The sequence below is a fragment of the Zingiber officinale genome, chromosome 9B (genome assembly GCF_018446385.1).
Source record: "Zingiber officinale cultivar Zhangliang chromosome 9B, Zo_v1.1, whole genome shotgun sequence".
Lineage (NCBI taxonomy): Eukaryota > Viridiplantae > Streptophyta > Magnoliopsida > Zingiberales > Zingiberaceae > Zingiber > Zingiber officinale.
In genome coordinates this window covers 86,159,703-86,303,881 of record NC_056003.1, presented here as the reverse complement: position 1 = coordinate 86,303,881, position 144,179 = coordinate 86,159,703, and the positions used below count along the sequence as shown (strand labels likewise).

At 34.9% G+C, this 144,179-nt stretch overlaps 1 protein-coding gene and 1 long non-coding RNA gene across 9 annotated transcripts; one reads left to right on the top strand and one right to left on the bottom strand.

Annotated features, from left to right (window-relative positions):
• Nucleotides 1-5,616: 5,616 nt before the first annotated feature.
• LOC122023515 lies at nucleotides 5,617-6,010 on the top strand. Its single transcript, XR_006123165.1, has 3 exons — nucleotides 5,617-5,692; nucleotides 5,831-5,911; nucleotides 5,993-6,010. It is a non-coding gene; the product is annotated as an uncharacterized LOC122023515 (long non-coding RNA).
• Nucleotides 6,011-53,083: 47,073 nt separating this feature from the next.
• Nucleotides 53,084-135,237, bottom strand: LOC122022708 (serine/threonine-protein kinase ATM-like). Of its 8 annotated transcripts, none has more exons than XM_042580776.1 (79): nucleotides 135,032-135,235; nucleotides 134,857-134,965; nucleotides 133,600-133,743; nucleotides 132,788-132,949; nucleotides 132,504-132,696; nucleotides 131,990-132,146; nucleotides 131,762-131,898; nucleotides 131,611-131,698; nucleotides 131,401-131,513; nucleotides 129,682-129,780; nucleotides 128,619-128,672; nucleotides 127,945-128,035; nucleotides 126,538-126,621; nucleotides 126,329-126,370; nucleotides 126,140-126,210; nucleotides 125,080-125,128; nucleotides 124,577-124,648; nucleotides 121,045-121,179; nucleotides 119,143-119,247; nucleotides 118,878-119,065; nucleotides 117,751-118,348; nucleotides 117,563-117,631; nucleotides 117,307-117,471; nucleotides 116,426-116,551; nucleotides 116,217-116,344; nucleotides 114,332-114,488; nucleotides 113,201-113,247; nucleotides 113,049-113,112; nucleotides 112,731-112,805; nucleotides 111,487-111,606; nucleotides 109,982-110,167; nucleotides 109,393-109,514; nucleotides 109,233-109,299; nucleotides 108,996-109,123; nucleotides 106,534-106,687; nucleotides 106,295-106,435; nucleotides 102,581-102,679; nucleotides 102,465-102,511; nucleotides 102,175-102,370; nucleotides 101,854-102,075; nucleotides 101,594-101,665; nucleotides 101,451-101,520; nucleotides 100,536-100,650; nucleotides 100,304-100,427; nucleotides 100,092-100,220; nucleotides 97,525-97,623; nucleotides 95,136-95,183; nucleotides 94,808-94,912; nucleotides 94,629-94,715; nucleotides 93,771-94,058; nucleotides 93,559-93,674; nucleotides 92,832-92,898; nucleotides 92,671-92,745; nucleotides 92,478-92,600; nucleotides 91,999-92,163; nucleotides 91,822-91,923; nucleotides 90,946-91,097; nucleotides 90,661-90,862; nucleotides 90,538-90,585; nucleotides 90,306-90,389; nucleotides 87,251-87,334; nucleotides 83,476-83,556; nucleotides 83,257-83,346; nucleotides 83,123-83,185; nucleotides 67,741-67,881; nucleotides 67,617-67,673; nucleotides 67,454-67,513; nucleotides 66,102-66,196; nucleotides 65,920-66,028; nucleotides 64,874-64,963; nucleotides 58,551-58,630; nucleotides 58,395-58,473; nucleotides 58,242-58,288; nucleotides 57,986-58,085; nucleotides 57,735-57,866; nucleotides 57,508-57,642; nucleotides 57,347-57,412; nucleotides 56,351-56,491; nucleotides 53,084-53,528 (listed from the first exon to the last, which is right to left on the bottom strand). In XM_042580776.1, the coding sequence occupies exons 1-79, from the start codon at nucleotides 135,098-135,100 to the stop codon at nucleotides 53,451-53,453; spliced, it is 9,072 nt and encodes a 3,023-aa protein (XP_042436710.1). In that variant the 5' UTR covers nucleotides 135,101-135,235; the 3' UTR covers nucleotides 53,084-53,450. The 8 variants fall into 8 exon arrangements, 6 of the variants coding, with proteins under 6 accessions (XP_042436710.1, XP_042436712.1, XP_042436711.1 ...); XM_042580778.1 differs by having other exon boundaries at nucleotides 106,534-106,675; nucleotides 135,032-135,234; XM_042580777.1 differs by having other exon boundaries at nucleotides 119,143-119,238; nucleotides 135,032-135,234.
• Between the last annotated feature and the right edge of the window lie 8,942 nt (nucleotides 135,238-144,179).

Genomic DNA, 144,179 nt, shown 5'->3' with positions numbered 1-144,179 from the left:
GTTGTAAAACGTATCTACCACAACGGTTTATTTCTGTTGTTGAAATTATCTACCACAACGGTTTTAAAACGTTGTCGTATCCTTCTTAGCCAAATTTTGGGCATATAAACAACAACGGATAAAAACCATTGTCAAATGTGTACAAAGACAACGGATTCAAAACCGTTGTCGTAGGGTAATACATTATACAACACCCTCAGTTACAACGATTTTTTTACCCTACGACAACGGATAATATCAGTTGTCGTTTGCAGTTTTTTTTGTAGTGCCGCTGGAGCAAAAAGAAAAGCCAAAAAAGATCGAAGGCGGATGCGATTGGAAGTAGGCTTATGGGATAAAGGTCGCCGGAGAAGCAGGAAAGGAGAAGTCGCCGGAGGATCGTCGGAGAGTGAATCACATAGGAACATAGAGCAAGGTCGCCGAAAGCACGCGAAGAAGGTAAAGTGTGCGAAGGAAGCGATGCGGCGGGCTTATAAGCCTCAGGCTTGGCCGACTGAAACTATCCAATCTAGGTCGTGAAAATGTAGGCAAGGATCGGGCCGTCAAATTTAAACCACCAAGCGTCACATCAATGTCTGCCACATCAGGCATACGGCGACAACGAACAGGACACGTGGCGCTGGGATTTGCACACTCAGCCTTGCGTTGGGATTTGCACAACTTCCCAGAAATCCGAGTGACGTAAGCCTAGGTCGCGCTCATCCAAGGAGGCCGGAGGAGAAATTTCCAAGTACAAATGCTCATCGTGCCAATTGGCTTAAGGGAGCAGACCTAGCGTCGATCGACATTCTGCAGCAAACCGATCGACTAAGAGCCGTCACACATCGGACCGTCGTGCCATGTCATTGCCGATCGGAGTCCAAGGAAGGTCACCAGCTGATCGGAAGAAAGGCTTCACAAACAACTTTATCCAGTTAGTCGGGCTTGCAGCCTCCTTCGACTAGACTTGAAGGGAAGACATGTGATGCGGTGATAAGGAGGGACCCACCCCGCGGAGTGTCATGGCCACGGTGGAGGTCAAAGTCAAGGCGGTCAACGCTTTGTTATCACCGGCCGATTGGGGGTGGATCGCCCGACTTGGAGGAGAAAGACCCGATCCGATGTAACTCTGCTCGGCAACTCACCTAGCATCCGACGCTCAATAAAGGAACAAATGCCAAGTATATGCAGAAGCCGGGCCGAGCGGCTACCCCACTCGACCTTACATCAATACTCGGAACAGAACAGCGGAGCGGCTATTACGGCCGAGCGGCTATCCCGCTCGGTCAGGCGGCAAGTTCATCAGCCAGACAGTGAAAGTAATGGTCGAGCGGCTATCCCGCTCGGCCAGGTAGCAAACTCATCAGCCGAGCAGACAGGGGAGACCCGAGCCGAGTGACTATCCCGCTCGACCCAGCAACAGACAACAGTACGCCATCGTTCGACATTCTTTTGGGAGCTAGTGCCACTGGCAGGCGGCATGATCAGACAGAAGATCGTACGGCGGAAGCTTCCACTGTCACTTCAGAGATATGCTCGGCCGTTAAGGTACTGTGTCAGGGACACTTTACTAACACGTCTTTTCAAGAAAAGCTTTGAGAAACGTGCACGCCTTGGGAAGTGTGCACGTGCACTACAGAAGCTCTATATAAAAGGGGATCCAAGCTTAAGCGGAGGTACGCGCAATAGTTGTTGCTACTGTTCACTTCTTGTTGCTCCGCTTCCATATTCATCGCCGGTGACTGACTTGAGCGTCGGAGGGCCAATGCCTGGGACCCTTTCCCTGGCTCGACACTGATGTGGTCTGTGGTTGTAGGTCCGAGCGGAGTCTACACACGGTCAACAGGAGCGCCACATTCTCAGCTCCCGTCTCTTCGATTTTCGGACAGGATCAATTTATATGCCAGAATTATACATCTCATGATTGTTTGTTACACAGTTATTTCAGTGTGACATCAATAATATTCATAAGATACTCTTAAAAATTGAGGTAATCAATGTACTATTTTTAGGTCGTAATGAAAAGAATCACTAGATGTGCTTCCACATTATCTTGGGTGTGGGATTACATGAAAGAGATGACAAAATTTCCAAGTATCTTATTCAATAGCTAGTTAGTTGAATCTTGTAACTAAACCTTGAATCTAACTCGTTTGCATGAACTTTTTTCATCAATATCTGGAAAAGCTAATACTAAAACATGAGATTTAGATTAAAAAAAGATCCCCATGTCTTCCTTAAAGATGTCGTAGCTTATATACTAACTCAAGTTTGAGCGACACTGATATCCAACCAACTATGAGCTAACTCAAATATCCTATAAATTGTGTCTAGAAAGGCGCTTATCAGTCAAGTTGATGTCAATCATGAAAGACAGATATTCAACAATTCTGTGTGTATCATGCTCAATGAGTTTCTATTCATGTCAATTTATTAGCTCAATTTGGATTATGTAATTGAAAACTTGAGCATATAGTTCATATAACTATAATTTGTATCAATTTTTAGGAAACTAAGAAACAATCACCAATTATGAGCTAACTCAAATATGCTGGATGTTTTGTCTAAAAAAGGTTCTTGTTTAGTATTATTGTTTATGAAAACCAAATTCTCAAGACTTCCATATGTTTGCTGCTCAAAGAGTTTGTATTGGTGCCCAATTTCCAGTTAATTGAAAACTTGAGGGCATAGTTCACGCAACTATAATTAGTATCAATTGTTAGAAAACCATCCCATGGTTGACATGAGCATCAATAATTATGAACACCAGTTTCATACTATTAGTAATTACATCTGTAGGAACATGAGGGCAATCTCTTGTAAGTTCTGTTGCTTGGGGCTGCTCTCATGATAATCAAGTATTTATTAGTGAACAAAATTAACAAGAGTGTCAAATACATGGTGTCGAATCATGAAATGAAATAAAACTTGATGATTTAATTAAGCTTAACGGCTACTTATTATTTCAAAAAAAGGTTCATAGTAAATTGGGCGAGCAATCCACTATAGACGGCTTCATAGATATTTGATCAAGGTGCGTTTCATAGGAATTTCCTTAATATATCTAAACAAAGCAATTATCAATGTAGGGAACATTAGTTTGAGACTTAGGAGTATGGGTAAACATGGAGAAAGTATAAAAGTATGATAGCTTGATATATCTCAAACTCCAGCAGCAACTGCACAGTAAATTTATTTGGAGTCCTTGAAGAATCCCACTGGGCTCACATACTCTTATGTAAAATGTTTTGGCAAGCAAATGTTTCTAAAAGGAAGTTGATTACATCCTTACTAACTTTTTTGTTTGTGTGCAGATGGAGGAGTTCCTTTCTAGGGCTGAAGATCTAGATGGAGAATCTCCATCCAATCAATTACCTAAGCCTGGTAAAGTTTTATGTCAACACAAAGAAACTAATGCACCTCATTTTGCTCATGGACTTTGCAAGGAATGTTATGATGAGGTACATCTTGATTTTTTTACACATTAGTGATTTATTATGTTGCCAAGAGTTGTAAACATAGGAAATATTCTTCATTTCTGTCAGTTCATTAAAAAATCTGGGGGACTTCAAGGTGGTGCTGATCCTCCAGCCTTTCAACATGCTGAGAAGCAGAGGATGGAAAAAAAATAAAATTATCAGATGAATCCAACCCAGATAACCAGCAAACAAATGAGAAGCATATAAATATCACTGTGAGTTATCAGCTTAACAAAATTTTATTGTTTGCATTTATCTTCTACTTTTGTTCATTATTGAATCAGTTAAGATATGATTTTCCCCTATTGCGAATTAATTTATTCTTATGCAGTATGACAAGTTAGATGCCTCTCCTAAGCTGTTAAACATTTTGGAATATTAAAACTGACTTTTGTTTCACAATGTTGGACACCTTCAATCAATCATATATTCTCCCTCCTAAAATTTTCAAGTGAGTTTCAGTATTGGTGACTGAATTTGAACTTACCGTTCTGCCCGTGCACTGAAACTGACATTGGAATAGCGATGATTTTGGACAGAAGGAATCGTGCGTGTGCGTCGTTACGTGATAAATGTATCCTTTATTTCAGAAGTTTTGATAAATGTATGCTATCAAGTTACATAATGTTAATATACAATTTATTTTTAAATTATATATATATATATATATATATATATATATATATATATATATATATATATTTTGTATCAAAATCATATTGGCACTGCACTATATGATACCGAAACCTCGGCACGGGTTGAGATTTTAAATCTTGAAAGAAACCACAAATCGCTGAAGATGCATATTAAATTAGTCACACAAGTGTTGGGCCTATTTAGTTGGGTGGATGAATTAGAGAGTGGTGGATGCTAATAAGATAATAAGAAGAGCTGAATTTGAAAAACTATCCATCATCTTATGATATGGGGAGATGGAGGGGGCGGGTAGACATACAATTTAATATTTCCTTCGACGTGCTTTATTGGAAGGATAAATTAAACATAGAGGATTAATTAATAAAAAGACAAAATTATCCTCAAAATCATTTTGTGAACTGCTTCCATACTCGATGAACTACTTCAAATATGAAGTCAAGGAAGTTAGTAGTGATTACTTTGATATTTGATTCTTACTATGAACAATTTCTCATTTAAATCATTAGATTTTTAAAATTGATGTAAAACAACCAAAAAAATATCAACTCAACCTAGCTCACCAACTCCACCAACTCCAATAAGTTCTTTCCACTATCCACAGTAGTCTTGGCAGCAAAACAACAAACACAATATCAATACCAAAAGAAATTTAGTCATAGTAATACATGAATTCTTGCACCAAATCAACCCAAATTTTTATATGGGAGTTGTAAAATAGATTGACCATCATGGTCTATCAACCCAAATTTTGATATTTGATCGAACAGCTGATCGATTGGTAAATGCAGTGACGTTTTCAGTTTCTTCCACTATAAAGTTGGACCTCATATGTATATCCCTACTTTGGCATTTAGCAGCTTGGATATATGATATTGTTTGTTAGGGCGCTGGGCACATCAACTAACATTAGCACCAATAATAGATACCTATGATTAATACATTACTTTTCCTGAAAACTTGATATTTTAAGGAGCCCCTTGTATATTCTACTTTTTAGAGTTTTTGGGATATCTACCTTATATTGTCATTTTTAATCTATCTTTTTTATCCTTCCTTCTTTTTTTTTTTTTCCAAAATTTGGTAAATGCATTAATAGAGCCTAGAATCACCATTGAATCTACAAAATCAGCTTAGCTTTTACATTGACATGGAAGAATTTCCAAGTTTCCATGCATGCAAACATGTAGTTTTCCTGAGCTTTTCATGAATTGTTTTTAATAAGAACCTTAGTTGGTACCTAAATGTGTGTGTGCAACGGCCTATTACATAACGAGGGAAACTTTGATGTTAATATGACTCCATATGTTGGGTTGAAGGAAAAACATCAAATGAATCAAAGGAAGTTGAAAGTGCTAGTACGATGGAAAACCCATACACCTTTTTATTTAGAAAGTTTATGAAGTTAGACTGTTTTTTTATTTTTTTTTATTTTGGAGCACTAATAGTAGTTTGTCTTTGTAATTTTTCCCTCCTTTTCGAAAGATTCTGCAGGTCATGAGTTGATTGACCCATCAACTTTCAATGAAGACTCGGAAGATGATGGGAGTGATCATTTTTCTGACATTGATGATGCTGAGGTATGTCGTCCGTGTTAACAATTTTGGGCGTGAATTGCTTAAACTTCAAACTCATAACATCTCCATGTTGTGAAAAATAATTATGTTGTCAGCATGCCAAGAACTTTTGTTCCTTCTAAAAAAAATCATTTTCGTTAGGTAAATGGATATCTGCACACTGAGAAAGAGAAGGCACTTAAAAAGATTATATGGGAAGAAATGAACAAAGAGTATCTTGAGGTGAGAGTAAATTTCTTGAATGTTCATAAATTCTTTTCATTTGAATATTAGATTTGATATCATGACATAAATGTTGAGCAGGAACAAGCAGCAAAGGAACCTGCTGCTGCAGTTGTCAAGGAGGCATATGAAGCGAAGTTTGCAAATGGCTCAGAAGATTTGCTAGCCGCGAAGGAACTTGCAGAAGCAACTGCTGCAGCTCTAGCAAAATCCAGAACGGTGCTAATTAATATGATATACTTTTTGTGTACTTTTTGATTGATGCAAAATTAGTATTAATTGCATATTATATAATATGTGCTTTTATTTGGTGTATATTCATATTCCACTTTCTATGTAATTTATACATATCCCGTAGTTATTCATCTAAATAATTTAGAATAGTGTTTTTCCTTTTTTCATGGTAGATGTTTAGTGTTAGTCCAACCTTCCTTTGCTAAAAGTTTTAGTGTCGCAGTCCTGTGATCAGTTCCATTTCTTGCCTTGACTATGGCATGGTCTTGATGCCAAACCATGTGGATATACAATAGAGGTTGGCACCCAATGCATTTTGGGGATATGAACTATGAATACCTAAAATGTATTAAAGCTAATAAGCTTATAGTAGTACTAAGCAACAAATCAAGAGTTGGCTGTTAAGTAAAAAGATCTTTATCTGAGCAATAATGGAATCTGATTTGCCATCCAGTTGCTCCTTTAGCATGTGTTTCCTTGGGCAGAAACATGAGCAGAAGTTAACTGGGGTGGATGTGTTTCCCCAATTTTGTCCACTATTGGTTGCTTCTCGCACAATGAAAATCTTGAAAATATTTTACCAAATTCACATTCAAAATATATTTTGTCTGATTGTTTTTTCCCCTTTTTGTACAATTTTTTTCTTCCTCCTATCATGCTATCTTGGTTGCAGGAAAGGAAACAAAAACTCTGAAGAAGCTAAAAATATGACTGCATGCAAAGACTCCTCTTGAAGCAACACGTCAGATGCTTAAGAGAAAGGTATGGATGATTTTGTTATTATATGCACTTTTGATATTGAATGTCCATCAAGAGACAAATTAGTCATGGATGCTAATAATTTTCATATTTTGATAATCAACATAATGTTTTGTTTCAGACTTTCAGCTCAAAAGTCAACTATGAAGCGCTGGAAATTTTGTTCACTGTACTTTCTGCTTCCTTTCCTTTTATATTTAATAAGAATCATACTTTCATCCATATGCTATAATTATTTAAAGTGATTGAACCAATAAAAAATTTCAATTTGCTTTTGTGATATTTTTCTTATTCAAATCTAGGATTGCAGTGGTAATCTTTTTCAAGTTATGTTATGAAAACTTTAATTGGTTTACAATATTGCCAAGCTTTTCATTTAGGTGCTTCTAGCTTTTGTTCAATCATAGTAATTTTCCACATGGTGAATGTGCAAACTTTATGTGGGTGTGCTTTAAAAAAAATTCAAGAGAATATGATGACTCTGGTCAACAATCAGATTGCATATGTTTGGCTAAATCAAGTGGTTCTATAGGCAAGTTAGTTGCCACAACCTGTAGTTTATCTATTGCTTGGCAACTTGATATTTTTGGAATTTTAGTGACGACTTTAGGACTTGTATAGATGATTCTATATTTGATAATAATCATATAAAATTATATCCTTTGAACATCATCATGAAATAAACTATACATCTACTTTCATTCTCTTTTAGATTGCATTCAATGATATATTGATCATGCCTTTCAACAGCCTGAACAAGACAGTTTGAAGAAGCAAAAAGTTGAATCAGATGCCGGTGATCCTTGTGAAACTCCCGACGGGAAGGATGATCATGCAGATGATCCATATAACAAGGATGATGATGGGCCAGAAGCATCCAAGGATGATAATTATGATGGTAGTTATGATGATCACAAGGGAGGTAGAGATGAAGGCTATGACTATGGAGATGAAGACTATGGCTACGAGGATGATTTTCATTTTGCATGATGGGGACAACAACAAAACAACCAAGTCTTTAGGGTTTATAGTTTAGGGTTTTGAGCTAGTCTTTTTTTTTTGTGTGTGGCAATGTAGTTATTTTTCAAAGAAACTGCTTACACTTGTTGAATTTCAACTCATTGATAGCTAATTCAACATTCTTTGTAGTCAATTAACCTCCAGGTTTCTTCAGTCTTGCATGACTAGTAAACTTGTGCCATTTGTGATAGGTGCGATGCCATTGCGGTAAGTGCAATCATATGCAGTTTTGTTTTTCTTCTATTTGTCGTAGAGCAATGCATTCATTAATATTGTATGACAAACTCATCACTTAGGTCTCTATTTTTTGTAAATCAATGCCTTCTTTAAAATTGTATGTCTATGTAAATCAGTGCAGTCTAGGTGGCTTTTGAACAAGAATATAATCGCTATTTTGCGATCTCTTTTAGTTGTTTTTCATCGATGCTTTACAATGGTAATTTGCGTCTTGTTATGAGCCCGTCCTTTATTTGCCTCTTTGAAAACTTAAATGCCAGACAAGATGCTATTAGCTTTATTTTATAGACTAACATAAACAGAAATAAGAACTTTAAATTGGTAAACAAAATTTGATTTAATGTTTTGTATTAATGTACTCTTAATTTATTTTGAATCAAGTCCAAAACTAAGTCTCTTTTGAACAATATTTGATTTAAAAGAATATACAACTTTTAAGGTTGCTGCTCTGCATGCAACTTTCTGTTAATTACCATCATATCATAACTAAACTGGATGTATGGATTCTTTTTCGGGAGTGATTCATTCTTCCCGAATGTAACATATAATTCTCTCCAATACTTTGCTCTTTAAGTGTGCTTGTTCCCCTTTTTCCTACATCATAATGGCAGGGCCGTCTCAAGGTTCTATGAGGCCCTAGGCCAAAAAAAAAATCATTTAGGCTTTTAATATTTTTTTTTTTAAAAAAATTCCCTCACCCTTTTCATTCGGACTTGGGACCAATAATAGTGGATTTAAATTTTATTTTAAAAAAATAAAATATTAATTTAAAATAAATTTTTATGTAAAATTTAGTTTTCTAATTTTTTGAGATGCAAAATTATTAATTAAATTTTTATATTTGAGTTTTGATAATATTTTTTTCAATTGATAAAATTGCTAGATTATTTAATCTTTCTTGAGACATTATTGAACGTAAATAAGACTTTATTAATTTTAATTTTGAAAAACATCTTTCTGCACACTAACAGGTATAGTTAATAATATTTTATAAGTTATCCATGCATTAGGAAAAGAATTTAATTTTTTTATAAGGTTCAATACCTCAAGTGTATTTTTTAATTCTGGATTTATTATTTCTTTTAAAACTTTTAATTCTAAAAATAAATCTAAACCATCAATATCAGATAACATATCATGTGTTAAAAAGTTTTCAAGATTTAAACATTTTATTTTTAAAAACTCATCATCAAGCAATTTTAACTTTTCTACATCATATAAAAAATTAAAATTATCTTCATTTATTTTAAAAAAAACATGATCAATAATATAATTAAAGTAATTAATTTTAAAAGATTCTTCTGTGAAAGTTTCACTTCATTAATTTTATTCTCATCAAATTGTTTATTTCTTCTAATTACACGTTTTTCACAAAAGTTTGGTTCCATATTCATTTCATTTGCAATCTCTTTGGCGGAAATCACAGCAGATATAAATTCATTTTCTCTATAATCATTAAAAAAAGAAACACGACCTTTTAACTGATCTAATGCAATAGTAATGTTTATATCTTTATATTGTAAAAATTTACTAACAGTGTTAACTGCAAATAATATATCATACCTAATAAAAATTTAAAATTTTCAAACTCATATGTTGCTAAAGAATTTGCCTCACTTTTTGTTTTAGGATCATCCCTAGTTTCTGCAAGTTTATATAAAACTTCTTTTATCTGTGGAGCTTGATATTCTATTTCTTTAACGCTTTCAAGATGACTTTCCCAACGTGTTTGTGATAATGGTTTAAGAGTTAAATTAGAAACATGGTTTTGTAAAAATTTTCATCTTTTTGTAGAAGAAGAAAATAATGAGTAAATACGTTGTATCGCACCAAAAAATGTTATAGCACTAGAACAAGAATTAGTCATATCACATAGTACTAAATTAAGACTATGACAATCACATGGTGTATAAAAATCCCTAGAATTTATATCTAACAATCTCTTTTGTACACTTTGTTGTTTACCTTTCATATTAGCCCCATTATCATATCCTTATCCTCTTATGTCATTTACATCCAATTCAATTTTTTTATTATATTAATAAGCGTATCAAAAAGATCTTTTCCTTGTATCATCTACTTTTAAAAATTCTATAAAATATTTTTCTATTTTGATTGGACTTGTTGAAATATCTACACATCTTAATATAAGAGACATTTGTTCTTGATGACTTACATGGAGTACAATCAAATATAACTGAAAAGTATTTTGCTTCTTTTATTTTTTTAATTATAATATTATTTACTTCTTTTCCTAATATATTTATTAACTCATTTTGTATATTATGACCAAAATAATAATTATGAATTTTACCATTTTGAATATGTTTAAGGTGTTATTGTATTATATGATGAAATTCTGCTATCATTTCAATTAAACCTAAAAAATTTCTAATGTTATCTTGATAAATTTTCTCATTTGTACCATGAAATGGCAAATTATTTTCTGCAAGATTTTTAACTATAGCAATAATTCTTATTAATACATTCTTCAAATGTTCTTTTTCCTTTTTTTTTTTTTTTTTTGTAAATTTTGATCAATGGTTTTATTTTTAAGCAATCTCATTTCAATATCAAACCAAATATTCATATTTATAATATGTTCACTGCTTGTTTCATGACTTTTAAGCTTGACACTAAGATTTTTCCAATCACGACACCCTTCCACCCTTCGTTTGTTAATTGAATTATAATTGATCTTTGACTAAATAATTTACAACAAAAACAAAATACTTTATCTAATTCTTTTGAATTTATTAACCATTTTCTATCGTATTTTTCTCCATTTGGTAATTTTTGAATATAATGAATTATAGAAAAATGTCTAGAATTATCATAATTTGGAAAAGAATTATTGATTTCTCTAATTGAACCCTTTTCAACTAATAAATCTATTAAATTTGTATTTATATTTTTCCATTGTGCTGGATCATATATATTTTGAATAATAGTTTCATCAATATTATTAAAAAATTTATCTTCATGATCTATTAAGTCGTCTTTTTCTTCTTCTGAATTATAATTATTTTCCTTCATTAATATTAATATTTTGATGAATTTAATTTGTAATCATTAGAAAGTTTTTGATAGATTTCTTTTTGTCCTAAAATATTATCTTTCGGTGAAAATTCAATTAGTTTTTCATTTAAAATTTTAATTATATTATTTTCTGAGTTTTGATTTTGATTATTAATAATAAATCTACTGAGTGAGCCTTTTTTAGATTGAATAAATTCTTCTATTTTTCTTTTTTTTTCATACGTTTCATATATTCATAATCATATTTTTTTCATAGACATATTTATATTAAAATAATATTAAAAAATAAAACATAAGTCCCTATTATTTTATCAAAATAAAATTACTTAGAATTAAATGAACAATAAAACCTGATTTACGCGTGTAGTTTTAATTTGATGATATTTCAAACTGATCACTGAGTAATAAATATAATAAAAAATATAAAATATTAAATTTGATTTGAATCAGTTAATTTAAGTAGTTTATATTTTATAATAAACTATACTTAAAAAATATATAATAAATAAGATAAGTGCATAAATCAGGTTTGTCGATGGTAGTAATTTGTTTGCGAGAGAGGAAAAATGAAAAAAAAAATTCATACAATTGCTAATAATCTATTTTTCCAACCATATTTGGATCCATTTCATTCATAATTTATTATTTATACAGAATAATAAAGAACATTTCAAGAATCAAGAAAAGATTAAAAAAAAATATTACCCCGGCGATTGAGGAATGCGAAGGGCGTTTTGTCGTATTCTGAGATTGAAAGAATCATCGTCGAAACGATGAGGAACAAAAAAAAAAAATACAAATTACAGAGAATGAAACTTAGAGAATGAAAATATGAGCAGGATGAGATTTAGAGAATGAAAATACAAGCAAATCAAATTCTATAGTGGTAATTTTATATAGAATTCTAGGAGAATTATATAATTAATTGAAGTTTCGCTTTTCCGTTGAAATAGATGGCTATACAGTGCATTACTGTGTATGGAAATCGAAGCGGCAATCTTCAATAGATGGTTGTGCCATGTGCACAGTAGGAAATTGAAGTGGCAATTTCAATTGATAGCGGTACAATGTATATTATTGTGCACGGAAATCGAAGCGGAAATAAAAGTTCTAATTAAAGTTAAATTTCAATTATTAAATATATTTTTTAAAAAATTAATATTAATGGGCCCTAATTTTATTGGGGCCTTAGGCATAGGTCTTATTGGCCTATACCTTCAGCCGGGCCTGCATGATGGATCTTTATGAAATACCCCTTTTTCCCTCATCATGATGGGTCTTCATGAAATAAGAGAAAATTTGCATGCAGTCCCCATTGGCAAACATAATTTTGCATGCAATCCTCATTGGAACAAATCTTTGTTTCCACTCCCTAGTCAAATATACTTACATAATTGCCCTTGATATTTTAAGTATAAAAAGTCTAAAAATGAGTATAATTTCTCTTAAATTCAGTACATTAACTAGAATCTAGTATATTTTCTATCAAATTGAGTACAATTCTTTTTCCACCTCAATTGGATGGAAAATATACTAGATTTTCTTTAAATGATACTCAATTGGATGGAAAATATACTAGATTTTCTTTAAATGATACTCAATTGAATGGAAAATATATTAGATTTTCTTCAAATGGTGCTGAATTTAGGAGGAATTATATTAAATAGAAAAAAAGTCGTGCTCAATTTAATAGAAAATATACTCAATTCTAGTTTAAAATGCTAAATTTAATAGAAATTATATTCATTTTTAGACTATTTATACCTAAAAAATATGAAGGGCAATTTTAATAGAAAATATACTAGAATATATTAGATTTTCTTTAAATGATACTTAATTGGATAAAAAATATACTAGATTTTCTTTAAATAATATTGAATTTAGGAGGAATTATATTAAAACAGGAAAAAATATTCTCAATTTAATAAAAAATATACTCGATTCTAATATAAAGTGCTGAATTTAAGAGAATTATACTTATTTTTGGACTTTTTGTACCTAAAAAATTTGAGGGACAATTAGGTCACAATATTTGCATGAGGGAGTTGAAGCAAATAAAACTTTACATGCAGGGAGCGGAAACAAAATTTTTTATGAGTGGGGATTGCATGTAAAATTTAAATTATGATTGGAGATTTTTCTCTACTTTACTCATGAAATAACTCTGATAGAAGATGGAAAGAAAAAAACAAAGCATTAAGCGACCCTTTTGGTCCAACCCTAGGGCACTTTAAGATATCATCTTTTAAACTTGTTCTCATTTCGAGTCAAGGGATAGATAATAAATACATCCTATTGCAGTGATAGGGGTGACTCTAGTAGTGATTAAGAGGGTCGAAGACCAAGAAATGAGTTATTTATACAAGTATTTTTCTTATGACTAGATCCAATCTCTTGGTCCAAGTAGAAAGGAAAAAGCATTTCACATTCTTTTTTTTTTGGGAAAGGAAGGAAATTCTATTGATCGTTGCTTTCACCAAACGTCTAGCAAAATTATGAAAAAAAACTCGAACAATGCGATCCCTTCGTCACCCTAGAATGAAAAGGGCGATCTCGTAGTTCTTGATATGTGAAAATATATTATCAAGTGCTCTATTTTCCTATTGAGATCGAATCTAAACTTGTACTTGAGATATAGCTGTCCGTACATTAATAAAGGATGTATGATTCTCAAAAAGAGATTCAAATAGTTGTTTTTCAAAAAACAAACTCAGGATAATAAGAATATAGTTCTTATCCCCCAAATCACCAATGACTATTAAACAAAAGAGAAAAAAGATGTACGAATACGAGAATTGATGATATCCATAAAAAAACACTTATTAAAGAAGGAATTATAGTGATCTTATTACAACCAAATATCTATTACAAATTTTATAGTGTTGGACTAGACTGGACCCTTAATCTAGAATTAAATAAAAAAATATAAACTTTATAACCAATGAAATCTATTATTTATCAAAATAGGCATGGTAGTTCTATAGTAAGATTTCATAATTATAAACCTTCAACATCACAAGAAGAGGAGCGTGATGATAATCAAACTAATATGAATTTAATGAACATAGAATGTAACAATTCTCCAGACCATACAAACCAAAATAATGAGGCTAACTGTTTATTTTATGAAGACTTAAATAAATATGTTTACCTCCCATTTGAAATAGCCATCTATTTTACTAAAGAAGATTTAATAGAATTAGAAAAGTTTGACCTTTTATATCATAAATTAGAGGTTGATTGGATGTTATATTTTGATGAAATCATAATATCATAGCTAAAAAATACTTCTCTAATGTTAACTTAATGAATCCAGTAGCACTAGCAATTTTAGACCACAATCTTTACAAGTAGGATATCCTGAAAGTTTTATGAGAACTATGGATTATGGAGAAGGTCATTCTCTAAGAACAAAGATTACTCTATATACCAATAATAATCCTTTGTTAAGAACAATATGAAAATGAAGACCACATGAAGTTACTTATTTTGGTAAAAACTCAGTCTTACTAAATTTTGGAGAATGTGATGGCCTACAACTTTATGATACCGATTTAGAACAATGGATAATCTCTGTTAAAAGAGATTACCAAGCCAAACATGAACTAGATATAGAATCTGGTGAAGCCATGATACGGGTTGGAGAAAATTACCTAGGAGATGTTGCCAGAGCCACATGGGAAGCCTATAAAACAATTTATCCAGAGGAGATAACAAGAATTTCTTCACAAGGAAATAACATACTTAATTTTTGCTATACAATACATAGGCTATTTACAGTCGGGGATGCTAACACAGGATTAGACATAAGACAAAGAGAAGCCATGAGTGACTTAGAACAATTACAACTCTTTAGTTGAAATTGGATCAAACCTTTTTGTAATGACTTCTTAGTATTAACAGCAGTTTTAGGAAACTATTGTACTCCAAAATTAGAAGAAAGACTCTTTAGTAAGCTTCAAGGAGATTTAGGGAAAGAAATACATAAAGCCTGGACGGATATGAAAGTAGCACCATAATATGACAATATTGGAGTACGTATTCAACACATTATTTCTATACTTAAAGAAAACTGTATCTATATTCATATAAAAAAATAACTTAAAATCAACAATATAGATTTTGTAGTCAAATTTACACCCTCAACAATATGGTTTTTCTCAACCTAAAACGCGAACTAACAATAGGCACATTCCATCAAGAGCACCCAAACACTGCACCAAACCATAAAACTGTAAGACCTAAGAAAACATACTATGTGAGAAAAAGGAGAGAAATGAAACCATATCTCAATAAAGATAAACATGTGAGAAAATTAAAACTAAAGAAAACTTATGCTAATACTATTACTTGTTTTGCTTGTAATGAACTTGGGCATTTATCTTCTGCTTGCCCAAATAAAAAAAATCTATATACAAGGGAAGCTAAGCTAGTCACCTGCACCAATCTTGACTTAGCATAAGTACAATCAGATATCTTTGATACATCTTCAATATACTTTATTATTTCTGTAGATGATGTGGAAGAAGTACCTCCTTCTGATTACAACCTAGTGAATTCTTATTTATATCCCTCTTACCCTCATAACCTTGAAACACAAGATTACTTGCCCTTAGATAATCTAGAAGAATTATGGGAAGAGTTTCCCAATAATACAAATTTAATGCTAAGACAAGTTAGTGCTAAACCTATAGAAGAACTTAATTGTCTACATGATTGGATACTAAAAACTAGAACTGATAGCATTCCATCTTTTTTTTTGTAGTTATTAACCATCTTTAAACAAAAGAGGCACATGTAAGATCTGTAGAAATTAAGCCTGTAACTTATGCCTGCAGCAATTATTTTCCATTTCAATACCTACGAGTCAGCCATTTAAGGGCAGTACTAGAAACTTTTTACTCGAAACAAGGGTCTCTATATTAGAAACTCGTATAAATCAACTAGAAACAAAACTTGATTGCATGGATAAAAAAATAAACAACCTCCTTACTTCATCTAATACAAAAGTCTCTGATACAGGTAAAGGCTTGCAACTCTCCATTACACCACCATTAGATACAGATCTAGTTTTTATTAAAGCTAAGCCTCTAGTATTTGTAACACAAGAAAAACTCCAGATATTAAAGTCAAATGTCTTGTAAACATCCTTGGACAAGAATTTACATTACATGTCTTTTTAGATAGTGGAGCTACTAACTCTACCATAGATGAAGCCACTCTTCTTTCAATATTACCAAAAACTCTTATAAAAATAGCTTCACAACCATTAATCAGTACTCAGCTTGATGGCCAACAGTTAGCTTGTACACAATTTGTTACTAATATACATTTAGGTTTTACGACAATTGAAGCCAATATAGCAACACCACTTCCACTCTCTAAACTTTAGATTAAACCCTTATTACATCCGAATATTCACTTAATATTAGGACTAAATTTTCTTTTGGCACCTGATAGAGCTTTCCTTCTAACAAAAGATTATGCTCTTTTCTTTTCCTCACCCATAGTATCACTCATAGTATCAAATTACCCATCTATTGTTCATCCTTTAACTAACAAACCAGTCTTAGAAATATTATCCCCTGATGATAATACTTCTTGTCAATGTTCTACTAAACATGCCAGAAACAGTCAAGAGAGCCTAATAGCCAATCATGTGCTATAGCCCTGTCTTAATATCAAGATCAGAAAGAACTAGAGTTACTTGGCTAGTCAAGCCTTGTACTAGAGCTTTTTGATGGCACTTGGACTATCCCGTTTGATCCCCTACTTCCACGATAATTGCTTCAAATAATAAATTCTCATCAACATGATCTAGACTTTCTCATTTTGAGATTAGAAAAACTAAAAATTATTGGAGAAAATCCTACTAAATACGGGGATAAAGACAAAGTCTATTGCAAACTATCAATAATTAATCCAGATCTCACAATTAAAGCTCAAAATTTATGATATACAAATTGGGAAACTGACGAATGTAAGATGCATATAAACCAACTACTAACTTTAGGAGCCATCCAGAGATCAACATCTAGACATAGGAGCCCCACTTTTATAGTTAATAAGGGAGCAGAACAGAAACGTGGCCAGTCAAGGATGGTATTTAATTACAAAAGACTTACACTTTCTAAACTTTTATATTAGCATCCTTACTTCTACAGGTATGGATAGACAAAAGAAAGTAAAAAATTTTGCCATAAAAATCATGAGGTTTGGCTATCAGGAACTCTAACAGTTTACTAGATATGAGGAACAATTCCATTTTACAGCAAGAGAAAAGCTTGACCATATACAAACTTGTATACTTGACAACATATGGAACATTCCTACTATCCCAGGTAGTTCGAATTATAAGATAGCTATTATCAATGCCCTAGCTAATTACTTTCAAACAACACTACAAAAACTAGTAGGCAAGAAGTTTTCTTACCATGTGGTTTACTCTGGTACATAAGCAGGGGTTTATCATGACTGGGAAGAAGTGACTATTACTATCCAAAGATGTGAGCATCCATCCTTTAAAGGTTTCTATTCTCAAGAAGAAGCCTTTACTTCAGCAAGAACGGTCCTCGGTCCTAATTTCTTCATTAGCACTCAAATTAAAACTAGTGGACAAGCACCAATGGATAGGGGTGTAAATGAACCAAGCCGTTCGCGAGCTATTCGAAGCTTGATTCGATAAAAGCTCGTTTGAGTTCGTTTAATGAGGCTCGTTAAAATAAACAAATCAAGCTCAAGCTTCGCAATATTCGGCTCGTTAGCTCGTGAACACGTTCGTTAAGCTCATTAAGCAACTTTTAAATAAAAAAAAAATAATTTTGATATTGAATTTATAGATTTTACACTCTACTTATGATAATATAGATAAATATATTAAATTTATTTATTAGAATAAAATTATAAATTTTAATAATATTATTATAATTTTCTCTAAATATATAATTTAGTTTTTAATAAATATTTAAATTTATGATTTATATTTATTAAGCTCGTTTAGGCTCGATAAAAGCTCGAATAAGCTCATGAGTCATGAATATATTCGTTAAATAAAGCTCGAGTTTGGCTCAATTATAAACGAATCAAGCTCAAATATTCAAAAGTTTGGCTCGGCTCGGCTCGATCACACCCCTACCAATGGAAATTGAGGAACCAGAAAAGACTTATGGACAAGCCCTAGCAAAATACCAAGCTCCAACATGTCCGAACCTCTTATCCACAGACCTAAGTATTTCACTTTGGGATAGTTAAGAGCCCAATCAAAAGCTACATCAGCTCAAAGGACATCAAAAGCAATGATATTGGGTTTTCCCAATACTATTCTTGATGATATTTCCATCTACATACGTAGTTTGGCAGAAAAATCTACTTTCCAGATTTTTGCTGAGTTATATGAAGCCTTAAAACTTTACACCATGATGTACCCAAAGGCATGACAATTATATATGAAGCAGAATTCAACCCCAAACTCAAATGTTAAAAGAGGAACAAGACTTGTGATACTTCAGAAAAATACGGGTGTCAATGTCAACTTGTATATTCTTTCAGAAAGGTACATATCAAAATTGATACCTATGAACCTCCAACAATTAAAGGTAGATTGATTACCCCATCCCTCTTAATAGATTATGGTCTTCTTTATAAACTATGGGTACATGATCCTGATTCCATCCAAAACTTCCCAAAGAAACTTGGGCAGATTATTTCTTTAGCTCTTGAAGAAGAAGAAACATATGTCATATGTACTATTGACAGTTCTCCTCTAGAATGGGTTGATTTGAAGATTCAACCCACAAAGCATCTTATTAAAATAGATATTGATGAACTTAATGGAAGACAACTTGAATTTGATGACTACACTACTAATTTTGATATTGATTGGGATGCTTTTCCATCATTAACAGACCAAGTCAAACATTAGAGAGCTTCTGTCCAAGGGCCCAACTGGACAAGGGATAGACAAGAAGATCCTAATGAATACATCCTAGCCGAAGAAACATACACGGAAAAAATTTATTGGCCCAGAGACATGGGTACCCGATTTTTCCCTTTCTCTTTTACAACCCAACATACAACATTACTACAACACTACAAAAGGAAAGCCTAACGATCGTCTCATAAAGCATGAGCCAATTCAGCCCATTCTACTAGAGCTTATAGAACAACTCTCGCCATGGTCCAAAGAAGTGAGATCCAAGCCAATAGTTCTTACACTCAACAGGCCAAGTTCAATAAAGCCCAGGAAACCAGTGCTACTCCCTCAGTGGATTTTGTTGGTGACGAGAACCTTGAAAACATGATAGAAGCTTAAGGGTCCCACATTCCACTACCACTATAACTTTCCAGCTACACCTTTTTCACTCTTATCCTCCAAGTGCCATACTTTGCTCTTCCCCAACGGTCCTCGTTTCCACCTGCTCACCAACTGTTTTTCCTTCTTCACACAGGCACTTTTCTCCGCTAAGGCCCCCCCTTTTCTTCTCCTATGCTTTCCACCTATCCTTTTCTTCTCCCATTTTCTCTATAAAAGCCTTTCTCATTTCCACCCCAGAGGCAAAAAGAGAGCCCCAAAAGCGTGCACACGGTCTCAGCTCCGCAAGTTTCTATAAGTCTGTTGTTTCATTTCTTAGTCCATGTAAAGTCCATCTGTTGATACCACCTCTATGTAAACACCTGTCTCCATATATATATACCGCCTCTATGTAAACATCTATCTCCATTTGTTTATACCACCTATGTAAACACTTGTCTCTATCTGTTTAAGTACCTGCTAGTTTTATGGTAGTCCTATAAAATTTCTATATTTAATAAAATTATTTCTATGAAGAACTGAACAAAGTAGGGCCTTGTCTTGTTTTTCTAAACTAGTAATTACTCTCCTTAAACTTCCTCAGTCCTTATCTCAGTAGTCAAGAGGTGAATAGTAACTATATCAGGAATAACAGAAGTTTTGATTAGATAAGTCCTGTGCAGGCCAAGTAAGAAAGGCATGTTGCCTATATTCCTGAAAATAGTAGGGGCAATGATTTAACTGTAAGGTCCTGAATAGGTGAGGTTCATTGGAAGTAGAAGTGAAAAATTATGAAAAGAAAAATAGGATATACTGCTCATAATTACTGTTCTCAATTACTCTTCACTTTTACTGTTTATAATTAATGTTCACTTTTACTGTTGCATATATAATCATTGTTCACAATCACTGGTCACACAAACCCTACGTAACGTAAAAATTTTGATATCACAACTTAACTAAAAACTTGAAACTTGGTAAACCTGGAATTTGAAACCCGAAACTGAAACTGCTGAAATCTGAAACCTAAAACTTGATATGACAACTTAACTAAAAACCTATAAGTTTAACTAAAAAAAAATTGTAACCCAGGGTAATGTTTCAATCCCCGCAATAGATTCTAAAAGATTCTAACCCTGGTGTTTGTAAGAGTATAGATTTAGCTACTCTTTTAATTGTTTATTGTTTATGATAATTCATTTAAAATATGCAAGTAGATCAATGCTTCCATTTGAATTACTAGTTACTTGTTGTGGAGAAACATTGATGATCAAATTTTTGCCAAGTAAACCTTTTCAAAATCAATAAGGGAATAGAGAAATTCTAGATATAACATAAGTCTTGTAGCTAAATTAGTTGATTCTTGATCAAAAAACTGCCAAGTATGCTCTGCATATAAGTATTACATATTTCTACACTTAATTTGTTATTTTGCTTAATGCATTTAAGACTAAAATTTCTTATGAGTATAAAGTTTAAAATTATGTTCCTATCACTTTTGCTTCAACTTTTCTTGCCCTATATTTTTAGAAATTTTTATTTGAATTTTAGTTTTATGAGAATATCATTTTTTTCCTTTTGCCCCCTTATTTGTTCAGAAAGAGATGAGATTAGCTATGTAGTAAGTGGCCTGAGCATTAGCGGTGGAGATTCTTTAATCAACAATGCTCATGCTTTCTATCAGGTATATTTATAGCTTGGTTGCCATACACGGAAACCAATTTAGTGTCACATTCCCATTTCTTAGTTGGTTATTGTAGATAAGAATTTCACCAAAGGACGCAAGATATCTCATGTTGCAGCAGCTTGTCTCTATCTTGCTTGCAGCTTGTCTTTTCTTTGCTTTGTTGTTGCTTAACCCTGATCAATATACTAAATTGAAAAAACTATTAGAACATTTCATGACTTTCCATGTCCAGATATATCTGCAATTAAAAAATTTAGTTTGTTTCCTTAATTCTCTATGTTTTAAACTTCAAGCCTTCTATTTACATGTTTTTCCTTTCAATATCAATCTAGTTAGTGTTTGTGATTTTTATTTGTAAATCTTCCTGAGAATTTCTAGCGTGCTTATGGGTTATATGATTGCTTTTCTATATTACTCTATGGTCTTAGATAAACTTAACAAAACCATGCGTTTCCTTTTTTATTATACTTCTCTATCTTAGAGATGAGAGTATATAAGTTGTTAGATTATTCTACTTTATCACTTAAAAACTAACTAATTTGAAGGTGATTAACAATGGTTGCCAACTTTGAAGCATTTATCAATGTTGTATTCATAATGCTGTAACTTGGTTTAGAATTTCTTCAAGCAATTTAACTGCTTCTTTTTTCGGGCAATGGAAAATGGACTTATCCTATCTGAAAGTGGGAGGGATGACACACTGGCTAGGTGACTCTGAAGTTTACCGTGCGAAGCCGAAAATCCTAATGACGCGGAAGAACCTGCGCGACAAAGATAGGAACTAGGAGAAGAAAACGTTAGTCACCAGGCCAGGGAGGGGGTCTTTGGCATAGACACTCGAGCTCAAGTTAGAACCAACCAAAAATGGAGAAGAAGATGAACAGTAGAACAATAGTATGGATGCATGTGTACACGTACCTAGCCAGCGGAGAGAACACCCTTTTTATACTACCTCTTGTAACCTCCACAATAATGAAGTGACAGAGAATATCGGGTGTCAGAACTTATCAAGTGATGGGGGGTGTACAACAATCTTCCTCTAGGTAGAGGAAGGTTCCATTGCGTGTATATATCAGAGGAATGGAATATTCTCTGGTGAGTAGCCATTATTCTCTGACATTTGTTACGATTCTCTGACAATGTTGTCCCCTAGAGAGAGTCCGATCGGCTTAGCCGACTGGGTTTGTACTGAGAACCTTGGATTGGAAAAATGGGAAGCTGAGTCCCTTAAGCCCGATCGCCTCTATGTCTGATTGGCTATATACTGAGAGACATGCATAGGGTAGGGAGCTGAGTCCCTTAAGTCCGACCGACTCTGTATTCGATCGGCTATATACTGAGAGGCATGCATATGGTAGAGAGTTGAGTCCCTTAAGTCTGACCAACTCTGTGTCCGACCAGCTATAAACTGAGAGACTTACACAGAGTAGGGAGTTGAGTCTCTTGAGTCTGACCGGCTCTGTGTCTGACAAGGTTTGTGTTGGGAGCCTGATCTTGGAGAAATGAGGATCTGGGCCTCGTATGTCCGACTAGCCTTTTGGGCTAACCGAGTTTGTACTGGGAGCCTAGCACATGAGTGGGGAACGTCACTGGGCCAGGGAGGTGGTCCCTAGCACAAACACTCCAATGCGCAAGTCAGAACCGACCGAAAGCAGGAAAGAAGATGAACAGTAGAACAGTAGTATGGATGTGTGCGTGCGCATACCTAGTCGGCTTAGATGACTCCCTTTTTATACTGCGTCTCATAACCTCCGCAATAATGAGACGTCAGAAAATGTCGGACGTCAGAATTTGTCAGGTGATGGAGGATGTACAACAACCTTCCTCTAGGCAGAGAAAAGTTCCATTGCGTGTATATGTCAGAGGAATGGAATATTCTCTGGCTTCATCTATCAGATCGAGCTTCATGAGGCATCGACCGACATTGTCCTCGTTATATAATTACTTCAGATCAGACTCCACACCCACTTATACTAGGATGCCCACTTCTCTGTCATAAACAAGATTGAAAGAGGTTATACCTATTGCTTCTCATGGAGTAGTGCAATAAGTCCACAACACATTAGGCAATTCCTCAACCCAACTTCCTTCGACATAATCAAGTTTAGTTTTGAGTCCTCTAATGATTTTCCTATTGGTGACCCCCGCCTAATTGTTACTTTGGGGATAAGCCACAGATGTGAAGGCTTGCAAGATGTCATAACTTGAGCATCATTCTTGGGTCTTCCAACCCTGAAACTGCCTTCCTTTATCTGAGATAAGTTTGTATGAAATCTCGAACCGACATATGATGTTCTGCTAGAAAAATTTAATGACCATCGGCTCTGTTATCTTCACCAACGGCTCAGCTTCCACCCACATGGAAAAGTAATTTACAGCCATTAAAAGGAATCTTTTTTGGGCATGTGCCATCTGGAAAGGTCCTACAATATCCATACCCCATTGATCGAACCGGCCGAAGACAATTTAGTTCTTCAATAGTTCTGTAGGGTGGTGCATAATATCTTAGTGTTTTTGACATGATATTCAAGTTGATATCAGTCGAGCCGAGTCCACCTACAGAGTGAACCAAAAGTACCCGGCCAGCAAAATCTTCCGAACAAGCCATCGACCGCCTGAATAGCTTCTACGTGAACTCTGATAAATTTCTTGTAGAATGTACTGCACATCATCCGGTCCGATGCACTTGCGCAAGGGGTGAGAAAAAACCCTCTTATATAAGTTATCCCCAACCAATGTAAATTGACAGGCTCTCTTCTTGATTATTCACGCCTGCTCCTGATCGGGTGGTAAAATTCCTTGCCGGAGGAATGAAATTAACGACACCCTCTAGTTGCTATCAACCGTGTTTACTCCACAAGCTTATCCAGAGTCCATGGGATTAGGGAGCTAGCCAATTTGGCTAACTCTTCTGCCTTCTGGTTCTCCACTCGGGAGATCTTCTGTAAGATTACCTCTTGAAACTCTTCTTTCAACTTCTCAAATACCTCCACATATAACTTGAGTTGTTCATTATTAATTTCAAAATTACTTGATAACTGTTTAGCCGCTAATTGAAAATCTGAGTAAATTAGGACTCGAGTGGCTTCCATATGCCTTGCGGCCTACAGACCAGCAATTAGCACCTCATACTTGTTTCATTATTGGTAACTCGGTAAGCTAGCTGAACGGACAATTGCATTTTATCCTCTCTATGTGATATCATAAGAATTCCCATTTGACTACCCTATCAGGTGGACAATCCATCCACATATATTTTCCAGATATCTTCTGGCTCTGGACTTTGTATCTTAGTCATGAAATCAACTAATGCTTGAGCTTTGATGACCGCTCGGGGTTGATACTATATATCATACTCACTAAGTTTTGTGATCCATTTGATTAATCTCCCCGAAGCTTTTGGGTTGATGAGCACTCAGCCTAGGGTGCTAGTCAACATGATGATTGGGTGTGAGAAAAAATAAAAACGTAACCTCTGAGCGGCTAGGACTAGCTCATATGCAAACTTCTCAAGAGCGGTATAGCAGCATTTAGTATCCTTCAATCAATGACTTAAGAAATACACAGGTTATTGTTCCTTCCCCTCTTGCCGTACTAACACCAAGCTGACTACACTCTCATTGGCAGACAATACACCTACAAGGGCTCGCCCACTATTAGCTTAGCAAGTATAGGCAAAGTGGAAAGGTAATACTTTTGCTCTTCTAGAGCTTTGTCGCACTCGGCATCGCATTGAAATTTGATCACCCAACGGAGTATCTTGAAGAAGGGTAAGCTCTGATCAGCCAATCTTGCTATGAAGTGAGATACCACTGTGATCCGCCCGATCAATCGTTGTGCTTCCTTCAGATTACACGGGGGAGCCATGTCTTGGAGAGCCTGCACCTTCTTTGGGTTAACCTTGATCCCCTGCTCTGTCACTATGTAGCCCAGAAAATGCTCGCTTTTAGTTCCAAACAAATATATACTGGGATTGAGCTTAAGTCCATACTCCCTTATTGTTTGTGTTCGACAAGTTTCATCTATGTCAGCGCACAAATCGACCGCTTGGAGGGACTTAATCAAAATATCATCCACGTAGACCACCATGTTCCGTCCAATCTGCTTCAGGAACACTTTGTTCATAAGCCGTTAATAGGTAGCTCCTGCATTCTTTAGTCTAAACAGCATAACATTGTAACAATAGATTCCTTTAGCGGTAATGAAGCTAGCCTTTTCCTAGTCTTCTTTGGCCAGCGAGACCTGATGGTAGTCTTAATATCTATCTAACATGCATATCAGCTCGCAGCCGAAAGTTGAGTTAATCACTTGATCGATATGTGGCAAGGGATAATAGTTCTTAGGGTATACCTTGTTTAGATCCCTGAAGTCCACCCAAACATGCCACTTGTTTCTGGGCTTGGACACTAGGACTATGTTGGCCAACCATCTTGGGAATTGTACTACCCGAATATATCATGCCTCTAGCAATTTGTCTACCTTCGCTCGGATGATTTTGTTCTGTTCGACTTCAAAATCTCACTTCCTCTGTTTGACTGGCAGGGTGTCTGGGCATTTGGGCAGATGTGGAGCGCATGTTCCATGACCGTTGGCAATATGCCCGTGATCTCCTTGGGCATCCAAGCGAAGATATCATTATTGTGAATTAAGCATGCAACAAGCTCTTCTTTGAATTCCTAGGCTAAGTCGGCCGCTACCTGAGTGGTGTCCTTTAGCCTGCCCTACTAAATCTGCACCTCCTTTTCTTCATAGATTAATGTCGGGGGCACTTCACGAATGATGTTAACCTCCATTCGTTGACTCTTCCGAGCTATGTGAGCATCAGCCTTAACAACATCAACATAGTATTTGTATGCTACCAGCTGATTTCTTTTGACTTCATCGACCTGATCGTGCATGGGGAACTTCATTTTCTGACAAAAGGTCATGACGACCACTCGAAACTCATTTATGGCTGGTCAGCCTAAGATTACATTATAAGTCGAGGGTGTGTCTACCACGATGAAGGTCGATCAGTGCATCCTCATCAGAGGCTCCTCCCCTAAGGATATGGCTAGGTTGTTCTATCAGAGCGGTTGAACTTCATTGCCCCTGAATCTGTACAGGGGTGTGATCATGGACTGGAGTTCACTCTTCTCTATTTGTAACTGCTTGAACGCCTTCTTAAAAATAATGTTGACTGAGTTGCCTATGTCAATAAAAATATAATGTATGTTATAATAACTATAACAGCTTTAATGATCAAAGCATCATCATGAGGTACTTCCATACCCTCTAAGTCCTTGGGCTTAAAGCTAATTTCAGACCCTTGTGCTTTCTCCTGACTACATCTGACTATATGAATTTCTAGTTGACGAGCGTGTGACTTGCAGGTCTGATTGGAGTAACCATCGGTCGAGCCACCTGCGATCATACCAATGTCTCCCTAAGCTACGTTGCTATGGTTTTCTTCTTGTCACATCGAAGGATGGTCCTGTTCAACTCGAGCAAGGGCTTGGACCCAGTACTCTTGTTGTTGAGGTGCTCATTGATGTCGCTCAACATCTCGGTGGTCTCTTCAAAGCGATTTGTTCGAATCTGGTAATGTTGATCGTTGGGAGACAATGAGCACTTACAAAACCCTTGGTTAGCCACTCAGCGTGCCTCCTACTTATACTAATAGTAATCTTGAGTATTGTGTGTTTTCGAACGATGGTAGGTGCAGAACCTTGGAGTCCATCGAGGAGGCTCAGGGAATCACGTCCGTTCGACCACCACATGCTGTACAATGTTAGGCCTTTGCTCGTGGGGATGTGATGGGGGCCTACTCAGGGTCCTTTGTATGTCCAAGGAGGAGGAGCTCTTCATTCAGGTGCAGAGACAGGAGCAGGCGCGGTGACCTCCTTCTTCGAAGTCGACTACGCCTCCTCTATATTGATGTATTTGGTAGCTCTTCTAAGTAGGTGGTCAAAATCTCTTAGGGGTTTCTTGATCATGGATTAGAAGAAGTCTCCTTCAGTGAGTCCTTGGGAGAAGACACTCACTAGAATCGCTGGGGTAGTCAAAGGGGTGGTCGAAGGGACGCCGATGGTTACCTAGTTGAATCTTTTGATGTACGCCTGTAGTGCCTCTTTCAACCCTTGCTTGAGATAAAATAGGCTCAACATGGTCTTGTGGTATTACCTATTGCTAGCGAAATGGTGGAGGAATGTTTTCCAAAAATCCTTGAAATAACAAATGAACTCAACTGAGAGTTGTTTGAACCACCTTTGTATCGAGCCAGAGAGAGTGGCAAGGAACAGTTGACACTTAACGTTATCCGTGTATTGATGAAGGATGGCTGAGTTCTCAAATTTGAGCAAATGATTGTCTGGATCAATCACTCTCTTGTATTCTTCGATCATCAAAGGTCAGAAGTGGCTTGGCAGTCTATCCTCCAAAATTTCTTGAGAGAACGACATACTTAACCATTCGAGAGAACCATTAGGAACCTGAGCCTTTCCCTTTTGTGAATCCCGAACGGGTGCATCTCCATAAGATGATCCTTGGGGCCTCTCGCTCGACCCATATCCTCAAAGGACATGCGAAATAATGCCCGGTGATACGTGACTGGGAAAGACGACACTGACAAAAGGCTAATTGAATGTGCATTAAGTGCTTGCATGAATCCAACCGGGAGAGGAGGAATCGGTTGGAACCCAATCGAGCCTTCTACTTGGGTCCTTCTCTCGATGTAAGGATCCATTATTGACACAACCGGGTCATGGGGTAAAGGACCCCCGGCTGCGGCTTGTTATTGCTGCATTAACTTCTGCGCTCTGATAGTTATTAGGAATTCCAAATATCTCTTCCATCTTCACGTTTCAGATTTAGGCAAAGTTTTCACAGACGATGTCAAATTTGATCATGTCTAAAAGCGAGGTAAATGGCGCGATGGTTAGTTGGCTCTGAGGTTGACCATGCGAACCTATCAGGTGTTGAAGGATGTGCAATAGTATCCTTCTAGACAGAGTGTAAAATACTGGAAAAATGGCGGATAATGATAAGGGAATTTTCTGGAATTTTTGGAAATTTTTCGGAAATTTTCCGGAGCTCGTATGGACGAGTTAGCGTGGATAAAAACAGGGCCCGGGAAAGTCTGTTTAGGCTACCCATTTAATTGAGGAAATGTTTTATTTTCCTTTTTAATTTCTTTTCTTTTCCTTTTATTTCTTTTTCCCGTTCTTTTCCCGATTCTCGCCGAACATGCGCCGCACCTTTGCGGTTACCTTCTCCCAAGCCAACCCGATCGCCCTTCTCCTTCTCTTCCTCTCCCGAGCGTCGGCCGCCGGCAAGTATCCCTCACCCTCTTGCGACACGCCGACCATCTTCTCTTCAGCCTTTCTTCTTCGTTGAGCACTGCGCCGCCGACGCAGATTTTGTTTGCTTCCACGGCTGTCCACCGAATCTAGGAGAGGAAATCTAGTTCAGATTTGTCGCCACCGGATCACAGCGACGCCACATACTCACTGCCGGCCTCCCCTATGCTCTATCGCCGGCACTGATCGCCCTCCTCTGCTACGATTTGGGAGCACAATAGTCGTGCCCAGTTTGGGTCATAGCCAGCCGACTCCCTCTCCTCTCCAGCGACGTCGGCCATCTTCCTATTCTCCTCTCTCGAGCGCTGGCAGCCGAGCCATAAAACAAGGAGATCAAGAACGTGTCATTCCTCAGCCTTAGCATTGGCAGTCACTCTCCTCGCATCTGCCAAGTGCAGCCAACCTCACCGTGCCCTAGCGCGGTCACCGGATCCTTATCACCTCCGACCAGTGGAGAGGAAGAGCAACTAGTTGAGGGCTGTGGAGCAACAAACATGGCTGTGAGGTACAGGTATCGTGTCCTGTGGATTTGGAATTTTATGCGTTGTGGATGTCTTTTGATCCAGCAGCTCACTTTGGGTTTTGAACAGGAGCTAGAAGTTGAGGTCCTCTGCCGATCACATACCGCCATCGTTGATCTAGGGATTTCCGGCGGTCAGTGTTGAGGTAAGCTTCGGTTGTTGATTAGGATTGTTGCTAAATTTAGTTTCTAAAGGATGGTAGAGTTTGTGATTGATGATATGGTTGATAGGTTGATTGGATTGAAGTGAATGATTTTGGATTTAGTTAAACCTAATTAGATTATGAAATTAGGTTAATTGTTGCGATTAGGGTTTTCCCTAATTTGATTGGGGAGTTTATTTAGTTATTTACTGTATAAGTAATTAACTAAATACAGTATGTGATTTCAGGACTTTGTTTCGAGGCGAGCGTCTCGACGCGGGATAGCTTATCACGATCGACAGATTTTAAGGCGGGTACCTCTTGACTTATCTTTTATGATATTGTCTTTGGTATGTCACTGTTTGATATCCATAGCATGTTAGGTTTATCGCCTGTGACGTACCCGTGCTTATATCATGTGATTTATTGTCATGAGTACTGTATTACCATGAGTATCTTAGTTTCTAGAATAAGTGACATACCATGTTTTACTGAGGTTAGAACTAGGTTCTGGACTTTTGGTTTCAGTCATGTGTATCGAGATTATCTGATACTTAGGTTTTATGCCGTGACTGGCTTGTGTACCTCTATTTGTATATCATATATGATTCGTGTACCTAGACCTTGATTCTTGATATGTGCATATTGTTGGTACATATGTTATGGAAGGAGATATGTTTAGGATCTAGGTTGCTATACCATAGAGGATCTGTATGCCCTAGATCCGTGGATTGACCTACTGATACTGTGGTACCCATATTATGTATATATGGATTTTTCTATGCTGATCAGGATATTCCATACTTATTATGTTCAGGACATAGGTTTTTGATATTCTATCTGACCTGTGTACTCTAGATTTTGGTATGTGGCCATCGTTTTTACAGTACCCATTTTGTATACATGGATATGGTTATGTTGATCAGTTTTGTTATGCATAGTGACATGCATCATGATTGCATCTGTCTGTGCGATTATCGGCTCCACTATGGTTGAGCCCATCGCCAGATGTACTGCATACACCCCCACTCATGGTTTAGTGGTATATCGACGGTGTGTGGCGGTTTTGCTCTGCTGGTCCGAGGACTCGGTGGTAGCCGTGACAGTTCCGCCTGTTTGGCTCACCGGCATTTAGTGTAGCGTAGCCGGCAGACGGTGGACTCTGTTTGGCTCCGTTGGTCGGTGACTCGGCGTGGTAGCCGCAGAGATTCCTCATCGTGTACCGGAGTTGAGAGCATTGAGCTCCCCATTTATGATTTGGGGTCACAGGACAGGAGTACTCCGACAGCATCCCGTCCACTCGGTCACTCATCAGGAGCAGTGACGACAGAGTGCACGGTTGTCATAGCCCTACCCACTCGGTCTCGCCATTTGTGTGTGAGAGGACTGACTGGCGTCAGGGGTGACCAAGACGCATCATTAGCATCATATGCATTGATGTATTTATGTTATTGTGATTATGTTTGCTGCATTTGGTTGCTGCATTTTGGTTGGATGCATACCTTTGACGTGCATACAGGATTATTGACACTTTCGGTTTGACGACCCTTTTGTCTGGATAGGAGTTCCTGGTGAGTACAGCTTCCTCAGTTACCTTTCAGTTTTGCATATTCCCTATATATGATTAGGAAGCTGTATTCCATGTTTGTTGCTGTTAGATATAACTTACTACTCATGTCCATTGGTATTCGCTGAGTTGTTGAACTCACCTCCGTTGACACTATCTTTTTCAGGTACCAGGTTATTTATGGTGTCGCTTGGAGCATCCTGTCTGCTGGTCCCCACGTCACATCAGAAGATATATCTCCGCCTTTTTGTTATTTTATCTTGGTATATGAGATGTGTGTATTTGGCTTTGTGTGTTCCAGTTTTGTGTTCGGAGTGTTGTTTTGGTTGTCTAGTGTAAGCCTAGCCGGCTAGCAGTGTTTTATTTGATTCTGTATGAGCTTGTATTTTATGTTTATCCGTTGTGTTGGTTTTGTTCCAGCCGTGTGGGCTGATGATATATATATAACCGCGTGGTTGTGTGTATATTCCAGCCGCCTGTGGCTGATGTATATTATGTCTGTAGTAATGCTTCAGATTGTCACCGGTACAGGGGAGGTGCTGCCGAAATTTCTTCGGACAGGGACTCCTCTGGGGCGTGACAATATAGTGGTATCAGAGCAGGTATACGATACTTGCTATGTGTTCTGGATTTTTGAGATTTATCTGATACCAATTTATTTGGTATCAGAGATCGGCTTACGAGTCTTATTTTTCCGGTGTTTCGGATTTTTGTGTTTTGGTCTTCTCGATGTGACTTTTCGGGTTTTGGGATCTGGCAGCAGCAGGACATCTCCAAGTTATAGGAGGTATGTTGGTATATACTGTTATCCTACCTTTCTGTTAGTATATGCCCTATATTACAGTTTATCATCTGTATTAGCATTCTTTATTAGTATCTGTCTGGTTGTTGTAGCACGTATTATATGTGATGGGATAGCCACTGATCTTTACCGACCTTAATAGAGATTAAGGAATATAGTCTCTGCAGATCTTTCATATCATACCATTAGTAGTATTAACTTCTGTTACTACTAATTGGTTAGGAGATGGAGGCACATACCAGCCTCTGTTATTATTAGTGTGTAGTAGATAGTACCTTCATATTCATGTTGACTAGTCAGTAGAATACCGATATACTTTAGTTAGTTTTCGTCGGTAGATGATTATTGTACTCTGGTTAGATCGGTCAATAGAAAACTGATTTACACATATTGACTTGGGGTAGTCGTGGGTTGATTTACCTTAGACGCTTGTAGAGGCTTTATTTGTTCTTGATTAGTTAGTTGATGACCGATTAGTTTTGTTGATCCGATCAGTAGGGGATTGACCTACTTTACTTTTAGATGTTTGAATCTTGAGTTATTCGTGCTTAGTTGGATATCTTGAGCACATCGAGTACCTAGCTTATACTGACGTGGGAAAGGACTGAATTAGCCATATACTATTGTCGGTTTGGCCAGTCGATAGAGGATCGATGTATCTTGTTTCATGGGTACTTTAATTTTAGACTGTATGTACCTAATTGGATAACTTAGAAGGTGGCATAGGATTTGTGTGGAAGATTGGATTAAATATGTTGATTCTGCATATCTATGTAGTGTGTACAGGCGATTATTACGGGTTGTAGGAGCGTTTTGATGGACGGTCTAATTGTATGTAGTGGGTGCATACTTTTCCAGTTATGATTGTTGTGGGTTTCTAGTAGATTATACCCGAGTGGTCTGGTTGGTTTATTGGAGATATCTTATCGATTTAATCTGAGTTGTGATATGAGTAGATGTGTTTGGTGTGGTATCTGAGGATATTGTTGCTTATGTTTGATATGTGAGTGCACCTGGGTTTAGTATGCTTTATTGGAAGTTGATGTTGATTATACTCTTGGCATAGGCGGATATATGTCATGTGAGTGTTGTTTGAGGTGTATTGTCGAATATACCTACGATGATTATGCACATGGGTTCGATATGTAATGTTGAGGGTATTACACTGATTTTTACCTGTGTTATGAGTATGTTGGTGTGTACTAATTGGAGGATTATGTCGATCATACATGTGTTGAGTGTGCCAAGTGTATGGTGGGTAGCATCATGATGAATCTACCTATGTTGAATGTAGAATGCTTGGTGTCTACATTATGTTATTGGTGGTATTACCCTGTCAACTAAGTCTTCTATTTGTGGGTGACCGACTCACTAGGAGGATGATAGAGTTGACTATGGATTTAATTTGCTTACTGGGTTGTTATACCCTTGGCTGCCCACAGTGATCTGTGATAGAGTGATCTTATGCAGTCTCTAGCTAGATAGTTAGGTGTCCTGAGCACTGATGGATCGTTGTGGTGGAGCGTAGCTCCCACATATTATTGTTGGTTTATGGTGGAATATTGCTCCCATATTTATTGCAGATATATGTTACGGATTATTTGTAGTGGAGTGTTACTCCTACATATTGAGGATTTCTTGTGGTAGAGCGTTGCTCCCACATATGTGGTATTTTCTGTGATGGAGCGTTGCTCTCACACTGGAGGATTTATTCTTTGGTGATTTATATCGTTGGTGATCAGATCTAGGATCTGTTCTTTGGCGATTTATATCGTTGGTGATCAGATCTATTTATTGTTGAGGATCTTATGGTTAGAAATGTCTGTGATACAGACATTATGTGTCTTGGTTTTTGCCATTAGGGTTTGCGGTGCCCTAGATGTTATCATGGACTCGATGATTTGGGTATCCTTAGGATGTTTGGATTGGGTTCCATTGTCTTATTGACGATGTTGGGATCTATTTCGGATCCGCGGTGAGTCACGTACACCATCTTCGCATAGTCTAGAGATGTTTCGACGAGAACATCTATATGTGAAGATCAGTAGCGCGTATTTTGGTTGTCTTCTGTGAGATGTTTGAGACACATGATGACCAGTAGGAGTATACTGTGGTTCCACAGGAGATCGAGGTTGTTACCGTTGGGAGTAAACGGAGTCTATAGAAGAGGCTCGCAACTTCCTTTGTTTGGCTCGATATTTCCGGAGATACGTTGAGGGTTTCTCACGGTTAGCTATGTCACTGACACGCTTGACCAGGAAAGGCGTGAAGTTCATGTGATCCGAGGACTACGAGACCAGCTTCCAAGAGCTGAAGCGGAGATTAGTATCGACTTCAGTTTTGGTTTTACTTTCTGGAGAGGACGGATATGTCCTCTACACCGACATCTGTTCTAATACAGCACGATAGAGTAGTCTCCTATGCTTCTCGTCGGTTGAAGGAGCATGAGAAGAACTACCCTGTATATGATCTGGAGCTAGTCGCCATTATTTTTGCCATGAAGATTTGGCGACATTATTTATTTGACGTTACATTTGAGATTCTCACTGACCATAAGAGTCTCAAATATCTGTTTTACTTAGAAGGAACCTAATCTCAGACAGAGGAGGTGGATGAAGTTCCTGAAGGATTTTGATTGTACCATTAGCTATCACACATGGGGAAAAGCTAATGTGGTTGCCGATGCACTTAGCAGGAAGTCCAGAGGAACTTTAGCTTGCCACCGAGTTGTGGTCACGGACTTGATTCAAGGTTTCTCCGAGTTGGGTCTTGAAGGGTAAGGACAAACATAGCAGGGTACTCTGGTTACCATGGTTGCTCAGTCGTCGATCAGGACGAGCATCCGAGAGCCCTAGGCTGCTGATCCGTATTTGCAGTTTATTTTGCAGCCGGATAGTTTCCGGGCAGCAGACCGAGTTTACCCGAGATGAAGCGGTGGTTATATAATTCCGAGGTCGCTTATGCGTATCTCCATTTCACCCGGTCAGGGAGGAGTTACTTCAGGAGGCATCGCTCATGATTTGCTATCCACCCAGGCGGTTGCCGAATGTACCAAGATTTGAGGTGTTCCTATTGGTGGAACGACAAGAAGGAAGACGTCGCGGATTTTGTAGCTAGATGTCTTGTATGTCAGCAAGTGAAGGATGAGCACCAGAGACCTGCCGGCTTACTTTAGCAGATTTCTATTCCTGGGTGGAAATGAGAACACATTACTATGGACTTTGTGGTGGGATTGCCGAGGACACGACGAGGCCATGACGCGATTTGGGTAATCGTCGATCGATTAACCAAATCTTTGCACTTCTTAGCGATCCGGAAGACTAATTCCCTGGATCGATTGGCAGATCTGTATTGTCGAGAGGTCATCAGTTTACATGGTGTTTCTTTGAGTATCATTTCGGATAGAGACTCTCGGTTTCCGTCTCGATTTTAGCAAAGTCTACCGCAGACCTTGGCACTCAGCTCTGTTTCAGTACAACTTTCCATCCGCAGACAGATGGACAGTCGGAGAGGACCATTCAGACACTAGAGGACTTGCTGAGTTTGGGTGTCTTGGATTTCGGGGGCAGTGGGGAGGACCACTTGCCATTTGTAGAGTTCGCCTACAACGATAGCTTTCTTTTGGCTATCCGGATGACACTATTTGAAGCGTTGTATGGTAGGTCTTGTCGTACACCCACCCTTTGGGATGGGGTTGGGGAGGTCTAGATGTTGGGACCTCATAGAGCTCAGCAGAACGAAGAGCTGGTCTGTATTATCAGACGGAGAATGTTAGAGGCGCAGGATCACCTGAAGTGTTATGCCGATTGGAGACGCGGACCCTAGCGTTCGCTATTGGCGACCATGTATTTCTGCGAGTTTCACCCATGAAAGGAGTGAAGAGATTTGATCTCATAGGTAAGCTAGCTCCGCGATACATTGGATCTTTCCAGATCTCGGAAAGGATTGGAGTAGTAGCTTACCGGTTGACACTGCCATCGTCCCGGGCAGTCGTTCACGCCGTATTTCACGTATCTATGCTGAGGAGATATGTACTCGGCCCGACACATGTATTGACAGATGTCTCAGTTCCTATTCAGCCTGACGTCACATATAAGGAGATTCGGGTACCGATTCTAGACCGGAAAGAGCGTCAATTGTGGAACAAGACTACCCGGCTGGTTAAAGTCGGATGACATCATCATTTGGACGAGGAGGTTACTTGGAAGTTCGAGGATATTATCCGAGCTCGATACCCCCATCTTTTCACTTGAGGTATGTGAGTAATGGTTCCGTTCAGCATTTATACAGGTTATCTTTTGCTAGTACCTGCTGATGATAGACAACGAAATTTGGGGACCAAATTTTTATTAGTGGGGGAGAATGTAAAATACTGGAAAAATGGCAGATAATGATAAGGGAATTTTCTGGAATTTTTGGAAATTTTTCGGAAATTTTCCGGAGCTCGTATGGACGAGTTAGCGTGGATAAAAATAGGGCCCGGGAAAGTCTGTTTAGGCTACCCATTTAATTGAGGAAATGTTTTATTTTCCTTTTTAATTTCTTTTCTTTTCCTTTTATTTCTTTTTCCCGTTCTTTTCCCGATTCTCGCCGAACATGCGCCGCACCTTTGCGGTTACCTTCTCCCAAGCCAACCCGATCGCCCTTCTCCTTCTCTTCCTCTCCCGAGCGTCGACCGCCGGCAAGTATCCCTCACCCTCTTGCGACACGCCGACCATCTTCTCTTCAGCCTTTCTTCTTCGTTGAGCACTGCGCCGCCGACGCAGATTTTGTTTGCTTCCACGGCTGTCCACCGAATCTAGGAGAGGAAATCTAGTTCAGATTTGTCGCCACCGGATCACAGCGACGCCACATACTCACTGCCGGCCTCCCCTATGCTCTATCGCCGGCACTGATCGCCCTCCTCTGCTGCGATTTGGGAGCACAATAGTCGTGCCCAGTTTGGGTCATAGCCAGCCGACTCCCTCTCCTCTCCAGCGACGTCGGCCATCTTCCTATTCTCCTCTCTCGAGCGCTGGCAGCCGAGCCATAAAACAAGGAGATCAAGAACGTGTCGTTCCTCAGCCTTAGCATTGGCAGTCACTCTCCTCGCATCTGCCAAGTGCAGCCAACCTCACCGTGCCCTAGCGCGGTCACCGGATCCTTATCACCTCCGACCAGTGGAGAGGAAGAGCAACTAGTTGAGGGCTGTGGAGCAACAAACACGGCTGTGAGGTATAGGTATCGTGTCCTGTGGATTTGGAATTTTATGCGTTGTGGATGTCTTTTGATCCAGCAGCTCACTTTGGGTTTTGAACAGGAGCTAGAAGTTGAGGTCCTCTGCCGATCACATACCGCCATCGTTGATCTAGGGATTTCCGGCGGTCAGTGTTGAGGTAAGCTTCGGTTGTTGATTAGGATTGTTGCTAAATTTAGTTTCTAAAGGATGGTAGAGTTTGTGATTGATGATATGGTTGATAGGTTGATTGGATTGAAGTGAATGATTTTGGATTTAGTTAAACCTAATTAGATTATGAAATTAGGTTAATTGTTGCGATTAGGGTTTTCCCTAATTTGATTGGGGAGTTTATTTAGTTATTTACTGTATAAGTAATTAACTAAATACAGTATATGATTTCAGGACTTTGTTTCGAGGCGAGCGTCTCGACGCAGGATAGCTTATCACGATCGACAGATTTTAAGGCGGGTACCTCTTGACTTATCTTTTATGATATTGTCTTTGGATATGCATAGTATTTTATAACTACAAGCAATGAACATGTTTGTCTTTGGTATGTCACTGTTTGATATCCATAGCATGTTAGGTTTATCGCCTGTGACGTACCCGTGCTTATATCATGTGATTTATTGTCATGAGTACTGTATTACCATGAGTATCTTAGTTTCTAGAATAAGTGACATACCATGTTTTACTGAGGTTAGAACTAGGTTCTGGACTTTTGGTTTCAGTCATGTGTATCGAGATTATCTGATACTTAGGTTTTATGCCGTGACTGGCTTGTGTACCTCTATTTGTATATCATATATGATTCGTGTACCTAGACCTTGATTCTTGATATGTGCATATTGTTGGTACATATGTTATGGAAGGAGATATGTTTAGGATCTAGGTTGCTATACCATAGAGGATCTGTATGCCCTAGATCCGTGGATTGACCTACTGATACTGTGGTACCCATATTATGTATATATGAATTTTTCTATGTTGATCAGGATATTCCATACTTATTATGTTCAGGACATAGGTTTTTGATATTCTATCTGACCTGTGTACTCTAGATTTTGGTATGTGGCCATCGTTTTTACAGTACCCATTTTGTATACATGGATATGGTTATGTTGATCGGTTTTTGTTATGCATAGTGACATGCATCATGATTGCATGCTGTGCGATTGTCGGCTCCACTATGGTTGAGCACATCGCCAGTTACATGTACTGCACACACCCCCACTCATGGTTTAGTGGTATATCAGACAGGTGTGTGGCGGTTCTGCTGTTTGGCTCCGTTGGTCTGAGGACTCAGCATGGTAGCCGGCAGACAGTTCCGCTCTGTTTGGCTCCGCTGGCATTTAGTGTAGCAGCGTAGTAGCCGGCAGACGGTGGACTCTGTTTGGCTCCGTTAGTCAGGTGACTCAGCGTGGTAGCCGGCAGAGATACCTCCCCGTCATCGTGTACCGGGAGTTAAGAGCATTGAGCTCCCCCATTTATGATTTGGGGTCATAGGACAGGAGTACTCCGACAGCATCCCGTCCACTCGGTCACTCATCAGGAGCAGTGACGACAGAGTGCACGGTTGTCATAGCCCTACCCACTCGGTCTCGCCATTTGTGTGTGAGAGGACTGACTGGCGTCAGGGGTGACCAAGACGCATCATTAGCATCATATGCATTGATGTATTTATGTTATTGTGATTATGTTTGCTGCATTTGGTTGCTGCATTTTGGTTGGATGCATACCTTTGACCTGCATACAGGATTATTGACACTTTCGGTTTGACGACCCTTTTGTCTGGATAGGAGTTCCTGGTGAGTACAGCTTCCTCAGTTACCTTTCAGTTTTGCATATTCCCTATATATGATTAGGAAGCTGTATTCCATGTTTGTTGCTGTTAGATATATCTTACTACTCATGTCCATTGGTATTCGCTGAGTTGTTGAACTCACCCCCGTTGACACTATCTTTTTCAGGTACCAGGTTATTTATGGTGTCGCTTGGAGCATCCTGTCTGCTGGTCCCCACGTCACATCAGAAGATATATCTCCGCCTTTTTGTTATTTTATCTTGGTATATGAGATGTGTGTATTTGGCTTTGTGTGTTCCAGTTTTGTGTTCGGAGTGTTGTTTTGGTTGTCTGGTGTAAGCCTAGCCGGCTAGCAGTGTTTTATTTGATTCTGTATGAGCTTGTATTTTATGTTTATCCGTTGTGTTGGTTTTGTTCCAGTCGTGTGGGCTGATGATATATATATAACCGCGTGGTTGTGTGTATATTCCAGCCGCCTGTGGCTGATGTATATTATGTCTGTAGTAATGCTTCAGATTGTCACCGGTACAGGAGAGGTGCTGCCGAAATTTCTTCGGACAGGGACTCCTCTGGGGCGTGACACAGAGGAAGGTTATATTGTGTGTATATATAAGAGGAATGGAATATTCTCCAGTGAGAGCCGTTATTCTTTGACAGGTTGTTGTGATTCTTTGACAATGTTGTCTCCTAGAGGGAGTTTGATCGGCTTGGAGCTGACCGGGTTTGTACTGAGAACCTTGCATTTGATAAATGGGAGGCTGAGTCCCTTAAGTCCGATCGACTCTATGTTTGATCGGGTATATACTGAGAGACATGCACAGGGTAGGAAACTGAGTCCCTTTAAGTCCAACTGACCCTATGCCCGACCAGTTATATACTGAGAGACATGCACAGTGTAGGGAGCTGAGTCCCTTAAGTTCGACCGACTCTATGTTCGACCGACTATACATTGAGAGACATGCATAGGGTAGGGAGCTAAGTCCCTTGAGTTCGACCGGCTCTGTGCCCGATTAGATTTGTGTTGGTAGCCTAGTCTTGGAGAAATGGGGATATGGGCCCATGTATGTCCAACCAACCTTTTGGGCCAACTAGATTTGTGCTGGGAGCCTAGCTCATGAGCCCTGGTGAGAGTGGTTCGCTCAGCCACATATACCTTGCCCCTGATTACCACATCACCTTGACTTTGACTACCACATCATTTTGACTATCGATCACACATTACCTTTGGGGGTGCTCACTATGCACCGTATCACTAGCCTTCTCTTCAAGTCTAGTCGAAGGAGGTTTATGACCGACTGACTAGACCTAGTCTTATTACCTCTCAACCATTATAATAGTTGGCCCGACCGGCTGACCACACCTCTTATCACCCATTAATGTTATAGTCAACTTTATCTTTCTTGGAAAAATGCATGTCTAACACTTAATATGCTAGGTAGTGCACCTGCGATACGTCAGAGAGCTCTTTTTAGTAAAATGATTTGGTTATCTTGTCCATCATAAATGTTATTTCTTGGACAATCGTCATGCATCCCACCAACTCCTCATTATCTGATGTGACAGATGATGCACGCCTTTTCATACACACTAGTAATTCCTTCCATCCGATATGGTGGTTCCTTCCCTCCCGACTCCTGGCTATGCTCGATGGCTGACTCCTAACTACTCTTGACTCCCAGTTACGCTCGATGGTCGACTCCCAGCTATTCCTGACTCCTGACTGCGCTCGATGGTCGACTCCTGACTACTTCCAACTTCGGGTTACTCCAAGCTATTGATTACCGAATGCCAAACTCTCGACTCACATTTCAGTCTCCCTCAAACTAAACTGAAACGGTCTCAGCTATCAAGAACAAGAACAACAAAGAGTCATGCTATTCCTGAAGGATAATAAACAACATTATCACGAGAAAGGAGGAAAACACAATTATTAACTCCGACATAAATGGGTTGTAATGGGAATTTATTTTGGGGAATGTGGCCATGACAGCGAGAAATGAGAGGGCACGGGAAGAACGTGTTGGAGAGATCTGGTCCTATAAAAGGTAGTCAACTCTCATGAGACGAGGTACACACACATACTTTCAAAACCTTAATTTCCATCAATCACTTTCTTCTTCACCAAGAGCTGACTTGAGCGTTGGAATGACTTTGTCGTGGACTTCCCTAGACGTCATTCTAACTTATTTTTTGTGGGGCTTCTTCTTTGCTGAATGGAAGTCACACCATCAGGCACGGCCCTGGAGGAGGGCAATCTTGGGCAATGGCCTTGGGCCTAGATTTTGGGGGGAGGGGGGGGGACCAATTTTTTTTTTTTAATGTTATGTTTAATAGGTGTAGTGCAAGAATGAAAATCAGATTTAGGGCTTTTGCTTCTGTCGCCGCCTGCACCTGTGCGATGAAAAACTCACTACGGCACCCGCTGCGGCGCCGCCTGCTGGCTGCTGCCTGCACCTGCCGACCTGCGCCTACGAGAAAGAGAAGGACTCAAAGATATGTCGTCTCCTCCTTTTCTATTTGAAATTCTCTGTCCCTATCGCATCTCTTCTTATTCTTCTTTCGCTCACGGCTCGTCTTCAACGACTATTTCAGTCGCAATGTCACATCTCTTCTTCTTTCACATCTATGTCACTTCTCAAGATTTTTTTTACTGTTATTTTTGTATCCACAGAGATGATAATTATAACCCATTGAATTAGAATTTTCATTGTGAATTGTGAGTTTTGGTTGTCTATTGTCGTTGTGAAAAAATTGAAGAATTGCTCATTTGCTCTTGGTCAGTTGGTTGTATGCAGCTAAGCTAATGATTTAATTGTGAGCTTTCAAGGTGCTGTTTTTCTTTACTCAAGCTAATGATTTAATTGTCTTTCTTCAACTTTACATCTAGACTTTGTTTCTGCTTCTAATGATGCTTGCATTACTTCTGCAGAAATAGCTTATAATTCATTAAAATTTGCAGTAGTATGAAGATAGTGAATTATAGTTGCTATAGTGAATTATAAGCTATTTCTTTATATACAACTAGCTTAAGTCTTATAGTAGAGCAATGATTGTGAACACTGCTACGGGTATCTGTGAAAATATTTCAGATAAACATGCTATAGTGTATTCATTGAATCATTTAGTGTTACTGAACTTGGAACTTGAAAGAATGTACTACTATCATCAATATGCTTCGACGAAATAGTCAGGAAAGCCTATTGATATTGTGGTGGAAGTGATTTTTTTCATAGACCAAGGTGGATGAGGAACTTGTTAATAAGGAAAAAGAGAAGTCTCACTATGATGTTATCTGATGTACTTAATAACTTAACAAGCTAATTTTGAATTGCTAATTTATATTGTGTGTTTTATCTCTAGTATCCACTTTCTTGTGAGCTTCTCAAGGTGTTATTTTTCTTTACTCACTTGAAGAATTGCTCTTGGTTGTATGCACCTAAGCTAATGATTTAATTAGTCAACTCATATTGATCATGCATATATTGTATGTCGTTACAAGATAATCTATGGAAAATTTAATTGTTTGCTATAGCATGCGTATGTAACTCAGAATTCAGTCAATCTTCTATCTTTTTTTTTGGTGTGTAAATTTTTTTTCTTGTCTTTAAGTTGCCACAAGCTTCTTTTAATGCATATGTGCATGCCCTTGTTAATCAATAATGATATATAAGACTGTGTCTTGACAGAATTTATTCATATGTGAAAAAAAAGAAATCAAATAGAAAAACTGGTTGCATTTTGCATATTAGTTGTTTGTTAACTCAGATATCCATGGTGTAATTTGTAAATGACAATGTGCAATGGATAGAGTTGGACTTATAGTTGAAAACCTAATATAAAAATTTAGCACAAATATAAAGAGACGTGATCTTAGGATGTTAGAATTATTACAAAATAACTCTCCTTTCAAATGGAAATGAAATGTTAAGTCTGTTGGTACAATGATACTCTCAAGTGGCCAAGTTTTATTTAACTGAATTATTTATTTTAATGTGTTTTACAAAGGGTGTTGTTTCTGCTTGAACTTATGCGCTTGAACTTGTATTGTTATAACTAGTATTGTTGTTTCTTTAAGTACCATAATTTTACTAATTAGTTTTAATTTGATAATGATTTAATTTTCTTTTAACAGGTGTTGTCTGATGAAGTGCTTAACTTAACGACCTAGGACATTTCCATTAATATTGAAAACTATCATATTCTAGGTGCTATTATTCCTTTACTAGTGAAATAATTTGAATTATCTAATTTTTTTTAATTGTTGTGGTTTTGTACATTATAATATGTTGCCTAAAAAACATCTTTCTGGATGTGAGAAAAGAAAAAAAAGGAAAAAAACTAGAACAATTGACTAAATCACAAAGAGGTGCTATTAATAAATTCTTTATTAAAAGTTCTCATGAAAATGCACAAAATTCAACTATGATTGTGAATGATGTAGATGAGTATAATGAGATTCACGATGTTAATGAAGAAAGGGAAAATTTGAATGAGCATGAAAATGATATAAATAGGGTAGATAATGAGAATATTGACATTAATGAACAATTTATTTCTTCACTTGATATATATGATCCAAGAAATTGGGATAATCTTGATAATAATGCATGTGATATTTTAGTTGAAAAAGGGCCTATAAGGGAAATGAATATTGTATACCCTTTGGACGATACTTCTAAGCATTTTTCTTGTGCTTATTATTCTAGACATTTAAGTAACGGAGAAATAAGAGATCAAAAGTGGTTGGTTTACAGTAAATATGTCGATAAAGTTTATTGCTTTTGTTGCAAGTTGTTTAAATCTGAAAACAATAGAAGTTCATTAGCAAAGGATGGATTTACAGATTGGAAACATCTTAGTGAACGACTTAAAGAACATGAAAATACTATTGAACATATAACTAACATGAACATTTTGAATGAATTAAAAATGCGATTAGATAAAAATTTAACAATTAATAAAGACTTACAACGAGAAATTTCTAAAGAAAAAGAGCGTTGGAGACAAGTTATAACAAGAATAATAGCAACTATAAAATGTCTTTCTAAACGTTGTTTGGCTTTTCGAGGATAAAATGAAAAACTTTATCAAGACAATAATGGAAATTTTTTGGGGTTGATTGAAATGATTGCTGAATTTGATTATGTGATGCAAGATCATATTAGACGTATTCAAAGTAATGAAATTCATTATCATTACCTAGATCATAAAATTTAGAATGAGTTGATTTCTATTTTAGTTAATAATGTTAAAAGTGTTATCATTAATAAAATTAAAGAAGCAAAATATTTTTCAATAATTCTTGATTGTACCCCAGATATAAGTCATCAAGAACAAATGACTTTTATAGTACGATGTGTTAATATGGCAGGTAATAAAGTGAAAATAGAGGAGTACTTTTTAGAGTTTCTAAAAGTAGATGATATATCTGGTTTAGGATTTTTTAACAAATTACAAAATGTATTAAAATCACTTGATCTTAGTATCGAAAATATTAGAGGTCAAGGTTATGATAATGGTTCCAATATGAAAGGAAAACACCAAGGAGTTCAAAAGAGGTTACTTGAAATAAATCCAAGAGCATTGTATATGTCATGTGCTTGTCATAGTCTTAATCTAACTCTTAGTGATATGGCACATTCTTGTGTTAAAGTTGTTTCTTTTTTTAGAGTAGTGCAACGCATATATACATTATTTTCAAGTTCTCCTAAGAGATGGAAAATTTTATTTAATAATGTGAAGGGATTAACTATCAAATCTTTGTCGAATACTCATTGGTAAAGTCGTATTAAAAGTGTTCAAGTTATTAGATTTCAAATTGTGGAAGTGAGAGCAGCTTTACTTGAATTAAATAATATTTGTGATGATGCAAAGTCAATAAGTGAAGCTGAAAGTTTAGTTAATTCAATCGAAAAATTTGAATTTTTACTTGGTATGGTCATTTGGTATGATATCTTATTTGCTATAAACATGATGAGTAAGAAATTACAATCAAAATCTATGTGCATTGACTCTGCCATGAAACAATTAGAAGGTGTAATCTCATTTTTTGAAAAGTATAGGAATGATGGTTATTGACTATTGCTAAGAGTCTTGCATTAGATATGAATATAGAGCCAATATTTGCAACAAAACATCGTATTTTTAGAAAAAGATAATTTAATGAAAGAGAAGATGATGAAGTTTCACTATCATTAGAAAAGTCTTTTAGAATTGATTATTTTATTGTTGTTGTGGACATGACAATTGCTTCCTTAAAATGTAGATTCGAGCAAATGAAGACCTTTGAAAATATATTTGGCTTTTTATTTGATTCAAAAACATTAAGAACTTTGGAGGATGAAGATTGAGAAAATATTGTATCAATTTAAAATCTACTCTAACTCATGACAACTTATCAGACGTTGAGTTAGATGATTTATTTATTGAATTAAAAATATTACAAACGACTTTACCCAATATGATAATGTTTGCAATTGATATTCTTGAATTTACTCAAAGTGTAGATTGTTATCCAAATGTAGTAATTGCTTATAGAATTTTGTTGACTATGCCTATTACAGTAGCATCGGTTGAAAGAAGTTTTTCAAAATTAAAATTATTAAAAACATATATGAGATCGTCAATGTCTCAAGAAAGATTAAATGGATTAACAATTTTATGTATTAAGACATCTTGGAAAATCTTGAAACTGATAATATTATAGAAGATTTTGTAAGTAGAAATGCTAGAAGAAGTCATTGTAGATAAATTATATATTATTAGAAATTTATTTGGGATCTCATTTTATTATTTTGCCCAGAGCCTCCTGAGTCGAAGGACCGGGGCTGCACACCATCTTCCTAATCAACAATAATAGTAGCACATTACTAGCGAGTCAAACATCTTCGTTCTCAGGCAAGATCAAATGGTATGAAATTTATACTATATCGAAAATCTGATATACCGAATTTTTGGTATGATATTAGTATAATTTTTTCTTATATCAAAATTTTCAGTATGATATACATTATCATATGCAAAATTTAGTATACCATACTGAACCGACCCTACTTATACTTCTAAATTTTTGCCTGATCTTGTTGTGCCTTTTTACTCGTTCAAATTGAATCAGAAGGGTTTGTACTTCTCAGTTTTCTCCCCAGGATAATATTTCAACCCTTGCTCTAGGTTCTAAAAGACGTTTTCTTCTTGTTAATCATATGGAGTTTGTAGGAGCATAGATTTAGCTACTCTTTTGATTGTTTGTTGTTTATAATAATTTATTTAAAAATATGCAAGTAAATCAATGCTTTCATTTGAATTACTGGTTATTTATTGCAGAGGAATATTGATGATCAAATGCCTGCCAAGTAAATCTTTTCAAAATCAACGAGGGAATAGAGAAATTCTAAATATAACATGAGTATTGTAGCCAAATTAGTTGATTCTTGATTGAAAAACTGCCAATAAACCCAAGAGTATATTACATGTATTACATATTTTGCGCTTAATTTGTTATTTTGCTCAATGCAATTAAGACTAAAATTCTTAATGAATATAAAGTTTCAAATTACTTTCCTATCACTTTTGCTCCAACTCTTCCTGCCCTATATTTCTAGAAATTCCTATTCGTTTTCAGTTTTATGTGAATATTATGTTTTTTTTCCTTTTGCCCCTCATTTGTCCAATAAGAGATGAGATTAGCAATATTGCAAGTGAACTGAGCATTAGCGGTGGAGATTCTTTAATCAACCATGCTTGTCGTTTCTATAAGGTACTTTTATAGCTTGGTTAGTCTCACATTCCCATTTCTGAAGATGCATGTCGATAAGAATTTCCCCAAAGTATGCAAAATACCTCATGCAGTTTGTCTCTATCTTGCTTGCAGGTGAGAAATGCATGCTAATGTTTGGTTATGATTAAGTCACGCCACCACTATAATGGTGGCCTCAATGATGTTTTTTCAAGTATTTGTATGCACTCTTTAATTTTATCATTAAGGTCATTCCCCCTTTTTCTCCACTACCAACCATGGATAAAAAGTATTTAAATCTTCTAATGTAAACATATTAAATTATGATGGATTTGCTTATGCTAGCATTCAGACGACCAAGATATAGTAATTGAGCATTCAAAAACTCACTGTGCACAACACATTATTAATTTATGAATTTGGTTGTGGACTGCCGCGCGTCACACAATTAATTATGGCATAGTGCTTGTAGGTTTTTTAAGCTTTTAGAAGTGGTTTAAACTTGGGGGACAAGAATTTTGTACACATGGTATATGTGCTCAATCTGAACCTGCCCATTTTGACTAGTGGTAGCTTAGCTTGCCTACTGGTCAAGGTCATTCCTTTGCTTTGCTGTTTCTTAACACTGATCAATATATTAAATCTGAAAAACTCGTGTGGAGTTCTTTTAGAATATCAATCTTGGAGTAGGGGAGGGGTAGACAAAGCCTCATGTATGAATATTAGAACATTTCATGTCCAGATATATCTGCAATTAAAAAAATCTAGTTTGTTTCCTTAATTCTCTATGTTTTAAACTTCAAGCCTTCGATTTACATGTTTTTTCCTTTTGGTATCTTTCTAGTTAGTGTTTGTATTTGTATTTGTAAATCTTCCTTAGAATTTTTAGTGTGCTTATGGGCTATATGATTGCTTTTCTATAGTATTCTATGCAACCATGCTTTTGTTTTTTATTATACTTCTGTATCTTAGAAGAGAGCATACAAGTTGTTAGATTATTCTACTTTATCACTTAAAAAGGGGCTAATTTGAAGGTGATTGTTGGTGTTGAAAGTACTAGCTAATTAAACTTATATTTTGATATTGACAAAGGTTCAAAGTTAAACTGTGTGTTATTGTTCTAACAAGTTTAACTGAGTATGTAGGAAAAGTTTTAAGTGATCTTAGGCAAGATGAAAGTCTTAGTTGAGACCAGGTAAAGAAGTTCTAGCGGATATTAGGCAGGTAAAAAATCTTAACACGACTAGGCAAGGAAGTCTTGGTTCTTGGGACTGGGCGAAGTCTTGGCAGGTCTAGAACGTTGGGCAAAAATCCTAGAGTCAAAGACACTAGGTGAAAGTCCTAGGAGTCACGGACACCAAGCGAAAGACTGGATGAGTTAGGGTTTTGACGCCCAACGAAAAGTCTTGATGTCTCAGATGCTGAACAAATGTCCAAACGGTCTGGAGGACCGGTTTGGCAAAAAATAAATTCTCTTGAGAGGAGTAGGTGAGGACGCGTTCCCCATTGAGGGAATAGTAGACATTGGTTCGACTTAGGGTTTCACTAAAAATTCGAAAGTCAAAACCAAACAGTCTAGAGACTATTAAATTAATTATATTTTATTATGCTAACTTTGTTTTGCATAGTATCTTTGGTATTTTAGACTAGCATACCTTGCAGAAAGTGAAATGCATAAAGATGCTTCGAATGGACAGTGGTATTAGAGGTACCTCGGACACCCTAGGTAGAAGACCCCGCATGGAAAGGTGTAGAGGCGCCACCCATGTTTTTGGACGGGCCTTGGAGCTAGGCACGGAGGCACCTCGGAGAGTATAGAAGGCGTCCTCCAGAGGATAAAAACAGTAGATTGCGGTGATTATCACTACCGAGGCTTTGGGGATAACATTTACAGTTAGAGGCGTCTCGGACACTGCTGGAGGCGCCCTTGAAAATCAATACGCTACATCTTCTATGCTCACCGCTCTGCTCCGACTTCTGATAACAATGCTGCGATGCTGCTCCGACAATTGCGCTCTACACCGAATTCTAATAATGTCAGTGTAATTTACATTATGCAATTTGTAATTATCTCTCTTTGTAAGTTCCGTGTAATCCTCTGAATTATTAGTGAATTATCCACCGAAAGCGATCGTTGATCGTGGGCCTTGGAATAGGAGTCGTTACAGCTATATTCATATTTTTATGGATGAAAATATGTATTTTATAATCAGTCAATTATTATAGTAAGCATGGTCTTATTCGTTTTATTTTCTATTCACACTATTTATTCGTCAAAGTAAATTAGTTATGAGATTAAACTAGATTAGAGTGAATTCAATGGGTAAAACATGTCAAATTTAGGACTCTTAGGTGGAAAGAATAATGAAATAGGTTGCAAGCATGAAGAGAAATTGGATGCAGGTATTCTTTTTTATTGGCATAGTTTTTTCAATTTGTAAATTCAATTGCTTATACATAAATAAATTTTTTCTTGTGCTTTTAATGGTTTAGACAAAGTAGATACCTAGTGGATTATGTGGTGCAACGTTATACAGATGTTACTCCAAATCATGTATTGTATGTAAAAATTTTTAGCTAACTTCCACTCTAAATGCGTACATGCGTATGTTTAGAGATGTTATCTCAAAGTATAGTAAACATATGAGACACAAAATTTCTCTCGACCATGTGAATCTATATCAGGGACATGCCATCCAATGTTCTACAAGATTCCCCTTTCTCTTTCATGTCTAATTTAAAAACTTCAAACTCAATTAATCCTAATCAAATATTTTAATGAAAATCATTTACGCAATTTCCACTACAAAATTTGTAAATGCTAACAATAATCATGCGAAAGTTATTAGGGGTATTATAACAAATTTATAAGACAAATTTAATCAATTCCCCTTTAGTGTTAGGATTTTTATGGAATTTGAGAGTCAAACCTAAAATCTAAATTTTATCTATTATTTTTATACAACATGGTTATTCATATAATTGATGTAATTTTGTGTGTGTGTGTGTGTGTGTTTACTTAGGTTTCTATTGTACACTTTTGTGAAATGATTCTAACTAGACAACTAATAGAGTTTGAAGAAAGATCAAGAAAGTGATAGCTTAACTATAAGTACCCGATTTAAATTTATTTTATTGAATTATTTGTTTTCCATTCTTTGTATAATTTATTTTTATCTTGCTATCATCCTATCTCAGTTGCAGGAAAGGAAAGAAGGAAGTCATCCATAGACTGCTCTTGAAACATTATATTATCTATATATATATGTATATATATCGAGGGGGAGAGAGGGTGGACTATACCTTTCTTGTTTTTGTTTGACAAATTCAATATACTAATAATTTTGATACTGATAGAATATTTACTTGCTATTAATATCAAATATAATTGGATTTTGCAATTTCATTAAACAATAATAATTTTAACAATGATGAGATTAGTATTTATAAGTGTGGGAAAAAATTGAAATTTTGATATATCACAAACCATATCGAAATTTATTGAATTATATTAAAAATATGATATACCGAAAATTTTGATACAGGATTATACTATATCGAAATGTTTTGGTACGATATCGGTATGTAATTTCATAGTTTGATATTTGATATAATATACCGAGCTCAAAATTTCAAGGTAAATAGTATAGAATTTATACTATACTCAAAATTGATATATCGAAAATCAACATATCAAAATTTTAATAGATACCAATATAATTTTTCTGTATACTAAAGTTTTTGATATAGTATTAAATTTTGGTATCAATATACCATACCACTCTTAAGTATATATTATAACATTATTGTTACCCACTGGCAATGAGAACTTTAGCACTGGTATAAACAATTTTAGCTTGACAATATCATATATAATTTTCTGTGAAATAAATTCTACGCTTTCATTTTCTTTTAGCGGGGAAGAAACAAAAAGAGATGCTGATGGACTAGGAGAAGATGACAAATGACAAAGAGATGGAGTGATGTTAAGAAGTACAAGATGCATACAAAACAGACTTATTGGAATTCTAAAAATTTATAATTTTTTAATTTGATTTCTAAAAATTTACCATTCTAATTTACAGTTTGGTGGAGTGATGTTAAAAATTTACAATTTTTTTCCTTAATTTTTTCAATGATTTCTAAAAATTTGTCACTCAATTTATTAGATTTATAGGGGTGTCGTTGCAACCAAATATCTATTACACTTTATCAGATTTATCACATTTAAAATCATCTAATTAATAATATATTTTAATTATTTTAATTATAAAAATATATAATAAATTTATTTACTTATTTATTTAGCTTTCTATTTATTTTTAAATATTTATATTAAATATTTTATTTTTTAATTAATATATTTTATATTTAAAAAAATACATACGGTCAATAGCGTTCTAATTATTGCTCCATGCTCCCTGGTGTAATTTCGTTTTACTTGGTCGCTGACGCGTGAGCATACCATGAGTGATCTCAAAAAATTGTCCTGTCACAAGCCTTCTGGCCTCCCCTCACAATTGTGTCTTGTAGTTCTCAAACGCTCGTTCAATCTTTTCTATCTCTTCTATATTTAGAAGGCTAACGAAAAAGGTAAGAGCCCTAATATGTTAGTGGTTTCATCATGTTTATCTACGATTTCTGTCAACTAATAGTCTAATATGTTGCCAAATGTGGAGGCGTGGCTAGCTGTGGGTTGTTAAGGAGGGGGAGAGCACGAGAGTGAGCGGGGAGAGGAGGCTCTACTTGAATCGGTAATGATGAACGATGACATCGGGTATTTTTATTGTAATCTTATTATATCTTAAGTAGCATAGTAAAGTCTGCATTATCCTTAAGCCTTACTTGTTGTTGTTTTTTTTATTTTCTTTAGCAATAATATAATCATCTCGGAAATATAATCATAGTGGATTCATGTTCACAAGTATATATAATTCTGTATCAATTTTGACATGATGCTCAAATGGTTCGTTACACGAAGAGGGAAGATGAATAAGAACCATGATATAAAAAAAATTAAAATTAATATACTAGTATCAATTTTGAAGGACATATTCTGTAATATCAGATTAATTATCCATAATATATAAGAAAAAGTTGGGTAGGAGATATAAATCTACAACTGTGTCGTATTGTTATTTTTTTATATTTCAATTCGCAAATTATATTTAATCCTAATGTATGTAGTATTAGTTGTGTAATAGATGGCGTTTTCTGGTTAAATGTATACTGAATGGTCACATAAATAACTTGATCGTCTGGTCAAATACATATTACAACGTCTAAATTGGTACAGTAATATTGATCAATGAAAATCGTCCATGTAAATTAATCCTAGCAAACCTGAAAAGGATTACTTTGTTTTAGACTCTGTGTCAATTAGCATGCAACCATGGCTAATTTCATAATTCATACCATATTTACATTTTACAGACTCAACCAATCCTAGTGGCTACAACTTTACAGAAATCTAAGTTCATCAATGGATATCGGTCAAAACCCATGAATCGACCTAGACTGATTTGATTACCCTCATTTCAAGTCCTACGAATTTCTGATGTTACAAGGAGTTCAATAGTATCCTCAATTGCTTATTCGATCTCTCTGAAAGAGTTTCAATGTTATGCTAACTTTTAGTTAGAACGTGGTCCTAGTCTCCAACAGATCAAGCCCACGTTAACGTTGAGCCTGATCTGAGATCAGATCAAGCTCGTGGTAGTGCTGATCTCTCGACACCAGGCTCAAATTATTCCTTGTTTAGAATCAAGGTTAGACACCATATGTATATTCTCCTCGCTCAACTTTTTCCTAGTTGCAAAGTTGCATAAATTTAAATAGCCTAGGTCAATCATTGAATTTCATTCAAAATCCACTGATTAATCTAAACAGATCCTGTGGATTTCTGAGTATGCAAGGAATCAAATGGTACCCTCCATTACATATTTCAAGCTCTCTTGAGGTGTTCCAATGACTTTAAGCTAGAATGTGGCCCTGGTCTCCGAGAGATCAGGCCCACATTAGGCCTGATCTAGGATCATACCAAGCATGTAGTAGTGCTAATCTCCCGACATCAGGCCTACATTGTTCCTTATTCATAATCTAGGTTTGACATCATATGTACCTTGTCCTCGCTCAACCCTTTCTAGTGGTTGCAATGTTACAGAAATCTAAATAGCTTGGGTTAATTATGGGTTTGATCAAAACCCAATAATCGACCTAAACGGGTCTGGTTGTGTCCATTTTAAATCTTGTGAGTTTCTGAGGCTACAAAAAGTCTCATAGTGCTCTCCATTACTTATCTCAAACATTCCGGAAGTGCTCCAATATTATGCTAACTTTCAGCTAAAATGTGATCCTGGTCTCTTGGAGATCGGGCCCACATCGAGCTTGATATGGACAGACTAAGCCCGTGGTAGTGCTGATCTCCCGACATCATGCCGACATTGTTCCTTGCTTTGATCATGGTTTGACATCATATGTACCTTTTTCTCGTCCAACCCTTCCTAGTGATGCAAGTTTACAGAAATCCAGATAGCTTAACTCCATAGGGATAGCCTAGGTCCATAAGTAAGTTTCGTCAAAACGACCTAGACAAATCTAGTGGCACCCATTTCAAGTCCTATAAATTTTTGAGATTGTCAACCTAAACCGGTCTAGTTGCATCCATTTTAGATCATATGGGTTTCTGAGGTTGCAAAAAGTCTCACATTGCCTTACACACTCAAATATAATTAATAAAATTCCAATAAAATTGAAATAAACAATTTCCACGAAGATGCATTTCTATAATAACATGGTTAAATAATCTGTCCAAGATTCGTGTGATATATACAGCAACTTAGATATTCGAATTTTGCTTCTACTTCCTAGGAGATAAAAACAGGTGGGTCAAAACATTTTTCATGTTCGATTCAAGTGAGCATGCATTACTCTGGTACCCAATTTTTCAGATAAAGTACTTAAATTTCAAGTCGAAACTCCATCCATCTAGAGGAAAACATTGGACAGGTCAACTAGCACCCTGGATTCTTCACTTTAATGATCAAACATGCTTTGCTCCTTTCTGTTGCTGCATCACAGGTTCAAAATGTGAAGGCGCTTTGAGATGGTTCTGGCAAGTTGAAACACGACAGAGTTGATAAGCTTCTCACAACCATGCTGCCCAACCGGGGAACATATGACACAACCGGTCAATGTCAATTGCATCCTGTATGAGTTGCTGGACCTGCATACACGACAATAGCCAAATAGAATTAACAATCTAGGATTACTTTATTACTCTTTCTAATTTAACAATTTCAATGTATTACTTTATTATTATTATTATTATTTAAGATCCAGAGTAATTTAACATTGCCAATAAATAATATTTCCAATTTGTACATAAACTAAATTATGAAAAAAATATATATATGAAAATGGAACAAAAGCATTAAGCCACTAAAAACAATTTTCTATATTGCTAAAATGTGATTTATTAAACTATTATTGCTTTGTTTGTTTGCAAAAGGTGCATTTTCTGTGTATTTACACTAAATTTTTATTATTTATAAAATTTATTTTATTTTATTATTTTTAACATATTATAAATACTAAATTTAAAAAGAATATTGAAAACAATTTACTAAAAGATCTAAACTATTTTAGAAAATAGACTTGTAATTGGACTCGATACATGACAAAAAAGGACATGCTAGAAGTAGTACCAATTAGGGTTACAAATGAGTCGAGCTGCTCATGAGCCGCTCGGTCAAAGCTTGGCTTGAGATTAATTTTGACAAAGCTCGAGCCGGCTCATTTAATATTCAAGCCGAGTTCGAGCTCGCTTGTTGAATTTTTTTGAGCCAAGCTATATGTATAATATATTATTTTTATTTATTCATGTAAATATTGATAAATTTAGTGTCATTAAGTAATAATGGTAAGTACTGGGTAAAGCCGCAAATTTTAAAAGTTTATTTTTAAAAACTAAATCCAATTCCTAAATTCTAATTCCTAAGTTCCTAAATTTCAGATTTCAACAGCTCAATTGCCACTCAACCCTAATTTCAACTCTCAACCCTCATCCCCTGTCGCCGCCTACTCAACCATTACCACATACTCAGTGGTCGCCGTCGTGCCTACTCAGCCGCACCCTCAGTCAGGGTCAGACCTCTTGCGTGCGTTTCTTTTTTGGTGAGTTTTCGGGAAACACTGTGTTCTGTGCCTTTCTTGTTTCTTCCTTTTTCTTGATGTCATAAACACACAAACTTGGTCATTTAAAAGAATAGTCCTCAATCCACACTCCACCATTGGGCCCCCAAATTTAAAAATAGGGTAGAACAAATGCCAGGTTTTCAAATTAAGTATAGTTTAATTCTCCTAATGGAAGCTAAGAACTGTTACTAGTATTTATTAACACATCAACATAATGAATTTCACCAGTGAGGATAATACAAACGAACAAGAAAATCAAAATGGTTAGAAAATTATTTATCTTTTCAAGCTATTTTTAGACTCTAATGATTATAATAAGAGAAACTGAAAAGATGTTATTGTATTATTTTCTTTAACTTCAATTATTTCTATATGATAATGATATAAATTAGAAAATCAAATACCTTTATAATCTTGTAATAGTACATGAGTTTGTTTAGAAAATCATCTCATTTTTGGTTCATAATAGGGAAGTTTAAAGAAGAATGAGATTCCTAAAATTTTTTCATATTTAGAATGGTGGAGGTTGAATAGAATGTAGTATCCTATATTGTCAAAGATAGCAACTGATATTTTAGCTATTCCAGTGAGTTCAGTGGCTTCAGAAGCAACATTTAGTGCAGGGACAAGAGTTATTGATTCTGATCGCTCATCACCCTCTCCCGACATGATGCAGACTCTACTGTATGGGGGTGATTGGCTTCGACATATACATGGACTGAAAAAGAAGACTAAAGAAAGTTAAATTTCATTATTAGCTTTCTAAATTACATTCAGAGAAAACTTACCAGGAAATTTTTCTTCTAGTATCAACCTCTTAAAATAAGATTTCAGTTCTTTGTTTAACATGTATTTCCGGTGTAATTATTGTGCTACTATAGTTAAGCTTAATATCACTTCATATTATTGAATGCAAGTAGTAATATAGGTGGTATGATTGAGAATTTGAGATGGAGACGAAGATATTGAATGTTGCAGAAATTTGGTGTTTTGAGCAGTTTGGGTGGTTTGAATTTGGAATATCATGTTTTTGGATTTGGTTAATTTTGTTGGGATGAAGTCTGATATTTTGGCAACAAGAATAATATTTTATGAGATAATTGTGTCTTTGACTTTTGGTTTGTGATTTTGACTTATGATTTTTTTTATTATCTGAGACTGAGATATTTATGTTGTGAATTTGTGATGTTCAGATGCTTTTCTTTTATCTCAGAGACAAATAATTGGTGTTTTGATGTTTAGTTTTATGGATGAATTTGGTCAATTTTTTTATTTAAAATTATTATTGTTTGATTTACATTATAAAAAAATTACAGCAAAATTGGCTTAGGTTATGGCTTTGGCTCGAGTTCAAGATCGAAAGCTTGATTTAATTCAAGCTTTTCGAATTGAGCTCGAGCCTTGGATTAAATTAAATGATCGAGCCAAGATCGAGCTCAAATTTACAAGATTGATCGAGCTTGAGCTCAAGCTAAGCTAGCCTAAATCGAGTCGAGCCGAGCTCGAGCCAAGGCTGGCTCGAGCTTGACTCGGTTCGTTTACCACCCTAGCACCAATTGGTAGTAGTTGTCCTTAATACTCGAATTTTAGAGCAATGAAAATAGAATTTCAGTTAGATTTATGATTGTATTTAGCAGAGAATAAATTATGCAACATTGATCATTTACCATAGATGAACTAAGAATAAATTAATGACAACATGGAACAAGAGCTTATACACATCTCCAAATTATGCAAACTCAGTTAAACAGAGAATCAATTAACGATCAATCATCTACCTTGGCAAATCACTTGAAAAACGATGATCAGACATGCACACACAACAAAGAAGAAAGAAGATAAACATATTACCTGACCCTGCACGCTTCTTATTTCACCTGCTTCATAACCATCTAATTTTTCTTTGATTCTGAGGGTAGCTCGTGCAGCATCTTTGTTTCCTTCATCATCTTGTGAACTCTCCAGGCTTGCATCTACACCATCATCAGTTTCCTGAATATACAGAAGGAAAATAAATTAAGGTTGTGCAAGCAAAAGTAAGCACATGCATTTGTTTCCACGACCTTTGGCTATAGGCATCACAGTTACTAGTTTGAAGCGGCTCAAAGACTATTCAAAATGACAAAACACTAAAAATGGATAATGCAAACTCCATGATTATAAAATTTATGTATCCATATAAGAAAGATACAGGCATGGTTCAAAAAACTATTCTGTATGCTGATTGGGCAACAAAGCTTGAAGGATAATGCAAACTCCATGATCATAAAATTTATGTATCCATATAAGAAAGATAAAGGCATGGTTCAAAAAACTATTCTGTATGCTGATTGGCCAACAAATCTTGAAGCCACTAGTGAACCAAGGTGTGAGGTGAGGGCCCACTAGGCTTCTTCTCACTTAGCGTTCTAGGTCAACTATGAGCTGGCTTAAGAGTTTCCAGCTCACAGTTGTCTTCTCAATTCATCCCTCCTAGCCGAGAACATGTTCTTGGCACACAGTTGCTCAGTAACACTTCAGCCGAGGACTGACACCAACAAGAATAATACTTTTAACCATGGATTTAGGTGGCTCTTTGTGCGATTCTCTTTGCGACAAAAATAGCATATACTACTTTACATGGATTATTGTTAGACATAATTCATGTGGCTCTTTGTGCAAGTCTATTGGCAAAGGACAACTGTTTTTCCTAATGTATGGAGATCACTCGATTCAATTTCATGAGGCTATGCTGTTGTTAGACACCACATGACTCAAATTTTGTTAGCCAAGTGGAATAAGGTGTATTCAACAAGATTACAATAAAACTAAGCTAAAAACTGTAAATGAATGTAAGGATCTATATGCCTTTTGCAGCTGCAAAGCTTTCAGAGGTGAGAGTGCCCACTTATACAAAGGATCATGGATGAATACCTGCAACAGCCATAGATAAATTATCAACATAAATGATAATTATTCACATAGAGGCACGAGTGGTTTTGCAATGGATCTAAGAGAAATCTGCATACTTCAATAATAGTTAGCAGTGCTTCCTTATTTGCTCTCATGACAGAGAGAGTTTCTTCACAACATCTTCTGAAGACACCCTCAACACCGGTAACACCCATCCCATCTATAATGTCCCTAGTCAGCCTAAATGGAACCTGAATAGAAGTTATACTGTGAGCTGAGATTGCAAAAATGGATTTACAAATGATCTAGTATGCCATCAGCAACAAAGTTTAAATGGACAAACCCTCTCTGGAGTTTTAAGCATAAGTCCTTGCTCAAAGGCAACCCCAAGGTCGATGTGGACTACTTCTGCAGTTTCTTGATCTATGAGAATATTCATTGAATGCCTATCTCCAAGTCCTACGATGTAACCAACCTGAAAGAGAATCAAATTTGTGAGGCAATAAAACAGTTAGTAGACATTTTCAAAAGTTGAAATTTCTTAAACACTGTATGGAAATATGAAAAGAATTTATCAAGATAAAAATTTTGGACCATGGAACTTGCTGCAACACTTCTTGTATAAGAAAGCCTGCCTTGAAACCAATCTGCGGGTTGCAAAAACTTCTCCAGAAAAAAATAATGCAGAACAGACCTGATCAAATGATGAATTTTAAAGTTATTGTCGAACATCATCTCATATTTAGATGGAAGAAGGGCTCCTTGTTGAGGTATCAAAACACCCATTATATAAGGGCAAGGGATGATATGTGCTAGAATTTCTACTAATCAAGGTAGATAAATATCAAACCTGAAATTGTCACAGATTTTCACAAATGCCTTCCTCTTGTCCTTCTCCTGTTAAAACAACCAACCAATGAGGAACATATGTATGCTTTGGATCATACCACCATAAGATGTCAGCAATTATTGCAGATGAGAATCTCAAAAAATTTCAACTTACATTCATCATGAATTCCCTGCACTGAAGAAATGTCCAATCGCCAACCCCATAACGTCCATGTGCTCCACCATTTCTTGCACTACAGAGTAACACATAATTTCCTGAAGCAAGATCATAAAACATTTCACATTAAAACAACATGAATAAGATTCAAACCTTCCTAAAAGGTATTCGCCAAGTGGAATAGTACGATCAACCCATTCAAGTATACCAGCACTCGGAGTAAAGGGTACTACCTGCAAGATTAGATACGGATAAAATGGCACAATTTCATCTAGAAATTTAAATGAGCTAAATATCTACATGCAAGAAATTTGTATGGAAAATATTTTTAGAAGACAATGCATTAGACTCGACCCCAGTTCGGAACCGATAGTTCGACGGTTCGGAACCGACTTCGACGGTTCCTACGGGATCGACCCTTAACCTTAACCAAAATGATTACGGTTCACGGATTGGAACCACCGGTTCACGGTTCATGCATAGTTTGGCACGGTTCAAGATTATATTAAAAATAATTATAAATGGTAAATTCATAAAAAAAAAAGGGCTTACAGTTATTTAAGTTGCCTATGTATTCTTTTATGGCATAGGAAAATCAAAGTCCACATAGTTCTCTTACCTTTTTATCGTTTCACCTTATGAAGTGACGTTGTTACTCACTTCCATTTCCCGTTCCCATAGTATTTGTTCATTCGATATTAAATTCTTCAGCTTCGTCATTTAAAAGTTACATTCCTTGGATTTTTTTTCGTCTCTGGTCCCATTGTCAAGTAATGTTTAGGCTTCCAATTGTCGTTCATCCAAATATGTTACACACTTAAACAAGCTAAAATTTCTTTGGCGATCTTGGATAGGATGGGAAAACTTTACCTTCCGTGACCATCACTCTAGGACATCGAAATCTACTTCGCTATTTACTTTATTAAATTAAAAGAAACCATAAAATAATTCTCAAATTCTATTAAACTTGAGGATCCTTGTGAACGTTTCGTCCATTCTTTTAATAAAATTTATACTTTTATAAGTTTTAAATTACTGCTATTAGTATTTTGTATTTCAAAAATATTAGGTTGTATTCCATATTTTATATTATATTCTTTAAACTCCGCCCATGATGACCGGTCATGGCCGGTCCCAAGCCCGGATAAAGGAGGGTTGCGTTAGGTTGCCAGCCAACGTCAAACTATGGCAAATATTCAATGAATGAATCCATTAAACTATTGTGCTAATGCTACGTTGTTCCCCGAAAGGAACACGTTGCAGGATCCGACTGTAACGTCTCGGCAAGGACCGCTACATCTCCAGAACTCGGGTGTAGTGATAAATATGCAAGAGTTCGCGTTACAGGGTCCGACTGTAACATCTCAGCAAGGACCGCTACATCTCCATGAGAACTTGGGTGTAGTGTTAAATAGGCAAGAGTTCTCACACCATAGGTTAGATAAGAACAAATATGAGAAAACTAATACTCTAAGATTTGGAATATGGAATATGGAATATGGGAACTCTCACTGGTAAATCAATGGAGGTAGTAGATATGATGATTAGGAGAAAAATTAGTATTTTGTGTGTACAAGAGATAAAATGGACAGGTGAGAAGACAAAGATGATAGAGAACTCGGGTTTTAAGTTATGGTACACTGGAAAGAGTAAAGCAAGAAATGGAGTGGGTATCATTGTAGATAGTTTGTTAAAGGATGAAGTGGTAGGAGTAGTTAGAAAAGGGGATAGAATTATAGCCCTTAAGATAATAGAGGCGAAAAAAACTATGAACATAATTAGCGTATATGCACCACAAGTAGGATTAGATGAAGCTACCAAATCAAGGTTTTGGAAGGACTTAGATGAAATATTACAAAATATTCCACCAAATGAAATGATTTTAATAGGAGGTGATCTAAATGGGCATGTCGGAGTGAAAAATGAGGAATATGAGAGAGTGTATGAGATTATGGGTTTGGAGCAGGAACGAGGAAGGAAAACTATATTAGATTTTCGATAACATATGACTTATATTAGCTAATACATTTTTTAAAAAGAGAGAAAACACTTAGTCATTTCAAAAGTGGGAATAATAAATCGCAAATTGACTTTCTTATGGTTAGAAAGAAGGATAGAAAGATTTGTAAAGATTGCAAAGTCATCCCTGGAGAAAGCTTAACTACCCAACATAGGGTAGTAGAGTTGGATATACGCCTCAAATATAGTATCAATAGAAAGAAAATATATACAATTCCTAGAATTAAGTGGTGGAAGTTAAATGATGGGAAACAAAAAATATTTAAGGAGAAGGTAGAAATACAAGCATTAGGTGAAATATACGATGACTCTAATACAACATGGGATAAGATGGTATCAAAGTTGAAAATAGTAGCTAAGAGTTTACTCGGTGAGTCAAAGGGACATGCACAACTAAGTAAAGAATCTTGGTGGTGGAATGAGAAAGTACAAGAGAAAGTGAAGGAAAAACGAATAGCTTATAAGGAATTATGTATTTGTAAGAACGAGGAAAACTTAAAAAAATATACAATAGCCAAGAAAGAAGCTAAGAAAATAGTGAGTGAAGTAAAAAATGAAATTTTTGAACGGTTATATCAAAAATTGGATACAAAAGAAGGGGAAAGAGACATTTATAGAATAGCTAAAGTGAGAGAAAGGAAAACAAGATATCTTAGCCAAATAAAATATATTAAAAATGAATATAATAGGGTATTAGTAAATGATGGAGAAATAAAAGAGCGGTAGAAGAGGTATTTTCATCAACTTTTTAATGAAGGTTTAGGTGACCAACTTAACTTAGGTAATTTAATTAGGTCAAATGAACATAGGAATTTTAATTTTTATCGTAGAATTCAAACTTCAGAAGTAAAATAAATTTTAAATGAGATGCACAATGGAAAAGTCATTGGACCAGATGATATTCCGATAGAGGTATGGAAGTGCTTAAGAAAACAAGGTATTGAATAGCTTACAAAATTATTTAACATGATATTGAAAACGAAAAGAATGTCTGATCATTGGAGGATAAGTACTCTAGTTCCCTTATATAAGAATAAGGGAGACATACAAAATTGTGCAAACTATAGGGGTATTAAACTAATGAGTCATACTATGAAACTTCGAGAAAAATAATAAAAAAGATTAAGGAAGGAGACCACAGTGTAGAAAATCAATTGGGTTCATGCCTCGAAGGTCGATAATAAGTTATACATCTCCTTAGACAATTAATTGAAAAATATCGGGAGCAAAAACAAGATCTACACATGGTATTCATTGACTTAGAAAAAGCTTATGATAGAGTCCCAAGAGAACTTATATGGAGAATTTTAGAAAAGAGAGGTGTTAGCGTAACATATATTGAACTAATTAAGGATATGTATGAGGATGTAACAACCAGAGTAAAGACTTCAGGCGGAGTAACTGAAGCATTTCCAATAAAGATAGGGTTACATCAAGGATCAGCCCTAAGTCCCTATCTTTTTACACTAATTATGGACAGAATATATGGAATTTAAGTTTAGCAATATTAGAAGTAATGAAACAATTGTTAAGATAGGAGAGGACAAGTTGCCCGGAACCGAGAGATTTAAATATTTAGGATCATTTTTACAAAATGATGAAGGGATTGATAGAGATGTTTTACATAGAATACAAGCAGGATGGGTGAAATGGAGGGGAGCGTTGGATGTTTTATGTCACCGTAAAGTACCTCTTAAACTTAAAGATAAGTTCTATAAAACCGCAGTTAGACCTGCTATGTTATATGGAGTTGAATGTTGGGTTATGACTCGAGCACATGAGCAGAAGATGAGAGTTGCAGAGATGAGTATGTTGAGGTGGATGTGTGGACATACGAAGATGGACAAAATAAGAAATGAGAGCATTAGAGAGAAAGTCGGAGTTGCATCTATTGAGGACAAACTCCGAGAGACACGTTTAAGATGGTACGTACATGCACTTAGACAACCAATATATGCTCCAGTTAGCCAATGTGAAACTATGATAAACATGCATATCAAACGAGGAAGAGGAAGACCAAAAAAGACTTGGTTAGCAACAATAAAACAAGATAAAATTTATTTAAATATAGATGATGATATAATAGGAGATAGAGCTCAATGGCGTAAAAGGATTCATACAGCCGACCCCACCTAGTGGGAAAAGACTTGGTTGTTGTTGTTGTATATTATATTCTTTATAAATATCAATTTATTATATACAATATTATTTGGATTAAGAGAAGAATCTTTAAATGGAATTAAATTATAATACAAACCTATTATGTAAAACTTCTAATTTATATCTAGGGTCTAAAGCAAATGCAACTAAATAAATTTTAAAATTTAAAAAAAAAAATATTTTTCCCATTTCGTTTTCATTGCTAATATATAAAAAGTTAAAAATTCATTATTACTATTTTCATTTAAAACTAATACTATATTACAAAAATTTCCTAAAATTAAATGAGAAGTAGGATAATAAAAACTGAAAACTTGTTCGATTGATAATAAAAACTGAAAAGTTATTCGGTTGCTTCATTAAATACTTTTAAAATTTCACAAATACTACTACGAATATTCCATTGTATATATTAGCCTTATTAATATTTGGTGCAAAAAATGAACATAATAATTCTCTATATTGAAATGAATCTTGTAACAATTGATATGTTGAATTCTAATGTGTTAGTACATCACCTGAAAATTTTTTAGGTCTCATTTCATTAATTATACAAAATTTACCACATTGTTTCATTATAGATTGTTTCATTATAGATGGATGCGACTATAAATAGGAAATAGCATTTCTAATTGGTTCAATATGATTTGCTAAAATTCTTAATTCATCTTAAACATATAAATTTAAATCATGACAAACGGAACGAATATGAAAAAATAAACCACCAATACCATGTTGACATATAAATTTAAGTTCTTCAATACTAGCAGTATTAGAACTAACATTATCAAATGATATTGAAAAGATTTTGAGTTAATCCATATTCATATAAAATTAAACATAACAATTATGAGATGCTGTGAGCATTATGTAATTCATCAAAAACTCTATAAGCCAACAATCTTTGTTGAATATTCGATGAATTATCGATCCAATGGCAAGTCACACCCATATATGAATGTGCTTGCCAATTATCACTCCAAATATCGGAACATAAAGAAACTTTATTATTTAATTTACTAAATTCTTCAATTAATATTTTCCCCCTTGTTTTACTAATCTTTTAATTATTTTTGTAAGTGTAGTTCTAGGAACACGTTTAGCAGATGGATTAAGAGATTTTTTTTATGAAAAACTTGAAAAGTGCATTTAGATCCAAAATTAAATGATAGATGTTCTACGGAAATAAATATAGTTAATGATTCTCTTAATTTATTATCAGAATATAAAAATAAACTAGGATCACTACTTCCGCTAGTAGAAAATCTAGATAATTGTGCTTAAGCACAGTCAATCCCAAATTCCCAGACGAATCACTTCTGTGTGTCATTTCAACGGCTCATAGCCGGTGGCGGCTTAGAATTTGTACGAAGCATTACAACGCTTATATTTTGCATGTAATTCTCCCACAAAAGAGTAACCTTATCAAAATGTATAGTAAAAATAGAAGATCTTAAAAGAGGAACTTTTCGAACCTTAAAAGTAATTGCATCGGTAATTCTGTGTTTCGGGTATCGAAGTCGGATTCGGAAGTTGTTCGATCTCATCATCGACGGATTGAATGTTCGGATTTGCTATTTCCTTATCCCTCCGAGATCGAGATGATGAACCTCCTCGCCCTCGGCCTCCTTGCCCTCGACCTCCTTTCATTGTAGTCGGAACTCTGAAGAGGAAGTCGAAAGTGTATAGAAATTACTGAATTGAGAATGAGAGTAGAGAAGATGTATGTGAAAATAATAAAAGGAGTTCTCTATTTATAGAGTTTAGAAAGAAACGAATACTAAATCGTAGTCATTGATAGAAAAATGGTCAAATGATCTCAACCATTGAAAGATTTTTTTAAGAAAACCTTTTTTTCATCCCAACAGCTAGAAGTTCCAACGATTGTGAACCACCGGTTCTAACGGTCTAAAACCAGTAAAAAAAAATTGAACTGCCGATGGCCGGTTATTAGAGGGGCTGAACTAGAACCGACCCAACACCTTGTTCCGATTTTTTAATTGGAACTGGGCCAACGGGTACCCAACTCGTTGACCAGTTCCGAGTTTGGGATCGGGCCTACACTACATAGAAATTCACAGATAAAAGACTTAAATATATTCTACCAAGGAATGAAAAAATAAAAGAATGCAAAAACAATTTGATTCAAACTTAAAACTATGTAAATAAGGTCATGATTAAGGAAAAGGAGAATTAGAGCAACAAAGCATCCTTGTGGAAAAATTTAGTTGCACTTGCAAAATATACCTGGCTACATGACAAAAAATTGCTCAATAATTTAAGAACACATCTAATACCTTGTACGTACGAATTCTTAGCCTTCTTTTCCAAGTATCTCTATTATTCTGCAAGAAATTATTTACCAAATCGAAAAATTGTTCCATGACCTGAAAGAGGATGGGCCATTACAAAATTTTAGTGTTCTACATATTTATAGCAAAATCTGATTAAGAGAAATGTTTATGGAGAGTGCTATGCATTGCAACTAAGCAAATATGTTAACAAGGTTAGTAAACTTAAAATTTAGGAGTTTGAACAGTAGTAGTGTTTCTATATTGAGTGTTGTATTTGATGATAATGGATCTAGTTGAAACTGTTAAACCTTTAGTCATATTAAAGTCGAAGAAATAGTGTAAGCTTGGTGTTGATCAGCATAACTTCAAATTCAGGGTGTAAGCCTATTGGTAATCATATAAGAACCTAGGACTGTACACAAGAAAAATGCAAGATTTGTAGCCCAAATTTAGGTGTTCATTGGGAGGTCAAAATTTTAAGGTATTCATACCTTGGCAACATAAACTTAAATTGCCTCAAATAATTTAGCTAAATCTGCAAATTCTTGATGATTAAAAATGAATCTATCTATGTCAACAATATGGAAAAAGTCATGACCATCAACAAACTTAGGTTTCTTTGAAGACACTGTTTCATAGAAGCTAAATTTTAGCATCTCTCCGTAATGTTACAGCATGCATTGCAATCAAACAAATATGATGGATTTGTGACAGATAATCATCTACGCTGTTCCATCTCAACCAGTTATTGATGGATTAATGGTAAGCTAAAGGATAACAATCTTATTCAAACATGAACATAATTTCCATTTGATGGGTCAGAAAATATTCACTAGTACAAACATTGCATCAGATCATTATAACTTTATGAAAAAAGCCATTTCCTATCAGAACTGATTACATTTACACATCAAGATTAAGTGCATTTACATGTGAAAGAAATAGAGCAATAATTCTCAATGTGGAGGCAAAATGTGCTACAACTTGGAAGAAAGTATAGCTCAGTAAAGTATTTAAAAATTATAGGCAAAAGAGAAATGAAATATTACAGCATCCTGTCGTAAATCATCATTCCCAGACTTTGCAAGTTGACGATATATATGACCATCTGAACCAAGGCACTCAATTACTTTGGGAGCATTTATGCCATTCATTACCCTGAAATTTTTTAATATAAACTAAACAAGCTATGTAAAAATTCCTGTACAAGTAGAAACATCAAGCCACACACATTACAGAATCAGCCAAGCCCTTGAAATGTGGAAAAGAACCTTCCTGATATTGACAAGTGGGATCAACAGGAACTGTAGCTGTGACAACTGGTACCTGAAAGAAGAGCAGAAGTGGAAGAGTAAGTTTGCAACTTGGCAATTTACTGGATCTACAACACACGAATGAAACAATGCCATACTTGACATTTATCAGACAATTAATGAAACCACAATTATGCATAGAAAAGATGTATCAACCATCATGATGAGAAGCCAAATTTCATTCAAATATAACAATTATTTGATACAAAACCACAGTGGTATTCTAATTGAAAGGTGATCTGGATTTATACAGTATGCTACCATTTGCTTTCTGTGTATCATTAGAACTCATGATGAAAAGTCAAATTTCATTCCAAGTATTCTTAATAAAAAAAGTCATTCTCTTATTTGACAAGCAATCTGGATTCAGACAACATACTTGTTCACAGTCCAGTCATTATTCCAAATAGAGACTTAGTACACTATGCTTCCATTTTTCCTTTTCAATTGCATATTGGTCATTGGCTCGAAGAAATTGCAAGGTAATTAATCAAATCTTCTAATAGGTTTTTGTTAGAGCAGATCCCAACCAATATAAAGAGGACTGAGGATAAAAGATCCATGATATTGTAATCTAACAAAAACCAATTTAAGTAAATCAATATCACTTTCCTCCATGTTAGGCTGAAATTGTATGAAACTTGTGCAACTTACAGAATGCCCAGTTTTAGTGTTTGATAGTATTTCAACTTTCAAGATAGTTTTCTCTGAATGACTGAAGGAAATATGCTCCATTTGAGTCATTAGTATCCGGCTAAAAGATTGATTATACCATTTTTTCATTATTGCTAGTGGAACTGGCTTATAAGATGAGAAAAGAGCTTCCCTGGATAAGTGATAACAGAAGGAAATCAGACATATAAGGCATATGCCCATCATTGTTGTCATCCGTATTACTAGTAGCTTATGCTAAAATAATGTTAGAAGTGTAATATGTTAAGCTTTTGAAGTTATGAATTTTATCCAATAACGCTACATTCAAAGTGGGAGCAAGGTGGTGGATTGCTAGAGTCTAAAACCTGACAGCCAAATTGACAAATAATTCAGTTCAACAATCATTGACCATATAAGGTCTGCTCTGTTCAAATTGTTAGCAAGCAAAAACATTGGAGACTATTTTTGCTGTGAAAAATTATAAGAAGCAACAAAATAAAAAAACTAATCTAAATCCATGGAAGTTGTCAGCAAAAGAATTAACAGCATGGCGTTTGTAGGTTATGAATAACATGTGCTGAAATTCTAAAACTAAGGAAATCATTGTCACCCTTACAAGTTCTAGCTGACGAATATTTCGGATTTCTCTGGGTAACGGTACTCTCCTATTAGTCTCCTGTTCAAGAATATTTGCAAGAAAGTTTCAGCGTGTATTATCAATGTTAAAATTAAGGCAATAAAAATACTAAATATATAAATTGTGAAGAAGTATGACTGACCTCTTTTTTTGTCTCCAATTCAGCAAGTTTGATGTAAATCTCAACTAATTGTTTCATCTATAATACAAAAAATATATCAATTATGTAATACAAATGGATACATGATACCTAAAGTGAAAAGTACCTGTCTTATAAGAGCTCCATGAAATGTCAGTAACTCATTCAAGAGATTCTCTGCTGCAAGTTTTTTGTCCATGTCTACAACAAATGAGTTTCTACTCCTTTGCTTGTCTTTTACACGGTCCCCATTTGCTAAAGCAAGAAGCTGCTTGAACAAGAAACGGAAGTTCAAGGATGATCTAGCTTTATACTGCAAAACTTAGTTTAATATGGAGAAGCAATTCTAGATAAACATCCATAGAAATTAAAGAAGCATCTAGACAAACTGTAGGGAATATCAACAAATACTAAAAAAATGTTTTTCCTTTGAATCTTGCTAAAAAAAGACAAGTAAAAGAGTTAACGAACACATTTGCATAGCTTGATATTGCTAGTCTATAAAATAAATAAAAAGCCATCAAAGGAATATATAAATTCATGACCAAATGCAAGAATCATTTTCACAGAGTTAAATCTCAAGTTTGTAGAAGTCCAATTGACGTAGTTCAAAATTTGAGGATCAATTCCAAATTTTTTTTAAAAATATATTATTTATTTCTTAATTTCTAAGAGTTGCTAAACTTATAGTTGCTAAACTTATAGTTACTAGAGATAAATTAGACCTTGAAAAGTTGGATATAATTTTTAAAATAAAATAGGCTAAAATTTGATTTTTCAGTTAATATTATTTTCCTTCTTTGGCGCATCAAAGTTTGAGTTCTGAGCAGTGTGATTACTCATGTTGCATAGAATGGAATGAGAGCTAAATTCTTGATTTGATCAAGGTATGAGTTCCCAAACCCTATAGGTGTGAGTTTTCCGTCTACTCTCTTATCCCACTCTTCTTCAAGTTTGCAACCTGCAAAATCTGGAAGATAGCTGGAAGATAGTCATTTGATCAAGGTATGAGTTCCCAAACCCTATAGGAGCGAGTTTTCCCTCTCCTCTCTTATCCCACTCTTCTTCAAGTTTGCAACCTACAAAATCTGGAAGATAGCTGGAAGATAGTGATTTGATCATGGTATGAGTCCCCTGCCCTTTAGAACTCTGGGACAATGTAAAACTATGACAATAGGAAGAAAGTGAACTAGAAGAGATTGTATGATTTGTAATCTTTGGGTTCATGATTTCAAGTTAAATAGGCTCTCAAAGCCTTCAGCGTGGGAAGATGAGTTCTAAGTTGTAGTCTAAATATGAGCATGGTCTTGAAGGATTGCAACTTACAATGAGATTGAGTCATGTTTTATCTTAGTTAATTGGTATGCTAAATCAACTGCTTAGTCCACTAGAATCTTATGCTCGAGCAGTCTTTGTTTGATTTGAGCAGAATGAAATACCAATTAAATCGACCCATGTGACAATTAAACAATATAAGCCTGCTATATTGGTTAGCTTAGTCGATTGTCATGGTATCAGTCCCATGAATATGGTTCAAGCTGACTTAATTCTCGAAAAGTCAACTAAAATCATAAGTCATTTGCAAATAGGCTAGTGATCTTATCCAATTCAGTTGATTGGATGCATAATGAGTCACCTGAAATGTTATCAATCAATTGGATGAAAACTTAGTTGACTTAGGCAATTACCTTTTTTAGATATTTATTCTTAGTTGCTTGCATATTCAAGTTGACTAATTTAACCTAGAAGTTATTCAAATGAGCTATTTTATGCTTTGTTTGAATTCACTTTCGTTAATATTGAAGTTTTGAGAGGAAAAGATTATCATATTAGATAAGAGCAGTATAAATACATGAGGTATTACATAAAATAAACACCTAATTACAAATTCTAATTTATAGAAAATTGACAACTAATTACTAATTGATAACTAATTACGGGGAATAACTATAAATATAAGATCTTAACAGTTGTAACAGAATATTAGAATCTTCTAAATTAGGATAATTTGACTTTCCACACTTGCAATAGATACTCATTAAGCCGAATCTGACATTAAGTTCACTGAAGTTGGGTCCGAACACAACCTTGGTGAGAATATCCGCAACTTGTTGATGAGAGGGAACATAGTTCATCAACACAATCTTATCTTGTATCTTCTCATTGAGAAAATATCAATTGATTTTATTTTGATCAATCATGTTAGATAGGATTCTTAGCCATTGCCATACACCTGTATAGGACCTTGGAAGCTGATTTTAAGCTCTTTTAGCAATCGTTTTAATCATATTCCTTCACAAACGCCTTGAGCTAAGGCTCGAAGTTCTACCTCAGTACTACTACGAGCAACCACTAACTGTTTCTTACTGAGCCAAGTGACTAAATTTTTCCACATAAATGAACAATAATCAGATGTTGACTTTCGATCACTCTTAGATCTACTCAGTCAGCATCTGTAAAGATTTCCACAAATCAATTTGTTGTTTTTTTTAAAGTCCTTTTCCAGGATCTCCCTTCAAGTATCTTAAGATTCGATGAACAACATTCAAGTAATCAACCGAAGGATTGGTGAGGAACAGACTGACACGACTCCCTGTATAACTGATATCTAGTTGAGTGTGAGTGAGGTAAATCAATTTACCTACTAGGCGCTAATATTGCTCCCTATCAATAGTTTCTTCTGTTCTAGCCTTCAATTTGACATTAGGATCCATAGGAGTTTCCGATGGACGACAACAACTCATACGAGTTTCACAAAGCAAGACTAACATGTATTTACACTGAGAAACAAATATTCCTTGACGTGATCTACCGACTTCCATACTAAGAAAATATCTAAGAAGTCCTAGGTCCTTCACCTCAAATTCTTTGGATATGATAGTTTTAAGTCTTTTTGTTTCCTCTTCATTAACTCCTATGAGTTGTATATCATCGACGTATACAATTAGAATGGTCACCCTTACCATTGGAGGCGTGCTAATATTGCTCCCTATCAATAGTTTCTTCTGTTCTAGCCTTTAATTTGACATTAGGATCCATAGGAGTTTCCGATGGACGACAACCACTCATACCAGTTTCACAAAGCAAGACTAACATGTATTTGAGAAACAAATATTCCTTGACGTGATCTACCGACTTCCATACTAAGAAAATATCTAAGAAGTCCTAGGTCCTTCACCTCAAATTCTTTGGATATGACAGTTTTAAGTCTTTTTATTTCCTGTTCATTAACTCCTATGAGTTGTATATCATCGACGTATACAATTAGAATGGTCACCCTTACCATTGGAGGCGTGCTTACCAAACAATGTGTGATCGGCTTGGAATTGATAATAGTCATCCAGCTTCAGGACCTTGGAAAACCTCTCGAACCATGCCCGCGGTGCCTACTTGAGTTCATACAAAGATTTCTTGAGTTTACGCATTTCCCTCTTGTCTGACCATTCTCAAATCCTGATGGAATCTCCATATATACTTCTTCAACTAAGTCTCCATTCAGGAATGCATTTTTCACATCCAGCATATTGGTCACTCTTGATTTACCACACAAGATAGGAGAACTCTCACGATATTAAACTTGGCAACTAGAGCAAAGGTCTCATGATAGTCAATCTCATAGGACTATGTGAATCCTCTTGCTATTAGACATGCCTTAAATCGATCAACACTTCCATTTGTCTTCAGTTTCACGGAGAAAATCCACTTACATCCAACATCTCTCTCTCGAGGTGGTAGTGGTGTGAGCACCCAAGTCTCATTTTTCATTAGAGCCCGATATTCTTCAAGGACAACATGCCATGTAGGACTTTGAAGGGCTTCCAATACATCTCTAGGAATCTAGATTCTGTCTAGGGTCGACACAAAAATCCTAGACTTCTGTGATAGACTAGCATATGACAAATAATTCTGAATTGAATGCATTGTACAGGATTTGGTACTTTTTCGAAGAGCAATTAGTAGATCCAAATTAGAGATAGGATTATTTAGTGATTCAGAATCCATGGGCTCTAACTGTGGACTAGTCGTTGGTTCAACCTGCGTTATTTCATGTATTATTGGATTCAGAGTTGATTCCTGATTGTGCTCGGTCTGTTCCAAGAGTTTCTCCTCTTGTAAACTTTAATGGACTTATCTGGAAGATTGAGATGACGGGTTGACTGTCAGAAGACTGAGGTTGGTCAACCAAATGAGGTGGTTGATTGTCAAAAGGTGGCTCATACACATGCGGTAGAGTGTCAATGAGAGAGGACCAATTCCAATTTTGAGATTCAAGTGTACGAATCTCCTCCTAAATTTCAGAATTGGAGAAGAATGGGCGTCTTTCAAAAAAGGTGACATCATGGTAATGTAGAATTTATTGGTCGTAGGCGAGAAGCATTTGTAGCTCTTTTTATTCGAGTACCCAATGAACATGCATTTAATTGCACGCACATTAAGTTTACTTCTGTTATGCGAGTAGACATGGACAAAGACATGACAACCAAAGATGTTTACGGAATTTTTAAAACAAGATGAGAGTTTGGGTATAGGTGGACAAGGGCTTGGAGTGGTGTTTGGAAGTTGATGGCACGAGAAGGCATCCTATTTATCAAATAGGTTGTCGTAAGAACAACTTCACCCCATAATTTTTTAGGGATTAGCTTAAAACATCAGGGATTGGGCTACTCCTAATATGCGGCGATTTTTGCGTTCAGCAACCCCATTTTGTTGTGAAGTGTCCACACAAGAACTTTGATGTACAATGCCATGGTCATTTAGATATGGGCCTAGATTGGAATTTAAAAGTCACGAGCATTGTCAAACTTGAAAACTTGTATATCTATCTTAAATTAGTTCTTAATCATTACATGAAAGTTTTTAAAAATGTTGGTGGTTTCAGATTTATCTTTCATGAGGAATGTCCAACTTATTTGGGTATGATTATCAACTAATAGTGTAGAAAAGGAAATAATATATTCAATTAATATAAGAATATTTGATTGATATTTTATTCCTTATGGTGTGTCTACTAATTATGGCTAGGATTGTGAATACATGGAAATAAAATTTGTATATATAGTGTAGGGTTGCACTATGTTAAAATGTATATACAAAAAAAAAGTAGTTTTACACCACATATTTGGCTACCTATATCGTTTGTGTTAATCTTCATGATATTAGAGCTTAGGCTTCTGCATAAACGGGAAAAAGGAGACGAGCATATCCAAATCGAACGAGGACCAAAATACAATGTCTTCAGGCATGAGTGATGGTGCGAAAGGTGCTATAACACCAAACATATTTCCTACGAATATTGCTGGATTCGAAAGCTCCTCAATTCAATTGACCATCCACAAATTGAATGGCAAAAATTACTTGGAGTGGGCTCAGTCAATCAAGCTTGTAATCGACAAAAAAAGGGCATTTGGGTTACCTGACGGGAGAAGTCGCAGCACCAGACAAAGACGATCCAAAGTGGAAAAGTTGGAAATCTGAGAACTCCATGGTAATCACGTGGCTTGTCAACTCAATAGAACCTTCAATTGGAAAGACATATTTCTTCCTACCCATTGCAAAAGAGGTATGGGAGACTGTTCGTGAAACTGATTTGGAGAACTCATCCCAGATATTTGATTTGAAGACTAGACTCTGGCAGTCTAGACAAGGAGAAAAAACTGTCATAGAGTACTATAATGAAATGAAAGGGCTGTGGCAAGAGCTGAACTTATGCTATGATGATAAATGGGAGTGCAAAAAAGATAGCATGAAGTATCACAAGCGTATGGAAAGTGACCGAGTTTATGTGTTTTTAGCGGGGCTTAATCGTGAATTGGATGAAGTTAGGGGAAGAATTCTGGGCAGAAATCCTTTGTCATCATCAAGTGAAGTGTTCGCTGAAGGAGGGAAGAAGGCAGAAGGAAAATCATGTTGAGTGAGAAGGCACCAAGGTTTGAAGTGCCGAGCCGTGCCGCCCGAAACAGGCGAAATTTACCGTTCCGGCGACGAACCGAAACCGGCACATGAGGAGAACAAATTTCGTTGCCACCGGAAGCGTCGCAGGACTCTTCCGGTGGCGGTGGAGGCGTCGCGCGACGCTTCCGTGGCCAGAAGCGTCGCGCGACGCTTCCGCCGCGGCAGGAAGCGTCGCGTGACGCTTCCGTCGCCTCCGCAGCGCGCGATCGCGATCGCGAGATCGGGATCGCGGGATCGGGCTCGGGCGGACTGTTACAAAAGAAATTTTTTTAATTAATTAAACAATTCCTAAGTGGGATATTTTAAATAGCCTTTTATAAACCCTAATTAAATTATCCCTATATTTAAAATTTAAAAAAAAAATAAAAAAACTTAATTGATATTAAAAAAAATCTACTTACTGTTTTAAATTTATTTAAATTTTTTTTAAAAAAAATAAAAAAATCTAATAAATCATATTTATATTCTAATAATTTATTATTATTATTATTTTGCTGTTTAATTTATATTTTAATTTTTTTACCATTTTAAATATATAAGATTTAAATTAATAATTAATTAAATGAATAAACAATCAATTTATATAATTATGATGTATCAATTTTAATTCGAGTAATTAATACATCTTTAAAGAAAATTATATTTAATTATTATTTTTAACCATATTAAGTTGTTCAATATACAATTTATTTTAAAATTATATACAATAAACATATCTATCTAATAATTACTATATATTAATAAAAAAATATCGAAACTGTATCGGCACGGCACGATACGATACCGAAACCGTATCGTTCCGGTCTGAGACCGAAACCTCGGCACGGGTCGAAATTTTAAACCTTGGAAGGCACTACCTATTTCAGAAAACTCAGCACTGTTAAGCAAAAAATTTTCTACCGCACCTCTAAACCGACAGCCAAGAAAGGCAGAAATTGTGTGTGAACACTTTAAAAAGCCCACTGAAACATGTTGAGACTTACATGGCAAGCCACCTAACTAGAAACCAAAATCTTTCAAACAAAAAGGCAGTAGAGGTTCAAGAGCTTATCAATCTAGACCGGAAGAACAAAACAGTTCTGAAAAATCCTCGGGGACCTCTTTCAGTAAGGAACAAATAGAACAACTGTATAAGCTTTTTCAATCCACACCTTTTTCACAATCTACTCCATCTTGTTCAATAGTACAAAAAGGTACTTGCAATCTGCTTGTTTCAATGCTTCAACCATATCTATATGTCCTTGGATAATAGATTCAAGTGTCACTGATCACATGACAGGATCCTCCAGGTTGTTCCATTCCTATATCCCTAGTGTTGGAAATAAAAACAATTAAAATAGCTGATGGTTCTTTATCTGCTATTGCTGAAAAGAGTATATTGTCATCTCTCAAACCTTGATTCTCCAAAATATTTTACATGTTCCAAATCTTTCTTGTAATTTGATTCCTATTAGCAAATTAACTCGTGATTTAAAGGGTTTAGTTAAGTTTTCCTCAAATTCTTGTGTACTTCAGGATTTGGACTCGGGGAGGACGATAGGCAGTGCTAAGGAGAGTGGAGGCTTTATTACTTTGAGGAAGGAAGTCACTTATGTAGACAAGCCCAGCAATCCACTATCATATCAAACTCTAGTTCTAGTAGCGATGACATAATTATGTGGCATCGTAGATTAGGACACTCGAATTTTTATTATTTGAAGCATTTGTTTCCGAAGTTATTTGACAATACAAACCTTTCTGATTTTCAATGTGATATTTGTCAATTTGCAAAGCAGCATCGCGCATCTTTTCCTGTTCATCGATATCAATCATCGAAACTTTTTGCCCTTATTCATAGTGATGTGTGGGGACCATTCAAAATAGCAACTCTTTCAAAAAAAAAAAAACAATGGTTTATCACTTTTATTAATGATCACACTTGTTTAAGTTGGGTGTATTTACTTGTTGATAAATCAAAAGCTAGACAAGTTTTCAAAAAAAAATTCATGATGATTGAAACACAATTTCATGAGAAAATTCAAGTGTTCAGAAGTGATAACGGGATAGAATATTTTAACAATTCTAGGTCAATTTTTTCAACAACAATGTATAATTCATCCACTCAAACACCACAACAGAATGGGGTAGCAGAAACGAAGAATAGACACCTAGAAGTAGCTAGGTCACTCATGTTCACGACCAATGTACCTAAATACTTATGGGGAGAAGCTATTATCACTGCTACATATTTGATTAATAGAATGTCTTCAAGAGTGTTGAACTTCAAATCACCCTTAACCATTTTTAAAAATTATTTTCCCACGTCTCACTTATATTCTGATTTACCTCTCAAAAGTGTTTGGTTGTGTAGCCTTTGTCCATGCACATCATCATAATCGTGATAAACTAAACCATCGTGCTATCAAATGTGTGTTTCTAGGATATTCCCCTACCCAGAAGGGGTATAAATATTTTGAACTCCATTCCAAAACCTTTTTTGTGTCTATGGATGTTACATTCTTTGAATCTAAACATTTTTCAGCACTCCTCTTCTAGGGGAGAGTAAGTTGGAAGACTCGTTGTTTGATTTAGAATTAGAGAATGTAGAAGGAAATTCAAAATTTGAATTTAGTACCAAAATTGCTACACCTTGTTTGAGCAGAATCTTGATACTCGAGTATGAGTTGATGATGATAAGTGGTTGGGTAAGTTTACAAAAGGAGACAACCCCAAAGTAAGCAAGACTCCACAACTCCACACGACCAAACATCTGAATCTAAAGTCCAAACTCATTTGAATCTAAATCCAGGAATTGTACCCGACTCCTCTATGTCATTAGAACTTCCTATTGCACTTAGGAAAGGTGTTAGAACTTGCACTCAACACCCACTCTCAAATCATGTGTCTTACAAAAATTTATCTACTTCTTATTCAAGTTTTATCTCTCAATTACAAAGTGTGGATGTTCCTAAGACTATACAGGAGACTCTAAGTGTTCCAAAATGGAAGAAAGCTGTCCTTGATGAGATGAATGTACTTAACAAAAGTGGAACAAGGGAAATAATGCCCTTACCAGAGGGAAAACATACAATGGGATGCAAATGGGTATTTACTGTGAAACTTAATTCAGATGGATCGTTGGAACATTTTAAAGCAAGACTTGTAGCTAAGGGTTTTACACAAACATATGGAATTGACTATCAGGAAACCTTTGCGCCAATCACAAAACTGAATACTGTCAGAATACTACTTTCCTCGGTTGCAAATCTTAATTGGCCCCTATATCAGATGGATGTAAAAAATGCATTCCTGAATGGAGGATTGAAAGAAGAAGTGTTTATGGATTCACCTCCAGGCTTTGAAAAACAATTTGGGGAAAAAATCTACAGATTAAAGAAGTCTTTGTATGGATTAGAATAGTCACCACGGGCTTGGTTTGAAAAATTCTCGAAATCTGTAAAGCGAGGTTATATTCAGGGGCAATCCGATCACACAATGTTTGTGAAGCATACCATAGAAGAGAAGGAAAGATGGCAATCTTGATTGTGAATATTGATGAAATAATATACTCACAAGAAATGAAGAAGATGAAATAACCCGTTTGAAAGGTTGTCTTGCCTTAGAATTTGAGATAAAAGATTCGGGACTCTTGAGGTATTTCCTAGGAATAGAAGTTGCTAGATCAAGAAAGGGAATCTATGTATCCTAATGAAAATATGTTCTAGACCTACTAAAGGAAACAAGAATGAGTGGATGCAAGCTAAATGAAATATCTAAAGGAGCCAACATTGAGAAAGAAAGATATCAACGTCTTGTAGGTAAACTTATATACCTTTCTCATACAAGACCTGCATTCACCGCACGAGGAACACATGGATGTTGTCTACAAGATTTTGAGATATTTAAAGAGCTCTCCGAGAAAAGGTTTATTGTTCCAAAAGAACAACCAGAGAAGCATAGAGGCATATACATATGCAGATTGGGTAGGTTTTATTTCTAACAGGAGGTCTACTTCAGGATATTGTACTTTTCTACAGGGTAATCTTGTATCATGGAGAAATAAAAAACAAACTATTGTGGCTCGTAGTAGTGCAGAAGCTAAGCTCAGAGCTATAGCGAATGGTGTATGTGAGTTACTATGGCTAAAGCTAGTTCTTGAAGAGTCGAAGTTAAATTGGGAAGCGCCAATGAAGCTATTCTGTGACAATAAGTCAACAATTAGCATTTGTGAATAATCCAATACAACATGATCGTACAAAGCATATAGAAGTTGACATGCATTTCATCAAAGAAAAGCTCGAAGGAGGAATAATTTGTATGCCTTTTGTTACATCTAAACAACAGATTGTCGATGCCTTAACAAAGAGTCATTTCAAACCCAAGTTCGAAGATTTCATTTGCAAGTTGGGCATGATATATATCTTTGCTCCAACTTGAGGGGGAGTGTAGAAAAGGAAATAATATATTCAATTAATATAAGAATATTTGATTAATATTTTATTCCTTATGGTGTGTCTACTAATTATGACTAGGATTGTGAATCATGGAAATAAAATTTGTATATATAGTGTAGGGTTATACTATGTTAAATGTATATACAAAAAAAGTATTCTTACACCACATATTTGGCTGCCTATATCGTTTGTGTTAATCTTCAAATAGTAAGAACCAACAAGCGCCAATGAGATTTGGTATTTTATTGGGGCCCCTAATATCCCCGTGAATAAGGGGAAAAGGATGAGATGGATTATATGGAATAGGTGAATATGTGTACGAATATGTTTAGAGAGTTGGCAAACATCACACTGAAATCAATTTAATTTTTTATTAATAAATAGTGATGCAAATAGATGCTTTAGGAACATAAAGTTTGGATGACCTAATCGATAGTGCCATAACATAATGTCACTATCTTTATTGGAATGAAAACAAGACTTGAGATTCTTGACAAACTGACACTGAGAGTTGAGTTGTGTACCAATGAGATATAACCCGAAACAGAATTCAACACTGCCAATCATCTTCCCAAAATCCAATGTATGAAAAAAAAAGATTGTGCAAAAAATTTAGTCTCACAATTGAGGTCGTAATTAAGTTTACTTAAGTTACAATCTAATTCTAGGACATATAATATAGCTTGAAGGGAAAGAGTGGGTGTCAGACGTATAGTCCCCATTCCAACGACTTTGGATCTTGATTCATTAGTTATGTGTACAGTCTGAGAATCATAGTATGAAACAAATGTAGTAAATAATCTTCTATCACCTGTCACATGGTCGGAGGCACCAAAGTCAACTATCCAAGAGGAGGTTGGGTGTTGATTTGTTACATGAAAGGCAAAATGTTCAATACCTAGAGAATCATCATTGGTTGCACCCTGCTCCACGAAGGTTGCTGTATTGGCAGTGATTTGCTTGAGAGCACCCATCTGTTCCTTAATAAAGGGAGATGTTTTTGGTGCATCAACAGTAGTAGTATTGCCTCGATGCTCATACTTTCGTGTAGGCTTCCAATTTGTAGGTTTGTTGTGCAAATCCCAAGTCTCCTTATGGTGGCTCGGTTTCTCACAATGTTCACATTGTGGATGTTCTCTTTGTGCAGCAGGGTTTGGAGGTTGCTTTCTTGCAACGAGAGATGTGAATTCCTTTGTGGCAGTGGCTAAAGGCAGAAGAATCAGACAAATGTGTCTTGGTTGGAGTGCCCATCATGATCCTTTTCCAGCTTTCTTCACGACAGACTTCAAAAAATACCACTTGAAGATTAGGGAGAGGTTTCATGCCAAGGATTCGGCCACACACTTCATCGAGAGACTGGTCAAGTCCCATAAAAAATATAAATGCCGTTTAGTTTCAATGATTTTCTTGAAGTATGTAGGCATCGTTGGTGCACTTTCACTCATGGGATTCAAAATGATCTAATTGTTGCCAAAGCCTTGTTAATGTGGAGAAGAAGGTAGTGACTGATTGGTCTACTTGGCGTAGGTCTTGGAGAGTGCTTTCGATGTGGAATAACTCCATGGTGGTTGAGAATGTTTCCCAGACAGCATCCCAAATTTCTTTTGTTGATGAGTAGAGGAGAAAGTTTCCTCTTATTTTGGTGATCATGGAACTGATAAGCCATGACATGGCAAGGTTGTTTTCTATTCTCCAATTTCTAATTTTTGGATCACCAGCAATAGGTTTGACAGCTGGCCCTATGAGATAGTCATCGTGACCATGGCCGGCCACAAGCATCGTCATGGACTGGGCCATTGAAGATAATTGTGGCCATTGAGTCTGTGATCAATGTTAAGGGCAAGGGAGGAGTCGACTGGGGTTCGGAACTGATTGGTATATTCGAAGAAACATGAGTGTTTGTGGCAGATGAATCGCTGGAGGTTTGGTTGGAATAGGCCATGGATTATGAGGCAAAAGTTTTAAACTGAGAAAGATGTTGCAGTGACTTGGATAGAGAGATGGCAACTTCTAGTTTAGTCTTGGCTTTGATACCATGAAATTTTGTGAGGAAAAGATCATCTTATTCATAGATAAGAGTAGTATAAATATGACGTAAGACGTAAAAAAAATACCTAATTTCAGATTCTAATTTATAGGAAATTGACAACTAATTACATGATTGATAACTAATTACATGGAATGACTATAAATACAAGATATTAATAGCTGTAGCAAAATATTAGAATCTTTTAAATTAGGATAGTAATATTCTAAATTACGATAGTTTGACTTTCCACGAATATAAATAGGGGTGAAAGGGAAAATTGAATACACGACTCATACACAATAAGTATTCGCTTCTCCGTACTCATTCGAGGGCTTCTAGTGCTCGTGTCTAGTAATATCTTCCTCATGCTTATTTCATATTTCCAAAAAGATTTTGTGCAATGTTTCTTCACCTCTCTTAGGAGTCTCTTTAATTGTGGGTATTTCAAGCTTAATCCAGATTGTCAGATTGTAGAGTAGAGTAGGACATTAGGGTCCAAACCACATTATACCTTTGAGTTAGCAAAATATTTTTTTGTGTTTATTATTTTTATTGTGTGTACTCCAAACATAATTGACAAGAGATAAGTTTAGCCTTGCACTAATGAAAGCAAAAGAAATGAGTTTTATTTTTCAGCTTAAATGTTGTTCACCCCCTCTAGACGCACAACAATGACAACTCTCCTCGCTATCTTTTACTAAGTCTTCAGCAAAACCCTCTGGTAAGTCACAACATTTAAGAACTAGTTTACATATTATAAACTAGAATCCAAATATATGATTATCACACTACCTTAAACTCAAAAGAACCAACTAAATTAAAAGAAAGCACAAGATATGAACAAAAATTGATAAAATTCCTTATATCAGTAAAACAACTAAAATTTTGTCAATTTATAGTACCTCCTAAGTTTAAATCTTGTTTTTGATTCCTTATCTATTTCTATTCACCAAATTAAGAGTTTTATCGTGTGTAAGCAAGAGATGTAGGTTGGTACTAGGAGAAGATTGAGATAAGTAATGATTATTATAAAAAATATGTTGATGCACTTTGTAAACTAAAAGACAATATAGAATAACGTATGCATTCATTTTTCCTAGAAATTCCATTAGGATTCCTACAAAAGCATTTATATTCATTCTAACGGTGAGGAATATCAAGCCTAATGCACGTCTATTTAATTTACCAATTTATTTAAACAATAGTTCAATTTCAAATAAGAGAATATGCTAAATTACTAGGAGACATTCAAGTCTTAGACTTTGTGCTTTCACTATGTCTCTTGGGGGGCTAGCTACAAAGTGCACTTTTACCTCTAGAATAGAACCTCTAGATTGGAAGCAACGTTTAAAAGGTTTTGGTCTGACCGGAACGATACAGTTTCGGTATCGTATCGTATCGTGCCGATATAGTTTCGGTATTTTTTATTTATATATAATAATTATAAAATAAATATGTTTATAGTGTATATAAAAATAAATTGTATATTGATTTTGTATAAGTTCTCAATTATTGAACAATTTAACCTTGTTAGAAAAAATAATTAAAAATAGTTTTATTTAAATAAAATTGATATATCAATAACTCGAATTAAAATGGATCGATCTATAATAATAAGATATTACTTTATATATAACAATAATTATATAAATTAACTATTTATTCATTTAATTAATTATTAATTAAATAATATATATTTTAAATAGAAAAAAATATCAAGTAAAAAATATAAAATAATAAAAAAATATCAGAATATAAATATTGTTTATTAGATTTTTTAAAAAATTTTAGAATTTATAAAGATTTTTTTTAATTTTAAATGAAATTTAAAATAATACAAAATATTAAAAAAACATTAGAAATTTTTAAATGGAATTTAAAACATTTAAAAAAACAAAATATTAATTAATAAAATTTATTAAATTTATTTTAAATATATTTTTTATATATTTTATTAGGATAATTTAATTAGGATTTATAAAAGCCTGTTCGAAATATCACACATCTTAGGAATTGTTTAAATTAATTAAATAAAATAATTATTTATCGTAAAAAGAAAAAAAATGCAATCGCATGGATCGCTCACCCGCAATCGCTGCGGGGGCCTCCGATGACGCCGGCAGGTTCGCCCAATGACGCCTTTGACGCCGCAGAAGACTTCGCGCGACGTCTTTAGTGCCGAAGGCATCGCGGGACGCTTCAAGCGCCGCCGGAGGCGTCTCGCGACTCCTCCAGCGTCGTCGAAGACGTCCCGCTTCTCCTCCGGCACCGCCAGAGGCGTCCGCGACTCTCGAGACAAGGACGCCTCCTGTAACGGTTTCGACCGCTTGGCGGAACGGTAAAAACTGTCTGTGTCGGGCGGCACGGAACAACATTTGATTCCTTGATTGGAAGTAATATTTTTTTTGACTCACAAGACAAAACAATTAAAAAGGAAGAGAAATAAAGCAAAGATGAAGATCCTGCCAGTATATCATTCTTTGGACCACCAATTTCTCATTCTTTGAAAGGTAGCCAAAGAAACGATAATAAATAAACCATTCTCACAAATTTCATGTGACAATCATTACTTATGTTTGGAAATAACCAAAGAAAGTGCTAACTTGTACAAAGTCATTTCTCCTTGATCAGGAGAACAACATAGTTCAAAAATTGAGAATTTACAATTTTAAAATTTGACAAATCTTTTTAACTAATAGTTATAGTAATTAGACATAAATTAGACCTTTTAAAAGTCGATTATAATTGTAGAGATATGATAAACATTTTTTAGTCAACTTGGCCTTATTTTAAATCTGGTTAGGATCCAATGTCAATTAATGAATAATTTCCTTATATGAATTGGGAGTTTGTGGCTTTTGCAACACGATTTTTCACACCGCATTACTAATTACTAGACCAATCAGTGATACTTGCAGAAGGTAAGCACACTCAGACAGTTAGAACACGTCCAATTACTAGGCCTATCAGCTTGAACATATCCAATTGCTAGCCCAATTAGTTACTCTGATCCATCAAATGCGGCATGCAAATATAAATTTACTTGTAAAGCTAGATTTATAATGGAATAGCTATGTTAAATAAACATTATTTACCTGGAAAATAGTATGGTATGGATGATCTATAGCCATTTTCCTTACAAGAGAAACCAAAGCAATCTGCACATATCGGGGCTTCACGAGTTTAATAAAAACAATACTTCTAAAAATAGAGGAATATCCTAAAAAACCTGGAAACTGGTTGAGCTTTGTCCATCTTTATAGATACCAAGTCTTGAAGCAATCTGATAAACCAGTGGTATAAATTTGTATGATTGAACCTGTAAAGACCGAAAAACAAATGTGCTATAAAGAATAACTCAGCAGAAAATTATGATGGATGAAGACTCTACCATTGAGTCATATTAACTCCAATAGTACAGTGGAAAAAAAACAGCCATAGATCTTACCTCCTTCACTGTACTAATCATCTCGTCGACAACATTATTTCTCGAGTAGAAGTTGAACCACAAGGAAACAAGACGAAATACCTGGAGTGTGTAACTCTCACTATTAAAATCAAACAATACATGTATTATGATTAATAAACTAACACAACATGCAACATTGCAAACCAATCCATGTAAGAAACCACAAGCATATTAATCTGTGCAACAAAAAACATCCACATCCATTGCTTCTACAAGGAAAACCGAAACATTCATTAAAACTAACAAATTAAGATAACAAAGACTATGAAAAGACATCACTAGTACCGTGCTGCCATGTTCATAATATTTCATAAGACTACTGCAGTCACAAAGAGGATTGAGTATGAGAACGACTACCGAGTATTGAGATGTATCACGTGGCCAAGATCTGCCATTGAGAGGAGCAAACAGGATTGTCCTAAAAAATAAGACAAATATGTAAAGTGCACCTGAGTCCTTTTGGAGGAATGTGCCTTGAGGTGGCCATGCTAGGCATCTGGTTGAGGTTAGCTTGTTCCCATTATGAGGATTAAAGATTTAAATGAGAAGTTTTGCATCAAGATATGAGAAGAGAGGTTGAGGATGAGTCATGTGTCTCTTTCTCAGCATAGTGAGTCGTAGCAACATAGGTTAGGACTTGTGCTCGAATTTGACATCAAGGAAGTTCCGTGTTGGATTGAGTTGTGTTAACGATAATGTCATCATGATTATTGGTAGAATCCTTGCTCCTACGCATGGATTGAGTGGCATGAATAAGGTATGTGAGACTGTATTGATGATCTACACTATAACATTCATTAGTACAACTTGACACATATAACCAACCTTACTTAGTTGATGTGCAGACATACGAAGAAAGACAAGAAAAGAAACAAGAATATTAAAGAGTAGTCAAGATTACGCCTATTGAAGGAATACTCTGAGAGACACGCTTAAGAAGATTGCGCCTATTGAAGGAAAACACGAGACACGCTTAAGAAGATTGCGCCTATTGAAGGAAAACGCGAGACACACTTAAGAATTAAGATGATATAGACACTAAGTGTCTAATAAATATCCCAATTAGGCAATATGAAACCATGACAAATATGCAATTAATAAGGAAGATGGAGACCAAAGAAGAATTGATTAGCATTGATAAAATAGAAAAAAAAAATCTATTTTAAATTAATAAGGATATAATAGGGGATCGAGCCCAATGGATTAAGAGGAATCATATAGCTGACCCTACCTGATAGGAAAAAGGCTTGGTTGTTGTTGTTATACGACTTGACCCTGAACATTTACTATAGGTGAGGTGATCAACCTTAATGGGCCATGTGCTACCTTTGTGTTGATTGTGTTCCTAGGGTGAGATGGCGCAGTATCATGGAGAGGAAAACATTCATATATTTGTTATTATGTGTATGTTGCACCTGTCATGTAGAATTGGAAATTAGAGTATGGCAAGTATCAAAGTGAGAAGCTAAGCTTCATGGTAGCAATCCAAAGTAAGTTTGTCTCATCCAATACATTAAGTCGAAATGATACATTATGAGATCATGCATGGCAAAGCCAAATTTTAGAAAATGGCATCAATTGACACCATAAAAACTTAGGAATGTACATATGAGAATAATAGAAGAGTATTATGTTAAACTATTTTAATGACATTGAGACCACCTACTCAATAAAAATGTCACAACAAAAAGATGACAACATATATTACAAGAAAGAGATTATTCCCTAATTTAATCAGCAAAACATTGATTAAAATCTTAATGATGTAAATATACAAATGATATAATTCAAATTTATTTACAAAAAACATGTCTAATTTCAATAACTTAGAAATATGACAATTTTTTTAGTTTATTATAATTACCAATTGAATTGTATTGATCTTATTGGATGTATTGACTTTATTAAATCAGTACAAATCCTATTCAACCATAGGCAAAAAAATATCATTATAATTCTATCCGTGATAGTAGCTCCTTTGAGATCCTGGGCATAGGAGTTTCAATTATCAAAGGAAAGTAGGAGTGGTTTTGTCAATACAATCATGAGTACAACCATGAATCTGTACTTGTGGTTATGGCAGCAATAAAATTGCGAGTATGTTTATATCAATTGAAGTTAAATATTGATCATCATAGTAGATGATTGATATGTAGGGTTGAACCTATTGTCGAGAAAAGATTTTGTGGTGTGATTGATGATGGCTGACGTTGAGAGTAAAATGAGTATCCTACGGTTGATCAAACGAAGGTATGAAGTCACATACCAACCAATCTTAGTGACTTGGTTGATCTGATCAAGGTGTGAAGTTCTGAATGGACCAATTTTAGTGATTTTGTAATGGGTTAACTTTGGTTAAAACAAGCCAACCCCTTCTTTGACCTTTTTGGTTCATTGTGTATTTCTTATGCACTCCATAATTAGAAAATTGAACTGTAAATATATTCCATTCCTTTATGTATTAGTACATTTACACGAATAGAATATTGTCTCAATTTTAGTTGATAGAAGCATTATGAAATAACTTGACAAGGCATGCTAGTAACTAGTTCTCCTTTGGTTGACATCAAAAACTACTTGGTAACATACCTATCATATGATATTATGATGCAAGTTATGCCATTGGCAGGAAACTATAGGACAATAGGTTCCGGATGATTGGGTACTTTGACACAACTAGCAAGCATGCCCTTTGGGTTCGGAGAGAAAATTGTATACCTAACCATAAAAGTTACTCCTTTTGTTTGATAGAGCCTGACCTAGTGGTCGAAGCAACCCTTTTGCTTCAATATGGGTGGAATGTCCTTTGTTCAAGCAAGAGTTTCCCACTTGAAATTTAAATATAGAAATTTCTAACAAAGTTTAACATTCATGTAGAGATGGATAAACTTGAGAGATGGATTAGCTTATTCACCTTAGTTCATCTTTTTTTATCTAATCTTATTATTTGACAATTTACGAAAGGTGTTCCTACTAGTGTTCTGGAAAATACATATTTTGCAACTATTGCTACTTATATTATCCTCTAATCTTAGCATCGGACAAGTTTCAAGAGTACTATTGTTACCATAACTTAGAGACAACACAACTACGGATTGAAGTTTTGCACAACGTTTATGGTTTGCTTTTGATTTTCTGTGCATCTAGTCTCCTGCAATTTTGAATGTCTTGAGAAATAACTTGTTGCAGATTTTATTCCATTTTTTTTCCTTAAACTTCATATTGGGACATTATTTTCATTATGCTTGTGTGATAATCATCTAAGGACTTGTTATGAGCATTGTCTAGCATCTCTATAACATCGTATGATACTGGCATATGTGGCATGATAATGGGTGTGTACATAGCTAAAATGAGTGCTCTAAGGATATGACATTCACTACTACTTTGCTTCCATAGACAGCTGTAATTGTTTAGCAAGTAGAGAAGCAGCCTTTAGCAATGAATAACAACTTGGAATCATCTAATACTAGGAATTTATGAAACTCTAAGCAGTTACTGGATTGTTGAATTTTCTCCATCTTCAGAGCACCCCTCCATCTCACTAAATGTAAAGGAGAGAAGATGTGGACTTAACAAGCATGGGATAGAAGAGGGATTGCAGGAGATAACAGTTATCTAAGTTTATTGGCTCACAAGGGAAGAAAGAACAGAGCTCCACTAAAGAAGTCATTTCAAAACTTGTCAAGTTGAACCATTAAGCAGCACCATTTTAAATTGCATAGTTAGACCCACTCAGAGACTTCATTCTTACCACTGTCATATCATATTTGCCACCTATAACAAGACAACGCCGGTATCCCTCTAAAGCGAGGCTAAGGAAGTTCTCTCTGTCATCCTACAATAAAGAGTTTGAGATGATTAGATCACCTTCACAGAATTGTGACACTGTAATAGCTAAAAAACAAAATCAAGCCCATCAAAATCAAGAGAGATGGAATTAGGACTTCAAAGCTGAAGAATTTATTTATGAAAAAATTACATTTATCCATAAAGTCAAGCACTTCACAGATTACAAGTTCCTGTAAAATCTTGAGCACCATGATATAAAGCATGCAACAAGAAAAGAAGGAAAAGAAGTATAGCATCTCAAGACATTCATAATTTCAAACACGACCAAAGTTGGATGAGATAGATGAGTTCATATCATTTTTCTATTATATTTTTAATTTAATTTACTTTTATTTCCATGCAAAATGTTGTGCAGGATTACCATGAAATATGTTAATGGAACATCCAGCAAATCAGACGAGTAGTTGACAAGGATTGGGGCATCTCAACACCAATGAAGATCTTAAGCAACAGGAGACTCAAAAAATCAGTTCAAATAGGAGTGTTTTTTAGTTCATTAGTTGCTAATCTTTTGGAAGGTTAAAGGTTCATGGATTAAAAAATGCATCAGAATCAAACATGGTGAGATTTTAGCACTTCATTGATTAAAAAATGCATCAGAATGAACCCCAATGTATGGCAACACCAATGAAGTGCTCTGGTCACAATAAGCACTTCATTGATTAAAAATGCATCAGAATCGAACATGGTGAGATTTTAGCCTAAATCAATGCTTGTTCAAGAGTTTAAGGTAAAAAAATTATGGCAAATTTTGATAGAGCATACTAGTCTGTGTTCATCTCAAGCAATAGTCATTTAGTTATTAGCTTTATGAGGCAAATCCAATGTATGCGAGGATTGAGTCTTTCATGCCAATCACTGTGACCAGAGCAGGATGAACCTCAATGCAGGCGAACAAGGGGCCTCATTTTACAAATTTGTGAATCTATGTGGCCCTTGTAGATTACAAAAATGGAAGCCATTAATGGCAATAAGAAGCCATGTTAGTCTTAACTCATAGCTACACAGATATTATCCTACCATTACTCTCTATAAAAGACTACCGTGAGTAATACTGAAATTTCTCAATTACTACTGATTTCTAGTTACAATGATTACAAATTTCTTTAATTTTTCCTGTAGCCCTTATACTTTGAACTCTAATCAGATCAAGTTATCAAAATATGGTTTCATTTTAAACAACAAATATATGGAAACAAAAACTAACAATGAAAGGAAAAGAAAAAATATTGTATATGATAACAATTTTTACACAATGTTCATCGATAAACAAATAAAAATTAATTTATGACCGAATCCAAGGAATATAACTATCATCAATCATCACCACTTTAAAACTAGCCAGTTATCAAGTGAAAGGCAGCCCATTGTTGATAAACAAGTTTGAGAAAAGCAAGATAAGTATAATACATATAGTTAGTTATTAGGGATCAAAATTTTGTATTATTATTGTATATTTATAACTTATATTTATATCATCAAAGCTAATCCTATCTAAAGCTCAGGCATGAGATAGTATGTTTAACACTAAATTTAATATATCTCAATCCCCTCAAGGTGTAACATAGATATTATTCATGTTAAACTTGTTACATAAAGCAGAAAAGGCCTCACAAAAAGAAAAAGACAAAATAGACTAAGATTTTAGCAATGACAAAACCGACGAATGAAGTACTAATGGAATTACAAGGATATATGAGGCTAAAAGGACTTTATTTCTAGAAGGAATATATGAGATCTTATATTGGTGAAGTTGGCAAAGATGCTAAGGACTTTATTTCCTTCCTTGAATGTCCTGCAAACAGAAGATACAACAAGATTCTAAAGTACCAGACAATGAGATTACTTATGTGAGGTTACGAAGTAAAGTAGATAGAATAGCAACTCTAGCATCTAAAAAAGAGTTAATATCAAGATGAAACTTAGTCTGATATTGCCCTGAGAGATGACAATGTGTGAGAGAGATTAAGGTTCTAAGTTCCATCATCCACTCGAGAGAAATAGGCAATCAAAGATGAGACAAAGATCACTAATCTGTCTTTTGAAGTTGCAATCAACAAAGAAATGAATTGATAATAACAATAAGATTAGGGTTCTAATCATCCACTTGAGAAAATTTGAAAAGGATGATGAGATAACACTAGTGGGTTTAAGAGAAAAAAAAAACCCTAAATCGATTGATGCTTAAACTGAAAGAAGGATGAGGGTTCTTCAGAGGAACACATAGAGGGTTTTTTCTTTTCTTGAGGGGATGGGTGGGTGGGTGGGTGGAATGTAAGGTGGAAGAACAAATGAAAAGTTACTATTTGTCACTGATAGGTATAGGATAGGGTGCGCCATCATATGAAACACATAACTTCCTCTAATGAAATTGAGAAAGGAAACCCTGCCCTATGAGAATATGCTTGCTTTAATACCAAGTTAAGAGCGATGAACAAAGTAGTATTGACAACTTTATTTATAGCCCTTAGACATAACTCATCAGATCTAAACCATAGGCATTAGACTCTTCTACTAGGTTATATAATATTTTTATCCAAAATAATGAAAACTTTTCTGAATTAAAAAAAAATCGAATTTGAATTCCATAAAAAACAAGGTATAAATAAGTGATGCTGAATCCCTACTAAATGTCCTCCATCAAACGAACCATTCCTTTTTCTACAATGCCATGCTATTTTGTACATAATGTGCACTCCAATTTTGGAACTTATTAGCTAGATCTAAGAAAAATTATGAAAGTTGATCAAAAAGGAATCTAACTGGAAGTAATCTAACTTGGAATAATTTTCAGATGCAAGAAAAAGGTACATTAATCCTAATGCTGACAGATTAATATGGAGTAACCTTAATGCAGAGAAAATATACTTAATCACTCAGGTGAGGAGACTAACAACTAGAGGATCAAGAGAACAGAAATAAAAGGTAATTACAAAACTATTGGAGAAATACAATACATGCAATTTTTCAGCCTCTTCCCTGTCCATTGTAAGTTGTTTTTGCAACTCTTGTATCTTGATTGAGTAATCTATTTTCTCACCCTGAAAAAAGAATTAAACAGACTTAGGATTTGTTGATAACTCTTTCATGCTTCTCATCAGACATTAGATGTTTCCCAAAACATTGTGGATATTTATTTAAGTTATATAAATGAATGCTGAATGAGAGACTAAGTACTAGTATGCTTACCTTCGAAGAACCTTTTAGCCTCTTGATGAGTGCATCCAACTCCCTCGTCTGCACAAATTGATTATTTAGCAAAAGAAAGGAGGGCAGAAAATAAGAAGAGAAAATATATTCTTTAGCAAGTACTTTGTGCTTTCTCAACCGCAGAGCTGCTTGCCACTCACTAGAAGCTAGTCTTGCTTCATAGCTTTGGAATAGACCATCTGCATAGTGTGCTAACTGGTAATAGCTTTGGCATTGTCTAGACAAGTATTTCTTACTTGTACTTTTGCTCAACTCTGTGACTTCCACTGAATGTTTCAAGTACTGTTCTAAGATAATCCTTGAGCTGCATAATAGTGAGGTACAAAATAACTCTTCCTACACAGAGAGAATTAAGTATATTGCTAAAGTAAAAAATCTGAATATTACTTGCTAGATCTAGTTTCAGCCAACCACTTCCCAACCAATCGATAAATGTTAGCCATCTTTTCTCCTATGGAGTTGTTCTCTACAATGTATCTTGCAAGATTGATAGCCATATCATGCTGACCTTGAGCTCTTAATAGTTTTGCTTCTTCAAGCTATTAACAATTAGTAATAACTAAGATTTAGTATGCATTAAGCAAACCACAACATAGAATTCAGGGATAAAGTTAATTGTGTCACATTATAAAACTTTTCAAGAAGACAATTGAGATGATAATAGAAAGTGAAATAAAACAAATTGAAATTAATTTGATCTTATGCTCAGAAAATAGACCATTATGATCTTCTATTCTTTCTCTGATGTTAGATAAGTCAGGTCTTTGACTTGCTTGGATTTGTTAATTGTATGAGTAGACTTACATGAAGAAGTGAATAACATTCATTCCCTTGTAAGCAACTGAACTATGAAGCTGAATAGTATTTAGTGAAACAATCTTGAGATGCATTGTATGAGTCTTATGGGAACATAGTGAAGCTGAATAGAATGTATTGTTTGTCATGATGGAATTTTGTTTTTGAATGAGATTGCATATTGTTCATGTAATTGATTAGAATGCATCCATTTGGTGTATTTTACACATCTTTTCCTTGTTAATTCCCTTCTTTTGCATATTCATGTTTGGTCATGCTTTGCTAGATTTATGAGGATTGTTGTAATTAGAGGTACACAATAGAAGCATGCATTATTTTATTATTTTTATTTTGACACTGATATAGGTTTATTGTTGTCATTAGGGTTACACATGACTCTATGATATTTACTGCCGTGTAGAGTGACCTTAGGCAGGGAGCAAGCAGTATATGCATTCTAAATTGTACCCTTCCAAGGAAATACATTTGCGATGTAGGTTTCTGTTCCATCTGACAGCAGAGTTGCTTCAGCTCATTTAAAGCAGAAGCAGCAAGGGAGAACCTGGAACCCTGAAAAAAAAATGGATATAAACAGATGCAAGACTGAGACTTAAATGGATTTAAGTATAAAAATATGATTATAACCTTACGGAAAGTTGAAGCAGATTCCAGCAGATGTTCGGTTGTGAACTCTTTGCAATCTAAAATTTGAAATAGAACACGCCTAAAAGCAATCAAAGGTTCAAACAAATTTAAATGTAGCTGTGCATGCCTTAAGACAGTGCGCCATTCAGTTTTAAACCATCCCAACTACATTAGAAAACACAACCATCAGTTTGCAAGACAGAAAGAAAAGACCAGAATAGTAAAAATGCAATATGATTTAATCTGAAATTAAGGACCACTTTAAGAAAACACGAGTTACATAACTATATATCTAGTTATTGTACATAGAATTTTTGGTTTCAAATTTGTGGTATGTGTATAGTAGAAAATACCATTATAAAGAACCAAAACCTTCATAGGCATTTAACTTTAGCCAAATTATTGTGATCGACCTGAACTTTCTAATTAAGAATGTTTGAAAATAAAGCTACTCAAAATTTGCTGAAAAAATAAGATACCTGGTCTTCTGTTGGGATAACAGGATCATGTGAAATTTTAGTTATCTTTGAGTATGTTGTAGTTTTCTGATGATTGTGTGGCTTCCAGCGGATGTCCCAGGAGACACCGAGATGGTCTAATATCTGCCAATGAAGGCTACTGTGAAAATTTGATGCTTATTCCAATGCAGGAGGAAATGTACAAACCCATGACCTGAAGTTTCACAATGGCTGAATGAATATATTCAGTACTTTCCCTGCTGGCACTTGCAATGGATAGAAGCAAATCCTATATATATACATAATTTGATGGTTTGATTTCCACCTGGGCACATTCAAGTTTGATCAAAAGATATACCAGGCTAGCTTAGTTACCTTCTTTGAATCCAGAAGCATTGCATGGAAGTCACTGGCATTTCCCTCATACAAGGACCTCAGGCAACTATCAAACATGGGAACTAATATTAGGCACTAAAGAGAACAACTAAATTGGTAAATCTCTTAAAAATTGATGAATTTGTAACTCAAATACAAGTCAAAGCAATATCTTAGTTATTGTGCAGACCAGTAAGACTATAAAATGAACTTTTATCATTATGGTCAAGATTGAGAAAGAGGATTTGGTTCTTTGTAGGTTGGCCAATTAGGTGATAGGTTAAGCACTTCCATCAAGCCCTCCAACATTGTGTGGATAAAATTTGAAATACTGTGCAATAGGCATATGCTACTCTTCTACACGAAATCTCCGTTTTATGAGCAAAGTGGTATAAATCAAAATTCAGCTGTAGAGAGGTGCAACACTCCCTTTTATGAACTCTTTCACTAATGGTTTACAAACCCCCATATCGACCAAGACCTGACTTTTTGACTTCTCAATAAGTTCTTCTAGCACTACTTAGCTTCTTGAAACTTGATTTCTTCCAGCACTACTCTTGCACTATGATTTACCAGCACTCCTCTGTGCTTCTTGGAACTTAGTTTTTTTCATCGCAGAAATATAAATCATTCATTTATCATCTAGTATCAATTGTCTAGGATTAGGAATAAAATAAACCACAATCCAGATGCAATCCAAGTAAAGGAAAAAGATACAGTTTATGACCTATGCAAGTTCTCGTTGAATTGACAACTACTAGAAGATTGTCTTGAATAAGGAGTGCTAGTATCTCCAGAAACTAATGAGAAGTCCCAATTTCCAGACCTCCACGCAGCTTCATACTGCAGAGTACAAATATACATATATCATCACAAACATCTGCATGCACAACAACAACAAAACGATGGATATAGCATAGTTTCTAACGAAAGGCCAACCTGCAAATCAGCAAATTCAGAATCATGTTGCAGATAGGCACTATAATTAGTCAATCCGTGGCAGTAGACATCCAATATATGAGTGCAACCTGTTTTCTGCAATGATCTCATTAAACCTTTGTAAAACTTCCAACTACTTTTCTCTGCATTGGCTTGAGAAGAAGTGAGTGAATCAGCAAAAGAATGTTTTCCATAGCCAACGGAAGCAGATCTCACAAGTAAATCATAATACTCTAAAGCTTTATTCCAATTTCCTTCATGCTCGAATGTCACTATCTGTGATGTTAACTGCACAGACGAGTAGAAAAACAAGAATAAATAGTTGTGACAAAGGGCAGCCTCTCAAACATGTGAAGACAGAGATGTTAGCTTAGTCCAAAGCCCAAACATTGTTATTACAGTTCATTTATCAACAATTCTGTTCACACATGAAAAGATAGCAACATTTTGTTCTTAGCAGAAAAAAAAACAGCATAACTAAATATAAATAATCCATGTAAATAGCAAACAACTATGTTTTCCCCAAGTAATTATAGAGGATGTCACAAACATCTAAATATCATCATAATCACACTTTGTCAGCCCAGCTATTAGTATTTAGGATTGGATATGTGAATTTCATCAAACCAACAAACACCTTTTATACAAAAAAGAAGAGAGAGAAAAATATTAATAGAGTTGAGTAAAAGTTTTCTAACATTTACTCTCATGTTTCGCTAACTAAATAATTCAACAATCTAAATCAACAAGGGGGAAATTAGTTTATATCTAAATCAATAAGGAGGGAATTAGTTTATATCTATTGTCTACAAGTATTCAGAAATTTAAAAGGGGATAATTTGATTAGCATGACTTTACCTGGTTTGTTTGGACAATGCCATATATACTGTCTGGCTCGTTAATATGTTCAAATGCAGTCATAAGCAGATCCACATGTGGAGGCGACTGAACACATAATGACAAAATCAGTCTGATACAAGTGATAATAGGTTTAACAATAACAAACTAACATATATAGAGAATTAATGATGACCAACCGATTCCAGATGTGAGAAATCAGGGTATCCTAACTGAAGACCATTAAAACGTTCTTCACACCAATGTTCAATGTACAAAACTGCTGTGAAGTATGATCCACAATGCTGTAATGTGGAGACAGAAATTATATTGAACAGAGACAGAAGACATTAACTAGTCATAAATGGTTCTACATAAATCCAACTTCTAACAATTGTTCATACAGAAAAGTATAGGTACATCCAGAGTTAGGTTACCCTATTGGTTTTCCTCTAGACAAACAACAAATGGAGAAAGGTAACTTATCCTCCCATATACACGAGAAACAAACAAACAAAGATTACTTACAACAGCTGCTTTAGCTACCACAAGATAGTCAATTGAAAGCCAGTACACCTACAAAAGATACTTTGTTAGACCAGAAAACATCTAAATGAGAAAAAAAAAGCTGAAAATTTTGGACAATAAAACCAGGCTGACATAATGGTAAAATATGCTGCTACTTGTAAATTTGAACACATCCAAAATGGGAACCACTTCTGAACAAACATGTTATCAAGTCATTGAACAGTTTGGTGATATGTTTTATTTTGACAATGGAAGAAGTAACTAATTATACTACTCAAACAATCCAATTATTACATAAACAAAGAAGATCTGTGCTCAAAATACATGCTTAAGCTTATGACCAACACTCTAACTGCAAAGCAATTTTCTTTGGTGAGTCCACTTTTATTTGCAGCAAAATTAGCTGCTCTGTTGAAGAATGTTGAGATCCCATCATTTTCCTTCAGAACTGGACGCCCAATCAACATATATTGAAGGTATATACAAGAACAGTACCAATGTTGGAATGAAGGTAAAAATGAGTAAGAGAAATCTGCATACACACTTTTATTAGGATACTACAGAACATATATCACATATATAAAGCTTTCCCTACAAAGAAAAAAGGAAATAATTGATCCTAGAAATTAGGACCACAATCTGTCATTGCCAAAAAGAACAAAAAAAAAAGAAATGAATCACCTTGATTCTAGTTTGCTAAAAAGGAAAATAAAGCTTGCTCACTATGTCTTCAAACATTGGCTTGTGAAGATTCTTTATTAAGACGTCGACAATCCATCCCTTGGTTGGAACATATATCATGCACAAATGCTCTTTAGCAATGAAATGACTATCCAATTCTACATCCTTTGTTTGATCAAAGTGAACTGAATTGTGTGTCATGCTAACAGCCGCCTTGTGATATTCAATTCTTCTAGTAATCACTCTAATTGCAGTGAGAGCACCGTGGATACTGGTAGTTCTTTGTTCCTACACATTTTGTGTGTGTCCTTTTTATTTCGAAGCATGACTAGGCACTTGTTGCTTCATGTGGCACATTTGCAAAGGTTTCACCAATCAGGGGAGTAGGTCTTCAACCTAGAGTCTATCCACGAACCTTGTCAAGTTCCTTATTGAGACAGGCTAGAAACTCATATAAATGTTCCTTTTCTAGGTTTCTCTTAAATTTCATGTTATCCTCTAAATCACCCTGATCTGCCTCAAAGTGCACATCTAACTATTGTCAAAGTGTGTGCAATGTGTTGTAATATGCAGTGATATCAAAACTTCCTTATTAGATGTCCTTGATTTTATTCTTTATCTCGAAGATTTGGAGTCCGTTGGTGGAGTTATAGGTAGCAACCTCCCTTATTGAGTATGAGGAATGTTTGATCTGCTTACAAGCGAAATAAGGTTTGATATGTGTTCAGAAACCTCTTTACAGCAGGCTCCACACCAGAAGTTTCTTATTAAAGGAAGCATGAACATATATTAAGAGTGAATGACAACATCCCAGATTGTTCTAATAGTTCAGAGGAACAAATTGGTACAACTGATTATGTGGCTCGATTGAGTTATTAAGTTCCCAATAAATTTCTTTATGCTTGGATGTTATGCCTCACAGGTGATGTAGTCAACTTTTTCCTTCCTCTAATAACCAAGAGGGTAGATTGGGAAAATTGAAAGAAAATCTTGTCATGACTTGTGATTTATAGCGACAATCCTTCTTCAACGAGTTGCACAATCACAAATGAAGAGACTGGATTGAATTATTAGATGCAAACACGTCCTCATCCAAGATAGGACAATTGAAGGAAGTTATTGTCATCCAACTTGTGATTCGGAGCGACGATTCTCCTCCAATGGGCTATGAAACCACAATGAAAGTGTCTAGATTAGATGAACTAGATGAATGTCCTTATCCAAACTGACCTCAGAACTCATTTTTCTAGGAACATAAAAGAAAGACGATGAAGAACATTTTTTGAGCAAATGGCTCTAATACCATACAACTAATTCAAAGAAATTTTGTAGTTTTATTAGAATAATACAGCACATATATGTACAGTTTTCCTTGTAAAGGAAAAAAAAAAGAAAATAATTGATCCTAGAAATTAGGCACGTAGGCCACAATCTTTCAATTACCAAAAAGAACAAAAAAAATAGAGTAATCTACTAAATTACTCTTTAACGCATGCTGAATATTTTAACAGGAGAAAATGCAACATAGATTTATAAGCTATAAAAAACACAAGCCCATTAAGTAGGAAATAACAAAAAACACGAGGTGCAAACTGCATCTTATCTACTTTTCCTAATATGCAACTTTTGTATTCAATAAAAGTGACCATCTTTGTTGATCAAATGGAAAGGGAACTCATCAAGAAAAACAAAACACATAAGACTTTACCTTTTTCCATGAAGACTTTGACATAGAAACATTAAGTGAACGGTCTTTTGAAGTTGCTGATGCACCACGAGTTTTTGTTCCAGTTGGGGTTCTGCTATGCTGTAACAAAATATAAATTATTTCAACCACCATCATGAAGTCAGGTTTGTTTTGACTACACGAGAGTATCTACACAAATCTTATCCCTCATGAGAAACTATATTACTAGAATATTAACTACATATTTTCACAAATTGACATAGTCTCTACTTCTGGCACTTTCTCCTTGAATAAATTCAACTCTTCTAACTACAAAAACTACTAGTTATATTTGGAAAGCAATAAACCAAGATATTAAGATATCCTTGATACTATAAGTACAAAAGTAACGCGGAAACATATTAAATGATCAAGAATCCTCCAAAATCTATAGTCCGTTTATCTTCTTTGCATTCACATGTTGTATAATCTAGACGCATAATTCTTATAACATTTTATTTCTGCTCAGATAATAAATTTTATGATACCGAATTTCAAATTTTCCTAAATAAATAAAAGTATAATGATATATAGATGTGATATATCTCTCTGAACTGGTTCAGATAGTAAACAGCATGTAACAAATGCAAGAGAATTTCAGGAAGCAAAAATATGAAAATGCTGAATTATTCCTTGTGCAAAAAGACAAAAAAATGACTTTAACAAATGAAAACATATAAATGAGATTGCAAGAATATAAGCGACCAGCTAGATCTTCATGGGTATAGCAGCAAAAAGAATCAATGTGTAGATAATATAAATAGAGAAAGATGACCTACTCAAGAATAAAATACACGAGTTCATTATGTTAGATGGACAATAAAGTACATGAAGCAAACACGGGACATGGTTAGATCAGGATGAGAGCAGCCATTCAATTATTGGATCTTTTTATCACACCTAAATTAACAAAAAAGACAAAACTAGGTAATTGTTAACAAATTCAGACATCTCTATGAGTATAGCTTTGTGCTATAAGCATTACATACCAAATTTTATACTACTTAAATTTCATGTCAATTTTTTTTTCAAATTTTAATTCTAAGCTGAAACAAACTAATATATTATTTTTGGGGTTGAGCTAAAGTCGGTCTAGGTTTAAGTTGATCCCAACAGATAGACATCGTGATTAGGATAAGGTGGGTTTAAAACTTTAGAGTCGTTTTGGCCAATTTAGAGATAGTGTAATTGAATTTATATTTGAGATAGTCTAATTGAATTAAGTTATGTTTGATTGGGTTAGCGGAATTTTGGAAGGTTGGAATTAGGAGGTTGGAATTTATTTATATTTGCTCCCTCTCTCTCTCCATATATTTCTTCTTCCCTCTCCCATGCCTTCTCCTCCAATCCCTCTCGCTCTCATCCATACTCCGCTCAACCTCAACAACAATCACCAACAAGTCATCGTTGTCAGTTTCCTCCATTCCTCTCCTCTCGTAATTCTCTAATGAGATTTATTGGTGATAATTAAAAGATAATAACTAATAGAAAATTATTTGTGATAAAAGATGGTGAATCGACGACAGATAAGGTGCACAGCAAGTGAAGATCAAAGAAAGATGAAAGCTAGGTGGATGTTTGAAGGTAGGCAAAATAATGATTGGCTAATCATATTGAGCCCTCATACTCTTAAGCTTTCCTCTAATCTTTATTGTACATGTTGTAAGAGGTTTCTCCACTTCTTATCTATCAAGGAGCAAGATAGTGAGTTTTCCAGGAGTGACTCACTGACAAGTCATAGCTAGTAAATTAGGAAGGAGGGTTCTAGACCACGTTACATGCCTTGTTAGCGATTGTGTCATGTGTAATTCCTTTATGCTTCATTCCATTGCAAATAATCTTAATATGACCTTGTTAAGCTTGTAGCAAGAGTAGAAATGCTTATAATTGCAAATACAATTGCTATTCAACACACTAGCTTCTATGGTCATCCTCACATTCAGTCCCCAGCATTGTGATCATAAATGGTGATAAATAAGTGGAACAACTTGTAATAATGAATAGTGGTAATTAAGTGAAATAACTTGAGATAGTAAACGATGATAGAAGTATAAAGATGAGAATTGACTTTACATTGAAATAAAATGTCCAACTTAAAACTAACGAGAATTATAGCGTATCTAAATTCTTCTTGACCTCTAAAGATTAAGACTACAATTGATGCACGTCTTTTCTCTTCTGTTTATTCACTTACAAATTTGTGGTTCTCATTGGCCTCTCGTTTTGCGTGCAATGAATGATTTTGAAATCTTGGTTGTTTCAGATGGTGTATAGAGTTACTCATAGTTCTTCAACATGTAGAGCCATATTTGATTACCAACATTATTATTTGTTCAAACCATTCTGATATTTTGTTAATGTATATTCTCATGTATACTTCCAGCTACATATTGTCACTAACTGAGGTAGCTTTTGATATGTGAAATCACTCTCTGGAGTCATGACACTAGAGATTGTTGATTCATTTAACCAAAGTTTAGCCAACTCACTAGAAGTATAGCAAAAATTCCTTGTTTAAGGAAATTTACTATATATCATCAGTTTCATACCTTCATAGATGTTGAGAAAGAACCAGCTATTTCTGCAACATAGATAGATCGAAGTTTGTTCAATGCACTCAGCATAGTTTGAATTGACTTAACCAAGTCATTAGAATCACAAAAGATGTTCTTCTCAACCTAGAAATGATAAACATGGAATAAGTCGCCACATTTAAAATTACCACAAATACTAAAATACACTTTCCAAGTAAAGCTCAAACCTCTTGAGAGATAATATGACAAAGGTGATTATCTGAACCAATTGTCTTAGCTATATTCACCAAGACATTTGGAAATAAAAGCTCAGCTATCTCCTCTTTCCGTAACACTATATTTTGGCAAAGTCTGCAAATGCAAGAAAAGACGATATTAAAAATTTAAAATAATATGACATTGAGACATATTTTTTTGATAAAACATTAATGACGAGAACAATTAGGTAGCAAATAGTACCTAAGAATTATATCATCACAATGAAGAATAAGTGAGTGCACCAATGTGCAGACCCACATTTTGTAAGTTTTACTGTGTGTTGTCCACAGAGAAGAATCTTCCAATGAAACTGCTCCTGTAACAATAGTTTCATGTTATTGACCAAAGGATTATCAACTAGCTAGCCACATCTTCCAGCAGGCAATAGACTGAGGCCTCAGCTAACATTGATCTGATTGTTTGGTTAAAATTAGAAGGGTAGGAGTGATTCACAATTTTTTAATATTGAACTATTCAGTACAAGCAATGAGAGAGAAAACAATTTGGCCATTGCCCCATTAAATTACATTCAATTTTCCTTCAAAAAGAAATTTATTAACTATTTCAACAGTTTTGCATGTCAAAAAATCATTTTCGAGCAAAATGAACCAAATCAACACCCGACACAGATTCACTCATGCTGTAGTATACCAACCTGTAGTCGGCATCACTAATGATATCATGCTACTGTACCTTTCATACAAAGATTGAATAAATACTAAACCAAGATTTTGAACCACTATTAGAATTGCTATTCTGAAATAGAAATGTTTTTCATACTCCTACAACATCTGATATGCTTAATCCAAGATGTTGGGTTCTCAAGGCTTCGGATAGACAGATCCCTGTCATATTACATCTGCATGAATATAGACAGGTCTAAACAAGTTGTTAAGTTTGCTTGGGGAGTAGGACAGGTACAACAGCAACTGTATCTGTCTCTCACCAAAACTGGGAACTAAATATCTGAAGAAATGCATTGTATCTTATGGAAAGAAATTTCAATTATCAAATAAGGTTCCTAGACAAGGTAAAAGTGAAAAAGAATAACCAGCGACCATGTCCATGCATTCAGGTAAACAATTTACAACTCAAAAAACAAAACGAGAAAGTCACCATCAGAAGTTTTTCTCATATCCAAAAGCATTTTTTCCACGACATCAATATTCACACCTTTTGAATGAACCTGGAGATAGGAAAATAGATTATTGGAATCCCAATCTAATTAAATAAAGCAACAAATATTTTTAGGTATTTACCACAACCAGAGACTTCTCATATGCATCAAGAGACGATAAAGCAGCAAACCCCTTTTCAGTTGAAAGAATACCCTGGCATTACACAAAGTTCAACATCAAGTCATTGGGCAATTAATAGCATGAAACTGTATGATTCTAACAGGGGAAACCAGCAAATAGACAACCAGAAGAGCACAAAAGAGAGTGAGAGAGAGATCAGTCGAACAACATCAACCAACAAAATGCATGGTATGAGCTTCAAGTGAACTTTCAGACTTTACCCGCAATGTTCGTGAAGTGATGTCCACAATCTCCACAGAATCATCTGCTAGAAACTTTTTCAACAATCTCAAAAGATAAATTAGAAGATCATCTGAAACCTCTGAATATGAAGAGGCACTTTTCTCCTTCAGATGGACAATATCTAATGACCGGGAAGTATGGCTTTCAGTAGACATAGTTGGCAAATGAAAGACAACATGACAAGGATCACCTATACCAGTCTGCAGGAATAATTTTCCTTTAGAAAATAGCAGGTGCCAAATGTCATATAGGATCTAAAACATCTTGAAGGCCATTGGTAAAAAAAGTTAACCACTAACCCGAGACATGAAATCTGCAAGCATTCCACTCATAACATTTTCTTCATTGGAGCTGCACAAGTCAACAAGCATCCAAACAGCACTAATAACATCTGGATCATTATCCCAGAAGCTTCTTATAGACACTTGTCCTATATCATTAGTCTTTTTCCCAATAATTTCTCCTGACATCAACTTCTTGTGAAGATTTCGAAGACTAACAAAACATATAATTTAATCTAAATTAATTGGCATTCAGCATATTAAATTGGAAATGAAATCAAATATAATTTGCCAGTGACACTATATACCTCCATATAAGAAGCCCTTTAGGAAGATAATAAGCTCGTTTTGCAAACTAAAGAGATACCAAGTTAGAATAAGAGAAGACAACTAGTCAACAAGAAAAAGAAGGAAGAAGATATACCTTCAAAAGTTGATCCCTCACAGAATAACCCTGGCAGAGGTCATCATGAAATAGTCGTATTTTCTCCAATGATTCAACCTCTGGGAAAGGCTCCAACTCCTAGAGATAAACAAACAAGGTGAAAAAATGCAGTATCTAAACCCTAAACCTATACTGATTTATATTGCCATTGAGATTCATGCAAGACTATATTGCATCTAATATCCATATTTTCAAGTTATATCAAATTGGATTTTTTTTATTTCTTCCCCCATGACCCATCGTACCTTCAACAATTATTGATTCAGTTTATATAATTATAACACATGTTGGCCATTTCTTGAACATGTTCAAACCATCTTACAATATTTTCACTCAAATTACTATCTAATACGGATGCACAATAAATGCTCACCAAAATTTCATCTTATCTTTCCTCATAATCCTACACATTAAAAATCTTAAGACTTCACTAGCACATCCTTTAATTAATTTGACCAATTACATGGTGAATTAAATTGCTAAATGTTATTGAGGCTTAGATTTGATTAAATTAGTGTTAGCATGTCTTGAATATGAAACAGTGTCTATTCAGGCTACATCAGATCTGATTAAACCTGACCCAATATTTGACCAATTTATTTGAAAACTTCACTGCTTGAACAGTGAATCAATATGTCAAAGGGATCTGGGATCTCAAAATCATCTTTATATCTGAGTCTCTTCAAGAGTGGGCTGTTTCATCTCCATCCTCCAAGTCGATCTCTCTCTCTCCCCCATGTGGCACTTCCTTGGTGTTAGAGTCACCGGAAATCAAGGGTCTTCTTCTATGATTGTAGGATCTGGTGGAGGAGGCAAGACACCCTCTTCCTTTATGATCATTTTTGTGCCTCCTCAAAGACTTTTATGGCAAATTTCTTAACTACAGTCACTCTTTGTACAAATACACATGACAACTGATTCCCCACCAACTTAACGAGAAAGGTGAGATGCCTATCATCCTTCATCCAATATGAATTTTACATAGATATGCAATTTGAGAAGCGTTCCTCATCACTGAGTGTTTCTAATATGTTAGATTTTTTTTTGGTTTTATGCCGATGGCTGTAACATCAGTTAGGAATGTAGTAGATATTTGGTAAGGTTTGAACTTTGAAGATTTCCCCATTGCTATAAAGGCAAGAAATCTAAACTATGTGGGCTACTTGAATGGTTGGTGCAAACTGAGAGCAACAAAAGAGCCTTTCCTTCTATAGTTAATATGTAGAAAGTGGGGCAGTTGAGTTTCTACTATTTAAGCATAATTGAGTTGAGTGACCGACTAAGATGGTGTTCAAACAGGACTTATCATTTGAAAAAAAAAAAAAAGCAAATACGAGGCATTGTTATAGTATTCATTGTGTGTTTCCCTCCTATCAAAGCTTATTAACCAAATATATGGACTTTGGGATCAGAGAATGGAATGGTGGGCATCAAGTGCTATTATACATATGATTTTCCATGAGAAAGGTCCCAAATCCTATTCCGAGGTGCCATCATGGTAGCTGAGGAAATACAGGATGGAATTAGTGTGCCTACCAGAGTACCAGAAATGCTATCAATAAACCCCAGTACAGCTTGGAGTGAGAATTGAGTCTGTGTCGATTAACTGCTAATGATTTAGATTCGGGCCTCATTATGAGCATTACCCGCGAGAAAAACAAAAGCTGATGAAGAACCTCAAAAGTGTTTCCCGAGCTTCAATTGACCTCTATAATTAATTTGGTCATATATTTAAATGCAATTCTGATAGGTTGATGATGAAACATGTGATGATGATGAAATAAACATACTGAATACAGACTTATTAGATGTAATAAAGAAATATCATGTAACACATTGCACATGAAATTACTATGCTGCATTGCAATGGCTTCTATCCAATGTGATTATATAATGAACCTAATGCGGCAGAGATCTTCAACCCATAGAAATTGTATTGTAGAACTAGAGATTGTTGTTCATATTTGATACTGTTGACTTACAATAATAGTGCAGTCAATTGAAGATTGATAAGTGTGAGTGTCGCTCACAACCCTTATTAAGTCCTGTTAGAAGTCAAACTCATGTTGGAGAAAACGACTGTAACTTTCCAAAATGTTAAGTGTACAAGGGAAAACTAACAAGTCCTGCGCTCTAACCTACTTATTCTTTTACTAATTTCTAGGATAAAAAGTGAGAGTTGAGGCCTTTAAAAGGGACTGCCATGTCCCTCTTGTTATCTTATATATTCAGTTGAATAACTTCCTCCCTTTATTAGTTTTCTCTGTGCAAGATATTTATCACATATGCTGCACATTCTTGCTTGTCCAAATAACCATACATTGGCTAATTGTACCAAGATCTTATAAAATTAACATTTCCGCAAGACCCAATTCCATGAATGAAATTTGTCCATAGCCTTGCCACGAGGCTTTTGATTGATACACAACTCTATCTCTTCCTCTCACCTCTCCTCTAGTTTAGGTTAATCTCGGCACAACTACCAACAAAAGCACTACATAGTTGATACATTTGATTAAAGCATTAAGGCTGGAAACCAAAATGCTAGCTCAAAATCAAATTTGAAGCCTTTGGTTTAAAGCTAAAGTCAAACAAAATCACATTGTACAAGCAATAATTCTAACACTAGTAACTATGCTATTATATATCCGCCATTCTAGAACTCAACACTATCTAGGAACTTGTATAGGTGTCTTACTCAAAATAAGCCAAATGCAAATCATTTCTTGATATTTCTCCATCAATAGTCTTAATATACATAGTTAGCAATAATACAACCAAATTGATTTCAGTTATTTCATTTTCCCCACTCATCTAGTATCAACAACTGCTTTCTAAACTTTCTGTTTCATCATCAACATGATCCATTTATAATTAGAAGAATATTTATTCCAACTTTATTAGTATGAATAAATACTAAAATCTCTTTATCCAATTGTTAGAAGAAAATTGTTAATTTCTCTTGAATACCTTAGTTATCCAAATCATACATATATGTTTTGAATCATTCAAAAAGTAATAGCGATAACTTCAATACTTACACTCCTAAAAGCTTCTGTAGCCCTCATGTTATGAATAACTCTTTCCTCAATGTTATATTTTTGAAAGTGTTAATTAAATAATCTGAAAGTAAAATTTCCATCCTTAATTTATGTTATCAACATTTGATCATCATCTTCTCAGAATCTAATATTCCCATAAATTTATGCATTTTCTTCCCATAAATTAATCAATATGATATCTGTCTCAATTCATAGTTTCAAGGTTATTACAGAAATTACTATATGCTTAAAAACTTGTTATACTTGCAACTTTTTTGACCGGTTGAACAAATTTATTCAGTTCTAATTCTCTGTATTTAAACAATTTTGAATGTCTTTAAAACATGTCCTCAGAATAATGATCCTAATTTTATTTTTGTAGAAGACTAGATGACATGAAGATTATCAATTTGTTTATAGAAATCATCCTTTCCATTCTAATTTCACGACCATCTTACATCATTTATATTAAAATAAAACCAACTATTCCTTGCAAAACTAGACACTATTTCCAATTTTTACAATTTCTATGACCAATATCTAACAACCTTAAGGTCAAATCAGTGAGATATTACAAGAAATCAGATGTTGGCAAAATTAATTTAAAAAGAAATAAAATACAGAACAGACAACAAAAATAAAGTTGCCATACTTTGATATGATCTAGAAGCAATGGGTCAGCATCTACAATTAGTTCATGGAGCAAAGATATTATCCTGGGTGAAAGAGGAGCAATCTTTTCTTCTTGGGATTCGGTAGGAATGCAACATGATACCAACTTTGAAACCAAAAACTGCAAGAAACTCACTACATAAGAAAGGCATAAAGAAGAAAGAACTGCTAAATGGCTACATTGATAAGGCCAAAGCAACTCCAAAAGAGAAAAACTACCTGAAGCTGTTCACCAAGCACATTGTAAGCATCCTTTCCAGATTCTGTTTTAAATGCCTCAAGCAAAGTAGAGAGGATAATACAACACTGTTCTTGGAGGAATTGACTACAAATCAACTGGCCAATAATACTCATAATATAGCTGAAATAGAAACTAACAATTTATTAACTTGATGCCTGAAAGTGAACAGCCACATAAAATAATAATCAACTAGTAATTTGCACAGAGTGTAATTCTTGCATGGAGTTTGTTTAGCTTGGTGGTTTCTAGCGACCAAAGAAACTGTTGCACAGTCATCATGTCATACCATGGGCATGAAAAGTTTGTGGCTTCAAAAAATTCTAATGTTTCTTCCACTTGCAAATGTTTCCACTATGCAAAATCGCCACAAGCCATTCCTCTACTCGTGACCATGTATAATGAGTCAAAAAAGTAACAGAGACAATTCTGAGAAAACAATTATAATATTTTTCTTATAAAAAATGATAATAGTGGGAAAAGAGAGGGAATTAGAAAAATGTTGCAAAATTTGAAGCTGGGTATGAAACATTGATACACTCTATGCTCCTCTTTGACGCAGAGAAGGTATCATTATAAATTCATGATCATCCATCCTTTTCTCAATCGCTGATAGTACTCTTAAGGAGTGCAACCATCATCTTTCACTTTCAATGTTGATGTTCTCTGACAATTGATGTTAGACTTTACCCAGTTTTAAGCTTTATTAAATTTTTGATATCCATGGAAGTATCTCTTTATTCATTTTTGTAGTATATATGAGAACTACACATCTTCTGTTCCACAACATCTTCTCAAACTGACATCAAACTTTTACTCAGTGTCTTGGTATTTGCTTCTCTTTAATTTCAAGAGCTAGCACTCAACCATTAAACTCCCTTTTCCAAAGCAACCTACCATTGCCTTCAATTTGAGGAAGAGTTAAGGAAGATTAAACCAAAAAATATTTTAATTTTTTGAAGAAGAGAGCAATTCATCAACTTTACTCAAGTGCACTGCATCTTTTAAGTCTCTCAAATGCAACACTAGTATTGTATCTGCATTATATGCAACAAACATCTTACTGAGTTTTTTCTTCAATGTTTTGTATCTTTTCTATTTTGTGTAACAAGTTGAAAGGGATCAATATACACGCACCTATTTCAGGAGTTTCAAAATGTATATGTTGAGTCCCAAGTTGACTATTATGTCTAAAAGTACCATGCTGAGAGCAAGGCTTAAAATTTCGACCCGTGCTGAGGTTTCGGTCTCAAACTGGAACGGTACGGTCTCGGTATCATATCGTACCGTGCCGATACAGTTTCGGTATTTTTTTATTTATCTATAATAATTATAAGATAAATATGTTTATGGTGTATATAAAAATAAATTGTATATTGATTTATTATAAGTTCTCAATTATTGAATAATTTAATATTGTTAGAAAAAATAATTACAAAATAGTTTTATTTAAATAGAATTGATATATCAATAATTTAAATTAAAATGGAAGTATCTATAATAATAATAATAATAATAAGTATATAAATTAATACAAGATATTACTTTATATTAATAATAATTATATAAATTAATTATTTATTCATTTAATTAATTATTAATTAAATAATATATATTTTAAATAGCAAAAAAATATCAAGTAAAAAAATTTTAAAAAATATCAGAATATAAATATAATTTATTAGAATTATTTTTAAAAAATTAGAATTTTTAAAAAAAATTAGAATTTTTAAATTTTTTTAAAAAAATTTAAATGAAATTTAAAATTATAAAGAAAATATTAGAATATAAATAAGAATTATTATATTTTTTAAAATTTTTAAATTAAATTTATAATATTATTTTTTTCAGAATATTAATTAATAAAATTTATTAAATTTATTTTAATTTTAAATATATTTTTTATATATTTTATTAGGATAATTTAATTAGAGTTTATAACAGCCTCTTCGAAATAACCCACATCCTCCTTAGAAATTGTTTAATTTAATTAATTAAATAAAATAAATAAATATTAAAAAAAAAAAAAAAAATCGCGCGTACGCGAGATCGCCTGCAATCATCGCAGGCGATCTCTTCAATGTTTTGTATCTTTTCTATTTTGTGTAACAAGTTGAAAGGGATCAATATACACGCACCTATTTCAGGAGTTTCAAAATGTATATGTTGAGTCCCAAGTTGACTATTATGTCTAAAAGTACCATGCTGAGAGCACTAGATATGAAGATAATTATCTTTAGTAATCACTTGTATCCTTCCACCATTGTAAATTTTGTTTATACATGTATTTCAAATTTTTTCTACAGGACCACCAATGGATAAATAAGATAAAATGACAAGCAGCAAAAATAATTACAAAGTGCAAAAAATAAAACCAAATCAAATCAAATCAAAACTGTCATGAATTGCTATAGACATTAGCAACTTAACTAGAAAGACTTACTATGAACTACTAGGATTAGTAGCCCTATGCCCGATTAGCCGAGTAAGAACCTCCATTGCAGATAGTCGATGGCAAATATGTCGTGTATGAACTGCAGCAGTTATCTGATAATGTATCTCTAACAAAAACTGCATGAGAGAAGACTAATTTATCTTCCTACATAAATATAGTTATCCAATTTAAGTCACAAAAAATCAACATCGACAAATAGGATAAATGACGAGAAAAAGAAATTACCATGAAAATCCTGTCAGGGCGAAAAATATTTATTTTGTCCACAACACCACTGATGTGATTAGTATCTCTAACAATAGGATAGAATTAGAAAAATAAACAATGTCAGGAAATCAGAATATAAAAAAGGAAAAGTGAACATAAGGAAGTTTGGAGACTGTACATATCCAGAAAACCATCTACAACTGTTTGAACTGCAAGAACCACAGTATCTTTTGTAAAGTATGGCAGTTCAGGATCAACAGAACAGGAAGTAAGTGACAGAAGGAAGCTGACAATTGACACCTGTCAATTTGGAAGAGGAATATCAAGAAAAATCCAATAAATACAAGTGGACAGATAATGTATTATCATAAGAGAAGAAAGTCAGTCTTAGAATGACAAACAGTGAAAAAGGTCTAGAAACAGAAAACGGAAACTCATGCAAAAATGATTAAATATACTTAAATGTCACCTAAAATTTAACCAGCTCCATTAAGAAACAAAAAGATAACCTACTTAGTGCTTATTCAAAGAAAACTAAGAAAATTCAAAAATCATCCCCATATCATTGAGCAAGAAGCAAAAGAAAGTTTACACCAAAAGGGAGAGATGAATGCCTAGAATCAGAATAATGACCAAAATAACAGAAACTGTACTGAAATGGCTGTCCACATGGAGAAGACATGAGCCAAAACTAAAATAGAAAAGTTTCGTCTATACATAAAAAGAATAGTATTAGTATGACAAAATGAGAATAGAAGAAGACTTGCCATGTTTTTCTTAACAAGTTCATCTCTCTCAACCTCAGAAATTTTGCCAAACTGCAAAATTGAATTGTTAAGGGCCAGCCCTGCAATTTCCTTGTCAGATCTCATACTACAATACACCGCAATGCATGACGCACAAATTGGCACAAAGTATTCCTTTACAAGATCAGATAGAGGCTGCAGAGAAACCTGCATTGAAAAGACCAAAACTTGTCAAATTGGCATGCTCCTGGGTGTTAAATCAAACCACTACAACATAAACGTAATAAAAGAGTCAATGAAAATTATATTATTCTTCTGAAGATGCAAAAATTGGTTAAAAGTAGAAACTTTAGATCTATCATAGCCATCGACTAAGATTCATGAAGTCAAAATATTGGGTGGCTGGGAAATTTTCTTATCATATAAAAAATTGCTAATGATAAAACGGGAGAAACTTGAACGATTAAAAAAAAAGGGCAGCCCGGTGCACAAAGCTCCCGCCATGCGAGGTCCCGGGGAAGGATCCATTGTACGCAACCTTACCCTGCTTTTTGCAAGAGGTTGCTTCCAGGATTCGAACCCATGACCTTTTGGTCACATAGTAACAACTTTTACCGTTGCGCCAAGGCTCCCCTTCAGAAACTTGAACGATGATTGTTTTAAATAAATAGAGAACATTAAGATAACTAACAACTAAAGAAAGTCACTACTGTTCATTAGTAGAACTACAACAGAGCACAAAGGCCACACCAACACTGATGCAGTTCAAATAACAGCTAAGAAAAAGGTAAAAAAATAGATGTCATTATGTCAAACCATGGAACAGCATGCTATGATCTATAATATTATTAAGATGAGATACATTTTAATTCAGATTTCTTTGGACCTTAAATTTCAATTATGAATTGACTGAAAGAGGCGGCAAAGTCAAACACACAACATGAAGGATTAAACTTACTTTCTACTTGATTCATGAATTATAATTTCCCAAAGAGTTGGAACAGACAGGGCTTGATGTGAATGGTGGATCATATCAACATTAAAAAAAAATGATCTCCTTACAGGTTATGGTAATGATTGTCTGACCCAATTAGGGTTTATGATTTGGTTGGACTCCTCAATCAGTAATAATTGGTACTAGGAATTGGATTTTTCAATAATTACATGAATGTATAATTTGAGGGCTTTATATGAGAGATAATCAATAGCTACAATGCATCATCTAGGCAAATCTACTAGTCAATTGCCACACTTAAAATAACAACTTTAGGGCCTAGGGCAAAGATTATCAAATTATTTTAGTACATAACCAGTCTTATCGCAAAAAAGTCGGCATCAATCTACAAGTATCTGTCATCCTTTGCCAACCACTTGATATTAGATATCTTGCTTTAAGCACGTAACATCAAGGATAACCACAAAAGACCATGTTAATATTTTCATCTGTTGTAATGAAAACACTAGGAAAAGCACACATACATCTTCATAGACTTGTGTAAATACATGACAATAATCAAATAGTTTACCTTTGATATCCAATTAAGACGAGCATTATCTCCAGACAACATCAGAGGAGGTAGAAGCCATGGGCAACAGTATTTCACAAAACATTTTACACTTGATTCATCACAAAATAGACTTTGTACCTGTTATGTTGAAAACCGGCATTGTAGCTAATCATAAATTAAGAGGAATTAGCGGTTGCCTTAATTTAAAAAAAAAACAAAAGAAAGTTTTCCTTTGATCATACTTTCAATACTCTACTTAACATGCCATTACCACACCTGTGATCTAGCAGAAGATATTACAATGTCATAGTGGATGTGGAACAGAAAGCCATCCTACTATGGTTTGTGGCATATGTAAGACAGAATTTAACTGAAGCCAACTGATCTTGCTTGATATGTAACAACGAAGCATGACAAGGCATACTGACCTCAACCTTATCAAGGGCCAACAGAGAAAGAACAAGCACAATCAAGCAGAGAGGAGGTCACGACCTCAACCAAACCCTGACATCATTCATTGGGTTTTTTACTAGCACTATTTACAAAAGTGCCGGCAAATCTTCAAAAGGATCAATTGCATAAGAAAAAAACTGGAAAAAGAAAGGCAGCAACCTACATCACATTGTCATCCACCATTAGGCTTAAGATGGTCAAAGTGTATGTATCTACATAGTATATAAAGAAGCAGAAATCCAACATATCTTTCTGTAGGCACCAGATTGTCTAATCTAAAATCAGGGCATTAGACTATGGAATATCTGACTACCTAAGATTGCATACATACTATCTAACAATTCCCCTCAAGCTAGAGCATAAATTTCTTCCATACTTAGTTTGTTATTTGTGACAACAATACAGAGTTACAGGAAGAAGCTTGACCAAAATATTGGCCAAACGGCCGAAGGAGAACAAGTACTGGAATCAGTCTTTTCAGCAAAAATAAATCATAAATCAACATAATCGATACCTCTAACATCTTAAAAGAAATACCCTTCCTTGAATTAAGGCTCAAGACTGCCAGGCCTTTCATAATTAGATATATAAACACAGAAGTCTAAAACCACTTATCTTACTTAAAGGATTTCAAAATGAATGCATTTGAAGTACTTATTTGTGTACAATTTAAGAACTAAAAGTAAACAATGTCCTGCTTCCAGAACCTAATCCTACTCAATTTCCCTCTCAATTTTTCTTGAGATTGTAACAATTTGCACCACCAAAAAAGAACAAAATGGGCACATATTAAAGGAATCTATGCTTACCTCAATAAGGGACATTAAATTTACATCACAAGCCACCCAACGAGCAAGGATTGGACCGATCAGCTGCTCCAAGTACTGGAGAAAAACAATAAGGTAGCATAAACTTCTTCTCTTCTCAATAGGAGACAGTCAATTGATAAGCATAGCAGTAACATGGATCCAGCAAGTATCAAAAGCATAATCTCCAACAAGAAATGTGTTAATATTGACAAGAATTTGGCAATAATTCAATGTCACATTTTAAAAACAATAGTCATAGCTCTTAACAGAGAAGCGATTTTGGATTTAAGAAGTTTATATCAGAAACGGAGGATTTACCTTGCTTTTGGAAGCATATTGGAGACTTCTTGATAAATTGTCAAGAAGTGCATACACCAGCTCTCTTGGAAGAATCAGATGATGGAATAAAGAATATATGATTTAAAAATAAATAAATGATTCATAAACATAGACTTTGAAAAAGTATCTACCGTTCAGAGGGCTCCATAGCAGCAACCACACACATCATAAAGGCAGCCTATCAAATAAGATTTAAGAATAAACCAATGAATTTCATTCAAATAGAAGTAAAGAAATAATGTTTAAATTGGTATCTATCTTAAGAGGCAAGAAAAGTCTAGGATTCCCATACAAGTCATATATTTGTTCTAAACTGCAGACATGTGAGTTCATAGAAAACAGAGATAGTACTAGTAGATTTTTAAATTTGAATGAGGACCCGCAGGAATTGTCATCGACTTCAAAGAAAGTTCATTATCTCTTCATTTTCTTAGTATTCATAAAGAATCATCATACTGATGATGATTATTACTTCCACTGAAATTTTCTCTAATTGATATTACATCATACTGATACTATATTTGTATATAGAAAAAAATTATTATCCAATGATGACAGGTATTTATTAAAATTGGCAATGGTTAAAGTAAAACCAACGCATTCTAAGTGAGTCAAGATTTACTAACCAAAAAGAAGTCACATTTGATATGCCAGTGGTTTGGATGGCATTGACCAAAAACTAGGGAGATATTTTAACAGCATTTTATAGCATAGCATACTAGACCCAAGGTATTAAAATTTTGATATATGGTGTCAATAGTTTTTATAGCAGCATTGATATGCTAATCTCTGTCACTAAGATGAAAACTTAAGTTCTTGAACCAGCAGAAAAAGTAAGTTATACCTGATGGAGAAAAAGTGAGCATCTTTAATGCAAGGAAAAAATCCATTTACTTGCAAAGGTTTACACATTAGTAAATGCAAGGAGTGCCATAGGATGAACTACCACCAGAGCCATGTCTTACATTTGTATCTCTAGGAGTAATTTTAAGCTATAATATGGCTTGGAGCATGATGAGGAAGCATTTTATAGCATGACGTCAAGGCATCCCATAACAAAATATGATAACAAATCTTGCTGGCATAAAAGGCTTCGTACAAATCAATTAAGCTCAGAATTCTGGAGCACAACATGATTTAAACGTTTCACATACATTCTTACTGATCAATGTATCAATCAGATAAGACATGACATCTAAAGCACTTAACAACATGATACATTAGGCAATGCTGAGTTGCTGACTCTTAAATTAACATAGTACCTCAATTTCAATTTCTTCACTAGCTAAGGCCAGATGCGCCAAAGTGATAAGAGCTGTTTCTACAAAAAGTGTGCCCTGTGGACCTGCATCTAAGATCTGATGGGCCTTCACAGTCTTCCCTTTACCAAACCTCACCATTTCCAAACCAAAATTCAAACTATGAAACAGAAAAAAAAAAAATAGTAAAAAAATGGATAACTCAAAAACAACTGTTTTCTTATTGGTTTTTCCCTCCCAACAAATATTTGTGCTAAGACATGTTAAGAATTAAAAGAAGCCATGATTACACAGCTCATATATACTAAAATATATAATAAGTTGGTTATGATTTTAGTAACTTCAATCATAATAAATTGTGGGCAAAGAAAGCCCTTTAACTTTATTAGCAAGAAAAAGAAAGTAGCACAATTACAACACTTTTTGAAAGCAGAAACCAACATTTGCGTTGGGTCCTTGAACTGATGTCAAAATGGTCATAAACATGATTTCAGAATGATTAATGTTAAAATAAAAATAAAAAGAGATCATTTTCAGATACCACCAAAAACTTCAAAAAAAATTAATCAATTGAACTCTCCTAACAATCAAAGACATGGGACCACTAATTGTAAGAGAAGAACATTTTGATGCATTTTTAAAAGATAGAATCAAGCTGAAGGAGGCAATCAACATCTTCATGTAGGTACACGATAAGAAAATAGAGACATATTGAATTTGAATCTTAGTTAAAGTTTAGGCTGCATAAAAAGTAAGATAATCCAAATAGCAAGCAGTTTGTCAATATGGACTTGGATAACTCATTAAATGTGTCGTCCAGCTTGATGCAGGTTACTGAAAAACAGAGAAAATATAGGATTGACACTTTTAGTCTTCTCTATATTGGAGTGACAAAAACGGACAAGACTATCAATCACTTATAACAATGAGTTGTTTACCAATTTATAAATCTAATGAGTGGCTCATACTTATGGCTGCCTCATCACACAAGAAGAAACATAGAAAATCACTCAAGAGATTAGGATCAATCACTAGCCATAACAGTGCAAACAACTCAGCATAAATTCTTTCACAAAGCGCTATAATTAAGGAGCATCTTTAATAGTCAGGTCTTCTAACTAGTCTACACATAAACCAAGAGTTTAAAAATCCCAATCCAAGCTGGATTTTCAGTCATCAACTAGAATAAGACAATTTCAGTAACATGTTGGAGTGCCAACACATAATGTTAGTGGCGAATTGGTGGATGGTGGTGGAGGGAGATTAAAAAAAAAGGAGAAGAGAAGGCAGCAATATACCTAGGGCAAGGTTTCAAGTATTTTTTTCATATCAGAGTTTAAATCACTGGTAGGACAGCTAGGTTTTGGTACCATGTTGTGTTGACACTTTGTATGCTTTGACAAGCATAAAAGTGTGCCAAGATGAACTTAGATGGGTTAATATGATCTTACAGCCAACAAACAAAGACTACATCCAATAGATTCAAAAATCTGCCATAGCAAAAAACTGAGACGCAATTTTTTTATAGCACTAAAGAAATTAAATTATAAAAGTTGCAAGTCATAAAAAGGTGATCATGGTTAAAAGAAGCTGAAAAGATATCAGATTTTAGTCGTAGGACATTGTAGATTTGCCAGCCATGGAAATATAACCAATATTATGCTAGCCTATTGCTACCATTTATTATAATCTTTATGGTGTACCATCTATGATACAATAATGTTGATAGATTAAGCATATTGAGGAACAGGATGGAAGCCAAAATGGCAATCAATCATATATGAAACTAATCTTTGAAGCTAGTTAATTCACTTAAAAGACAAAATTACTAATCTAACATACTAATCAGATAAGTCCAATCACAAAGACGAAAGAAAAAAACATATACCAAATGTCATTGAACAACTCATTATGCCCATCCCATGTCTGAAAAAGGAGGGAAATCTTTCTAGCTAAAAAGAGTCTAACACGATAATCAGGGTCTTGCAGCATGACCAGAAGTCTTTCAATCAAAACCTGATATAACACATGCAAGATTAACTATGAATATATTATTGTTTTTAGATGCACTAAAAAATGATAAAACAAGTAGATCACCTGGGCAGATTGAGGCTCTATCAAAACAAGACAACTAATACAATTTATCAGCTCAATACGAGCATACCAATCTGCAAGACCAACCTCAGCAATTGCATTAAGGATGTTGCAAAGAGAATTCAAATCCTGTAAATGCCATGGGAAACATATCATCAAAGAAATCATATTTATGAAAGAATGTAAAAAATAGCTACAAATCAAAAAAACCATGGCACAGTAATAAAAAAAAATCCTCATAAACCAGAAGTATTAATCATACAAACAAAAAAGCATAACAAAAAATACAAGTACCTCATGTTTTTTTTTTTGTGTTTGATTAAGCTTTTACAAGCATACAACATAGTGTAACTACAAAAGAAAATATCAACGATATTGCAAAACAATGACAATGTCCACCAACCATGAGGTAAACTTCATGTTTTTGTGCTTAATTATGTTTTAACAAAAACTAAATAAGATTAGTTAAATTGACAAGAAATGTTGACTATATCGCAAAACAATGACAATCCCAACAAATCCACCAGGAATCAACAAAAATTTAAAACCTAAGCTTCGCCTAATTGTTTAAAAATTAGGCCAACATACTGCAACTTTTTCCAAGTTATTACAGATTACATGCATGATCTAATACACAGGTTAGAAAATCATAAGGATTTGTGCTGAATTTATTATCAAATAGACAACTTTCCAATATGTCAAATGAATCAAGTAATAGAACAATTCAAAAGACAAGGCCAAAAGACCTCTTATATGAGAATTCATACCCAAAGTAAAAATAAGAAACCCATTATAAATTATGCATTTTAGGAACAACTATTACAATGTCACCATTCAATAGAGAACAGAGCCCAAATGGCAACATTCAATCTGTAAAACCATACCTCAAATGGCATGCTTTCATTGGATACTTGACTCTTCTTCTTTGAATTTCTGCTAGAATAAATGGACTCCAATGACTTCAACAGAACATTAATGCAAGTCAAAATATTTCTGTTATAAAACTTCATAATTCCATCCTTATTTGTAAAGTCACTTATCAAACTAACCTGCTCAAATATCAAGAATACAAAACATCAATCTATACCAAAAATACAAATATAAAAATTCATTTCCATGCAAATAATAAGTTTGCTGTACCAAGGCAGATAAACTTCCCGAAGGGCCAGAAAAATGTTTGCAAAGGTTAAACAAAATATTTTCACGAACCTACGATAGCAAACAAATTGAGTGCTCAGTCAAATTGGAAGCTCAGTTACAATCCAAATTGTATTCTTGTACAAAGAGAAATAAATTGAGAAATTTTATTCTTAAGATGAAGTAGCTACCTTAGAGTCATTTTCTTTCCCCATCATCTCAGACAAGATTTCCCATGTACAGCATGGTAATGCTGCATAAAAATTTGAAATGATAGAAACCAATTCTAACTTCCACTGCAAAGGTGTTGAAGAAATGGAATTTTTATTCCCACGCAGTGCAACAAGATCCACATCTTTTGAAGATACATAAGCATCAAGCTCCATATCAACAATTCTGGCACTATGTTCAGCAATTATACATTGTGAAGAATCCATAGATGATACAGATAGATGGTCTATCTCAGGCATATTGCTTGAAACATTTGACAACACATTGAATAATTTTCCAAAGACGACCAACAGTTTCTCAATTGCATGTGTGACCCTGACAAGGTGGCAAACAGAGCCATCATTGCCACTCAAAAGCTTAAATAGTGGTGAGGACAACAAGCTACACAGAGAGGATGCAGTGGACCCAGCAGAGTCAAGCACAAAACCAATATTAACAAAATTGTAGCATCTCAATTCGTTGCATCTATCCTCTACCACCAAAACAATGTGATCCAGAATCATTAAAATATACTCAATAACCTTAGCGTGAATGACAGATTTATCTCCTTCTGTAATCCTACAAAAGGAAAACAAACAGCAAGCAAATAGAATGCATCAGCTGTTTATGCAAAAAAAAAAAAAAAAATTGATATGCAATATTGCAATAACAGAGATGGTTATCTTGAGAATAATTGATAGTAGCCATCACAAAACCCACCTTTTCCATTGCATTAATGAACAAATTCTATATGCATAAAATGCAATGCTTTTGTCAATCAAACAAGAACAGGAAATATCATAAAGTAGTAGATACAGTGGCAACCTGACTCAATAACCAGGTTACAGTTTCAGTATGACACTACAGCATGCCAACAAATAACTCATCAATTGGGCTGAAAAACAACCAACAAATAGTGTAATTGAGAAGCTTCAAAGAGCAGAATTCTCATAGTACCTGCTCCAGTAATCAGTACGTAAATAAAAGTACATAATATGTTACCACAGAAGAAGGAAATGATTCATAGCCCAGAGAGAAAAGAGGGAAAGCAACAACAATATCAATTAATGAAGAACTATGCACAAACAAATCACAAAGAAGAGCCAACCTTGATATTATTGAATAGTAGATGCTATTACACAAAAGGGAACACAAATAAAATTGAGATGAAAGAGAAGTCTCTGCTAAGTTGGAATTTGAAGTTACAAAATCAGCAAGGTGTTCTTTAAGTTCATGAATTAATGGTTGTCTGATCTGATTGGGAAGGCATACACAACTATGGCAGCTTGTTTTCTCCTGAAAGATACCAATAATGATTGGTAATAATTTCAAAAAGTAAATGAAGAATCAAAATGAATGAAGAAATAATGCACCTTAGAGGAAGGTACACATTTAATTTCTGCCAAAGCTTCCACAGAACATTCTAAAACTTTTTCAAGATGTTCCAGTTCATCCGTCATCAGAAGAATCTGTCCACACTAGTATCAATTTATCACTCAGAAAGAAAGTAAGGTATACCTGTTAAAGCCAATATGTAATTTCATGGTCTAAATGATTAAAAATACAAAGATCCCTCAGTATTTGAAGTATTAAAATTGGTGTCCACTACTACAATCAACAAATTGCAATCTTTAATTTCTACAATAGACATTGAAAAATGTAATTCTTAATTGTAAGGATAATAAGACTATTCAATTGATGGTTTTAACATACTTCTATAAGAGTTGCTGTCAAGGACTACTTTGTTATATGCAAGCTGCTTATGGAGGTCAGTAGTACTGCCTGCCATTAGTACGCAAGAAGAAGCCTAGCAATTTGTGAACTTTGGACCTATATCTATTTGAAAGGTCACTGTAAGGGCTACAAGTACATTGCTAGAAAGTGAATATGGTTGCCGCACCACTTGTAACCACGAAGAACTCTAACTTCTTTGCAGAAGACAGACCACAAACAATTTACAAGGTCCTTTATGGATATATTGTCAACATTATCTCAAACATACTTCAAATGGCTTTCCCTAAAATTATCAAAACTAGAGTTTGACGAAAGGCAATACTCATGATACTATTTTGTTGTAACTACCAAGGTTTGAAAATCTTGATGGACTTTTGGTCGTTTGACCAGAATGGCAAGGCATAGTGGTACTATGTTGTGTCATGCTAGAATGATTTTGAGACAATAATTGTTCATATTTGAGCAAATCAATTATGTTGATTAATTAAATAATAATTAATAGGCAATTGATTGAATAATTTAAAAAGGCAGCCTGGAGCAAGCTCCCGCCAATGCGGGGTCCCGGGGAAGGTCTATAGTATGTAGCCTCAATGCTATTGATTGATGTTCATGTGTTGGCCAAAGTCGAGTACTGTTCTCCAAGCAAAACAAAAATTATGATCATCCCTGTCAACACAACTTAAGAGTTAATCCATGGTGACTAGCTATTCCTTATAAATAGCATCCAAATTTAAGCTCCCAAAGAATGAGAATAAGTAGATTATCATAAGCTCTTCTTGCTAAACAAAAATTCCTTGGAATGCATGTTAAATGGATAGAATTTTGTGTAGTTCGATCATGGTCTATAATATAACTAAATGGTAAACTTCTTTGGGAGTAGGAAGGGATCGATGCAAGGGTATTCTATGGTACCATACCAATTTGCTAGTGTTACACAACACTTCTCTTTACTACTTAATAGCTACATGGAGTTGGTTCCTTAACACCTCATCCATATTTAAGAGACACTTTATAACTCATTCAACTTTTCTTGTTGCTTTATTCCTCTTTGTTAAAGCAAAAACTGATTCTATTAGAACAATTATGGAAGTCATCCACACTTTTCGTGTTGTCTCTTAATTTTTGGAAAAATGTGTCAAGATCTCAGATCTTTAGACACATGATCAAGCTACAATGCAAAATACAGCTGAAGTATTTGGTACCAATTTTGATGCTCTACCAATATAACTTCGATTTTCCAGTCACATATGTGAAGCTCTACTTCAAGAATTGTTGAAACATAGGCAAACTATCTTATGCTGGAAAATTGGACATTACAAGAAATGAAATATATGGGAAAATTCTTTTTGAACTTTTTGTAAAATGCCTAAGAAATGTATAAGCAACCGATTATATCAAGATTCCTTTGGAATGGTGATGATGCAAGGAGTATTTAAAATGCCTCATGGAGCAACACGAGTACCATTCAAATAGCAATCAGTCCTAAGAATAAATGACCGATGAAACAAATATACAGATAAAAAAGTGAAAAGTAGCATAACCTCGGCACAGTCCTCACAAGATCTAGGAGCCATGGATAAATGTCCAGAAGGAACAGGAGACACAGTACCAGCACAAAGAGAAAATACAGCCTCAGGAACGAGTGCAACCATTTGTGCATTCCATACACCAGCTTGCTGCAACTTAAGAAGTATTAGTTTAGTAGTCGAAAAAGTTGACCTAGAAACGAAATATAAAAGGCAGGCAAGGTTGAATATTCTTCCAAAACATACAAACAGAGACTTCACAAATGGAATTTGATAGCGGTGTCAACATAAACACCGACATTTATCTAACCATTCTTCAAGTTTTTAAATATACATATCAGGAAAAGAATGCAAAATCAATATGAGTAAGAAATATAGAGATTCCTATAATTGAAAAGAAATGCAACTCATACAAACAAATCCGCTTATCCTCCAAGTACTTTGCCTATCTTTAGTGCGAAGACGCCCCAAGCCCAGCATCTAGCAAGTGTCGGCATGACTAGGCTGCAAGTAAATTTTCCATGTCGTTCGCACCCATACCTTCTTAGGACTGGGACGTCTAAAGAATTCATATGTCGTCCTGCCAGTCTTTGTCTAGCATCAGAGCCAAGCCCGTATCCGAAAGAATTTGGTTCATTATTAACGGTAACCTCTTAATCAAAGGTGAATTTGAAGGGGATACTTCCCAAGACCACACATCTGCACGCCTCGAGTACCTGTGGTGGACCCATTTGATCTAAAGAATGTTTGCTTTCACCTCAATCCATCAAAGTACCTTAGCTAAGTTCTAACTTTTTAACTCCCGGAATCCCAAGCCTCCTTCCTCCTTTGGTTTACACATATCAGCCCAAGATACCAGAGGATGTCTCGATCTCCACTGATGGAACAATAGATTAAAGGCTGCATGCACAGTTTGTTCATCATAATACAACTTCATCAACTCGATAGGAACATGTCCTAATTGAATCAAGAATTATGAACTTACATGACGATTGGCTCATAGCTCTATAATCTGGCTATTAGAATTTATCTCTTGCCATACCAAGAGATCAAATTGCCCATCAAAACAATGTAATAACACCTGATGTGGATCTTCTATTATGGATAAACTTCCCCACCAACATCAATATATCTCAAAATTTGGGCACGATGGCAATACTGATACAAAACATTATTTCTAAGAGTGTTCTTAAGATACTGTACAGCAATATTTAATGTATCATTTTGAATTGAAGATTCAGTACTTGGCTAGAACCAAGGAATCGAATTTAATTCCATGTCGATCTGCACTAGCAAAAATTTTCAATTGGCCTACGGTCAGCATGCAACGAGGCATGAGATACATGCCGCAGGAATCTTGAGCTGCCTTCCTCCTCCATGAGCAACAAAACAAAGGAGCAGCAAAGTAGAGTAAGGTTCCACAGCGATACTCTGGAAAGTTCTCTTCCACTACTTCGTCCACCTCCTCCTCCACCGCATTATCGGCCCCTTCTTCAGCTACCTCATATTATTCATTTTCAACCTCCTACTATCTCCTCCTTCGAGCAACCAGCACCCAATCGAACGAAACAATCCCATTCCAAAATAGTATTATTTCAGCCTCTAACCAAAACTCTGAATTAGAACAAAGTTTAAAACTTGACTACAACGATACAGTTCTTCACCATGCCGTGTCAACAATTGGCATGCTTCAACATAGGTTGAAGCATGAAATGATTTCATAGTAATTCTATTTTTAATCTCATTCAGCATAGCTTGATTGCATTCCAAGAACAGGTTGTGAAGCTATAACATCTGAATCAAATTAATCTAGTAGATAATTTAAATGACAAAGAATATAATTCATATAACTAAGTATAAACTATAAATTCAGCTAATTAATATTAAAACTAAAGTTAGTTAATATATACTGATATTTAAATATATTTAAATATGCACTAAGTATACAGTATTATAAACTAAATAATTATTAAGGTAATGGTGTTTTACTAGTTTATAAACCTATAAAAATAATATTAAAATTAAATATTTAATAATTATTAATATATCATTAATAAAGCTTAATTAATTATAAACCCCAAAGCATATATAAACACAATTAACTATTTTGTGGTATATATAAGCTTAATCTTTATAATGTTAGGCTTTATATATATATATAAATATATATATATAAAGCCTAACATTATAAAGATTAATTAATGATAACATTAAATTAAAGTCAACATTATTACATTATTAATAGTAATAAAACCCCAATACTTATTAATCTATATAAGTTGCACCTGGGAGAAAATAAAGGCCATCTTAGAGAAGAGCAGTGTGAGTGGAACTTGGTTATATTATCATGAAGAAGTTAATGGGAAAATTTGATTAGGGTTTTTCTTAGCCTAGTAGTCCCCTCATTGATAAATGTAATTCAAATGTGGTTGTATGATTGATTCATCACCAAGAACAGAAACCAGGGCTCTAATACTTTGAGCAAAATAAATTTCAATTTAAACTACCTGCCACTATTTTGCACTTGCTAACGTTAGCTAATTCTTTATCAAACTCTGTGATGGTTGCTAACTGAAAAAGGAAGATGACTCAATGGCATTTCCTTATATAATGCTTCCTATTAGCATCAAAGAAATGCAATTTTCTTTTATTCATTAAAAATTGGCTAATTGAGTAATTTCCTTGATTATGTGCTTTCATATGTGCTCTGCGAGACTGGATTTGTTTATACTGAATGTTGCAACACTTACGACGGATTTACGCATGCTGTGATGAATTATACTAAACAGAAATCATTTTACTGAAATTAGTTCAATCTGCAGATGGAAACAGCTAGTATTGACTAAAAGAATAACCTCTCTTTTTGTGCTTCAATTTGAATGCAACATGGACAGGACCAATTTTGAATGAATGTACCATCATAACAAAGTCAGTTTGCAATGTGAATTGACTCTCACACAACTCTATGAATGCACTGTGGCAACAAAGTTGGTTCATAATGTGAATCAATTTTTTGGATCACCAAATGAGAACATCAATGACTTCAAGTCATATGATATTTGTGCATGTGAAAACAGAGACAACCAAATAGAATGCCATTTTGACTTGTTTTTTCAGAAATATTAGAGTAAATTGACAAACTGTAAAGTGGGAGGGGAAAATTCCAAAGACTGGGATCAGTTTGAGCATCAAAAGCAATATGTACTTTTCATCTTGCTATACCACATGGAATAATTCTGTTTTTAAGATATTCTTGTCCTCTACAACCAAAAACCATGTACTATTAGTTGTTATTAGATTGTGAAGGAGCGTTTTTTTAGGTTAATACCTATGGAGCTATGTCAGTAACCTCTTTGAAAATTAGGGAGCTACAAGTAAATACCACCTATCACACGGTGTCAAGTGTAAAGTTATGTTTAGAAATATATAGACCTATATAATGGTGACATGTCTGTATGCTTGTGAATTATTTTAATCACAAATGAAGGATGATAGAGCAACTACTATGGCAAAAGTGATCCTCTAAGATACAATACAAGGAACAAACCTTCATCTCAAATATCTCCAGAACTGCTCTAAGCAAATCTTTTCTAAGATACAAAACATCACGAACATCACCCTGCATTACATAGCTAAAGCTTGAAGAATAAATTTGACAATTGATAACACAAATTAAAATAAATTTGGAACATAAATCAGCAAACAGAAGAATACACAGATGCAACACTTCCTTGAAAGAATAGCAGAGAGAAAAACTGAAACAAGGATTTTCTTAAGCTACAAAATGTTTTAGGAAGTAACAAGTACATCTAAGGTCATACAACAAAATTATATAACCAACAAAGTATATCCTTTTCTGCTGCCAAGAAGAAACTAATATTTAGACTACATGACATGATTTGGCCACTACAATTTACCAGATTATATTCAGTCCTAAAAGATCAGTTGAAAGTAGTCATGGAAGAAACATGAATCTCGAATCTTACACCATGAAAAAATAAAAGCACTTGAAAAATGTACTAAGAAAATACAAAATGAAGAAACACAAACCTTAGCACCTCCTTGTGAAAAATAACTAGTGACAAAGTACAGTGTAGACCTGCAGTGGCCAATTCCAACCATTGTTCATTCACAATGAAATATTTTTTCTTAAAGGAAGATCGGAGATTCAGTACTTGATACATATTACTCAAACAGTGCATAATGTGGACAAAAGACTATATAAAAAGAATACCAAGTAGTCTACTAACTGTAGCAATGTTATTGATGCAGCACTGTCTCAATTGTCACATAAATTGATTGATGTCCAACTTATTACACAAAAATAAAAAGCAAAACTCCTTAAGGAACATGATAAGGAAAAGCATTAAAGCAACATTATTTTGTGACAGTAAGAGACTTGATGATGATGCAAAACCCTAATTATAAGAAGATTTAATAGACAACCTCAACGAAGATACAAGTTAATCTCATCTTCGATGCAAAGCTCTAATTTTTTGTATTTATAATTTCAGTTCAGAATTTTACACCACCAACATATTTTTTAAAATTTTAATTTTTTACCTAAGATTTGTTTGTTTCTATTTCACCCTTATATATTTTTCATAAAAACTACACTTTGCATTTCATTGATTATTTCAGTCCTTATATCTTATTACTAAAATATTTAATAATAAAGACAAATTCTATTATAAGGTTATTTATCTACTTGATATAATTTATTATCATGTCAATTTATTAATTGATTGAATATAATTTTAATCTATTATAGTTTACAGATATATTTGCATAATAATAAATTGGACAAGATTTTCAATTACTAGAATTATTTTTACTAAGAAAATGTTTCAAATCAAACATATTTTAATTTTTTCCCCCTTAAAAATGAGTATAAAAAGTGAGTTTTCCAAACAAGATTTATAACTTTCATCTCTTTCAGAACGTTCTTATTAAGATATACCAAACAGATTCTAATTTTAAAAAGAAAAAGAAAGAAAAATTTTATCTCAAAATTTTTAATTAAATTGGATAGAAAATTTTAAAAACAAAAAATGGATTCCCAAAATCAACAAACTCTTGCAGTCCAATATGGTTACATGGAAACACATACATTGTAGGCATGTGCTTAAACGTCCTCAAATCCCATATATCTTGAGGAACTGCAATTACACTAACTTGATCCTGAAAGATAAAAACCAAATGTGAGTAATATCCACAAATTCATTTCAGAAAATATAACTCAAAAATCTAGTCAAAGCAAACATACAGAAAGAATTCATATAAGGTAAAAGAAGCTTACCCTCTCAATCATATTGCCAAGTAGTGTCAAAGTAACATCAATCTGCATGAATGCCCCATTTACTTTACTTAGGACCATAAACTTTACAAAGAAACAATGTCATGAACAATAACTGCCCACTTGGTTAATGAAGGACCACAATTTTACAAAGAGAGCCAGAATGAAAATAATAATAGCATATTATGAAATAACTACAAAAGTTTACTCACAATAGAAGAGAAACTACTCAGAACAAGTAATCCCCGCATCAAATAACTCCAAATCTCTTGCCAACAATTTCTGAGATTTGTAATCTTAAAATAAAATAAATTAAGCTTATCAGGCATATATCAATAAAGGAATTAATAAAAAAAATAATGAAATAGCACATTCAAATAAACCATTCATGATAATGATAAACCAACATAACATTACATTGGAAAATAAACATGCATAATTTTCACAAATCAGAGAAAAAGTTAAATTCAATTGAACTCTGATACTTCAAAAACGCCTCTTCTTGAAAATCTTGGCACATCACATAACAATATTTTAATTGATCTTAAAACTTTCTATTGAACATTGATATAGGTTCAAATGGTATATTTGTATCAGTATCCAGGAGTTCATAGCCTTGTGTTTGTACCAAGTTGTAGAGTTGACACAAGTTGTAAATTAGTGCTTGTTTGTAACCTGTGTTTGCATCAGTTTTAATTTTACATTTTTACATCAGTTTTGCAGTTTTCAGGTTTTCAATTTGCAGTATACATCTTAAGCTGTTGTTGAGTTTCTGTTTCGTCTTCCCTTTCAGCAGTAGCATTCCAAGTAAATGGATTTGGAGTCATTTTCCATCTCTCCATTACCTCCAACTACACAACCATAGATAGGGACCTCTTGATATTTAAGCATGCCTAAGAATCTCATTTAACAATCAAAGACAAAACAGGTGTTAATTCTGACCTCCCAATCCTTTACCTCCTCTAGCACATTTTCTTTTAATATTAATATATAAATATATCGATTGGCTCATTTCCTAACAACTCAATTTTTTGGGAATGGCTATAACATCAAAGCGCAGCAAGAGGTCTTAGGTTCAAGTCCTACCTGTTCAATTCAAGTTTAAAGCATTCAAGTCAAGTATACACGCACATGAAAGGAGGAATAATAATAAATAAATAAATAGATATATGTTGACGGACAAGCGGATATCATATCATCTACAATTACTCATGTTAATTAACAAGAGCAATTCATGTAAGAGAATATCTTCATGTTGTCATGAGTGATACATTGACAAACATTTTAATGAAATGTTTATATTGGGAACTCATATAATGAAATCATTTTTAACATACACATGATAGATTTTGAAGCAGATTCACAGTATAAAAGATAAAATTCTAGTATGGTACACTGCAAAATCTTACATAAATGCTTCACTGGAATAGTGTTTGATGACATTGAATTAAATGAACTGTTTTAAAATTATAAAGCAATCAGCTTGAATATTTTGGGGCACTTGATCAATTGATTATTTTTAAATTTCAAAATCGCATAAGTTTAACATGGATCAGTCATAGAAACTGCATCACTATTGTTACAAGAAAAAAATACTCTAAACCTATGCAAGAAATGACCTCATTTGAGGTGAACCATGAGTTCTTGGGACGCTCTTCTAGGTGATGGAAACCATGAAACAGGAACACAGATGAAAATCCCTGCAATGCCCTTCATAGTGGTTTTGATGTAAAAAATCATGATAAACAAATTGTAAGATAATAAATCAGTGTAACCAACAAGAAACTAAAGATAATACTTGGAATACATGTAAAGACTACCTGTGAGGCAAAAGGCAAAGATCTATGATCACATCAAAATAACCTTTTAAGGAAAAGACGACAGAAGATAGGTGGATGTCAGGAGATGATGATGTATGTAATGTTCATAACAATCAAGATAATCTATTCCAACACGCCCATGGGCAGCTATGACAAACAATGGCTCAGTAACAATGAATTAATGATGTCCAAAGTTTGTGACCAGATTATGCAATATGTATGTCTATCCTACCAACACAGCAAGCTGATAGGATTAGGAATACTTCTGAAAAGCCAATTCAAAAGCAAAAGGAAAGAAAATAGGAGCAAAATGCATCATTGCATATGGATACTGAAGGATTCAGGATCTAATGAACCCAATTGCTGGAAATAAACATTTTAGGTAGACAGAAAATAGTTAGGATTTAGGAAATAAGAAAGCATAAACATAAAAAATAAAAAACTGTGGCCCTTATAAGGATTGCATGCAATACCGTAAAAGCCAAAGAAGTGCATCATGTGAATTCAAAGTAGAACCACCTAGTATCCTGAAAAGACAAGGAATTTCAATCTTTATCTAGGCAAATAAGCTACTCAAGTATCACAAAAGGAAGTCAAAAGAAGAAATATAAAACATAACATCTTTAAAAAAACTTGGATAAGATAGAAGGAAAGAAAGGTGCAACTACAGCCCTAGCAGATATGAAGTAGAGGTTCCTAGTGATACAATGATCGCACTGTGTTCCATATATTTTTCTTATGAGAAAGATGGTTGTGCAATCTATAAGTCATGCTTATGAAAAAGGTGGTCGAATAAGCAAGAAGTGAATCAGATTGGAATGATATAATCTATTTAGCTCCCAATCAACATGGAGTCAGATTCTTGTACTTGACCCCAATATACAGCAAACCTTAGAGGAGAAAAAGGTGACATTGAGTTTTTTATTTAGATTTATTCCATAATGTAGAAATTTGGAAGCTTGCAAAGTGAACCTGACAGAACTTACTCTATAATAAAATCTGAATTTGCTTGAATAATTTCTCATTAGAAGATTAACTGAAAAGAATCCGTCACAAGAACATGCATTTAAATGATACCATAGTGAAAATAGAGAAATCATGTTTTGGTGTGGAAATACTAAAAACCTATTCATTTGTTTACCACATACAAAGACTTTCACTGCATCCACGATTCAGCACTTGACCTTAAACTACTATCGAATTAGAGTTTACGCAAACCACCTAGTGGATATATATTCTCATGTTATTCAAATCTTCAACTGCTTTGACATGGCAAAGCCAATTTGTTTTGATATGGGCAGGAAACAAGCTACATGCATGAGAGTAAACTCAATGCATAGGAGAGTCCTTTACAAAGAGAGCACACAAGAACAATGTTAAAAGACATTCAATATTTGTAACAAGAGGTTTTAGACTTTTTCAAGTGCATAGGAAATGTCCACCATGCATCACAGAGTACATTTTATAGAGATAACAAGAATTCTAAGACTTTTTTTCAAATGCATTAACAAATTTCCACTATACATCACAGAATACCTTTTCAAACCTTCAATCGCACCTTCAAACCAATAGATTAATAAGGTCTTATCCAGTCGAAGACCATAATTATGAATAAGAAAAGAAAATGCCCCGTTCCTGAAATACAAGGTCAAAGATATATCATAAAGTCAAATTTGGAGTTAAGATTCTCAGCAAAAATTGACTCAATAAGCAATTATAAGATATTAGAACTGCTAGAAGATAGTTTAGTCAAAACAATACTCTTAGAAGTTAGAACACAAGCATAAGTGCGGTATAAGTAAAAATTGTGTCATCAATTAATTGCAGAATCAAACTGTAAGAAAGCAGTATTGGTTGGACTACGGAACAAATTGTAAAGAAAAAATCTGACATTTTTATTTATCTTTGTAATAGCAGAAGCAGAATTTCCACTGGAATAGAAACATAAAGACTATGATTGAAAAAATGCAAATCCATAGACAAAGAAAATCAGCATAAAAATTAGGGGTATCAATTCAGGTGGTTCGAGTTCGGGTTGGGAAAAAAATTATAAAAAATCCCAATCTGAATCCGAATACAACCCGAACTCAAACCCGACCAACCCGATTAAAAATGACTTCTTCTTTTTTTGGCTATTTTCTCTATAATTCTTCACTTTTATGTCCATACTCCATCATTATCATACTAACATTGATATTAATATACATAAAAACATCTTAATTTTCAAAATAAAATTTAATTTAACAAAAAAAAAACTAAAACCTAAACCCAGGTCAACTCAACCTGAAAACCCTCCAACCCGAACCCGAAAACCCAAGCCGAACCTGATTTTTTTCGGGTCGGATTCATTTTTGACACCCTTAATAAAAAATAGTCAAATTTATACAAGCTACTGCAAATGTTTCATGATTTGATGAACCTACCAAATCCAAATATATATGATGTGTCCATGCACTACATCTATACAAGTTCCAATTGAAAAAATTGGGTAGTTTATGCAGGACAGAGGATCTCTTCATGTAAAAAAAAAAAAAGCCAACTAGGTGCACGAAACTCCTCCCAATACGGGTCCCGAGAAAGAGACTATTGTACATAGTCTAACCCTCCTTTACAATAAGCTATTTTTGAGACTCAAACTCGTGACCTCTAGGTCACTAAACAGAAACTTTACTATTGTGTCAAGGCTCTCATTCATGTAAAAAAGTAGAAATATATAGGTCATAAAGACCTTTAGTAAAATTTACAAGGATGCTACGTGACATATGCACTAATAATCCTATCATGCGCGAAAGATTTCTAACCTCAATTATAACAAGGAAGAATAAAACAATTATCAAAACTAGGCTACTCTGCAACTATTAATCACACATGAATGAATGTAGTGATCCATTAGATAAATTGGTCTCTTTCTATGCAACTCAAGCTTTGGAATAAGTGGTTAACAAAGCAAGACGTCCAAAGTTTGAATCCTACGCATCAAACATATACACGCATATAGTTGGGCTCATACCTCATGCTGGGCATGAAGAAGTGTTGAAGCTATCATCTTGAGCTTTTCAAATAAGTGTTTAACCAATCATCTTTAACAACAATAAATTAATAATAGAACATTTTAAACCAGATTTGTTATTCTAGGGATTAAATAAGAATTCCTACTTCGTATGGAGACTCAATTCTTTTAAGAAATTCATAAAATAAGGACGAATGCTGAAACAAGATGCCAACAAGCATCTCTCTGTTGAAGGTAGTATTTACCGTAGGCAAGAAGCTTTCATGATCCCATCCTTAACACGACCAGCAGCATGCTCCATCTTCAACCGTTTCTCATTACTCTCAGTACAAGTCGCTTTGCACTTAATTCTGCAGGCCTGGAGGATAATAAGATTTTGCAAAGATCAAAAATCTGAAATTATTGAAGAATAAATTTAGAAGGAACATAAAGAACTAGTCATCTAGGGCAACTGCCTGATAGAAAACAGTGGCTGCAAGCTCCATGAGGCTTTGTCGAATGCTACCAAGAGATCCAGATTTATCATCTTTAGATACATCGTACCTGAACGCAATGCTAGCATAAGAAAGCAATAGAAGGTTAACTGAGCAAAGAACTACAACCAACCAAAGCACTCCAGCAACATTTATGCCATGGTCAAATTCTTTGGTGATAACATCAAGAAATTGTTCTATAATTGGAGCTCCTTCTGATAAACTTCGAATCAGGCTTAGTTGAATCCTCATATAATTAATAAAGGAACTCTGCAAAGAGAAGAGATATCCATGTACAAAGCTTATCAATTAAATTCCAAAAATTAGTAGCCACGACCAAGGTTCAAGAGATTATGGCAACCTTTAGTCCTTGATCATGAGTGGTAAGCCAACACCTGAATATAATTTCCTTCACGGCAGAATGAATCTCCAAAGCCTGATGGCCAAGATTCGGACCATCTCTTAACAAGTATATATTCAAGCATTCCATGAGTTTCCTCAAAACCTTCCCTTCATTCCTGAACAGCTCCAAAAGTGTTTTGATATCAGAAATATTTGATGTTTGATCTCTAACAACACTTTTTTTTTTGTTAGGTATAGCAATGGTGATTATTATTCATATCTTTTGATATTCAAATCCATATTTTTGAGGTTGACAATGATAGTTCCTTTCTAAGTGAACTAGTAAGTATTTTTTTTTTTTGTAATTATTTGAATAGGGGATCTAAGAAAAAGATTCATACATCCAATTGGAAACTCAACATTACTAGTAGCTTTGATAGTTGTTGTTTTGAAGTCAGTATTAGTAGTTCTATTTCAAGTAGTAAAAGCATATAGAATATGACGAGGTCAAGAGCCAACAAGATACTCCTTACCGCACTTTGAAGAAAACTTTTGTAAATGTCTGCACAACATCTTCTCGAATGTTATCTGGATAATCACCAGGTGGGTTTTCTAAGAGAACATAAAGAATTACGATAGTGCGGAAACTATCCTCATTGGAACCGGCCTGGCTAGGATTCAAATCCATCAATGTACCCAACTTGGTGGTGTAGAGAACTATTAGACCTGCTAGCAGAGAGATCTAGAGTGTCAATGACAACAAAGTTTATAGTGTTTGTTTTAAATGGTTGCAAGAGCTAATACAAGAAACACCCACCGCAATAAACCCGCTTCCTCATTTGATATCGGTACTCTTTGACAGTTAGAAGATGCCTAAGAATGCTGTTGTATTCTAACTGATAGCTAGGAACATCCTTAATAACATCCAATGCATGATTGAATACCACTTTCACAACAGAAAATAAAAGAAAACTGTTTCCTGCAACAATACATATTTTCTCAAAAGATATTAAATCATAAAAATACATGTTTTGACTTCTAAAATATCTACAAAAACAAATACATGCTTGACAGAACTGTTTCTAGATAAAATATAGTGATGAAAATGATTTAAGGGTAAGTAATTAAATAATAAAGAAAAAATTAAAATTTTCATTTATGAATTTGATGATCATTTGGTAAAATTGTTATTGCATTAAAAAAGATAAAGCAAAACCTATAATTAGTAGTTTTCCCTCTTCAAGGGCCTTTTGACAAGTTTACTAGTATATTATCCATGCATAGCAATCTAAATTGAACAAAATATGGTTGAAGCATGCATATTCAAGGGAATGATAAAGTAGAAATGTGCAACAAGCCTTCGACGAACAATCAATCATAGAGTGGCAACTAAACTCTTCAACAATAAATTCAAATGCAACATCTAAATTATTTTCCACCAATTTCTTATTATTATTCTTTTCCATTACTGGAATTTTGAATGTCTGATGGCAAACAGGATTCAGCAATAGTTAAAAGATGGAGATAAAATAAAAACTTTTCAAGACTACATAATGTTAACAAGTTAAGTATCAAGAACACATGACAACAGGAAACAGATAAATCATCTGAAACCATTCTTCTGCATACCTGAGATCCTTGCATCTTCTGCATACTGAATTGTCATTCGAAGAGTCTTCGCAAAGATCAACTTTGGTGGGCGTTTCTTACTTGTAGAAATTTCTGACGAGATGCATCTCATGAGCAACGTGACTAGAAAAGGCCATGTCTCAGCTGCCAAAATTAGCAACAAAATCACATGGATGCAAAGATCAAACTCCTATTGTTGTTTAAAGATTAAACATAAACAATCTTTAGTAACTTTCATAGAATATGAAATGTAAATATCTTAACATCAAGCTCAAGGAGGGTTTATGGTGTCAAAAATTGTTGTGACCTATGCTGACATGTAGGCCAACAGCAAATATTGAGTCAATTCTCATTTGTTAACGCAGTGATATATTGCAGCATTCTCCAACAATCATTAATTTTTCACTAAATTGACAAAAATCAATGATCAGTGTCACTGGATGATTTCTTCTCTCCATAAATGTCCTTACAACATAGTCAGATCGCCATACTAATCCAAATAAATAGCAATTGATGTAGCATCCACCTCCATCTTTGTACCCTAGAGTTGGTGACAGAGATGGATTTCATCCACACATCCCTAAAACTTTCTTCATGTTTAATATATGATATCCCTTGCTTTAATTACCACTTGAGCATGAGGTGCATATTAACTGGATATACAAGTATCAATCTCAATTCTCAAAAGACCACTGAATGTGATCTTACAATTTTGCCATGTTTACATGCTATTTTAGACAAAAATGCATTTACAGTTGAGGTGATGGAGAGTCTTTCATGCTGGCATCAAAAGGATTAACCATATTTCTCCTTGACTTCATAATAACCTAACAGCTTTGCATTGGAACAGTAAACACCTAATCCAATATGCATAGCAAGATAGGATCTTTAGATTCAGCAATTGGCCAATGTCAACTTTCAAAAAAAGCATGAATACTTTGTTAAGTGATGGATCAATGTAATGCTAAGCAGCTTCGCATAGCATTCTACATGATGTATATAATGGTGGAGAGGGATTGTTTTAGTTATGTACACCAATTGAGACAATGATCATCTTCCAGAAACCTGTAACCGAGGATCAAGTTGGCATAGTCCCATGCTACCTGCTCTGATCGACTTTGGACCTTACCCACGGGAAAGTGTTCAAACCCTAAGTAACAACTGGATCATTCTACCATCTGAAGAACTAACTATCAACAGTATATTTATGTCATACGATTTGTGATCTAACTAACACTTGCATTGCAAACAACTCACAGTGTGGGATCTCATCCGGCTTGATCTTGGCAGTGTTCCGGCTGAGAAGCTTGCAGAAATCCACCGATCGCTCACCTTCTAACCAGCTACTCAAAAGTTTTACCCCTTCCTGGCAGAGACGATAGAAGTATCAACTAGGGTGAGTATAAAGGACAATGCGAGGGAGGAAGTTCACCTCCCGAGCTTTGGCTTTATCGGACGATAGCTTGGAGATGATCTCCTGGACATCCCTCGAGGTCGCCATGGCTCCGGAAATGGCTTCGCCTCCTACTTCGCCATGGTGATGGAGCGCGAAGGATTTCAAGGGAGCACTGCGACCGCGGATGCGGAGGAATAGTAGAAGACGTCGAAGGAAGAGAGCAAGGGTTTTCTAATCTCCTGTATACTTCCTCGTTTTAATAATCAGCGAGGAAGAAAGTACGGAGGATACATTAATTTTTTTTTAATATTTTTTTTATTTTTTTAATCAAAACATTCCGCTCTTGCGATATGGATCCAATTCCTAGTGTTTGATTAATTCGGGAGGGAATAGGATTTTACATTAGCCTAAATCGAGAAACAAAAATGGATCAGATGGTCCAGATATAATTTATGTTCATGACATATTAATTGATATTAAAAAAGACATATATTATCAAGGAATGAAATAAAACAACAATTAGTTTGCCATTTTTCCTTGTCACTGTAGTCGTTGTTAATTATAAATCAATAACATATAAAGCCAATAAGAACTTTACGAAAATTAGGATGAATATCTCATTGGACAAATCCTCGTCTTTTTTAATGGCTTCCTCTTTTTTTCTCAAATAAAGACACTAACTTTCTTTTTTTTACCTATATTTTAGTAAATAAAATATTTATTTATGATTATTCAAAAATATCCTTATATTTTACAACAATACTTTTCAAATTTGCTTAAAGAAAAAATTGTTAATTAAAGAATGTTCTTTATAGATAGGATTTGTAAATGTTAAGGGTTCCTAGGTCAATTTGGTATTCAATTTGTAAAAATTTATTTATAATCATTTAATATATACAAAATTAATTAGAAAATAAATTTGAATAATTCATTAAACTAAATAAATAGATTCGAGTTAATATTTAAAATTAATTAGAAGATAAATTTAAATAACTCATTAAACTAAATAAATAGATTCAACTCGTTAATATTTATTAATAGAGATAACGAATTGTGAATACTATTTATGAATATAGTTTATAATTTATGTTAATTGATACAAAGGTAAGTAAAGGTCTATGTGGCAGACTCTTGACCCGATCAATAGGGAAGTCATGTGGCAAGGTCAATATTTGGTCAATACAAAGATCATGTGGTACACTATCAACAACCTTTGATTAGTCGAGCCAATCAAAGAACATAGTGATTATAATAATACCCCTTAATGATTATTTCATGATCCATGAATAATTCTTCAATGAGAGGAATCTCTAAGGCTTTCTTCTCTATAAAGGTAAGGGGAGAGAGAACGTAAAAAGGGGGGATTCTCTAACTATATTTCTCATTTTCTACCTTCTTTCCGTTGCTATCAAAACTCCATACTAACTTAGGTATCGGAGTGGGCTCACAGGGGCAATTCCTAACAAACCCTTTGATGTGTGTTACTCTCCGCATGAAATCGTGACATTACAAAAAAAATTTTAAGACAAGGTTTCAGTGTCATCGTTCTTTATGCCAGGATAGATTTTTGATGTCACGTCATCGTGGTGAGATTTTCAAACTAGAACAAATTAGCATTGTTTGTATGAAAAGTGAGTGAAAGACATTGAGTGATCCTTTCGATCAATGATTTTCTTGAATTGTTCAATCAAAATATCTTCAGTGTAAATCTTTTATTTTTTTGATCACATTCTTCATTAAAATCTACCAATCCATAGTGCCTACCATGTGGTCAACCAAAATGAATCCTCTCCGACAACACCCACGGAGGTGTACAAGTCGTCTCTTCCTGAAATCAAAACCCTAGGGGTTCCCTTCTCCCTTGCTAATAAACTTCTAGATCTTCCTCAAGAACGACATCCGTGATACCATAGTGTTGTTTCTTCTCCCTATTATTTGCCTTTGCCAACCTATTTGAAGAGAAATCTCTTCACTATCTTACACAAAAAATCTATTACATTAAGATTAATTTTTTAAAATTTATTGCCATGTTTCCTATTATGCATGATGGGTTCAAGGACACAAGTGATCATTTCCTTCCAACACGAGGTCATTCCATTCCTTCTCTATGGCTATTCAAGTGTGGTAGGGGTAGCCCCCTCTTTTTTTTTTGTATCTGTTCATGCGTTGTAATAATGGTTATCATTTTTTGGATAATCCCAAGCTACCATGCCTTTGGGGGTTTGAGGCATATTGGTGCTAAATTACTAACCCTCTATTTCTGTCACTAGATGCTTAGAAGAATTAAACAACCAATGTTTCTTTACCAATCTCAATTTTCTTAGTGTCTTTGTTAAGGTCCTCTATGAAAGCATGTAGAAGGAATAGTTTAAGATTGGGAGATTCTAAAGTCAACTAGCTTCTTGGTTCATACTTACAAGTTGGGCTACTTAAGGAATCCTATAAGCAATAATTTGTGGGAGGCACAAAAGCTACATGTAATTCTCTCTCCGGAATTATGTCTTTTCTATTCTGATAGCAATCTGACTATAGAGGTATGGAGAAAAGTGTTGGACCACTTGATATCGAAGAATTTGCTAATGTTAAGAATTAAGAAAAGAATATGTGGGAGGCATCAATAATGCACAGGATCTTAAGCCTGAATATTCTTGACTGCGACATCCTTCATCCTATTCCAAGTTCCATCAACATAATAATTACAATGATCTTGATATACATCCCAGTTGAGTCAAACAAGAACAACGTTGATCGACGAAATGACTATCAGGCCCTTCCTAATGGTCCAGGAGTTGGATAAACAGAAAAGCATATATATATATATATATACACTATTAAATTTTATGCTTCTTCTTAGAAGTTACGTTGGAAAAATACAGTAAATAGCAGAAAGGAAAGTGTAGTAGCAGTGAATTATAGCAGTAAAGTAAATAACAACAGTAATATAATGATGTTGTAAATTTTTACTCTTTTTTTTATGCTTACTCTGTTTTATGTTCTTGTTTGTTTTCTAGGGAGTCTCACCTGTTCAGGATATCACCGTTTAACCATTGTCCCGGCTTATACGTAAGATTTTGGGTTAAAGATACCCTTCTTACTTAGCTCGCACAGGTCTTATATGATTTTGGTTATTCTTGATACAGTTATTGTTCGCTTGTTGGTTATTAAGATAAGGACTGAGGAAAAAAACCAAGAAAAGATAGGTAGAATATCTTTGTTACTAAACTCGGTTTATTATAAAAATTAGCATAGATCTTATTTAGCGGAGAATTTTACAAGGAATTACAACCAGAAAATTGAGATAGTTACACATTTGTACATAAAAATAGCTTACAAAGAAAACTTACAAACACAATTGAGCACACTTGAAGGATGCTGAGGGACTTCAGACAGTAGTGATGGCAGTGGGAGAAATGGATGCCCCAAAAGGAGAGGTTTGGGGGGCTTTATAAGCAGAGGAGAGAGTGTTTGCTTAGAAAAGAAGGAAAGCAAGGAGAGAAGAGAAGAGAAGAGTCGGGAAAAAGGAGGCTTGGTGAAGAACAGGTGGAAAGCAACAAGAGATTGGAAGAAGGAGGGTATGGCAAAAGGAGGCTTAGTGAGGGGCAGATGACTACATTTTAGTTAGATGGACATACTGTTGGAGAAATGGAAAAAAAAAACGTCATGGATGACATTTTTAGTAGATGTTGCTATGGTGTTGTGTGAATAGAAAAGGACGTTATAGATGGCGTTTCATGGGCAATGTTGTCATTAAGTCTCCATTAGGTTATCTAAGTTATTGTCACTTGTAAGGTCCAGAGAGGAAGTTTGTGAGCTTCCGACTAAGTCTAACTGCATACTTTTGTGAAGTGCTGCTCTGTATGCTCTAGCAGAGAGGACAGAGCTGGCTAGTCTCTTCTGACAGTATCTTTTAGTTTTTCTTTTATAATGTTGAAGCAAAGTTATATGTTGTGTTTTAAAAGAGAAAGAGAGTAATCTAGTACCCATATCTTTTGGCCCATAGATTTTTTCAGTATAAGTTTCTCCGACTAGGAAGTAATTATCTAGATCTGTCAAATGGTCCCAAGCCTAATTAGTTCCTTGTACTAATGCTCTCCAGTGCTTTAGTTGATCTCCAATAGTAGGAGGAGCTTCGCAATTAAGATTTGGGTCGGAAGGATAATCTTCAAGTTTCGTTTGAATACCTCCAACTTCATCGATGTCAAGCTTAACCAGATGTTTATCTAGTTCAATATTAAGGTCAAGTCATTCAAGTGGAGAGCTGTCAAAAGTGCATACGATAAATGTTTATTCTTCTTATAGGGCTAGAGAAATAATAATACCAAGCTTTTTAGGAAAATCTCTAACAGAATCTGGATCATGTATCCAAACTTTGTAAAGCAGTCTATAATCCATTAGAAGAAAAGGAGTAATAAGTCTTCCTTTGTAAGAAGTTGTTTTATACTTTTCATAGTCCAAGTTGACTTTGCGGAAGGAATATAATAGCTGGCATGGACATCCGTATTTAGCAGAGTCTTCACAGGTTGGGTCAATTTTATGACATTTGAGTTTTGGGCCAAATTCCGTTTCATAGAAATAGTTATCCCAGGAGAGGAATTTTTATAGAAGGTCTTTAAGGCTTTACATAATTCAATAAAGGTTTGTAATGTAGACTATTCTGCTAAGTTTCAAACGTAAGAATTGATGTCCTCAGGTATGGTATTGGGGAGGCTCAATATATAAGATGCGGATGTTCTTTGAGCGAAGGTTGTAGCAGCTTGTTCTTTTAATTGGGCCAGTGTTAAATAGTTAGGTTGTTGTGGCTTTTTGTCTATTAATGCTATAGAAGAGGAAGAAGACCCATGAGTTCCTTCAGTAATTTGTACATATATATGAGTCTCTTCAATTTGTGAGCTGGTTAGGTTTGTCATCATGATTGTTGTTTTTAATAAAGTGCTAATAAAAAAATTATCACCAAGTTGGGCTCTAGCAACATTAAAAGCCTCTTCAAGTGAATAGTACCATTTAAAGAAATGATGTTCTAGACCTTGTATGATCATATTTGTTTCTTCCCAAGTAGTATATATCCCAGCTTGTGGTCCAGAGAAGACTACATAACAAAAGAATTTCTTACCTGCTGGCTTTTGTATGGTTGTTAGAAAATAGTTTGTTAAAGCATTTATTGTTGGTGCAGTCGACCTCTAGGGTTTTGATGTTTGACAATATATCTAAGTCTGATCAATTTGACCAAGGGTTATTCCAAATAGGACTCGGTGTTTGGAAGAGAGAAATCTAGTCAGGACTAGATGACTACCAAAGGTAAGTCCTATCCAAATGATAAGCAGGTGAAAAGTTCTGATGAGTGAAGTCAGACCCTAGTGAGTGAAGCTAGGTAGTGGAAGTCATGATGAGTGAAGTCGGACCCTAGTGAGCGAAGCTAGGTGGTGGAAGTCCTGGTGAGTGAAGGCATGCCCTAGTGAGTGAAGTTATGTGATGGAAGTCCTAGTGAGTGAAGCCGGACCCTAGTGAGTGAAGCTAGGTGGTGGAAGTCCTAGTGAGTGAAGTCAGACCCTAGCGAGTGAAGCTAGGTAGAGGAAGCCCTGGTGAGTGAAGTTGGGCCCTAGCGAGTGAAGCTAGGTGGAGGAAGTCATGGTGAGTCAAGCCAGACCCTAGGAGTGAAGCTAGGTGGAGGAAGTCCTGATGAGTGAAGTTAGGCAATGGAAGTCCTAGTGAGTGAAGCTAGGCAATCCTAGGGGGAGATAACCCTAGGTTATACTTGAATTCTATTTTACCTTACCATTTTGTGCTAACTGAGCATTGCAAGGAAGTCCACACATCAACGGACTGATCAGATGTCTAATAGGTAAGTTAAGGTAAGTCATTGGAGGGAAGTGACTTGGTGAGGATGTGTTCCCCAATCGAGGGAACAGTAGGCGTCGATCTAACTTAGAACTATTTTGGGTGTCTAAGTTGAGATCGTGACTAGATTTTGGTATCGGTGAGATAGAATCTAATTACTATATTTTTTAATATAATTGTACTAACACTTTATTTTGCAGGATAGTATAAATTGTATTTTTACCTCGGACTAACATTTTATTGCAGGAAAATGATTTTCTGGAAAATGGTAGTCCGGGTGCCCGGAAGGCAAAAGTATATCTCGTCGCAAACGTGGAGCACGCTGATTGGCTGGGCCGACGTTACAGTCTGGGTGCTTGGAAGGGATCCGGGCGCCCGGAGCACTCCTATAAAAGGAGCCTTCCTCTAGAGCTAAAGAGAACAACTTCTTGCTACGACTGCTCTCGTGCGCGCTGCTTTTAAGATGCTCTTGCTACGCTACGAAGCTTCTCCGACAACTTGCGGCTCAAGTTTATTTTCAATTGTTGTCGGTATTTCCTTTAAAGAATTCTTGTACTTATTTCTGTAATCTTTTTATGAACTGTTAGCGAATTGCCCAATGAAACACTCGACGAGTGCGAGCGTTGGAGTAGGAGTCGACGAATGCTCCGAACCAAGTAAAATTGGTTTGTGTTAGCGTTGTCTTTCGTATTTCTGCTGCGTACTCAATTTAAATTTTTTGCTCGCTATTCACCCCCTCCTAGCGACTTCCACGATCCAACATTTATAACTACTATCTTATGTCCAGAGCTGCCATGAATGGTTAGAATGTGTCAAATGTTATTAATCAGACAGTGTTGTATATGATCTAATTTGTCTCTGAATATATATATATACTCCTTGGCATGGGTTATGCAACACCTTCAACATTCACTCATTCTTATAAGGAGGGATTTATACTTCTCTTGTGAATTAAGGAGTTGGATGAAAAAGCACGAAGACAAATGCTCCCCTTTTATGCAGGGTGTTTGAGCTTTGAACAAATACATATAAATCATTCTAGATGTTTATGCATATATGCAAGAGTGGGCATAACTATAATTGTCAGTTTCTATACTGATCAATTATTCTTCAAGCCCCTAATATATGTATTCCCTGTGTTGAAGCAATGCTTGAACTGCACAGTCCAGATAGTATTAGAAGACAATATTTTTTTTATTTTCTCTATTTGGGAGAAGGTGAGGGAAGAGAAACTTTGAACTTTATTTGGGAGGGAGTGAGCTAAAGAAAGGAAATGTAAGTTTTAATCTTCCTTACTCATGAAATGGAAGATTTTCTTACACCCCAATTTAGGGTGTAAGGAAGGGCAAGGGGAATCAAAACAAATGCTATTCCAATTTTATTCCTTCTCTATCATCTCCACCTCCTTCCCCTCGCTTCTCCCCCATCTCCTCTCCCACCCTTCTTATCTTCTACTTGAACTCTACTCCGATAGCTACGAGCTCAGGAAGTTCCTCCTGTAAGTCATCGACCCCAGCATCCACCACGAGCACATCTTCCAAACTCGCCTTGTTTCCCTCTTATCCTGCTTCGGCAACCTTCGCGATGTTGCCCTCATCTTCAATGCCGTCAAGCACAAACCCGAGGAGCTTTACCACTCCATGCTCAAAGGCCACACCAAATACTCTTCCCTTGACCGTGCCCTCACCTTCTCTAGCCATTAGGCATGCTGACATTCACCCTACCATGTACAACTTCACCTATCTCCTCAAGGCCTACAGTGAATAGTCAGACCTTCGTACAGGAAGGGAGATACACGCTTAATTGTTTTCCAATGGTTTCTGCTCCAATGTGTTTTTCCATGACCACAATCATCAACATGTATGATAAATGTCACAGAATTAATGATGCGAGGAGGATGTTTGATAGAATTCCTGAGAGGGACTTGGTGGCTTGGAATGCCATTGTCGCTGGATATGAACAAAACAGGATAGCAAAATTGGCTTTGCATATGGTGATTAGAATGCAAGAAGTTGGCCATTGGCTGAACTCAATTACCCTCATTTCAACTTTGCTTGTGTATGCAGTCATTAGATATTTGAGGATTGGTAAATTAATTTATACTTTTGCAATAAGAGATGAATTTTATTTTATGAAGTCATTTCTTATTCCTCACTAAGGTAGTTTAAACGATATTTTAAAAAGTAAAGATAATTTTATAATTTTATATATTTAACCTTCATTACCCTCTCTTGCCTCCAAAATAAAATAACACATGTTACATTAATAAACCTTCCCTCCCTTTCAAACAAGGGGAACATAGATATTTTACTTCCCTTTCCTTTCCCTTCGTTCCCCTTACGTTAATGAATCTTCCCTCACTCTATTCAAACAAAGGCTTAAGAATTAATAGATTTCTATAGATCACCTTGGTCTTCTTATATTTAGTCTCTTCATAGGGTTGATTCATTATTCGCCCTTACATTGAGTTTAGTATTCTACTATTCTCTTTCGAATCAAACATAGTTGCAGATCGAGCTTATTCCTCCTTACTCTACTAGTAATTGAGAGTCAAGGAATCGAACTAGTATTTACCGAACAGTGGCGGAGTCATCTCAAAATTGTACATTGGATTCGAGCACATTTAGTTCTATATTTTGAATATGAATTATAGCTCTTCCTCATAGCTTTACTTGAAGGTACTTTATCGAAACTACCAACTATTTCTTCTGGTCTTAGATCAATGATCTTCATCAACAAATATTTTTTTCATGGCTCAAACTCTCCCAACTCAGATATAGTCAGAGTTAAGATTCAGGCTATGATATCAACCTCCTCTTCGTATAAGGGTTGAGCCCATACCATATCTTAAATATTTTTTTAATGATCCAAACTCTCCTAACTCTTATATAGTTGGGGTCGAGATCTAGACTGCGATATCAACTTTCTCTTCGTACAAGGGTCGATCCCATATCGTATCATCAATGTCCTTTTTAGGGCTCAAACTCCCCTGACTCAGACATAGTCAGGGTTGAGATCTAGGCTATAATATTAACCTCCCCTTCATATAAGTTTTGAGTGCATATCGTATCACCAATATCATTTTCAAGTCCGAACTCTCCCAACTTGAATATAGTTAGGCTCGAGATCCAGGATATGATATCAATCTCCCATTCATATTCGGGTCAAGTGCATATCATATTGCCAATGTCTTTTTCAGGGCCTAAACTCTATCGACTCGAACATAGTCGCGGATAGAATTATTCTCTATCCGACTCTACGAATATTTGAGAGTCGTGAGATTGAGTTTATTATTATCTCCCGATTCGAACATAGTCATGAATCAAACTATTCTCTCTTCGACTCTATA

What these genes read in the sequence shown, in the direction of transcription:
- LOC122022708 (XM_042580776.1), bottom strand. Translation starts at nt 135,100, where the DNA reads ATGGCGACCTCGAGGGATGTCCAGGAGATCATCTCCAAGCTATCGTCC. An exon ending in CATGGTTCACCTCAAATGAG is followed by an intron (nt 126,622 to 127,944) that starts GTCATTTCTTGC and finishes TTTTATTTTAAG; the next exon opens with ATTACAAATCTCAGAAATTG. An exon ending in ATTTAATGTCCCTTATTGAG is followed by an intron (nt 111,607 to 112,730) that starts GTAAGCATAGAT and finishes TCAACATAACAG; the next exon opens with GTACAAAGTCTATTTTGTGA.